This window comes from Monodelphis domestica, chromosome 4 (assembly GCF_027887165.1).
Source record: "Monodelphis domestica isolate mMonDom1 chromosome 4, mMonDom1.pri, whole genome shotgun sequence".
Taxonomy (NCBI): Eukaryota; Metazoa; Chordata; class Mammalia; order Didelphimorphia; family Didelphidae; genus Monodelphis; species Monodelphis domestica.
The window spans coordinates 183,485,460-183,629,638 of NC_077230.1; the positions used below are offsets into that span (position 1 = coordinate 183,485,460).

Genomic DNA, 144,179 nt, shown 5'->3' on the forward strand with positions numbered 1-144,179 from the left:
TTTGACTTGAAGGATAAAGTTTACAGTATAAGTTTACAGTATCTATTAGTCCTAATAACTATGCATAACCAAAAGCTTTAGACTATGGAAACCTGCCATATATTGATAAATGTTATGGGACTTTGCCTGATGATTGTGTCTGATTCCAGGAGAAGGGAACTAAAAGAGCCACTATACAGTGCCAAGAAGCACAAGGTCAAAAACAACCAAACCAATCCAGGGAGGATTTTTAAACTTCTACTCCAATGCAAAAGGACTTGAATCTAGTGTGAGATTCGAGGTTGAGGTGCTTGACATATGTTAAGATGCAGGACTCTTTGTACCACATTCTTTGTGCAATATTCTCAGTCAAGTAATTCAGTTGGCTATTATCCTGGCTCCCCCTATCTCTGACAGTGAAGGTACAATCAGACCAGGGAATGATTTTTCCCATTTGCTGCTGAAAACTAGCCACTTCTCTCTTATAGTTTGGCAATTTTCTGTAGTCCTGGCTGCAAATGGGTAAGGTGCTACATCACTGCAATTGTTCTACAGGCTTGTGGGAAAGAAATCACTTTAGTTGGACCTTGCTAGTAATTCAAAGATCTGTTACAGGTTTATTTTTATTTATTTTATTCAGAATTTTATGCATGTAAGATTTATATTTTTTATCATTTTGTACTTCTTATTATTTTTATACAGAATTTAATTTTTGCTCTTTTATTTGGGATTTTTGGGGCAGGGTGTTTTTCTTTTGACAATTGTTTCATACACCTCATAACTCGGCCATGTATCCTGGGGTGATTCTGGTGTTGGTCAGCACCCTTCTCAGGGGGGAATTGTGTAAATATCCTAAAATCTAAGATTTAAAACTTTTGGAAGAAATTTCAGGAAAAGAAACTTGCCAACATCCCAAATCAAGAAAGCAGATCCTTTTGGAGGAGGTGCTAGAAAGATGTCTGAAGAAGCCACACACTGCATCAAAAGATCCAGGATGAACTTTGGAATATAATGAACTGAACTGAAGGGGGTTGAACATACATATTCTGAATGTAAACTCTTATGCCATAGGGGACTGACCCCCAATTGGTATTTTCAGTCATTTTTTGTTTTCTTCTTCTCATATTCATCTCTTATCTATATTATAACTTCCTCTTAGAAAGTGCAATATTGCATGTATTTTTAGTTAGAAGATCTTTAGAATGTGAAAATAGTTATGTTTAAATGATATGTAAATTGGGGAAATTGGTCTCCAAAAGGATCACAGTGGGGTTATGTCAAGGGAATTTCATCTTCTCCCCCTCCTAGAGAGCTGAATAGTTGATCAACATTCCTCAAATATCACAGCTGTGCCAGAGTTATGTCCTGAATGTCAATAAAAGAAAGTAGGTAGGGTCCACTTGGGTCTTTTTTAGACGTTTTGGCATAGATAGTTGGCTAGAAGGGAGAGGTGAGGGAGAAAGAGATTCATGGAGAATAGACAACACCTCGTCTGAGAATTTAGAGTAAGGCAGAGACTTTAACTCCATGCTTATCTATCTTTTCTATTAATAAACTTTATGAAAAATAATAACTGGTAGATATATTATTTTTAATTATAACACTATAATAGGTGACAAATACAATGTGTGAATATACAATATACAACACATATCAATATTAATATAATTACTATAATAACATTAACAAATATAATTTAATAAAGAATTAAGGGGATCAGAAAACATTTTTGTAGAAAGTGGGATTTTATCTTGTTCTTGAAGCAAATGAGGGATATCAAGAGGCAAAAATGAAGAAGGAGAGAGAATTCCAGTTATGGAGGAGAGCCAATGAAAATAACCAGAGACAGGATATAGAATGTCTTATTTTGGGAAACCACAAGGATGCTACTGGATTACAGTGACTAGGGAGGTAAGTAAGGTGCAAGAAGACAACTAGAAAGGTTGGAAGTGGGGGAGGCTATGAAGGGGTTTTGAGTGCCAAAAAGATTTTATACATGATCCTAGAGGTGATATGGAGTCACTCGGGTTCATGAGCTGGGGACGGGTGTGATGTGGTCAGACCTGCACTTTAAGAAGATTATTTTAACAAATGAATGGAAGATGTTCAGGCACACTTGGGAATTTTGGGCTCCAGGCCACTGCAATAAATCAAATATCACAATCAAGTGAGGCACATAGATTTTTTAATTTCCCAGTGCATTAAAAGCTATGTTTACACTATACTGTAGTTTATTGGGCATGCACTAGTGTTATATCTTAAAAATTTTACATACCTTAATTAAAATATTTTATTGCTAAAAATGCTAACCATCAACTGAGTCTTCAGAGTAGTGTAATCTTTTGCTAGAATAGAGTCTTGCTTTGATGTTGATGGCTGCTGATAGATCAAAGTAGTGATTGTTGAAAGTTGGAGTGTCTGTGGCAATTTCTTAAAATAAGACAACAATGAAATTTGCCAGATTGATTGACTCTCCCTTCCACTTGAACATTTAGAGCCAATTGTAGGATTATTAATTGGCCCAATTTTAATATTGTTGTGTCTTAAGGAATAGGGAGGCCAGAGGAGAGGGAGAAAGGGAATAGCTGGTTTGTGGAAGTCAGAATACACACAATATTTATCAATTAAATTCACTGTCTTACATAGGCATGGTTCATAGTGCCCCAAAATAATTAAAATAGTAACATAAAAGATCACTGATCACAGATCATCATAACAGATATGATAATAATGAAAAAGTTGGAAATATTGCAAGAATTACCAAAATGTGACACAGAGACACTATATGAGTACATGCTATTATAAAAAAATGGTGCTGATAAGCTTACTCAACAAAAAGTTGTTAAAAGCCTTCAATTTTGTTTTAAAAAATTGCAAAATCTATGAAGCACAATAAAACAAGGTATTCCTATATTATAGTGGGGAGAGACGTGGCAGGGGGATCAACTAGGAGGCTATTGCAACAGTCAAGGCATGAAGTGATAAGAACCTGTTCTAGAGTGGTAAGTATCAGAAAAGGAAGCATATATGAGATATATTACAAATGTAGAAATGACAAGATTTTAAGAATTAGATATTGGAGGATGAGAGTGAAGTGTCAAGGATGACTCATAGGTGGCAAGCCTCGATGATTAGAATGATGGTGACATCTTCAACAGCAATGGGGAAAATGAGAAGTGAGGAGAGTTTGGGGGGATAGAGCCCTGTTGGACACTCATGGTTAGGGGGCATGACTTGCATGAAGATTCAGCAAGAGTCTGAGAAGGAGTGGCCAAATTGGTAGAAGAACCAGAGAAGAGTAGTATCACGAAAACTTAGAGAGAAGGAACTATCAAGAAGGTGGTGATCAAAAGGGATAAAGTATTCTGAGATGTTAAGAAGAATGAACATTGACAAAAGATCATTAGTTATGAAATTAAGGAAATGTAAATACCAAACAGAAGAGTTTTTGTTTGATCCTCGGGGCAATATAGGGGACTCTAATACAATGGGCGAAGCTACTAAGACAAATAAGGGTAGTCAACCTTTGATAGCCTACCAGTCCTACCCAAACTGGGCTCACCAAACACTCAAACACTTCAAGGTCTATAGTTCAGTCCAAAACAGGTGTGCCTGGTACTTGAGTTCCCAAGGGGCAGGGGCAAACTCAAAACTTGTAGAAAACCCAGTTGACAGTGGACTTGTCAAGGGCACTTTTATCATTTTGGTTTTTGTATGCCCAGTATCTATCAGAGAGCTTACTTAGCAAATGTTTATTGAATCAAGTTGAATTAAGGCTACTATAAGACTCATCTCTTGGTTCTTAATTAGTGGGATTCAAAAGAGCTTTTAAACACAGTAGCAGATCAAAAGCATTCACATTTTATTAACTATTCCAGACTATCCCAATAGTCAAAAATAGCTCTCTTTTTTGTGGTGAGACATTCCATTCTTCTCCCTTCCTCTGCTTGTGATTAAAAGATTACTGAGTTTTGTGCCCTACTTTTGTTCTATGATCAAGCATCAGTAACTCTTCAAATTCATTTTTTTCTATCAAGAGCATTTGTAGGGAAACAACAACAAAAAAACCCCACCTTAATTTCTAAACTATTAACCTAAACAAAAGCCAGTACACTAAAAGACCCAGGAACTAGGGAGGAGGAAAGGGATGATTATGAAATCCTTTGTGAGGTTTCATGACACTGTTTTCTCCTGGTTCTCTTCCTACTTGATGGAATATTCTTTCTCCTTTGCCTTTGCTGGCTTATTATTTATTATGCCCCCTAACTCTGAATGTACCACAAGGTTCTGTCCTCAACCATCTTCTCTTCTCCCTCTACCCTCTACCTTAGTTCTCATCAATTTTTCTAGGTTTAACTAATCTCGATGCATATAATCTCTCTCTCTTTCTCTCTCCATAGTATCTGCTTAGAATTTTAGTTTTGCATCAACAATTGCCCATTACACCTTTTGGAATAGTAATCTTAAACTAAATATGTCCAAAATTGAATTCATTATTTGCTAAACTTACTCTATTTTCAAACTTCCCTGATCCTATTGAAGTTACCACCTTCCTTTCAATCTCCCAGGTTTATAACTTTCATAATATCTGCAATTCATTCTTCCTCAATCAGTTGCCAAATCTTGTATTTCTACCTTCACAACATCTCTTGCCTCAGACCACTTGTCTCCATTCAGATACAACTCGTACCTTGGTTCAAGCCCTTATCACTTGTCACCTAGATTACGGCAACAGCTGCTCAATTTGTCTCCTTGATTCATGTCCCTTGCCTCTCTAATCTAGCCTACATACTACTGCCAAAGTAATTTTCCTTAATCACAAATTTGACCATATCAATTCCCTGCTCAATCAACTATAGGTTTCCTATTGCTTCTAGAATAAAATATAAACTTCTTTGTTTACCTTTTAAAGCTCTCCATAACCTGGCTGAAAGCTATTTATCAAACCTCATTAGACATTACTCCTCCTCCTGCACTCTGCATATTGGCCAAACTGTCTTTCTTTCTGTTCCTTACATAGGAGACAACCTCATCCTTCTAAAATGAAACTAAGGCATCATCTTCTGTAGGAAGCCTTTCCTGATCTTCCTAGCTGTTAGTGTAAACTACTTTGTACATATTTGTATTTATTCATAACACACATGTATGCATATATATCCTTATTTCCTCCTTTTGAATATAAGCTCCCTGTGGGAAGGGCTTGTTTAATTCTTTTTATTTATATTTCTAGTGCATGATATAATGTTTGGCACACAATAGGTAATTATTAAACTTTTGTTGATTCATTGTTAACCAGTGAATTTATTACTTCTGTTTATTATAAAGTTCAGTGAGCTTGTTTTAATTATTATTGCTTGTGCCTCACAATGTTTAGTAGTTAGTACAATCTTTGTGCCTAGAAGTTACTGAAAGTTTAGTATCTTTTGGCAGTTGTTTCTTTACTGCATGCCCCTGGCCATGGTGGGATCTCTGAAGCTACCTATGATTGATTGCCTCTTTACCTCCCAGGCTGCTTCATGTTTTTTCCCCTATAGACACCTTGTTTTGTCCAACTGGTCTACTATTTTTTTTCTTCCCTTCTGACAGCTATGTGACATTACTTAAAGTTGTGTTTTAGTGTGTACCTTCAACATTTCTTCTGTCCTCCAATTTTTGGGGGGCCATATTTTGGTTTAATGTTTTGCAGGTGCTTATATTCCTTGGTGACCAGAAGATGATTAGGATGCTCCTGTCAAATGAGTTTTCTGCAAATTTCAAGTTTGCCCCTGCCCCTTGAGAACTCAAGTACCAGGAACACCTGTTTTGGACTGAAGATCTTGAAGTGTTTGGTAACCCCAGTTTGGGTGGGACTAGTAAATATAGTCAAATGATGAGTACTCTTTTTTTGTCTTAGTAGCTTCTCCCATTGTATTTAAAGTCCTTTATCAAAAGCCCAGCTCTTGTTTTGACCCTTTCCTTTTGTATTCATTGTAGTTGACTGCTTCCAGATACCCCAACTGCTGACTGCAGCCTGTTTGCAGCATGTCTATGCATGCTTGCTGGACCAAGTTTTCCAGAGAGTATAAAAGACCCCCAAGTTCTGTCACTCTAGGTAGAATCATCTCTGATGGTGCATTCTCCCAGAGATATTGTTCCCAGAATTCCAGAGCCCTTGGCTTTGTGTGGTTTTTAAGGGCTTGACTCTGTGTGGAGGCCAAATATTGAACACTATCTTTCCTGATTAAAGACTTGGTTTTTGCTGTCTACTTTAGTAGTTCTGGGTTATTTCCAAGTTTACACTCCCTACTAGGACACTGATTTTTATCTAGTGTCAGTCTTGATATAGCACTTCTTGCTGCCCTTGGACAGTCTATAATATGAGCAACTATTCATATACCTTCACCACATTCTAGATTAGGGGCTGGGTTTTTTTAATAAGGGCTCTCAAGGGTTGCTTAAAGCTTCTCTAATCTTCACCTAAGACCAGAACCAGAGACTGAAGGTCATATCATGATTGGGGGGGGGAAGACCCTGAGTTAGAAGAAAACCAAAGTCCCCCATTAAAATGTTGATTTTCTCCAATTTGAGTATCTAGGGATGTCATAGAGTGGGGCAACAGATAATATAATCCTATAGCCAGTTCTAAGGGTACAAAAGTTAATTACAACTTTATTGGGGAAGCTGGTTGAATAGTCACCTAGAGTCAGAAAGAGAGGGGTGAGAAGCAGAGAGGAGTCAAAGGTATTTCAGTATGTGGTGGTAGAATTTTCTGTTTTTTTTTATGTTTGTTTTACTTAGATTAAGTAGAATAAGGAGACAGAAGAACTGAGTTCTTATCCCATTAGGGGATGGCTCCTTCCTCCATCTTCTAGTCTCTGCCTCAGTTCCTCTTTTTGGTAGCCCAAGTATAATGCCATACAGAGCTTCTTTTAGGATAGGGTGGAGGATGAGAAGTGTATTAAGATAATCTAATTAGTCTCCCTCTCCCACCTATCCTCCACATATCAGCTGAGGGAGCAGGAAACTGCCGGGCCTTGGAAGTTAATATGTCAAAGATCCCAGCAGTAGGTACCAGATAAGAACTTAGGGGCCTGAGCAGGAAATTTCCAGACCTTGGAAGTTAATATGTCAAAAGTCCCAGCAGCAGTAGGTCCCAGATAAGAACTTAGGGACCATAAATGCTGGCAAACATTCCGACAATGGTATGTACCAGATAGGGATTGAGGGGCCATGCATGATGGAGGGGATATATATCCCAGCATCCCTAGACTACGATTGGAACTCTATGGAGGTGCTCCCCTGGTGTGTGCTGCTGGTGCACACCAGTTCAATGAACGACCCTTTTGCTTGATTGCATTGTCTTTTGGTCTTCTGTGGTGGAGGATGAAATCCCGGACCCTAACATTTGGGGGGTCATCTGGCTCATCCCCACCTCGGAACCCCTTGACAGAAGGGCCAAAGGCACTGCCTTGGACTGGACCTGAAGGTGAGCCAAGTGGGGTGTGAGTGTGTGTGTGTGTGTGTGTGTGTATGTGTGTGTGTGTGTGGTGACCGAAAGTGTATGGGGGAGAGGAGGACTCTCACTAAACATATGGCCCAGTGAATGATTCTCTGTGCCTGCAGTTTATTCAGGCCATCCTTAAGCTAAGTTTCAAGGCCCATCCTGTTCTGTGGTGAGGGGTTCACCCCGCTGCATCTGTCCAATCCTCCCACCTGTTTCTGAGTGTGGACTCTATTGTATTGTATCTCTTCATCCTCCTCGAGGAGGCCAGTCGGGAACCAGAGGAAGTGTTTGTGATCTGTCTGTGGGGTGGGGAAGGAATATGATCCAGGGTACGTACCGAACTTGGAATTTCCGGGGGTTCAATTCTCCCAAGTACAGAGTTCGAGTCTCTGTCAAGTCAGGTTGGGAGGGCCCTGAGCATGGAGTTCGAGTCTTTGTCAGGTTGGAATTGCTCTCAACTAGCTTTGGGAAAGGGGTTTGAGTCCCCTTTTGGGAAGATATTGCACCCCTAAGAGAGACTGGGGGATGCCCCACGATCTCTAGGTGTTTTTTAACACTGAGGGGTTTTTTTTGGTACCGAGGTTTTTTTGCCACAAGGAGGAACCAGGCATCCAGCCACTGACAAGCAGTCACTGGTATCAGGATTCTTCACTGGTTAAAGATGGAAGGGATAAGGTTGATAAGTAACCTAGCCAATGCCTTGAGATACCTTCAACTTCTGGATTTCACCAATAGATAATCAGCCTGCTTGTCAAATAGCTTGCTTTAAGGTTTACGGTCCTTACAAGTTTCATAAGATAAGCCCCTAGGGTTGGGGGGGTTGTACTGCCCTGAAACCCAGTGAATGTCCGTGTCTCCGTTGTTTGTCTTCTGGCTTTTACTGTTTGTCTCATGTGCCTTTCTATATTTGGACAAAGGTGTATGAATGTGTAAGAGAGGGTGTCCTATAGGCTTGTTTGAGTCTTTGTGGTGGCTAGATTAAACAACGAAGATAAAGGAGTTTAGGATGCAGTGTCACAAAGGGGAATTAACTTTGCAGTGGCTGTTCCCCTGCTCCCTCTGCCTGCATTCCAATCATAGGCAGGCTATGAAAGAGTAAAGTCCGCATGGGAGGGGATTTAGAAGTTCCCTCCCTGAGACACTTAAAGGAGCAGTACACTGGAATTGTTTTAATGAATTTTCTCGCTGCAAATATTTCTTCTTAAGAATGGATCCTAAAACATTGATTTTTTCCTTTCAAAGCATGCTGGCTACAAAGTTGTGTGTTTCTGTCACAGTCTTGTCTCTATGTAAAAATGGGGGAGATGCAAGATTAATCCTCAACAGAGGACAAAAGCAATTACCTGTTCAATGATTTTTTTTCCTCTTTCTTCCTTTGGATGGGCCCCCAAAGAAGTGAAAGAGAGAAAATTATGAGCAGAAAAGAGATATTTTTACTCCACAGTTAGCAATTTTCATTTAAAATTAATTCTCAACTTGGGAGGATTGCTAATCATTTTGATATGGTACAAATGTAATGTATTGTGGTTACTGTTTGTCAGTTAAATGTGAAATGTTGCCAGATTTTTATTGAGCACAAAAATTCCTGGTTAGAAGCTTGTTTTGTTATGCATAATGGTTTCTAGAATTTAAACTTGGGAATCTTTCAAATAAGATTTATTTTAATGTATGTGCTGTCAGAACTAGCAGCAAGAAATCATATGACACACAAGAAGTTTTTAAAGTGGTTAATCTGTGCATGGGATTTAATGATATGTGTTAAGAATTTTGGTATTTTTCAAAAGAGAATTTCTAAATGGTGTTGTCTTTGATCAAGGTTATATGAATTGCTTTTTTTTTAATGTGCAAAATGCATAGAAAGGAATTTGTAATCTAGAGATGAACATGTATTCAGATACCAAATGCTGGAAATTAGTAATGCTGAGTGAATGCAAAATATGTATGCATTTGTATTATGAAGAGAATTAAGTTTTCCACTTAAATAGGTTAAGGGTATATGATATGCAAACTGTATATCCTTAACAAGACAAATTTAACCAGCCCTGAAATCAAGAGGGCTTGTCATGAGGATTAAATACAGTCTAGCTTCAGATATATCAAAGAGGTCAGGCTGGGATCCCAGGTAACATGTAGCTAACTAGGGAAGCGTTCTTAAGTACCTGTGAAAGGAAATAACTTTATATCTTATAACCTGTCTATATAAATTAATAATTGAATTTTGGGGTGTCTGGATTCATTTTATGAAGTGCTCCACTTCAATAAGAGTAATGAATAGAGGTACTAACTGATACTATAAATTCTAGTATGAAATAGATATAACAAATTATATATTGGGATAATGTTGATGGACTTAAATTAGGAATGTGGCAATGTTTTGAGCTAAAAGAAAACTAAACTGGAGGCTCTATTCTACTTTAGACAGGTTTGAGAGGAATACAGGTAAATGCTTTGTACTTCAGTTTGGTTACACTGAAACAATGCTAAAGGACTTAATCAGAGTTATTTGGAAGTGTGGAGTTCAAACTGAAATCCACTAAGAAGGATGGACCAAGGTTGCTAAGTAATAAAATCTAAATCAAGTCAGGTAGCCTTAGGATAAATTGCTCAGAAGCTATTAACCCCTTCCTTGCACACAGGAAGAAGGAAGAAGTGCTTATAATAGTTCCACACTGACACTTAGGGACTGAAATAGGGATCTAAAAAAGTTGATAATCACTGTGTGATGGAACTTAAAGATGAGTATGTTGTTTTTGTTTTTTTTAATTTTTAAACATTATTTTATTTGGTCGTTTCCATACATTATTCACTGGAAACAAAGATCATTTTCTTTTCCTCCCCCCCCCCCCCCACCTTTCCCTCTCCCACAGCCGACGCAGGATTCCACTGGTTATCACATGTGTTCTTGACTCGAACCCATTTCCCTGTTGTTGGAATTTGCATTATAGTGTTCATTTAGTCTCTCTTCAGTCTTATCCCCTCCAACCCTGTAGTCAAGCAGTTGCTTTTCATCGGTGTTTTTACTCTCACAGTTTATCTTCTGCTTGTGGGTAGTATTTTTTAGATCCCTGCAGATTGTTCAGGGACATTGCATTGATACTAATGGAGAAGTCCATCACCTTCGATTGTACCACAATGTATCAGTCTCTGTGTACAATGTTTTTTTGGTTCTGCTCCTTTCGCTCTGCATCACTTCCTGGAGGTTGTTCCAGTCTCCATGGAATTCCTCTACTTTATTATTCCTTTTAACACAATAGTATTCCATCACCAACATATACCACAATTTGTTCAGCTATTCCCCAATTGATGGGCATCCCCTCGTTTTCCAATTTTTGGCCACCACAAAGAGTGCAGCTATGAAGATGAGTATGTTTTAATTGTATATTTTGGAGGTTTTTAAGGGGCTCCAGCAAGCAAATATTGCCAGCCCTGTCTGACCAAGAAGCTTGTTTGAAGCTGTGGAATCTTAATGCAAACATTCCAGGTCCAGACTGATAAACTGAGTTGAGCAATATGTAATTGATAAAGTTACCACATAGGAGTTTTGGGAATTTGTTGGTTGAGATTTTGATTACATTTTGATCTGTATAAGGATATATGCGGCAAACAGTAGCCAAAGAATGGGTAGGATGTTAAAAATGGCATATATGTGAAAAATGCTTGCTCAGAATTTTATGATTGTTATGTGAGTTGCTGCTGAAACATGTATTTTATTTTATTTTTTTATGTAACTTTTTTTTATTTTTTTAAATTTATTTTTAATTTTTATTTGGTCATTTCCAAACATTATTCACTGGAAACAAAGATCATTTTCTTTTCTTCCCTCCCCCCCTCCCACCACCTCTCCCATAGCCCACGCGTGATTTCACTGGGTATCACATGTGTTCTTGTTTCAAACCCATTTCCATGTTGTTGGTATTTGCATTAGAGTGTTCATTTAGAGTCTCTCAGTCATATCCCCTCCACCCCTGTAGTCAAGCAGTTGCTTTTCATTGGTGTTTTTACTCCCACAGTTTATCTTCTGCTTGTGGATAGTGTTTTTTAGATCCCTGCAGATTGTTTAGGAACATTGCATTGCCATTAATGGAGAAGTCCATTACCTTCGATTGTACCACAATGTATCAGTCTCTGTGTACAATGTTTTTTTGGTTCTGCTCCTTTCGCTCTGCATCACTTCCTGGAGGTTGTTCCAGTATCCATGGAATTCCTCCACTTTATTATTCCATTTAACACAATAGTATTCCATCACCAACATATACCACAATTTGTTCAGACATTCCCCAATTGAAGGGCATCCCCTCATTTTCCAATTTTTGGCTACCACAAAGAATGCAGCTATGAATATTCTTGTACAAATCTTTTTTCTTATTATCTCTTTGGGGTACAAACCCAGCAGTGCTATGGCTGGATCAAAGGGCAGACAGTCCTTTGGGCATAGTTCCAAATTGCCCTCCAGAATGGTTGGATCAATTCACAACTCCACCAGCAATGAATTAGTGTCCCTACTTTGCCACATCCCCTTCAGCATTCATTACTTTCCATAGCTGTCATGTTATCCAATCTGCTAGGTGTGAGGTGATACCTCAGAGTTGTTTTGATTTGCATTTCTCTGATTATAAGAGATGTAGAACACTTTTTCATGTGCTTATTAATAGTTTTGATTTCTTTGGCTGAGAACTGCCTGTTCATATCCCTTGCCCATTTATCAATTGGAGAATGGCTTGATTTTTTGTACAATTGATTTAGCTCTTTGTAAATTTGAGTAATTAAACCTTTGTCAGAGGTTTTTATGAAGATTGTTTCCCAATTTGTTACTTCCCTTCTGATTTTAGTTACATTGGTTTTGTTTGTAAAAAGCTTTTTAGTTTGATGTAGTCAAAATTATTTATTTTACATTTTGTGACTCTTTCTAAGTCTTGCTTGGTTTTAAAATCTTTCCCTTCCCAAAGGTCTGACATGTATACTATTCTGTGTTCACCTAATTTACTTATAGTTTCCTTCTTTATGTTCAAGTCATTCACCCATTCTGAGTTTATCTTGGTGTAGAGTGTGAGGTGTTGATCCAAACTTAATCTCTCCCACACTGTCTTCCAGTTTTCCCAGCAGCTTTTATCAAATAATGGATTTTTGTCCCAAAAGCTGGGGTCTTTGGGTTTGTCATAAACTGTCTTACTGAGATCATTTACACCAAGTCTATTCCACTGATCCTCCTTTCTGTCTCTTAGCCAGTACCAAATTGTTTTGATAACCACTGTTTTATAGTATAGTTTGAGATCTGGGACTGCAAGTCCTCCTTCCTTTGCATTTTTTTTCATGATTTCCCTGGATATCCTTGATCTTTTGTTCTTCCAAATGAACTTAGTTATGTTTTTTTCTAATTCAGTAAAGAAGTTTTTTGGTTGTTCAATGGGTATGGCACTAAATAAGTAAATTAATTTGGGTAGGATTGTCATTTTTATTATGTTAGCTCATCCCACGCATGAGCAATCAATGTTTTTCCAATTGTTTAGATCTAGTTTTAATTGTGTGGAGAGTGTTTTGTAGTTGTGTTCATATAGTTCCTGTGTTTGTCTTGGCAGATAGACTCCTAAGTATTTTATATTGTCTAGGGTGATTTTAAATGGAATTTCTCTTTCTAATTCTTGCTGCTGAAATGGGTTAGAGATATATAGAAATGCTGATGACTTATGCGGGTTTATTTTGTATCCTGCAACTTTGCTAAAGTTGTTGATTTTTTCGAGTAACTTTTTGGTTGATTCTCTAGGATTCCTTAAGTAAACTATCAAATCGTCTGCAAAGAGTGATAGCTTCATCTCCTCATTGCCAATTTTAATACCTTCAATTTCTTTTTCTTCTCTAATTGCTACTGCTAGTGTTTCTAGTACAATGTTAAATAATAGAGGTGATAATGGACATCCTTCTTTTACTCCTGATCTTATTGGAAAGGCTTCTAGTTTATCCCCATTGCAGATGATGTTTTCTGATGGTTTTAGATATATACTATTTATTATTTTTAGGAAAGGCCCTTCTATTCCTATACTTTCTAGTGTTTTCAATAGGAATGGGTGTTGTATTTTATCAAAGCCTTTTTCTGCATCTGAAACATGTATTTTAAATATTGTTTGGGTGTAAACAAAAGCTTATCGTAAACCTGACTCTACCATAGATTTTGTTCAATACTCAGTGGTTACCTCAGTTTACCAATTTATACTATGAACTGAAATTTATAATGGTTGAGCCCTATGCTAAAGATGGTTCAATACTTTTGGTTACTGATTAGAGATTGAAGTGATACCAATGGAATGTATGGTTGACTTATGATGGTAAAAGCAAGTAAGAGAAAGTAGAGAAGGTATGTTGGGTTTGAATTCAGAAGAAAGAGGGACTTTGATCTAAAGTCCATAAAGCTTTAGTATGTGGGTTTGTAAAGGAAGAATGCAAGTTGTGTTCTGCTTTTTAAGCAGAGGGGTTTTGAAGGGGGGGGAGAGAGAGAGAGAGAGAAAGAGAGAGAGAGAGAGAGACAGAGAGAGAGAGAGAGAGAAGATAAAGAGAGAGAGATAAAAAGAGAGAAGATAAAGAGAGAGAGATAAAGAGAGAGAAGAGAAAGAGAGAGAGAGAGAAAGAGAGAGAGAGAGAGAGAGAGAGAGAGAGAGAGAGAGAGAGAGAGAGAGAGAGAGAGAGAGAGAGAGAGAGAACAGATAGATGTTTTGTTCTCATGATTGGATCTTTTGACTTAGGGATAATTTCTAGAATTGGTGTATATAGTTTTGAAAAATCACAAATAATTCTGGAATTTCTCTGAAATCCTTAGAGATTCCTGACTGATCTTGTCTTAGTTCCTTCAGATGGCCTAAGTTGATCTAGCCCTGATATGTATTTACTGTAGAGCTAATGAATTCAACATTCCTGTTCAGGTTTTATGACTAAATTGTGATTAATTATTGCCAAGATATGTAAGAATAACGGCTATAATGTATACTCATAGGCCTTAAGGAATCCTTAGAGAGGGCAAATGGTCAGAAAAGCTTTTTTGAGGGTATGGAAATTTGTTTCTGGTCTGCTGAATTTCTCTGAGCTGTAATGGGTGAGACTTGTCCTTTAAGGAAAAAGAAGGCTTCTGGGATCCAGTGGCTAGTGCTCTAATGAGAGGGAAAGTCCTATGATGGTTATAGAGAAGGCAGCCCAAGGTTCACTTTGGACTGAATTTTCCTGACCATCTAGGCTGCTAATCCTTGAGTGAAACAATAATGGCAGTGACAGCTTTGCTTGGTACATGAAGCCACTCATTGTGTCCTTTTGTGACATGTGGAGATATTTTCCCTTTCTGGGCCTTCTTCCTTCATGACATATCCATAATCAGCACATAATACAAATTGGAAAATTAAAGTTTCCATTTCCCCAAACAACCTATTAGGTTAATAATTGGGAATTCTCAAATTGTTAGGAACATACTTTGAGGAGTAGGTGAAGTTTATTAATTGATGGCTTGTATTTGCAGCTTAATTGAAGTTTGGATCTTGAGCTTGGAATAGCTCAAAGCTTTCTTGAATTTTCCCCAGAATCTGGGGTAAAAGAATACATCTGTAAGATACTATTACTCAAGTGTTTATAGATATTTATAGTTAATGTGTACTTTGCAAAGGGATATTCTTTAACAGAGACATCACATACCAGGTCTGCAAACAACTCAGGAATCCGATTTTCTAAAGGGATCTATTCCTGACAGAAGATGATTTCTGAGGATGAAGTCTGTTGGCTAAGATATCCAAATGCAAATGTGTGATGTTCATTGCTATTGTACCAATGTTATGTTCCTATCTGCTATTCTAGTATTTGCCCCAGTACAGTTCTATCTTAGGGGATGACTTTCCCATTGTGACCGATCTGCCAATTGGGGGAAGCAGTGGCTGGACACCCTTCAGATCTCCAAGCAGTTCTCCATCAATCTGGGACCCTGGAATTCACTGAGGACATGCCCCTAAATACCCTGTGTCTGTAGCTTTTCCCTCCCCCTCTCTCCTGAACATAGGCAGGGACAGCTCTGCACCCATTCTCAGCACTGAAGAAGCTACAGAAGACTTGGACTTCGCCCTTTTCCCTTTAGATACTTGGAGAGGGGAGGGGATAGGATGGCAGGGGGCACTGAACCAGGTGGGGCCTGAGATTCTGGCCTGACTGAAGGCTGTGTGGTTCCCCTGTGGCAGTGGGGAGACAGCTAGCAAAAAGAATACATGACTCCACACATAGGAGAGAGAAACTGCTGGCCCCTGGTGTGCCCACCTTTTTAGCTCTTCTCCCTGGCTCACTACCCTAGTCATGTCCCTTATAGGGCCCCTTGTAATCTTAATCCTTCTCTTGAAATTTTGCCCCTGCATTTTTAACTGCCTTGTTTGGTTTGTGATAGACCAGCTGGATGCCATCCAGGTGTTGGCCCCTCGACAACGGTACCAACCCCTAGCCACTCCTAGCCACCATCGAGCCCTGGGCTGAGGGCTATGAGCCCTCTCAGCAGGCAGACCTTCCCTCTGTTCCCTGAGAGAAAAAGAAGTAGGAAATGAGGGAGTAGGAAACTGCTGGGCCTTGGAAGTTAATATGTCAAAGATCCCAGCAGTAGGTACCAGATAAGTACTTAGGGGCCTGAGCAGGAAATTTCCAGACCTTGGGAGTTAATATGTCAAAGGTCCCAGCAGCAGTAGGTCCCAGATAAGAATTTAGGGACCATAAATGCTGGCAACATTCCAACAATGGTATGTACCAGATAGGGCCTGGGGGGCCATGCATGATGGAGGGGATACATATCCCAGTATCCCCAGATTAAGATTGGAACTCTATGATGTTGCTCCCCTGGTGTGTGCTGCTGGTGCACACCAGTTCAATGAATAACCCTTTTGCTTGATTGCATTGTCTTTTGGTCTTCCGTGGTGGTGGGCGAAATCCCAGACCCTAACACAGCCTAACTGATAAGATAACAAATAAGAACCTAACTAGAGTTCCTTATGGCTCTCTTTTTCTTTTTAAACCTCAGGTGAATGGAAGACAGTCAATGGCCTGAGTCTTAGTCCTTTGGGCCTGGTAGATCCCTTATAATACCAAGCACTGAAGATAGTCTTGTGGAAAGGCATGGAGGAGGGAGATGGGCTATTGTTTATGAAGAACAGCAAGGAAGTCAATTTGGCTGGGAAGAAACATATTGATATCATGGGAACTTGCCCTCCAGATGATACCCTAATGGGCCCCTTGTCCCAAGAACTAAGGTTGATATGTCCTTAGTTATGTGGTTTCACAAGGAGATGTTATCCCAGGTTTTCACAAGGATATGTTATCCCAGTTTCACAAAGATATATTATCTCAGGATTCAATGACCTAACCTAGGTCACCATGACCATATGCTAAACATTTGGGTACCAAAGACTAAGATTGATGTGTCTTCCCTTTTGGTGCCTGGGTTTCAGGACCCCAGCCCCAGGAGTTTCTGTTCATTCCTCCTACCCCAGGAATTCCTCTGTACTCTCTACCCTAAAAGTGTATAAAAAGCCTGCAAATCCCAGACTCAGGACCAGCCTTCTTTTAGGGCTGAGCCCCAAGCTATAGTTTGGTTAATAAAGTACCTCTTGTGTGTTGTATTACCGTGTGTGTGTCCTCCATGGAATCTGAAGCAGAACCACACATTACAGCTGGAGTACAAATAGGAAAACCTGGAAAGGTAGATTAGGGCCTTATTGTAAAAGATTTGCTTGACACAGGAGTTTGCTTTGCTCCTTCTGGCAATTAGAAGTCATAAAAGTTGCTTGTTCGGGGATACAATCATAGGCAACTCAGTGGCAGGGGAGCTACATTTAGCTGAATCAAAAAGGATTATCTTTATCATGTATCTCTTTCCTACTATGGCTTAGGAAATCCCCTTTGGTTAACTGTTAAGTGTTTCAAGATGACTGTCTCATTTTATTACTTTATTGCATTGAAATGACTAGGGATCTCTCCTCAGGCAGGCTTTTCCATCATCTGGAATGCAGTTATTAAAAAAAATCTATTGCTTAGAATCCCTGGTTCCCTTCAAGGTTCAATGGAACTGTTATCTGCTACATAAAACCTTTCTATATCCCCATATTTTCAAATAGCCTCTCTCCAGAAATTACTTTGTATTTATTTTTATGTTGTTTCTGTGCAATAAGTAACATACTTAAGGGCAGTAACTGGACTTTTTTACCTCATTTGCATCCAAGGATTTGGTACATTGCTTGGCAGTCTACTAGTCAACAACCATTTAAAAATACATTTTTATATGCTAGGCAGTATGCTAAATTCTGGGGATGCAAAGCCCTACCCTCCAGAAGTTCCTATTCTGATGTTGGAGACAAATTTCAAACAGCAACGTATACATAAAATATATACAGTGTAAAATGGGAAGTAATCCCACACAGAAGGCATATAAATGCTTGTCGAAAGAATTAACTTCCACTTTAGTTGTCTCTGGAGAGGTTATAAATATAACTCTAATCCCTGCAGACCACAGAGTGTCAGCCTTTTCAGAGAACTGAATACAGAGATTATAGTCCAAATCCTCTCTCCCACCCCCATCTATCCCATGTTTAAATAACATTCGTAACAGGTCAAGGCATCTGTAGTGTGGATTCATCCTCCCGTACATTACTGAAGGCAGGGGAAAGAATCCTAGAGGAAGCAAGGTGGAATTAATGCCAAAGGGGTCTTATAGTTGACTGGAGGTGGAGAGTGGCTAGGGGGCGGGAGGGGGGTGTGTGTGGTGAGCCATGCTCGCGACGGGAAAACACCAGCATCCAGGAATTTCCAGGCCCATTCAGGAATGGGATTTTCGATGTCAACGCCCATCCCTCCCCGCCCCCTTACTCTAACCTATCATACATAGGGCAGGCATATCGCGAGAGGAGTAGACAGTGTCTAAGCACAATTATGGAAAAGATGGATGGTGGACCCCTGTCCCAGTACAGGACTGTGTCTCCTGTTTCCAGGGAAAGGGGCACCCGAGCACTTCCTACCCAAAGCAAGAGGGGGTGGGATGACGCCAGACTCCCCTTGGGGGCGGGGCGCTCAGCTACCTTGCTCTGGGGCTTCACACCCCGCCTCTTTCGGACTCCTCCCTTGACGCTCTCACGCAAGCACCACGCACGCCGGGAACCGCGCGCGCGATGGCGCCTCCCGGGTCCACGGCTGCTGTTTCTTTGCTTCTTCTGGAGCGCGGTCCGTAATGAGGTTAGTGAGGTACCTGCGACGGGCCGTGTCGGCCAGCCCAGGCCCGGGCCCAGGTCCTAGCCCAAACCCGGGTCCTGGTGCCGGCCCCGAACGCAGCGTCCCCGGCCCGGTGGATTTCTACTCGCGCTTCTCCCCGTCCCCGCTCTCCATGAAGCAGTTTCTGGACTTCGGTGAGTGAGTTCGCGCTTCTCTTGGGGAGGCGACGCTCCCTCCGTTCCTATCTAGTGGTCTCGGGATGGGCAGGGGGAGGAGAGGAAGCTACCCAGAGGTCTTTCTCTGTGTCCTTCTGTCTGCCCTCCGCTGTCACTTGTGTCGGTCTCTGTCCCTGAGCCTCTGGCCCTCTATTCTCCCCCGTTCCTCCATCTCTGCCCAAATCTCTCTCTCTCTCTCTCTCTCTCTCTCTCTCTCTCTCTCTCTCTCTCTCTCTCTCTCTCTCTCTCTCTCTCTCTCTCTCTCCCCCTCCCTCTCTCTCTCTCTCTCTCTCTCTCTCTCTCTCTCTCTCTCTCTCTCTCTCTCTCTCTCTCTCTCTCTCTCTCTCTCTCTCTCTCTCTCTCTCTCTCTCTCTCTCTCTCTCTCTCTCTCTCTCTCTCTCTCTCTCCCTCTCTCTCTCTCCTCTCCTCTCCTCGATTTTACTGGCGTATTCTAATCTAGTGTTTATTATGCGTTTTATTTGGTGCATTTCTTTCTTTTCTTTTATTATTTAACACGAGGAATTAGAAAAGTCCTGTAGTGCTAGAGGGAGAGGAAAACAAGGAAGCATTTCTGGGCCTCGTTCCGTTGCCAAGTGATTCCCCGCCCCCCACCCCCTTTTATTTTTACGTTTTTTGGAATAATTAGAGCTCACAGGTGTGGACAAAATCCCCGACACAAGCTACAGTTCTACTTGTAATATGCAACAAGAGGCAGGATAATAAGAAGTTCTCATTTTGGCACAAAGCCTTTGCTCTTAGGCAGATGATTATGCTTGGTTGAAAAAACTTATGACGGCTATGTTGGTGTTTTGTGTTGGTGTAGAATTTTTCTTCCTTGTAGATTACCGTTCATTTTCTTTTTTTCAGACAGTAACAAGACATCTAGACATGTTAAAGAAAACATTTTGTTCCTTTTCTTGAAAGAGAATCATACACTTTTCTACGGGTTGCAATAAATTAGACTGAGCTCCTCAGGGCAGGGATGGGGAGGATGGAGGGAGAGGAAGACTGAGACAGCCCGAGAGACTGAGAATTTTTCTTTGTCTTGGGCGGGGATTGTAGAATGTTTCTTGCTTACATGGTCAAGTGAGATAATTGGAAAAGCGGTGAGCCTGGTACATAGTAGGTGCTTTGTGAATGTTTATGGACTGATAAATGTTGCTAATTTATGGAAACTATTTTCTCTTTAAATAAATATTGAGCATAGATAAACTGCATGAATATGAAATACTGTGGGCCTCATAAATTTTTTCTGTTAACACAAGCCACTGATTGCTTTTAAGTAAGTTATACTCTTCTTTCTGTTCAAATTGATGTTTTTTAAAAAAAGTTTTCCCCAGATGAAGGAAGACATTCAGCTGGTGATAGAAAAAGAAAGGTGCTTGCATTTTAAAAGCCTTTGGGATTAGTTTATTTATAATCTTCTGGAAACACTAATTAATGTTAATAATAGTAGTTAATATTTACATAGCGCTTACTATGTGCTAGGCACTGTGCTTTACAATTATTACTTCATTTGGTCTTTACAACCACCCTGGAGGTGGGTGCTAATATTATCTCCATATTACAGATGAGAAAATTAAGGAAAACAGTGTCTCAGGTCCTATTTGAATTCAGGACTCCTTCACTCCAGGTTCTGCCATTAAGAAAAGGGGGCAGCTATGTGGCTTAATGAACTGATTGCCAGGCCTAGAAACTGTGACCCTGGGCAAGTCACTTGACCCTCATTCCCTCTTTGCATGGCCTTTATTATTCTTCTACTTTGCAAACAATACACAATATTATTTCTACGACTAAAGGATGTTAAAAAAAAGGGAGGAAGAGAGGGGGGAGGGAGAAGAAAAGAAAGAAACTTGTAATAAATAATCTTTGGAAAAAAGCATTGTAGATAGTGGGTCTTTGGGACAATAATTTACTACTTTTGCTCAGGATTCATTGTCCTAAGAGAATTCGCACAATATAATATTGATGATTTCTTTATTTTAAAGTAAAGATTCCTAGTTTATGAGGACTGCTTGTTTTGACTGGAAGACCTTTTATTTGAAATTTGTAATAACTGCTCTGCTCTGATAGTTAAGGTTGGATCATTGCCTTTCTTTAAGTGTGCCTTCAAAATTGACCTTTAGGAGAAAGTTTTCCTTTAAAACTTGAGAGAACATGATATGAGGAATTACACTGTGGTGGAAAAATTACTTAGTTGGGAGTAAAGAGCCATGGGTTCTGCCCTAGCTTTCCCCCATTGCATGATCTAAGGCAAATCACTTCTTTTTTTTTTTTCCAAAAACAAGTTTGCTGTACTAAAAGACATTAAATAGCTTGCTATAAAAAACATAGTGTGGCTATAATTTTTTTAAGTTATTATCCTATTTAACTTTAATAAAAATTGTGTAGCTTTAATTTTATATTTATATAAAATATGTAGCTCTAAGTTTAAACGAAATGGACATTTATTGCTAAATATTGATATATTGTAGAAGAGATAATAGAGTAAAAGGAATAGAGAATAAAATCAAAATCTATCTCCTAATCATAGGAAATTTCAAAGCATCTGTAGCATTCAAGGGGAAGAGAAACAGTTTTCATCACAAGTTTGAGAGTTGCTGCATAGTAGGGTATGGTAATGAAGCATTCTTAACTCCCCTTCCCCCAAATTCTTGCTTTTGGTGTTTTAGTTACAGTTATCAGCATGTGTAGGACATACTGATCCTATTATATTGTAATGTGAGTGAACACCAAAGCACAATGATGGCTCCCGGCAGAAGATTTGGATCACTATATTCTAATTTCTTTATACCAGAAGAATGCACACTTTGCAGGACTTGAACCTTTTTTATTCAAATATTGAACCAAGAAGCCATTCTTTTTTGAATGGCATGTTTGATAGAAGTTTAAGAATATGATGATGGTAATTTATCTTATGTCATTGAGTTTACTTGTCAATGAGTTATACTTTTTTTTTTGATGAGGGACAAAGATCTAGTCATTTGGAACTATGTTTTTTTATTCATAAAACAACATTTCTTTCTAGGTAGAGTTGAATTGTTCTTAATGTGATTTTCTTTCTCTTACCTATTTCCTTGTTTCCTATAAGGTTCAATTTTCAAACAATATGATACTTTTATAAGTAGATAATTTCAGAATTTCACTGTAAATAGAATATGAAAGCAACTTTTGGTGGTGGAATAGCTTTGTTTCCTTCATGATTCCATTTTGACTTCCAAATTCCTTTGGTTTCAGGATCTGTGAATGCATGTGAAAAGACCTCATTTATGTTTTTGCGGCAAGAGTTGCCAGTGCGATTGGCAAACATAATGAAAGAAATAAGTCTTCTTCCAGATAATCTTCTAAGAACACCTTCAGTTCAACTGGTACAGAGCTGGTAAGAATCCGATTATGTTTTTTTGAATGTCAGTGGAGAATACTTTACCTAACATTAAACATGGCCTTTTTGTTAATCTTCATTGAACCACCAGGATCATACAGCAGTCCTTATTTTTCTTGTATGTGTTTGTCTCCTAAGTCCTAGACTTGGCTATTCTTTGCTTTGAGAGAAGCAGTGCTGCACAGAAATACAGGTACCATATTTAAGTATGTTTTGTGATTTGTTTTTTTATTAAATTTCACAAGAATGATTTTTGAACACTTTAAAATTCAAACAGATGCAATCAGTATGGTTAATTGTACTTTAAAAGCACACATATTTAATAAATGAATTGATGCCATTATAAAAACATCTTCAGTATTATAAGTCATATTTTTAATGAATTGATTATAATCTCTTTATTAATTGCTGTGCTATTTTCAAGTAATTGCCATTTGTTTTTGCTATTGCTGTTTTCTTAAGCAATATAAACATTAAGTCAAAGGGTTGCCAAATATGAATTTTGAATGAAAAGTAACTTAGTTACAAAAACTTTAATTTTTGATTATGGTTATTTTAAGAAATTATAGAGTTTTTTCATTTTGTGGAAATTATACTTCTATGAGAGAATTTGCCCTTGCATATCCATTTTTTAGGTTCACAAAAGAAAGAAGTAGGTCACAATTAGCATAATCATACTAATTTTTTTTAATGACAGTGCAGTTTTAAAAAGCATTAAACTGTTACAGATTCGATTAAACACAAAATGATTTAGAATTAAAGTAGAAAAGAAAGCTGAAATATTTCTGAGGAATTTCATACTTGAAATATATGTTTAAGTCAAAATAGCGCATCTCATGTTTAAAAAGTTATTCCACTGTTATGTGTACTTTCAAAAATAAAATATGGGATGATTAATATAGAATGTTTTATATGTATTATATATGCACACTGAAGTAATTGAACAGTAATATCTAATTGAACAGTAATAACTCTAATTTCTGTCTTGGGAGCAATTAGATGAACCATTGAATAGAATAGTGGCCTTGGAGCCAGGAGGATCTGAGTTCAAATCCAGTTTCAAACATTTATCAGCTGGATGACCCTGCTGGGCAAGTCACTTAACTCTTTTTGCCTCAATTTCCTCATCTATAAAATGAACTGGAGAAGGAAATGGGCAAAACAGTGGGGTCACAAAGAATTGGACATGACTTAATCAGCTAAACAATAGCAACAAAATATATGCTTTTGTAATTCAGTCAGACATGTAGTGAGAAACACATTAAAAGCAAATATATAGATATTACCTAAGACATCTTTGTTGCTTGATCTCTCATATAACAGTTTGAATCCTAATGGAGTACTTGAGAGGAAGAAATTTTCATGACATCATATAGCTGTTCTCTTTAACCAAGAATAGATTATAGTGTAATGATTTGAGTTCTAGTCTTTTTACTGTTAGAAAAATTATAATTTTATGACTTCAAAAAGTTAAATAGCCTTCTTGCCTCTCATTTTCGAGCTGGTGATACCTCCCTTTTTAGAAGTGTAATACTGAATGTTTCAAATATTCCAGCTTTCTTATAATGCTATAAACAAATGAAAATGTGGTTTTATTATTATTTTATGTTGTTTGTCTTCTATTAGTGAATCATATACATTATAAAATTAAAAAGTTTTAGAGTTTAGACATTTGAGTTAGATTTTCAGAGTTTTAGCTTTAGGAAGGCTTTTAAGAGACTGCTTAGTCCAATTTTAATATGCAGATTAGTGAACTAATGCTAGTGACAGAGCTAAGACCTAAATCTCTTAACTCACCAGTTGAATGTACATATGAACTATATGAATTCAAATACATATCAAAGCTCTTATAATGGAAATATTTTAGGAGAAAAAAAATTATTGGATAAATTCTCAAGATTCTTGAATAACATATTGTTCACTTGGTGCCAGTATTGTTTAATTCCTGCTGCCAAGGTATTGGCAGGAAGTAAATATAAACTAGCTTATGAATAAATATAAAAGTATCTCCTCAATGATAGATATATTGCTAATGTGACACCATAATATTGTTCCTGATGAAAATCCATATTAAATATAAATTTGAAATATTTTTACAATTTAAATGAACATATGTGTTCAGATTTAACCTAGAGGATTTACATTTTAGGTATATTCAGAGTCTACAAGAACTCCTTTATTTTAAAAATAAAAGTGCTGAAGATGCAAAAGCTGTTTATGAGTAAGTATATTCTCAGTCTCATTCTTGTAATGCCTTTTCTGTTTGATTTAAATCCTCTAAGTACTATTAAAAACCCCCAAATAATTGGACTTAATTTTGCTAATATGGAAAGGAGTTGTTTGGTTTAGAGGGTTCAGTAACTCTTTGAGGTCATAGAGAGTTAACCAAGTTTTCTTCCCACCCTTACGATTCACTGCATCTATTTGGCTTAACTCCTAAATTATTTGACTTATTTGCTAAAAAGTAGATTAGAATCTATACATCTAAAAGAGTTTTGACTCTTTCAAGGACATTCCCTTAGGAGGCTACACTTTGTCTAATGCTATTGTTGCTCAAAATCTTTGGAGCTCTACATAGAATTGCCTTTAGAACTTGAGACATGTCCTCTTGAATATTGTTAATGGTGAACAAAGAATAAAGATTTAATAACGATTTTTGTAAATAAAAGTCATTTAAAGTGTAGTTGATAAGGATGATCAAGTTGAGTATGTAGTTTTTAATTTTTGAGGGGAAAAAAAAGAATAAGTATTAGGTATAAGGTTTCCAGTAGTTTGAAAGTACAACACTCATTTAGAGGTTATAAATTCTGTTATTATTTTTAGATCACAAGTTCCATTTTTTAAGGAAGTACCAGGTAGTTTGGAAATACTATTTTAACATAACAGGCTTATGTAAAACACTGAATTGGATTTTAAATGATATTGTATATGTTTATAATATATTTTAAATTAACCACCTTCCTTTGATTCTTCTGTGAATCTTTTCTTAAGTTAGCTTAGTTCTAAGCACCATTATCTTTAATATGATTATTGTGCCCACTACAAATTTGCTCATCTATGTATAAGACTATGTCAATCTATAGACTATTGGCACAAGGAGGTAATAGTTCCATTATAAGTTTTAACTGTCAGTCTTCCCATCCCCCTTTCACTAATCTGCTCATCCCCCTGCTTTCATTCTCATAGTGTTAACATAATAGAATGAGTGAAATAATGTTGTCTGGTATACATAGGTTTTTTATTCTAGGTAAATAACAGTTTCTAGAGCTAAAGTAGTGATATTTGCCTATTAATCTTGATTCCCAATTACTAAGAGTAGAGTCTTTGTCTTGTCATACTCTGGAGGTATCTCTGTAGTACCATCCTTATGGTGAGAGTTCAGTAAAGACAACAAACCCAGCCAACATTTATCTGTCTATCTTCCACCATGTGTGAAGGCTGTGCTAGACACTGAGGATTTAAAGACAAAATTAAAAAGTATTTCTTCCCTGAGGCATCTTAAGTTGTTCAGCTTGCACTGGGATGAAATAAATGAGCATTTGAAGAAGTAAAAAAGAACATTAATACCTAAGGGATTGGAGAAGGAAATGGGCCTTGACTGAGACAGTATTGTTTCATTAATTCTACCATTTTAACTATGAAGATGAAGGCCATTGAGGTTGTGGGGAGGAATGAATATGGGGGATGTGAAAAGGTCAGGGAATAGCCAAAACTGAGAATCAACTATTATGTCTTTGTATCAATAGTCTAATTATTGACATAAGCTTATATGTATATGAACAAATCTGTGGTGGGCACAATAGCCATATTTAACATCATCTTTAAGATGATAGTATTCTCAGTCCTTGAAGGGATTCTAACAATAGTTGTGGAATTATATTACATGGGAAACTTTGTACCACAACCCTTATATGAGAGATGTAATGCTATGTTTGGAAACAGTAAATAGGTAAGTTTGCCTGAAACATTAGGCATGTGAAGAGGAGTAATAAAATAGGCCTCCAAGGATAGATTAGAGCTAAAATGAATGGATTTAACTGCTATTTTATGAGGGTTTTGTATTTTATGCTAGGGGTGATGGGGGTGCCAGTGAAGGTCTTTGAGATAGTGGTGTGACTGGTTAGTTATTTTGGCAACTGTGTAGAGGATGTTAATAATGGATGAAAGAAATCCCTCATATTGCATAATAAAGTGTCATAGAGTATAGTTTGGGTAATGATGGGCAAGAAAACTAAATTTGAACTAATTGAAAAGTGGTTACTTTTACTGATCTTGCCCTTTATGCTAAGATATATTGGTAAACTACTACCCCAAAAATGCACTGATGCTGCTTTTATTATCTGTTTTGCTTAGGAATTGAGGAATAATATTTTCCCTTCTTGTTAGTTTATTTTTTTTAAATTAACTCTAAATTCACAAGTGTGTTTTGTTTAGCTTTACAGATACTGTGATAAGAATCCGAAATCGACATAATGATGTCATTCCTACCATGGCTCAGGGTGTGATTGAATACAAGGAAAGCTTTGGTGTGGATCCAGTGACCAGCCAGAATGTACAGTATTTTTTGGATCGTTTTTACATGAGTCGCATTTCAATCAGAATGCTACTTAATCAGCACTGTAAGTACCTAAGAGCACAGAGAGGAGGAAAACTAAAATGAAATATGTTGATACATTAGTGAATAATTCATTTCCTTTTGTGCCCATCAATGAAACATTTATAGCATTTCAGTTTTTAGTGAATAGCAGTTGTTATGCTAATGCTCATAGGAAATATTTATATTTTCTTATTTAAAGAATACTATGAGACTGAAACATAGTATTTAGTTATTTTAACTTTTAACTTTTTTTTAATTTTGGGTAGCCTTACTATTTGGTGGAAAAGGAAAAGGAAGTTCAACTCACCGAAAACACATTGGAAGCATTAATCCAAATTGTAATGTTGTCGAAGTTATTAAAGGTAATTTCTTCCAAACTTTTATTTTTTAAAAAAATAGAAACTATGCTGTAATATTACATAGAAACATTTATCAATTATCAAATATTGGATTTCAAAATCAGTTTGCCTTGTAATTGGCTGATGTATTATATAGTCATTGAGGAGACATTTTGTTAAATATTTATACTGTACAAGCTAATGTATTAGACTCTAAAATAAATAAATCATGACTCCTACCCTCAAACAGTTTACAGTCTACTAGTGATGAAAAGAAATGTAACAAGTATAGTACAAAATAGAATGCAATAAATGCGTTAGAGATATTAACATGGTGATGCTTTAAGAGTTCATGAAAGAGAATACTCCTGACTGGGGTGGAAGACTTAGTAGACTTCATAAAAAAAGGTGGTATTTGAGCTAGAACTTTGAAGGATGGTTAGGATTTCAGAAGGTATTTGGTGGTAGGGGAGGACATGGTAGACATAGCAGACACCAGACCAGATTTGCTCAGGAAATGGCAGATAACCTGGTTTGGAAGAAGTGTAGAATGCATGAAGGGCAGTGGTTTGAACAGTCTGTAGTATTTTGTCAGTATATGTGGCATCACAGTAAAGTACATAAAATACAACTTTCTAATGCCTTCTACCCTTAATTAAAATAAGCATTTGTCTTATATAGTCTCCAGATGAAATTTCATCACTAGTGCCTTCCTTCCAGAAATTCAGCTCACTAGATTATCAGCAAAAAAATTATCTTCATAAACTTCAACAGTCTGAAAATGAATTCCTGTAGCAAAAACATTTTTACATGCTTAGAAATTGTATCATAAGTATACTTCACCTGTGTATCATTTACTTAGGAGAGGAACTTTTTAAGGAAAGATCAAAAATGACTAAAACTAATGCTTTTTAGTTTTACTATATATGTTTAACAGTTGTATTTTATATAATGTATCAGTAATTAACTTTGCTAGAATATATTTCAAGTATTCCTCATGTCTGGGATGGGACACTTTTAGTAATAGCATTCTTTTCACTTGGAATTTATCAAAATAAAGCCAAAGGTAGTTGATTATAACAATTCTAAAACTTTATTCATCACTTTGGCCTGTTTTAGTGTAGCAATCCTAGTGTTTTCAGTGTATGAAAATGAAGCAAAATATTTTAACTCTTTTCTTTTCCTTTTTATTTATTTTTAAACTTATTTAGGACACTTTTCCATGGTTCCATGATTCATGGTCTTTCCCTCCCTTTTTCCCTCCCCTCTCCCAGAGCTGATGATTAATTCCACTGAGTTATACATATGCCATTGTTCAAAACCTATTTCCATATTCACATTTGTAATAGTGTTCTTCTAAAGCCAAAATCCCAATTCTTTCTCTGGATATAGAAAGCATTCTTTTTCATAAGTTTCTCAGGATTGTCCTAGATCATTGCATTGCTGCAAGTAAGGAAGTCATTATGTTCGATTGTGCCACAGTGTTTCAGTTTCTGTGTACAATGTTCTCCTGGTTCTGCTCTTTTAGCTCTGCGTCAATTTCTGGAGGTCTTTCTAGTTCACAGAGAAATCCTCCTTTTCATGATTGCTTTCAGCACAATAGTATTCCATCACCATCAGATTCAGATTTGTTCAGCCATTCCCCAACCCCCTCATTTTCCAATTTTTTTCCACTATAAAAAGTGTGACTATAAATGCTTTTGTACAAGTATTTTTCCTTATTATTTCTTTGAGGTACAAACCCAGTAGTGGCATTACTGGGTCAAAGGGTATGCATTCTTTTAAGGCCCTTTGGATATAATTCCAAATTGCCTTTCAAAATGGTTGGATCAATTCACAACTCCACCAGCAATGCACTAACATCCCAATTTTCTTTTCCTTTTTAATTTACTGTAGATGGCTATGAAAATGCAAAGCGTCTTTGTGATTTGTATTATGTTAATTCTCCAGAACTAGAACTTGAAGAATTAAATGGTAAGACTGTGTATCACCTTTCTTTCACACTGATTAGTGTAAAAATTGAGAGATAGAATATTATTGATTTTTTTTTTTGTGTGTGTGTGAATATGAAAATAAAAGATCACCATTTAACAGATTTTTGGATTATGTAAAGCACATGTAAAAGCTTACATTATTAAAATAAGCTTCCAAAATATTTTCTTTGGAAAAAATTCTTTTTTAAGTTAGCTAGTATAAATATTATCCTATATCTTCATAAAACTTAGAGCTAGAAGGGACAGATGAGGAACCAGCTTCAGAGAAGTAAATTGGATCATTGGATCATAAATTTAGAGCTGGAAGGGACCTTAATGATCGTTGAGTTCCTTTTAAGTCAGGTTCTGTGATGCGAGGATAGGAAACTATGTGTACTCATGCAAATGTAGGAGGTAAAGATAGGTAACTGATAATAGAGAAATGACAAGTATTTTTACAAGTGTTATTGATTTTTTAAAAGCTATCTAAGTTAGCAAAACTTGACTACATTAAATATAATCATAGTGATATGAAGAAATTTAGATAGCCACAAAAAGTATTTACTATTTATCCCTTAGGAAATAAGATCATAGAGAACTGGGAGAGACCTTGGAAACTATCTAGTTCAATTCCATTTTATAGATGAAGTTAAGTGACTTTGGAATGAATTACTTAGGCTATTTCAGTTCTGTGAATCTTGAGTGATATTCTTGAAAGACAGTAGAAAAAAACTGGCTCAGGAGTTAAAGAATCCAGGTTCAATTCCTGCTTCTGAAATGACTATGTGACCTGAAAAAGTCATTTAACTTTACCTGTATTTGACTTTTCTAGGTGACATAGCTCGTGTCAGAAGAAGGATTTGAACTTGGATTCTTTGACTCCGGTGCTTTTTCCACTTATGTCTTATAAGAATGTGTGACTCATTGATTTGCAGAACTGGGATAATAAACCATAATGATTCATAATCCTTTGTTTTCTTCCTAACCTTTTGTTAATTTTCAGACATAATTATTGTTATGATCCTAGTGAACATTTGAATATTGAAATAATACACTTAAAGTAGTGTAGTCTTTTTGATTTATATTTAGAAGTACCTGAAAAAAGTGTGGAGGGAAAAAAAACAAAACTTTCTAGTTTATTATGAACTGTCAAAAAAAAAAAACCAGCTCAAAAACAAAAGAAGTCTAAACTGGAAGTTAATATTTACTTGATCTCTTTAAAATTTCTCTTTGGGAAAGCAAAATACTATAATTTTGAAGATCCAGTACTTTAAAAAAAAGATTAATAGAATCAGAGGAATGGGAATAGCCACTAAGTTATTTTGGAGTATTCCTTGAGATTACTACAATGCCAATGCTGTAATTGTTAATTGTGAATTCCACTAGTGAGGTGATTCAAACATTATTGCCATCAAGAGGGACTTATGTAGCAACTCTTAAAAAACAATACTGTCCTTCATAATAAATATTTTCTTCCTTGATTATATTGTTTATCCTTTAAGATGCTTGGGTAGATCCAATTCCATAGTTACATTTTTCTCTTTCCACTGTAGCAAAATCACCAGGACAACCAATGCAAGTGGTTTATGTACCATCACATCTCTATCACATGGTGTTTGAACTTTTCAAGGTTTGTAAAGTGGAATTACATAAGCTTTGTATGCTTAGACTTTTCCTTAGTTTTAGGAATCTTGTTCAACTTCTAAAATCATTTTAAAATTAAAATGGAATTTCATTAAAATGATTTAATGATTAAAATATATATATTCAGGGGAAGCTGGGTAGCTTGGTGGATTGAGAGCCAGGCCTAGAGATGGGAGGTCCTGGGATTAAATCTGGACTCAGACACTTCCTAGCTGTATGACCCTGGGCAAGTCACTTGACCCCCATTGCCTAGCCCTTACCACTCTTCTGCCTTAGAATCAAGATGGAAGGTAAGGGTTAAAAAAATATCTATCTATCTATCTATCTATCTATCTATCTATCTATCTATCTATCTATCTATCTATCACATGTGCTAGAAGGGCCTGCTCCCCTTCCCCCTCCACACATACCTGAGGACATTTCTCACATGACTTCCCCTCTGCCTAGCAGCCCAGTGGGATCGCTTCCTTTCTCCCCTATCTGAGGTAAGGGAGGCTCACATGTAGCGGGAGGGTTGAAGTTTGGGCCCTTGGTCTCTAAAAGGTTCACCATCACTGGCCTAGACTTCTAGAAATAGCATAGAGGAAAATACAACCTTTCACCCAGTTGGTTTTTACTATAAGATAATTCTTAGTAAGCTTAATTATCTGGTTTCTGAACCACAACAAATTAAATGCTTATATATAGAGGAAAGAAGACAGGGTGTTTGGGAAAAAGGAGCGATCATTTACAATAGATGCGATAGGCATTAGTTAGCAGTGACAGAAAATAGCCTAACAGTAAAGGGGACAGGAAAACTAAGAGGGTACACTGTTGTAATGGAGAATGTTCATTATTCAATGACATTTATATAGAGCTAGAAGGTTTACAGAGTGTTTTTTTTTTCATGGCAGCCCTTTGAAGTATATAGATAGTGTAAGTGTTAGTGTCCTTATCTTACAGATGAGGAAACTGAGGCATAGAAAGGTCAAATGATTCATTCAGGGTTATAGAGCCAGAAAGTGTTGAAGCCAGGGTTCAAACTCAGATCATCTATTAGTTTTCCCATTGCATGAATAGGTTCATGGGATTTAGAACTGGAAAAACCCATTGAGATTATTTAGTCCAGCTTCCTTGTTTTATAGATGAGAATATTGAGGTTCAGAGGGATTGTGTTGTGAGAGGATACAAACCTATAACTTCTTACTTAAAACAGCCAAGTTCTTTCCATTAAATCATGCTACTGTAATGACTAATCATCAAGAACAGCTTTTATTTTTTGTGTCCTCTCTTTAACAAAGTAAGGACATGTGCTTCACAAAGATTTCAATTAACATATTTAAAATAAAGTTTTAGTATTTTGTTTAGTACATATCACTTGACAGTGATGTCAGATAATGATGTCAGTGAGACATTTCTGAACTTAAAATTTTTCTGACATACCATGTTAATGCTTGATTTTGCATTTTTTGGTTGTTAAAAGTATTTTAGAATTTTACTATTATAGTTTGACTCCATAGGATAAAAGGAACAGGCCATACTCTTTATTATTTTGTTTACAATTATGTCCATATTATGTGAAGTGTAGAACTAGACAGTGCTCCTTACCACATGATAAGAAATGACTAACGCAGGATGAAAATAGAGGAAACTTGGAGATATGGATGTGCTGTTGCTATAACCTAATTATTGGTTAGGAATGTGCATTATTATCAAATTGCTTATTCCCATCTTTCATTGAGATAATTTAGGATTAGATACTGGAAATCATCATTTATGAAAAAATTTGTTCCTTTTGGACATTTTGAGACATTCCACACTGCTTACAAAAATACAGTGTGTTGACACATCTGTTAAGGAGGGGGAATGCTCTTTTACCTAGTATAATTACACAATAGTATTCTGGTAGAGTGTTCTGCTTTGGTGTAACTTTTTAAGAGTTTTAGAAGTAGCTTGTTTATACAGAGCAATTTAAGACTCAAAAAATATCAAAATTACCCTTCCCTGTCAAAATTCTAATGAATTTTTAAAAATTCCTTTAAAATACTTAGAATTCTTTGGGTCCTTTATGCCATTTGTAATTTTTCTTCACTGGGATTAGAAACTTTAAAGAAGCTTTTGTTTTGGAAAATTATATCTTAACTAATATTTTTCAGAATGCAATGAGAGCAACTATGGAACACCATGCTGACAAAGGTGTTTACCCTCCTATTCAGGTTCATGTAACACTGGGTAATGAGGACTTGACTGTGAAGGTAAATGCTGTTTAAAAATTTGGTGCTTAGATATGCCAAAATGAAAAATATTTTGTTAATTTCAAGATTTAAACCAATTAAATCTGAAAGAAAATTATTTTACTTGTGGCTAATAGTTATTTATTGATATTATCAGACTATGAAATTATCCACTAATTTAGGCAAAATAGATATTTTAATATAGACATATGGTTTCATTGATAATCTAGGTAGTTTATGATATATCAGTCTCAAATTGTACTAATATTGGGGCAGTTAGATGGTGCAGTGTTTAGAGAGCCCATCCTGGAGACAAGTCCTGGGTTCAAATTTGGATTCGGTTTCTTTCTAGCTATGTGACTCTGGGCAAGTCACTTAATCTCAATTGCCTAACCCCTACCATTCTCCTTTGGAACTGATTCTAAGTACTTAATGATTCTAAGACAGAAGGCAAGGTTAAAAAAATATACAAATGTATGAGTATTTATGTAGATTATATATATAGTCTAGAGACTAGATAGCTCAGTTATTCAGACACTTATACATCTTAAAAACATTTTATATATATGTGAGTTAATGGTTTAATGGATTAGCTTTGTATAAAGAAACTTCTTCCTCTCCCTTTTCCCCTAAATCTGACTAGTGTGAATTTCAATATCACACTAGTCACCTCAAAAGAAAAATGAGGATGACAACACAATTTACTACTATTATTGGAAGAAACTTAAAAATGTGTATTGAGTTTGTAGTTATTTTTTTGCATATTTCATGGTTTATAGCCTTTGCTGTGCTGCTTCATTAGATGATACCCTTGAGAGTGTTCTCATCCATATGATTAAAAAAAAAAACCTATGGGTCGTTTAATTCTTTTTATACAGATATAGTTGATGTTTATTATCTAATTAACTACTCTAGCAGCTGTGTTTTTGATTCTAACTTTATGATACATGGATTACAGGATGCTTCTAGTCCAAATAAAACATTGCAGCTGAAGTTAGCCAGCACTGGTTTAAATTGTGTTCTGGCAGGTCATGATAGTTATTTATAGACCTCCAGATGGACAGAACTGTGATGCATTTAACATAGTTTTATTGCTGCTCTGTCCTAGGACTTCATTATTGGCAATTTTATTTTTCAATTTGATACAAAGTATTATTTTTATGGGATAGTAACAACAACACCACCACATCCTTTTTGGAAGTTGGAGGAGATGTTGGGGGGGGGGGGCAGAGAGAAGCTGTACTAGATACAGTCTTTCACCTGCTTGTCACCTTGTCTTTTGTGTTTTTTTTCATAACCAAGTTTTGGTTTTTTTTAAGTATGCCACCTACATCAAACTTCCAGGTATTAAATCACTGCCTAAACTCTTATTAGAAGAACTACTTTACCAAGGTTTCAGGGACCAAGTCCTAAGGCTTAAATTTCACATTCCAGACATTCTCTTAGAATTTTACATAGTTGTCTGACTCAGAAGTTAATTGATTTGGCAGTGGTGGCATAGCCACTTCTCAGTATGTAAAGATTAAACAGCAAATGACTGCCTGGAATCACATAGCTGGTTCTTAGTTCATGGAGGTTAAATGGCTTACCTGTGGTCACACAGAAAATTCTTAGTTTACAGGCTCCTGAAATTACTTGAATTTAGCAATACTTTTCTAATTCTTAAAAGTTTTTGCAATGTAGAATTATATAGTATGTTGCACCTCTGGTTCCAACTGAGACTTTTCTATAGTAATATCTAGTGTAAATAATCTGAAGTGGAATTTCTAAGAATTAAATTTAACCTTAATTAGGTTACTAACTCCTCAGAGTTCTATTTCTGTGCCTTGTCATGAAAGGGAGTTGACCTTGGGATTTTTAAGGTTATGGCTGTGTAAGCTCTGTCAGGGTCTGTCATACTAGAAAGGCTGTCTCTTTTTTGAGGTTCAGCTTTCATAATTTCAGAGAATGTCAGTAAACTTTTATTTAGTGCCTCCTATGTGCTAGACACTGCTAAGCTCTGGTGATACAATGAAAGGTAAAGACAGTCCTGTGGGCTATTTCTTAATTAAATAAGCAACCATTAAATAGCAACAACATAATACAAAATGGCCTTCATTCAGTCTTGTATATCCTCCTTTTACTTATTCAAAGACAGATTTTCTTTTTGTTGTGAACTTAATAGTTTTCAGTAAATATAAACATTTTCATATGCAAACATAATGTGCTTATCTAAAAAGAGAAACCTCTTATACCTAGTTTAATAATGAGTCTATATTAAATTTAATAAGGTAGTAACAAAACTTCTTTGTGTCTCTTTTTGCACTTAAAAAAATCTTCTTTTGATTAAAAAGAATCTTGATTTTTTTTTTCTCATCTGTTACTACTCACTAAATCTCCCACCCCTAAGTAGAAACCCTCCTTTGGAACAAATGGCAGCTTGGTAGAAAAGGAGACAAGATTACTAAGATTTCAGTTTTTAAAATGTCTAAAACTTTTAAACTTTGCTCTTGACCACTCTAAATGTGAGATCCTTGTTCAATAACAAGTGATTAGACATAGTCCTATTAGAACTTAACATCTTACAAGGTCATATCAACCTTGGTACTTACCTTTTATTGGTACCTTCTGCCCTGGGACCTCTCTGTTTGGAGGGCTGAGAGAACTCTTCCCAAAACTTCCATCTCTTCACTTCCTATCCAACTATACTCCTTTGGACTTCTCTGTCATGCCTTTGGTTTAGGCACCTCCCATTAGTCCTCCTTTTAAACATCCTTTTATGTATTGTTTTCCCCTCTAAGACTAAGCTCCTTGAAGGTAGGGATTGTCCTTCATTTTTGTATCCCTAGAACTTAAACCAATGCTTGGTACATAATAGGCATTTAATAAATATTTATTGACCGACTGATCACAATCTCAAGAGTCTTGAGAAAAAGCATGGTAAATTAAGTTAGACTAGACTAATTGTACACAGGGGAGATCTGTGTTAGAGGTGACATAATTTTGAAGTAATCAAGTGATTATCAAGGTATTCAAAGGAGGTGAAGGTAATAAAGGTGTGGAATTGATTTTGAATGTTATTATTACCCTAAAAAAAACAAAACCCACCCACAACCATTTACATGAAATGTTTCTTTGGAAACATCTTATTAGTGCATTCAAGGACATTGTTGATAATAATATTAGGAAGTAATTGATCAGTTTTCCCACACGATATTCTATAATAGATAATTTATTTCCTGGAAATAAAAATCTAGTTTGTAGCCTATATATTTAATGGTGTTGGCTCCCAGTACTGTTGAATGCTTTTCTTTTTTTTTCCTTTTTGCATTTAAACTGTATCATTAATATATTCAAATTTTATAAGTACTTTCATATAAGTTTTCATTTGCATATAATGTTTGGTTCAGGTTTCAAAGGGTAAATTAACTTTTACTTCTAGTTCTACCCTCTTGGTTAATTTCTTGGCCTTAGTTAAATTTCTTTTGTTGCTTTTCAGCTTTGTGTCTTTTCTCATGCTTTCCCAACTCATTACCTAAAGCAACCTCTTGCCAAGTTGCTTTTCACTTTATATTCAGAGCTAAACTGAAATCCTTTCAAGATTTCTTGATTATATACTTGGATTATAGTACCTATATAAAAAGAGTAAATGAAGCCCAAAATGGGAATTAGATATCATTATCTGCCTTATTGCTTCAGTTCCCACTCCAAAAGGACAGGGATCATTTCTTCTGTGTGCTTGTTTAAGATTAATACTTTACTTTTGCTCACTTTGGGGAAAAAAAGAGGCAGCTTTTATGTATATTTTATTTAGTAGCTAGTTAACATGTTGATTACTTGTGTGGCCAGTTAAAATTAATTAAAAATACTCAGTGTTTACATTAAAAACTGGCTATTCTAGTTTAAGGAACAATATGAAAAATTCTTTACATATCTAAGTTTCTGGAGCCTACTTCACTAATTTTTTAAACCCTTACATTCTGCCTCAATCTCAATTCTAAGAGAAAAGAGCAGTAAGAGCTAGGCAATCATAGTTAAGTAACTTGCTCAGGGTCACATAGCTAGGAAGTATCTGAGGACAGATTAATACCCAGGTCCTCCCGACTCCAGGCTGGCCCTCTAGCCACTGTGCTACCTAGCTGCCACTGCTTCATTAATTTTAAAGACAAATTGCTACTACATTACTTATAGGTATTTGAAGCTCAAGGGTCATTTCAAACTTGTTCTTAGCTCTCCCACACCAATTGTAATATTTTGGGTCTTTCACTCTAAAAATTAAGTAATGAGTTAGGTCATGGCATGATACTTTAAAAAAATCTTTTTTTTTTTTACTAGTATTCAGGCAATTATACCATGCAGTAATATACAGTACTTTTTAATTTCATATCTAGTGAAAAGTGACAAAGTCCTCTGACTGACAAACTTAAATCTCACAATAGTTGTGAGATGAAAAATCATTTTGACTTTCAGTCCTATTTAAATGCCTACAGTCTTATTTATTAAAATTTTAAAACCATGCAAAAACTTAGGGATATTATATATAATCATCTCACAGTGAAATTGCCAGTGTTGTTTTGCTATAGCCAGAACAGCGTTTTATGATTATTTCAAAAAAAAACTTTTAAATATTCAAGCTAGGGCTCAAATTCATCACTTTATCAGGTTTTGTTGTAGCAGCATTCTAATTTTTGTGTAAAATTTTTGTGCTATTTAACCCTTTTACTCTATGGGAATAGGTTTAATTGAATAGCAATTAACCAAGTAGAAGCACATAAGGGCTTTTCTTTACCTCAGCTGTTAGTACTGTCAACAAAGACAGTGTTTACATGCTCTCATATCTTGGATCTTACTTACTGGATGCCAAATTTAAAAGGTCTTTGTTTCAAAAGGGATATGAATCTGTAGATGTATAATATGTACTAGGTTAACTGTTTTTAATCATAAGATGTTAGAAAATATATTTTCTTCTTTTAGATGAGTGATCGTGGAGGTGGTGTTCCTTTGAGGAAAATTGATAGACTTTTCAACTACATGTATTCAACTGCACCCCGACCTCGTGTTGAGACATCTCGAGCTGTGCCCCTGGTGTGTAATCAATCTCATAATACTGAAATATACTCTAGTCATGTTTCTTAACTCAAGGTAAAGAGGATGGTCTGCCAAAGGCAGCATTTAAAAACTACTCAGTTTGGCCACAAGGTGGAGTTCTCTACAAATAACCAGGGAAGATTATTCTGTAAAGAAAAGTGTGCCTAGCTTTTGAAAATCCTTTGGCATAAGTGCAGGTATTGATGTAGACAAAATTAATAGAAGTGAGTATTCATTAGATTTTCAAAGCCAAAAAGTGGTAAATCACATTTTGGTATATTTTTACTAATGTTATATGAGAACAAATTAAATTTTTACTGAATTGAATTAAGGAAAGTTCCACTCTTATGCTTCATCATATATAGCATGGAGATGAAGGCTATACAAGTAGAATAAAAACATCAGAAGGTTATACCAACCTGGAAAATCTTAAATATGTGAATCAGAATTTGAGAGTTGGAAAGGACTTTAATAGTCATTTAGTCCAACCTATACCCTAAAGGAATGCCTGCTATAACATATCTGACAAGTGGTCATCAGCCCTTTGCTTGAAGTCTTCTAAGGAAGGAAAACCTACTATTTCTTTAGATGGCTCATTTCACTTTTGGATAGCTCTAATTGTTAGGATACTTTTTCCTGGCATGAAATCTAAATTTGTTCCTTTGCACAATTTGCCCATTGCCCTCTCAGGCTAAACAGAACAAATTTGCCCCATTTCACATGGCAGAACTTTAGATACTTGAACATATCAGCATCCTGTCCTGCCTGAAATTTTCTCTTAAGTTAAAACATTCTCATTTCCTTCAACAAATCATTCGACCTGAACTTAGAAATCCTCTACTGTCTGTATTGCTCTTGTCTGCACATTCCAACTTATCATTGTACTTAAACTATAATGACTAGAACTGAAAATTGTACTTCAGATGAGATCTGGGGAGAACAGTAAATAGGGACCCTTATTTCTAAAAGCTTTGCCTATTGTAATACAGCTCAAGATGACATTAGCTTTTTATGGTGGCTCAAAAAGAGTTAAGTGAAAGACTGTATATCTTATATGATTGGTAACTGAGCTATAGATTTTTAAATCACAATAAATCATAAAGAAATTCTGTGAAGGCATTGGTGGAAGGAATACACCCAGTGATAATGTTGTATAACTTAAATTTTTAGAGTATGTTCTTGGTACTATGCTCAAATAGATAAACATGAATTGATAAAGTCCTTGGGCTAACGGACTTCTATTATAAGCTATTAATAGGAGTAATGACTGCAAAATAATGAAAGAGTCATCCATGGTAAAACCTGCTAAAAAGTTAAAATTTAGGAAAGGTGGGGTTCTATTCAGTTTTACTACTTGTTTAATAATTTGGATCAAATTCTCTAAACTTCTATTTTATTGACCTATGCCAGTATTATTTTCACATTTGCAAAAGTCTAGGTCAGATTTTTCTATGATTAAGTGTGTTTCTCAAATAAATGATTTGCAGTCTTGCAGTGGCTTCATTTGTTTTCAGTTATAAGGTACCATTAAAATTTTTTTGTAATATAACCAAAAAAATTAATTTAAAAATTTTGAATCCTTCCCAAGGATTTACCAAAATGGCTTCCTCACAAATATACCTATAATGTGGTTCTATGTTATAGCATAGTTTACTATTATTTTGAATTAATTCAGTGATTTCCTTTATGCTAAGATAATCCCATAAAATTATTATGGAAATTATATGTGTATATTTATGTCCATGTCTATATCTACATATTTAGAGAGAGATTATGAAGAAAATATTAACACTGAAAATGTTAGTACTCAATTGAAGGCTAAATTAAATGTAGGATAGTTAAGATTTTATTGAATATTAAACGTTTTCTAATGTAGGATCAAGCTGGTGGAGTATAGACAGCAGCCCTCCTGAATGCTTCCCAGTCTTCCCCTTTAAACAATTTAAAAATAACTCTTCTAATTAAATTTTGGAGCAGCAGAGCCAATGAAAGGTTGGAGTGAAGTATTTTTCCAAACTAAGACAATGAAGGTCAATAGGAGAAGTGTGTGACAGTGGATACTCATCAGGTACTAGGGCTGTCCTGGAGTGTAGTAAGAGCCTCAGCAGTGGGCTTTGGAGGTAGCTATAAGAAGCAGCTGTAGGAACTTTGAGATTAGATATAAAAAAGGAGGTCAGACAGTTGGTCAGAAAGAGATTACAGGGGACCCTGTGCTGGCATTCTAGTGCCCATAAATAGTTCTGGGTTGCAATTTCATATGGGTGGTCACAAGGAAGCAGAGACCCTGGTTATTAGTTTCAGAGTAGAAAATTGTACCAGCACTTGCGACTTTGTGACAACAGGGGACCTGGTCACAGTTCTAAGGCTATGAGGAATGTTAATAATTGAGGCTGCAGGAGAACAGGGACCATTTCTGAGTTAAGACCATAGTGCAGACCAGGAGGACCCTAACCATACCTTTCCCTGGATCACACCACCTTGGAAGCACCAAAAGTAATGAAATATTATTAAATGTTTTTATAGCAAGCTTCACTGTAAAGACCTAATTTCTCAAATATATAAATAGGGAACTGAGTCAAATTTATAAAAATAAGAGCCATTCTCCTATTGATAGTTAAAGGATATGAACAAATAGCTTAGAGAAGTAATCAAAGCTTTTTATGGATATATGAAAAAATGTTCTAAACCACTATGGATTAGAGAAATGTAAATTAAAGCAACTTTGAGGTACCACCTCACAACTATCAGGACAATAAATACTGGAGGGGATGAGGAGAAATCTAGATCTACTAGTAGACTATTGGTGAGAATGTGAACTGCTCTAGTTGTTCAGGAAAAACTGTTTGGAACTATGCCCAAAGGGCTGTAAAACTGCATATTGCTTGACCCAGAAACAATACTACCAGATCTGTATCCCAAAGAGATCAAAGAAAAAGGGAAAGGGACCTACATGTAGAAAAATATTTATAGCATCTATTTTTATGGCGGCAAAGAATAGGACATTGAGAGGATGCTGATCAGTTGAGGAATGGCTGACCAAGTTGTGGTATGATTATGATGGAATACCATTGTGCTTTAAGAAATTAAGAAGGAGGTAGTTTCATAAAAAAAAAATGACGAGACCTATATGAAGTGAAGCAAGGTGAAGTGAGAAGAATTGGGACGCCATTATATATGATAAGAGCAATGTTGTAATGATGATCAATCAGCTATTAAAGACTTGACCAATCTGAATAATTCAGTGATTCAAGAAAATTCCACAGGAGTCATAAAAAAATGCCATTCACCTTCATAGGGAGACCTGATGAACTTTGAATACAAATGAAATACCATTTTCTCACTTTTATTTAAAATTTTTTTTGTTTTTGTGATATAGCTAACATCAAAATGTATGATTTCATATGTATAATTAATCATTTTGTTTAACTTCTCCAAAGAAAATTGGGAGCTCAAAAAATTTTTTAAATGCTAAAAATAAATTAAAATCAAGGCTTCTCATTATATAGATTTAAAAAATAATATTTTAGATTCTATTAGTGCATAGTCCAAAATTAGACTTGTAGACCATATATAGAAAAATTACCATAGAGACTTAAAAAAATAGTTTTTAAAAAAATTCTAAAAAGTTGCTTAATGTTATATTATTAATGTTTTACTCTAAGAAAACCTAATGTAAAAATCCAGAACTTGTAAATGAGCTGATAATTCAGATGAGGTAAGGGTGCTTCACTTACTTAAAAAAAAAATACAACATTCTTTAAAATGATTATTAATTCTGCCACTTGCTCAAGGCTTACACTGCTGATAAGTAGTGAATCTAGTACTTGAGCCTTGGCTATAGACTTCAAGTCCTTTGTTCTTCTGTTCCTTGGTACCTCTGGAAATGGTCAGAGAGATGAATGTTCTTTTGAGAGACGAAGCCAAAAACAAATTATACCAAAGAAAAAGGAAGTTTTTGCTGTACTATATAATGGTCCTCTTAGCAAAAACATATCAAGACTGCACTCAAACTATTTTATATGGAATAAAGGAAAAGGGAATTTTAAGTAGACAGAACTGAGGATTTAAAAAAAAAGTACTCATATTTAGGGTTCATTATTTATAATAAACTATTGAACATCAAAATGAAAATCATTCAAGTGTCCTTTCACATTTAAGTTAATGTGGGTTATAAGTAACATGTAAAAGTGAACAAAATAGTCTTAAGTAAATTGATATGATTATGAATTTACACCAGTTTTTTTCCTCTTATTAAAAGGCTGGTTTTGGTTATGGATTGCCAATATCTCGGCTCTATGCACAGTACTTTCAAGGAGACCTGAAATTGTATTCCTTAGAAGGTTATGGGACAGATGCTGTTATTTACATTAAGGTAATGACTACAGCCCTTTATATTTGCCAGATCAGTTTGTCTTTGATTTGTCAAAAAACTTCTCTAATTTTAAGCTAGTGCATACATATGCATATGTATGTGTGTGCACATATATTTGTGCATGCATGCTAATGGTAGAAAGTACATCTTAATGATCTTTAAGAAATGCTACAGTGAGGTAAGTGATAAACCTGGCTGATTATCAAGTTAGTTTTCTTCAGTGGCCACTAGGCTACACTCTTTACCTAATAGGGAGACCATTTACAAATGGCTCAGAAGTTTCTATTTTAAAGTATCATTGACTATATTATAAGATGAACTTAAGTTGAGTTTCTTTTTCTTTTAGGCCCTATCAACAGAGTCAGTGGAGAGGCTCCCAGTGTACAATAAAGCTGCTTGGAAACATTATAATACCAATCATGAGGCAGATGACTGGTGTGTGCCAAGCAGTGAACCAAAGGACATGACCACATTTCGCAGTGTATAACTGCATCTATGTCACCTAAAAACAAAAAACAGAAAAGGTTTCTAGTATTATATTTGAAAGCCACTTTAAAAAACTGTTACGCCAAATATTTCACATCTGATTTTCATACTTGTTGACTGGGTGGAATAAATGGAGACTGAAATTCATAGCTATCTTTCTGACCTCTGAAAGCATTGAAATGTACCATTTAGCTGTAAGAAGAAAGAAAATTCTAGTTACTGTGTACATTTACTTTTAACTACTGCAAATGTGGCTAATGTGGTTTACTTTTCATTGGACTTCAGGGACAAGATTTCAGGTATAGAACTCTTTAGGTTCCTCATGGAACCTGTGCAATTTATCTTATATCTTTCACTTATGTCTAGTAAAAGCATTTCCCTAATTGTACTAATTAATTATTAGTTAACTAGCTTTTTATTGTCTGGAGAAATTTTGTCATGCTTTAATTCTACTCAGGAATGAGAGTAATCAAAATTGTTTTCACATTTATAATCAATAGCTACCTATTCGTTGCACATATGAAGGCAGAAAATTATTACCCTATGGGTTTAATGCCACCTGCTTTTCATATTTTCCATGTATGGTTGACTAGAACCACTTATTTTTAGAAGCAAATTTTCTTTTTCTGAACAGTTGATATCTAATTCTCTGTTCAGTCAAGATCCTGTGAAATCTACACTGAATATTATTTTGATTAACTTCAAAAGGAAAATTTTTATTACTAAATAACTAACAAATCTTAAAATCCTCAAAAGTTGTGAGAGGATGACTATTTACTACTATATGATTATAATTTGTGTAGTGATCCTAATTATGACATTGAGAAGCAGTCTGACATAATGGATAGAAGGCCGGCACTGGAGTCAGGAAGACCTAGGTTCAAATTTTGCCTCTTGACATATACCAGCTGTTACCAAAGGTCAGCCATTTCTCCTTGCCTTAAATCTCCAAGATTGTGAATTGCTAATTTATTTTGGTGGAAGGAATTTTCATAATAGAGTTCATTATATCAGTGAAGTCACAGATCTGACTTCCCTCTCCAAAAGAGGATTCTAATGATTGTAAAGTAATCCATACCACTTGGGCATAATGATATAGGGCTAGATTAGGTTTCCATAGACACAGCCACCTTCAACCACTGGGAATCTGATTGCATTGGAGAGGTACTCATATAGCTTACTGTATATAAGAGAAGTTGGCAGAATAGCAAAAAATAAGAATAGAAGGAATAACAATTAACAACAGTGATTAGACTTGGTTTAAAAAAGCTGTATATAATTAAGACCAGTAATAATATCTGCACAAATATTAATTGATTTTTGTGATGATAAATGACCTAAAAGAAGCTGGTTCTTACTCAGTATTGGTGATGTAACTGTATAGTAATCACTGTTCTGGGATCCTGTATCATTTTGTTTAAGCCATTGAGGGAATGCATTTTTTTTTAAAATGCTTTTTATTGGAAAATAGAAAAATAGTTTCACTTACAAAGGATAGCATGTTTTCTGATGGTGCAGATTTAATGAGGTATTATTGCCTGTGCTATATGACATTGCAGTTTGACCTAATTTTGGAGGAATGATCAACTAAAAAACCCCAATGAATTATTAGTTTATTATATATTAGTATATGAAAGGTGATGAACTCATTACCATTGCTGTTTTATAACTTTGTCTTCAAAATTTCTAGCAATAATGATGTATAAAACTTTTGGAACTCCTCAAATCAGAACAGGTTTTAAATAAATTATAAAAATGATTATTGTCTTTGTTAAGATGAAATTTTTTACAATTGAGGCATATAAAATGTACATTTCTATTTTTTACCCCATCATAAAGAGTACCTCTACCTTTAGACAACTTAATTTTGACATATTCATGCTTTTAGATAGGATGATTGATTGTAGACTTGACTGATAATTGTGATAATCCACAGAATCTTACAAATAAGAAACTTCTAGTTTCCTCCCAGTTTCTTGTAGTTTAGCATATTACTTGACTGATCAACAATTCTTGATGGCTCTAAGCCATTTTAAAACTTATATCCACCAGGATCTAATTCATGTAAATATGGTGGAGATAATTTAGTTTTAACTATAATATGTAGATGTCATTCATTTTCTAAATTAGTACACCGGAGAAAATTATGAACTGGTTTTTGTAGGTCATAGTAAAATAGATATTCTATTTTATGTTTTATCTATATTCATACCTAGCTTTTTTCTTTCCTTGAATTAGAAAATTTAAGTGAGATATTCAAATGGAAGCGTAAAGTATAATTTTATGAAACACTTTGTGTATGAAACTAAATACCATGAATTAAAAATCCTTTCAGAATGAATTAAAGTTTTACTATAGCGTTACTATGTCTTATACAATAAAATCAGCTATTCCTTTTTACTGCTTATAGTTCAAGTGAATTTTCACCAGAAAGGGATGAGGTAAATATAAGAAAGTGCAGCTTTGACTTATATGAATCTTTTTGTTCCCCTTTAGTGACCAGACATATATAGTATTCTAGAAATTGGGGATGTTAATGTTCCCATTACCTACCTAATGATTTATGAAGAAACTTCTTTGTAAACCTTGATATACTATAGAAATGTGTTACTGTTAATGATTGGGGAAAGTAATAGGTCATTTAGTGGGCACCTATCACTTGCTGGATGCTAATGAGATACAAAAATGTAGAAACATAGCTTTTGCATCTATTGACTGTGCATTAAAATTCTGGAAAGTAGACATCAGTATGGTGTCGTTGTTGACTGGGCTCTAGTCTAACCGTCCTGAGCAGCAGGATCAATATTCTTTTCCTGAGTCCTTCTTTGACTGTTACCTCAGACTGGGTGGTCAGGGACCAGGTTACCTGGTTTGAACTTTCCTGTCTGGGATGATTATGGTCTCAGTCACTTTTTTGGGGGGGGCACTATTTGGGGGTAGAGGTGCCCTCCTCTCTCCCAGGTAGAATAAGCTCCCTCTGTCGTTGAGGTTCTGTAGCTAGAATGTAAAGAGAATTTTGAGCTGTTAGAAGGACAGATACTTGTTTAATTTTTTTTTTTGTTGTCTCCCTAAAACCCAACACAGTAACTCGCACATGAGTAGCTGGTGATACAATGGATGAAGTGTTGGACCTATGATAGGTCAGGAAAACCTTAGTTTGGATTTGCCATAAGACACTTAAATAGTTCTGTGACCTTTGGAAGGACACTTCTGCTCTTTTCTGCAGTTTCCTCAACTGTAGATGGAGATAATATTAGCATCTACCTCATAGGGTTGTCATGAAAATAAAATAATATAATACTTATAAAGTACTTTGCAAACCATGAAATGCTATACTAGTTATAATAATGATTATTATTACTTATAGTAGGTGCTAAAATGCTAGTTGAATTATATAAAAGCCAAGGTTCAGGATGAGGAAAGATGGACATGATTGGAGAGTGAATGAAGAGAAAGCTGCAAACCTTGAGCATGTCTGGAAGTGAGGATCCAGATGGGAAGACTGGAAACCATGCTAAATGAGGCTTTGACTGAGGAAACTCCTTTACATCTTACCATGTGAACCTTGCTCAAATATCTTTAGTGATTTCCTATCTCCTATAGGATAAAATACAAATTTTCCTGTTTGGCATTTAAAGTTTTTCATTATCTGACTTCTTTTCTTTCTGGGTTGATTTTACATTTCTCTCTGTCATGTTTTCTTTATTTCAAATTGGCCTGCTCATTTTACTAACCATGACATTTCACTTGTTTCAGTGCTTTTGCACAGATTTTTCCCTATGCCTGCAGTATTCTCTCTTTCCTTTCCTCTAGGAAATCCTGTTTCTCTTCAAGGTCCAAGTTACCTAAAATCTAATCAGAAGTTTCTGATTTCCAAAGTCTTGAAATCACTTTGACTTGCTTATATATGTTTCCTTATCCATATTCATGTTGTTAACCTAAAGTAGAATGAAAGCTTTTTGAAGGCAGGAGTCTATTCCATTTTTCCAGCTAATCAAGTGCTTGGCATACAGGCACTTAAAAATTCATGAAGTGAATATTTAGCCTGGAAGGTAAAAGACTTAGGGGAGAACATGATCTCTGTGTGGAAGAAGGATCAAACTTGTTCTGCTTGATGCCTTAGCATAACAAAAAGTAGAAGGGGAAGATTGAGTAGACAAATTTCAAATGGATTCAAGGAAGAATTTCCTACAATGAGAAGTATCCAAAAGAGGCAACTTTGGGAGATGGTATGTCTGAGAATGCTGTGTCTGAAGAGAAACTTGCCATTCGGATGTAAATTCTTTGCAACTGCAAATTTCTGTGGTACTTTTTGCAATTGTGTATACCTTAATGGAAAAACCAAGGAGGTTATTACTCTTTTCATTGTCTGTTGATTAAAAGCAAACTATATGCTAGGTGGCTCAGTGTATTGAGAGCCAGGCCCAGAGATGGGAGGTCTTGAGTTCAAATTTGGCCTCAGACACTTCCTAGCTGTCTGCCACTTAACCTCCATGGCCTAGCCTTTACTGCTCTTCTGCCTTGGAACCAATACCCAGTATTGATTAGAAAATGGAAGGAAAGGGCTTTAAAAAAAGCAATTTATCTATCTATCTATCTATCTATCTATCTATCTATCTATCTATCTATCTATCTATCTATCTATCTTTAGTTCCACTGGTTATTTTAACTTAGGCTTGTGAGCCATTAGTGAAGAATGTCTATTTTGTGCTTTTTGGTGAAAGGATATAATTTGATATTTCCCCAAAGTAGCCATATTCATTATAAAATCTCAATAAATAGTTGTGGAAACATAAATGGCCCTGATCTACATCAGAAGTATCACATCAAAACCAACATAAGCACAGAGAAGTATCTTATGTTTGAACATTTCCTGACATAAAGCTAACATAGTGTGAAATCTACTCAGGATCCTTGTTATTTAGTTACAGATTGTCTAGGAATAAGTTCCTTTCTCTTGCAACCACTGCCACTCTTTGCATTCTCATCTCAATTTATGTCGTTCATCCCTCTAATGTTCTACTCTGCTTTGTCCTTCCATTGGGCCTTCTGGAATGCCCATTCTGTCATTAATAGACTGCTTTTTTCTTCCTCTCATATCCTTCAATCTTGCAATCATGGAAGCTTGACTTCCCCCAAAGATACTGCCTTCTTAATCACTCTTTTAGGACTAAATATACCATCTCTCATGTGGCCCCAACCCACTAAGCCAGTTGACTACTGTCCCCTTTCAGATCTTCCTCCTACAATTATTTTCCTGGTGAACTTTTTGTAAATATCTTCTCTACTGCAATTTGTGAATTATATATTTCATGGAATTATGTTTCTGGATGCCTTTGAGTATATAATAAAACAATTGTATCAACCTTTGTGTCTCAAAGAGTTCTTATGAATTATCCTTCAGTTTTAGGAGCAATTTCCTTTTCTGTTTTGTTTATAGCAAGAATGTCAGGATTGACGTAATTCAATTACTTCAGTAGAACCTCAGTGGTTATTTGTCAAGGACCTTGACAGCCAAAATGAATTGAGATGGTCTAAAGATTATGGCTCTTAGAACCATCTACCTTCTTTTTTAGCCACTCTGCACATTTCAAGAAGTAGAAAAAGGCCCTGCAGAAAAGAGGGTTATTTTGTATTTTTCTTTGTTTCAGGGTTTACCATAGTCAAAATTCATTATTCAGTGGCCAGTCTACTGGTCCCAAGCCTCACACTGCTGATTCTTGGAAAGCAGACTTGATCTGTTTATGGAGTTACATTAGAAATCTTTCCAGAGTAGTAGAACTTTCTAGAGTTTGCATTCCTCTGGCATAGCCTTGAGAAACCCAAAGATCATTTTCATGCCATAATAGGTCATCATGAATAAGACCTTGTGGAACCTAGAAATATATCCCTGAGGAAGCAGTATTTGGAATTGGCAAATATATAAATTAATTCCCCACAGTCTTGCACTGAGAAGAAAAGGCATAGACCTTACAAACAAAATTCAGTGTGCAAAGGCCTTTTTAGGTACCATTCTGAAATAAAATAGTTCAGAGGCAGAACAATGTAAGAGAAAATGGTGGAAGATGTGGAGTATGTTGTGAAGCTTCCCCACTCATCTAATATCCCCCATAAGCAATCAAAAATAACACCACAGAATCAATGTAAAAAACAATAGAAACAGACAGGAGTGTGACTAGTGAAGCTGATAGTGAAGCTGAACAGTTGGGGCAAGGAGGAAGGAGGAAGGTTTCTAACTCCTCTGGCCTCAGTCCTGCTGCTGTAGGCTCTGGGGGCAGGGCCATACCAAACAACATGGAATCAACAAGGCAGCCCCTGGGGTCAGAATGGGCAACCTCACCTTGTTTACTGAGCCATGGAATTTGTACCTTCAGAGCCAATGTAATCTAAAAGCCCTGGGAGTAGCTGTATCTGCTCTAGACATCCCCTCCAGTCCACACCTGGGGATTGAAGGAGTAGACACCACAGAATCTATGGGCACCAGACCCTGAAGACAGGATCTCAAGCCTTACTGCGAAAAAAAAAAAAAAGAACTTTGGAACCCTGAAGAACATGGACTAGACACTTGCTCTATTGTAGACTGAAGTAGTAGGAGAGGAGTGAGGAGAGAGTGAGCACCGGTGAGTGTGGGTTCTGAGCAATGGAGGCCCTATAAGCTATGATTATTTCCAGGGGAGTAGAATCCCTGGTTGTTGCCACTGGGTTTTATGGACTGTTTGCAGTTGTACTGGTAGAACTGCCCACAGTCTCTAGTTGGAGCACCTCAGGTCAATCAGACTAGGACTTGAGTAGGGGCCTGGAATAACTAAGTAGGGTTGAGGGGTCAAATATGCCTGTAATTAAGTCAATTGGCTTTTTAAAAAATATTTTAAGATTTTAAAATTTTTTTTTAAAAAGTGAGCAAGCAAAGGGGAAAGAACCCAAGTATTGATAGCTACTATAGGGACAGAGAAGACCTTGGTTCAAACTCAGAGGATGGAAGTAAAAATATCTTCCTTTAAAAATATTTTAAAATAGTCACAAGTTCAAAAGAGCTTTTTGGAAGAGCTTAAGAATGAGAGAGGTTGAGGAAAAATTAGAAAAAAAAAGGCAATGCAAGATCAAGAAAATTATGAAAGATCACCCAAATAGAAAAAGCAATCTAGAAATTCAAGAAGAAATAATTTATTAAGAATTAGAATTGTAGGACTTCCGGTCAAGATGGCGGCTTAGAGAAAGCTAAAGTTCAGATCTCCGGAAAACCCTTCCCGACCGATCTCAAACTATAAGCTCCTAAGGCGCCGAAATTCAAAACAATCAACAGCATAGACCCTGGGAATCCTCCTCCTGGACCTGGACCTGGATCAAAAGGTACGGCCCCCCTCAAAAGCCAGAACCCGAGATCACTCGGACCTAAGGGGTAGGAGCGCAGAGTCCAAGGCTCCGGGAAGCCGCAGCCCTGCCCGGCTCAGAGAGCAGGGTCGTCTGAAACAACAGCAACCCTCAGGGCGGGCAAGACAGCCTCAGAGGCCAGATCCTTCTATCGGAGTCCCAGTGAAAGTCACTGCCCTTGGAGCTCCCGGAAGCCGTGGCCCATCCCCCCGCAGAGAGCAGGGTCCTCTAAAACAACAGCAACCCTCAGGGCCGACGAAACAGCCTCACAGCCAGCTATTCTGAAGGCAACTTCCGGAAAGCAACCTGACCCAGAGAGCCGGGGGGAGAGTGTGGCCTCCTGGTCCGACCCTTCCATTCCAGTTCCAGTGAAAGTCATTGCCAGAAGGCATACTCAATTTAACCCAGGGAAAGCTCATAGAACCGACAATCTGCCCAGGACTAAAGCCTCTGAACACCAGACAGAGATAAGAAAAGCTAATCCTCCACATTCAGAGATGGCAAACTCCACAGAAGCACAGAAGCCCCAAAATACCAAGAAAAATAAGAAGAAAGGGGCGACTTTGGACACATTCTATGGAGCCAAAATACAAAATACAGAGGAGATAGAAGATGATATACAAGAAAATGCTCCAAAACCTTCCAAAGGAAATGGAAACTCTCCACAAACACATGAAGAATTTGAATCAGAAATGACCAAAAAGATGGAAGCCTTCTGGGAGGAAAAGTGGGAAATAATGCAAAAGAAATTCACGCATCTACAAAACCGGTGTGATGAAACTGAAAAGGAAAACCAGGCTTTAAAGGCCAGAATCAGGCAGCTGGAAAACAACGATCGTGTAAAAGAGCAAGAATTAATAAAGCAAAGCCAAAATATCAAGACATTAGAAGAGAACATAAAATATCTCACCGACAAGGTGACAGATCTGGAAAATAGAGGGAGAAGAGATAATTTAAGAATAATTGGACTTCCAGAAAAGCCAGAAATAAACACCAAACTCGACATGGTGATACAAGATATAATCAAAGAAAATTGCCCAGAGATTCTAGAACAAGGGGGCAATACAGTCACTGACAGAGCTCACAGAACACCTTCTACACTAAACCCCCAAAAGACAACTCCCAGGAATGTAATTGCCAAATTCCAAAGCTCTCAAACAAAAGAAAAAACCCTACAGAAAGCCAGAAAAAGACAATTTAGATATAAAGGAATGCCAATCAGGGTCACACGAGACCTTGCAAGTTCTACTCTGAATGATCGTAAGGCATGGAACATGATCTTCAGAAAGGCAAGAGAGCTGGGTCTTCAACCAAGAATCAGCTACCCAGCAAAACTGACTATATACTTCCAAGGGAAAGTATGGGCATTCAACAAAATAGAAGATTTCCAACTTTTTGCAAAGAAAAGACCAGAGCTCTGTGGAAAGTTTGATACCGAAAATCAAAGAGCAAGGAATACCTGAAAAGGTAAATATTAAGGAAAGGGGGAAAATGTTATCTTCTTCTTTTACTCAAACTCTCTTCTATAAGGACTACATTTATATCAATCTATGTATACTAACATGTGGGGGAAATGTAATGTATAAATAGGGGGTAAAGAAAGACCAAATAGAATAATCTTTCTCACACAAAGATTCACATGGGAAGGGGAGGGGAAGAAAACTCCTATAAGAAGGAGAGGAAGAGAGGGGTTTTTTTTACTTAAACCTTAATCTCAGGGGAATCAACTCTGAGAGGGAAAAACATCCAGATCCATTGGGATCTTGAATTCTATCTTACCCAACAATGGTAGGGAGAAGGGAAAACCAAGGGGGGAGGGGGAGAGGGAGAACAAAAAGGGAGGGAAAGAGAGGGGGGAGGGGGAGGGAACAAAAAGGGAGGGACTAAAAAGGGAAACATCAAGGGAGGGGACAAGGGGGACTGATTCAAAGTAAATCACTGGACTAAAAGGTAGAGCCGAAGAAGAAAAGGTTAGAATTAGGGAAGGATATCAAAATGCCAGGGAGTCCACAAATGACAATCATAACTTTGAACGTGAATGGGATGAACTCACCCATAAAACGTAGACAAATAGCAGAATGGATTAGAATCCAAAACCCTACCATATGTTGTCTTCAAGAAACACACATGAGGCGGGTTGACACCCACAAGGTCAGAATTAAAGGATGGAGTAAGACCTTCTGGGCCTCAACTGATAGAAAGAAGGCAGGAGTGGTAATTATGATATATGATAAACCCAAAGCAAAAATAGACCTGATCAAAAGGGATAGGGAAGGTAATTATATTTTGTTAAAAGGGACTCTAGACAATGAGGAAATATCATTAATCAACATGTATGCACCAAATAATATAGCACCCAAATTTCTAATGGAGAAACTAGGAGAATTGAAGGAAGAAATAGACAGTAAAACCATATTAGTGGGAGACTTAAACCAACCATTATCAAATTTAGATAAATCAAAAAATAAATAAGAAAGAGGTAAAAGAAGTGAATGAAATCTTAGAAAAATTAGAATTAATAGACATATGGAGAAAAATAAATAAGGATAAAAAGGAATACACCTTCTTCTCAGCACCACATGGCACATTCACAAAAATTGACCATACATTAGGTCACAGAAACATAGCACACAAATGCAGAAAAGCAGAAATAATGAATGCAGCCTTCTCAGATCACAAGGCAATAAAAATAATGATTAGTAATGGTACATGGAAAACCAAATCTAAAACCAATTGGAAATTAAACAATATGATACTACAAAACCATTTAGTTAAAGAAGAAATCATAGAAACAATTTCATCGAGGAAAATGACAATGGTGAGACATCCTTTCAAACTTTTTGGGATGCAGCCAAAGCGGTAATCAGAGGTAAATTCATATCCCTGAATGCTTATATTAACAAACAAGGGAGAGCAGAGATCAATCAATTGGAAATGCAAATGAAAAAACTCGAAAGCGATCAAATTAAAACCCCCCAGCAGAAAACTAAACTAGAAATCCTAAAAATTAAGGGAGAAATTAATAAAATCGAAAGTGATAGAACTCTTGATTTAATAAATAAGACAAGAAGCTGGTACTTTGAAAAAACAAAGAAAATAGACAAAGTACTGGTCAATCTAATTAAAAAAAGGAAGGAAGAAAAGCAAATTAACAGCATTAAAGATGAAAAGGGGGACAGCACCTCCGATGAAGATGAAATTAAGGCAATCATTAGAAATTACTTTGCCCAATTATATGGCAATAAACACACCAATTTAGGAGAAATGGATGAATATATACAAAAATACAAACTGCCTAGACTAACAGAAGAGGAAATAGAATTCTTAAATAATCCCATATCAGAAAATGAAATCCAACAAGCCATCAAAGAACTTCCTAAGAAAAAAATCCCAAGGCCTGATGGATTCACCAGTGAATTCTATCAAATATTCAGAGAACAGTTAATCCCAATACTATACAAACTGTTTGACATAATAAGCAAAGAGGGAGTTCTACCAAACTCCTTTTACGACACAAACATGGTACTGATTCCAAAACCAGGCAGGTCAAAAACAGAGAAAGAAAACTATAGGCCAATCTCCCTAATGAATATAGATGCAAAAATCTTAAATAGGATACTAGCAAAAAGACTCCAGCAAGTGATCAGAAGGATCATTCACCATGATCAAGTAAGATTTATACCAGGGATGCAGGGCTGGTTCAACATTAGGAAAACTATCCACATAATTGACCACATCAACAAGCAAACTAGCAAGAACCACATGATTATCTCAATAGATGCAGAAAAAGCCTTTGATAAAATACAACACCCATTCCTATTAAAAACACTAGAAAGCATAGGAATAGAAGGGTCATTCCTAAAAATAATAAACAGTATATATCTAAAACCAACAGCTAATATCATCTGCAATGGGGATAAACTAGATGCATTCCCAATAAGATCAGGAGTGAAACGAGGATGCCCATTATCACCTCTACTATTTGACATTGTACTAGAAACACTAGCAGTAGCAATTAGAGAAGATAAAGGAATTGAAGGCATCAAAATAGGCAAGGAGGTGACCAAGTTATCACTCTTTGCGGATGACATGATGGTCTACTTAAAGAATCCTAGAGATTCAACCAAAAAGCTAATTGAAATAATCAACAACTTTAGCAAAGTTGCAGGATACAAAATAAACCCACATAAATCATCAGCTTTTCTATATATCTCCAACCCAGCTTAGCAGCAAGAACTAGAAAGAGAAATCCCATTCAAAATCACCTTAGACAAAATAAAATACCTAGGAATCTACCTCCCAAGACAAACACAGGAACTATATGAACACAACTACAAAACACTCGCCACACAACTAAAACTAGACTTGAGCAAATGGAAAAACATTAACTGCTCATGGATAGGACGAGCCAATATAATAAAAATGACCATCCTACCCAAACTTATTTATCTATTTAGTGCCATACCCATTGAACTACCAAAATACTTCTTCACTGATTTAGAAAAAAACATAACAAAGTTCATTTGGAAGAACAAAAGATCAAGGATATCCAGGGAAATAATGAAAAAAAAACCACATATGATGGGGGCCTTGCAGTCCCTGACCTAAAACTATATTACAAAGCAGCAGTCATCAAAACAATTTGGTACTGGCTAAGAAACAGAAAGGAAGATCAGTGGAATAGACTGGGGGAAAGCGACCTCAGCAAGACAGTATACGATAAACCCAAAGATCCCAGCTTTTGGGACAAAAATCCACTATTTGATAAAAACTGCTGGGAAAATTGGAAGACAGTGTGGGAGAGACTAGGAATAGATCAACACCTCACACCCTACACCAAGATAAATTCAAAATGGGTGAGTGACTTAAACATAAAGAAGGAAACCATAAGTAAATTGGGTAAACACAGAATAGTATACATGTCAGACCTTTGGGAGGGGAAAGACTTTAAAACCAAGCAAGACATAGAAAGAATCACAAAATGTAAAATAAATAATTTTGACTACATCAAACTAAAAAGCTTTTGTACAAACAAAACTAATGTAACTAAAATCAGAAGGGAAACAACAAATTGGGAAACAATCTTCATAGAAACCTCTGACAAAGGTTTAATTACTCATATTTATAAAGAGCTAAATCAATTGTACAAAAAATCAAGCCATTCTACAATTGATAAATGGGCAAGGGAAATGGATAGGCAGTTCTCAGATAAAGAAACCAAAACTATTAACGAGCACATGAAGAAGTGTTCTACATCTCTTATAATCAGAGAGATGCAAATCAAAACAACTCTGAGGTATCACCTCACACCTAGCAGATTGGCTAACATGACAGCTATGGAAAGTAATGAATGCTGGAGGGGATGTGGCAAAGTAGGGACATTAATTCATTGCTGGTGGAGTTGTGAACTGATTCAACCATTCTGGAGGGCAATTTGGAACTATGCCCAAAGGGCGACAAAAGAATATCTACCCTTTGATCCAGCCATAGCACTGCTGGGTCTGTACCCCAAAGAGATAATGGACAAAAAGACTTGTACAAAAATATTCATAGCTGCGCTCTTTGTGGTGGCCAAAAACTGGAAAACGAGGGGATGCCCATCAATTGGGGAATGGCTGAGCAAATTGTGGTATATGTTGGTGATGGAATACTATTGTGCTAAAATGAATAATAAAGTGGAGGAGTTCCCTGGAGACTGGAACAACCTCCAGGAAGTGATGCAGAGCGAGAGGAGCAGAACCAGGAGAACATTGTACACAGAGACTAATACACTGTGGTATAATCGAACGTAATGGACTTCTCCATAAATGGTGGTGTAATGTCCCTGAACAATTTGCAGGGATCTAGGAGAAAAAAACACTATTTATAAGCAAAGGATAAACTATGGGAGTGGAAACACCGAGGAAAAGCAACTGCCTGAATACAGCGGTTGAGGGGACATGACAGAGGAGAGACTCTAAATGAACACTCTAATGCAAATATTATCAACAAAGCAATGGGTTCAAATCAAGAAAACATCTAATGCCCAGTGGATTTATGCATTGGCTATGGGGGGAGGGGAGGAGGAAAAGAAAACGATCTATGTCTTTAATGAATAATGCTTGGAAATGATCAAATAAAATATATTTTAAAAAAAGAATTAGAATTGTACAAGAAGCTAATGATTTCCTAAGACAACACATAATTAAAAAAAAATCAAAATGAAATAATAGAAGTCAATATGAAGCATCACAAAAACAATGGACCAAGAAAATTGGTCAGAGAGACAACATAATAGTTGGATTGCCAGAAAATTATGATGAAAAAAAAGAGGTTAGACACCATCACTCCAAGTACTCATCAAGAAAAACCGTCCAGAAATTGTAGAATTAGAGGGTAAAAAAGAAATGGAAAGAATCCACTGTAAACCGCTTCAAAGAGAATCAAAGATGAAAATGCACAAGAACATCATTGCAAATACCTGTATCTTCCCAGGTTAAGGAGAAAATGCAAGCAATAAAAAAACATACTGTGCACCTATTTCCAGAATAACAAGATTCAGTAGTCAAAACACTAAAAGAACATATGATGTGGAACACAACATTTTGTAGAGATAATGAACTAGGCTTACTTACAACCAAGAATAACATTCAGCAAAGATGAGCATAATAAAAATAAAATAAATTTAAAAATGAATATTTAACAAAATAAAGGAGCTTCATCTATTCCTGGGGAAAAAGTCAAAACTCAGTAGAAAATCTTATCTATAAAAAACATACAAAGGTAATGATGAAAGACTAATCATGTGATGCAAAAAGCCAAATTGTTTGATTCCTGTATGGGGAAATGTCATCTACGGCTACTGGGAATGGCATCATTGCCTAGGTATTAGAAATAGGAGGCCTGAGGTCTGAGGTCAAAGTGAATGCAATGGAATGAGCAGAAATGATTGTGGAGCAGACCAGGAGAAGGTAGGCTGGAATAACTTATATGGAACTGCCATGAAGTAGAGGAGGAGGGCTGATAGTACCTGTACCCTACTCTTATCAGATCTTGGATAAGGAGAACAACATACACAATTAGAAAGGCAAAAATACTCTTAATGTGCAGAGAAATGAGAGAAGGGGGATGGGATTAAAGATGGATTGAGATAGGACACGTGAGGATACCAAGAGGTCCCCCAGAAGACTTTAGGACTAAACAGGGAGTGTAGATTAAGAGAAAGGAAGGCAAAGAGATAAGAAAAGGGAAGGATACATAGAAGGGAGTACATATCAAGAAATTGAGGGGATGTACAGTGAGGGGATAAGGGAGGGACTTGGGATAAGAAAAAGGAATTTTTATCATTGAATTCATCAAGAAAGAAAATGTGTGGGATAAAGAACTTTTGGAAAGGTGGATAGAAAAAGAACTAAAAGAAGGGAGAAGGGAGAAAAGAAGGACTTTTAGAAAGGTGGACCAATTTGGAAGGAGGGCAAAGGGAAAGGATAAAGGGAGATTTCTAAGAAGGGGTGTGAAATGGAGAGGTACTAGGCATTTGAGGGAGGCTATGACAAAAAGGAAGAGAGGGACAAACAGGAAAAACAATTGAAGGAAATTCATAATTTGTAATTATGGCATTGAATGTGAATGGGATGAATTAATTCATGAAAAGAAACCATAGCAGAATGGTTCAAAAATCAAAATCTGACAATATGTTTTTAAGAGACATATTTTAAAATGAGAAATACAAATACAGTAAAAATAAAGAGCTGGTGTACAATATACTATGCTTCCACTGACACAAAGAAAGAAGGGGTAGCAATCATGATCTCTGACAAAGTTAAAGCTAAAATAGATATAACCAGAAAAAAAACCAGGAAAACCATTATATTAAAATGTACCATAGATAATGAAGCATTATCTACTAAACCAATATGCATCCAGGTTTTTAAAGGAAAAGTTAAATGAGTTACAAAAGAAAATAGATAACAAAATAATAATAGAGGTAGAATTTAATCTCTAGCAAAATCTAACCAAAAAAAGTAAAGCAAAAAGCAGAAATTAGAGGAAAATTTATATCTTTGTTAATAAAATAAATTATATAAATATAAATAAATAATAAAATAAATATAAAAATAAATATAAAATAAAATAAAGATTAATGTATTGGGAATGCAATTTTAAGAACTTGAAAGAAAACAAATTAAAAATACCCAACTAAACACCAAATTAGGATTCCTAAAAATTAAAAGGTTTACAAAATTGAATGTAAGAAAATAATTAAATTAGTAAATAATTCTAGGAATTTGTTTTATGAAAAAATCTACTAATTTAACAAACCACTGATTAATCTGAGAAAAATGAAATCACTAGCATTAAAGATGGAAAGGGTGACTATATCACCAATGAAGTTGAAATTAAAGCAATTAATTAAGTTGAAATTAAAGGAGTTATTTTGTTCTACTATATGGAAAAAAATTTAACAATGAAAGAGAAATCAAATTCTAACAAAATAATAAACTGCCTAGACTATCAGAGCAAGAAATAGAATACATGAATAAACTTATTTTAGAAAAAGAAATAGAACAAGCCCTAAATGAACTACCTAAGAAAAAAGCATCAGGCCCTGATGGATTTATAAGAGAATTCTACCAAACACTAAAGATCATCTAATTCCAATATTGTTCAATCATTCTGAACCTGTGGAATTTCCCAGTAGGCTAACAGTGACCAAGTTCAACAACAACCTACTGAAACTCAATAGTACAGAGGCCAACAGACCCAAATTGCAGAACTTGGACCAAAATAGGCAGAACAGACCTCCCCAAATCATACCACTTTGGAAATATTTAAAATGTGCAGGTCCCTAGAATGAATTGTGAATGTAACAGGACATAAGCTCAGGCCAGACCTCTCTCCCCACTCTGCTCTCCGAAGAAGTGAATAGAACCCAACAATATCATAAAGTCAAAGTCTAGAAGTAGGCTGGAAGAATAAGCAAAAGAAAAAAGAAGGAAAAAAGACAACACAAAACCCCTGCCATAAAGAGCTACTATGGTGATAGAGAAGCTCAAGACTCAAACACAGAAGAAAACAACTTGAAAACTTCAATAAGCAAAGCCTTGAAAACATACAGACTGGACACAAGCCCAAGAAGAATTCCTGGAATAGTTACAAATTTAAGGAGTTAAAAAATGATAAAAACAACAACAAGAGCAACAACAACAAATGTGGGGGTGCAGCTAGGTGGCTCTTTGAATAGAGTGCTAGGCCTGGGAATGGGAAATCCTGGCTTCAACTCTGTCCTCAGATACTTCTTAGCTGTGTAACCCTAGGAAAATCTCTTAACCTCAGATAAGGAGTGTGTGTGTGTGGTTTTAAAGAGCAGTATTGATTCTAGGACAGAAGGATGGCAATCCTCTTAGACAAAGAAAAACAAAGATAGACATAATTAAAAGAGATAAATGGAAACTACATTTTGCTAAAAATTACCATAGACACTGAATTAACATGTACCAAATAATTCTTAAGGGAAAAGTTAAATAGCTTATAAGAGGAAATGATAAAACTCATAGTGAAGGACCTCAATTTATTCCTCTTTGACTTAGATAAATTTACAAAGTTACAAGAAAAAGGCTAAGCAACCAATAGAATTTTAGAAATATCAGATATGATAGATACTTGTGGAATATTAATGAGAATAGAAATGAATATCAGAAAAACAGAAATGTCAAATGCTATATTTTCTGACCATCATAATAAAAATTACATTCAATAAAGGGACTTTGAAGCATAAATTAAAATCTATTTGGAAATTTAGTGACAATCATAAAGAATAGGTGGTTCAAAGAACAATAGAAAAATAATTTCATTAAAGATAACAAGGTAATATATAAATATGCATAGGATGTACCAAAATAGTACTTAGAGAAAAATGTATACATTTCAACACATATCAAAATAGAAAAAGAAAACTATACACCAATTTCCCTAGTGAATATTGCTACCCCCATTTTTTCCCTTAAATTTTATTTAGTCAATTTAGAACATTATTCCTTGGTTACAAGAATCATATTATTTTCCTCCCTCCCCTCCCCCACCCCTTCCCATAGCCAACACGCAATTCCACTGGGTTTTACATGTGTCCTTGATCAGAACCTATTTTCATGTTGTTGATGTTTGCCCTAGGATGATCATGTGAAGTCTACATCCCCAATCATATCCCCCTCAACCCATGTAATCAAGCAGTTGTTTTTCTTCTGTGTTTCTGATCCCACAGTTTTTCCTCCGAATGTGGATAGTGTTTTTTTCTCATAAATCACTTCAAGTTGTTCAGGATCACTGCAATGCTGCCAAAATTTAAATGAATTACTAGTGAGATTATGGAAACATATCAAAAGATGACCAGGCTGGCTTTATATGAGGAATTCATCTGGTTCAGCATTAAAAACTCATATTCAAAAGAGGGGAAAAAAGGCTTTTGCCAAAATGCAACAACCATTCCTGTTAAAAAATATTAGAAAATATAAAAATAAACAGAGCTTTCCTTAAAATGACAATAACTAAAACCAAGAGTGAACATTATCTATAATAAGAATTGACTAGAAGCCTTTCCATGAATATCAGGAGAGAAGCAAGAATGTCCATTATCAATATTACTAGTGTGATGGGAAAAGGATAGAGATAGGATAAGACTTAAGAGAAGTGGAAGGCTGTCTTTAAGGCACAGACTAGGAACTCAAGGGGAAAAGGATTTTAGCAGGCAGAAGGCAGAAGAGGAACAGTTTGGAAGTGATGACTGCTAGAGAATAGTGACTTCCTGTTGGAGGTTAGAGGCTTCCTGTCTGGGAATGGTGGAGGAAAAGTGGGCTTATCATACTTCATCTACCTCAACCTGACAGTGGAGAAGGAGTAGGCCCCTAATTCATCTTTGGACATACTCTATTTAACTGGGAAAGATCTAGAAAAGTATCTGACCATACCTACTGTGATTTTCAGATTTTATCTAAAAAACCCTGTCAGGGTTAGACCCCCTGGGATGAACTCAGCCACTTGAGCTTAATCATAATGGTTTTTGGAGAAAGCTTTTGGGGAATAAATCTAACCAACTACTGAGGGTCATAGATTTTTTTGGGACACCTAGATAGAGACAGGGTGCTGTTAAGTTAGCCAGAAGACCAGAAGGCTCCCTCTTGTGAGGGATGTAGAACATTGTGGGAAGGTAGCTAAATGCCTTAGAGTTAGGGACCCTTTGTTCTCATCCTCAGTTTGTATTCCCTCTTAAAATAAAAGAGGTACTGTTTTTTTATATCAATTGTCTCCAAGGCATTTGCACAACTGGCCCAGTGAGAGAAAAAAAATTTTTTTTAATAAATAAAACCCTTACCTTCTGTCTTGGAGCCAAGGCAGAAGAGTGGTAAAGCCTAAGCAGTGGGGGTCAAGTGACTTGCCCAGGGTCACACAGCTGGGAAGTGTCTGAGGCCAGATTTGAATCTAGGACCTCCCATCTCTAGGCCTGGCTCTCAATCCTCTGAGCCACCCAGATGCCAACCCCCCCTTTTTTTTAGAGCTGTATATTTTTGATGAGGCAACAAGACCATTGCTAAAGTAAAAGAGGGTAATAATACCATTTGTCTGTTCTTGCTAGAGTCCCCAAACCTCACTGCTAAGAAATAAATGCCTGTCATCTTTAAGTATGTCAATAAGTCTTTTCTCTTTTGGTCTTCAGATGCCATCCTTCTTGCTTAGGTAAATTCTAGTTCTGAGAACATATATATAATATATCTCCCTCAGCAGATTCATGTTCTCTTCATGTCCAAGACAGTAAAGAAAAACACACAGACACAGTGTTTTTTTTTCAAAAGACTTACAATAACACTTTTTTGGATAGTTTTATAATCTTCATTTCCTGTCCTGTCTTGGAAATGAAAAAATTCTGATATAATGGAAGAAATATGGTAGTATTTCATCACCCTTGATTATGAAGAGGTCTATTATATCTTCTTTGGTTATGAGGCAATACTATCCTCTCTTCTTGGGGAATTAAAAGCCAGCTAGGCTATGACTTGATATAATGTTTTTCAAAGAAAATGTAATCACTGGACTGCCCCCTTAATTTTGGAACATTCAAAAACTGTAAGAAAAGTTACACAATCCAAAAGTTGCAAAAGGTCTCTGTTTTTCATCAAGAGAGGACGCTGAGAATCTTTACAGAGCAGAGAGGGGAATTTAAGTTTGGCCAAATTGTTTTCCCTGTAGTAACCCCTTTAGTCTCCGAACAAACTTTATTCGTATATTAATGTACTTATGGGCAATTTTTCAGGTAAGTCAACACATCATACAGGTTCATATCTATATACATATGTATAAATACATATCTTTCTTGCATAGGATCCAGGTTACCAAAAGACTATTTTGGGATGAGTGGAAAAAATCATACATACTTAAAATCTATGTAACAAATTCACCAAGATAAAAATTTATCTTCACTTTAGTTCTGATCTTTTTGTCTCTTGTCCAATGCATTTCGGAAAATTCTGTCATTCATGGTGATGAAATGGGACACATTTTAATACACAGCCAAGGATCCATGTTAGAAATGTAATCATACAATGTAACGACATTGAACTAAAGAGCCTTATTTGCCACAAGGGTAAGTGATAGGTGTATAATTGAAAATCTGTTACCACTAATCCTTTGTGACCTGAACCCAGGAGACAAGGTGTATATAAAGAACTTCCAGCATACTGGAGCAACTTAGCCTTCCTGGAAAGGGCCGTTCCAAATATTGCTAACCACTCCAACATCTATAAAAATTGGAGAGAAGGACTCTTGGATTCATTGCTCACATGTAAAGAGAGCATCTTCTATTGAAACTGATTGACTGTATCTTGCCACATGCATTGGAGATAATAGTCTATAGACAAGTGGATACTGTTTTTGGGAACACATTGAATTACTGAATTTTTATTTTATTATTGATTTTCTTTTATTTCAATTAGAATAGTTTAATTTTTTCCCTTTTCTCATTTCTTATACTGAAGGTACATGCAATCAATATTAATTTTTTTAATTCTATAATAATGTAAGTTAAAATATATATACTTGCTATAATATTAGTGCATATCCAAAAAGCTTTAGACTATGGAAACCTGTCATTTACTGATAAATGTTATGGGACGGTGATTAATGATTGTATCTGATTCTAGGAGAAGGGAACAAAAGAGCCATTATACAGTGCCAATTGAACACAAGGTCAAAGAGACCAACCAATCCCAATGGGATTGATGAAAATTTGAGTCGAGGACTTGAACTTGTTTGAGGTTCGAGGTTGCAGCTGTTTTGACATATATCAAAGGCAGGTCTTCCTTGTCCCACATTCTACCAAGTATCTCAAATTTGGCTCCGCCCTGACTCCTATAATCTAGTCCCCTATTCTGTCTTTCTTAGTGTGACAACTTCTTGTAGTCTTGGCTGCAAATGGGTAAGTGAAATATTACTGCATTTTTTCCTACTTGTGGAATAGAAATCACTTTAATTGGGCCCTGATTCAAGGACCTATTATAGGCTTATTTTCTTTTACTTAAAATTTTTACACATAAGACTTTGATAGTCTATATTTCATCTACAAATCATTTTCTCTTTTATTTGAATTTTTTAAATGTTTTTTGATCTTTCTTGCCAATTGTTTCATACACCTAATAACTCAGCCATGCATTCCTAAGTGATCCCTGTGTTTTTCAACACCCTCTTCAGGAGGGAATATATAATTATTCTAAATTGTAAAATTTAAATTCTTTTTGAGAATAATTTTAGGTAAGAAACATGCTATTGCTCCAACTCCAGAAAGTAAACTGGAGAAGGCACCATGAAGATGCCACCACAGACCACACACTGTACCAGAAGATCCAGAGTGAACTTTGGGATTTGAACTGTGTGGGGTTGATTGCATTTGTTTTGTATGTATACTTTTATGCTGAAGGGGACTGCCCCCTAATTGGCTTTTTGTCAATTCTAGCAATCATTGGTTTTATTCTCTTTTTCTCTTATCCTCAAATTATTGTAATTTCAAAGCTGGCATGTTTACAAAACCCATTGGTGAGACTAGTCTTCCTGGGCTCTCAGGGGAAAGGGTATAATTGAAAATCTGTTACCCTAAAGGGGAACTACATTTCCCGAGAGTCCACTGACTTCCTGTCATTACACACTTCCTATAGGCAGAGGATATAATGCAAGGAAGGGGAGCATCCTGACTCTTTTTTTTCGGCTTGCAGTAAGCAGTGATGGTAGTAAGGTTTGAAATGGCTAATCAGCCAAGTAGCTTTTAATTTGTATTCTCTTTATTCCTTGATTTCTAATGATCATTTAATAAGCCTCCTAAAATACAATATTTTTATTATTTGAGATTTAATTTTAATTTTTACATAGGGAAGCCTATAAATTTAAAATGTGTGTGTGATTAAGGAATTACTTTTGAATGTTAACATAAGGTTTGCCTTTATCCCATAATGAATTCTTTGATATTTATTCTGTATTTTAAAATGTTCCAATATAGTTATATAAACCCATTTCAAACATGGATGATTATTCAATATTGCACACAACCTAGGGGTTTTTCTGTTTGCTCTTACTCTGTGATTTGTCAAAAGACCCTAGGACCATAGTTTCAAGATGTGGACATTGTTCTAGCCTTACACTATACTTTCATTCGTTTGGTGGAGAGATTGAAGCCTAGAGTAGATAAATGCTTCTTGTCTATGGGCCAATAGATAGAAGTTTGAGAAAGCCAGAATCAGAAGGCAGGTCCTTTGTTTGCACATCTAGCATTCTTTCTAGTACTATATAACCCATCTGAGGACTATGAAAGCACTTGGGAGTCACTGGACACAAATGAAAGAAATGATTAAGACAAAGATGAAGAAAAGCAAGAAAAACAAAATGGCAGATAAACAGTTGAAGCTGAGCAGGAAGAAACTTTTATTTGTTCTAATTTTGTTGTCAGTATGCAAAACAGAGATATTACCGGAACCATCTTGCAAACTTCCTTGCAGCCTTTACCAGTGATGAACTTTGTGTAGTAGATGTTCTCTTATTTTTAACATCTAGGAATAAGAATAATTCAACAAGTAAAACACAGAGAACTACTTACATTCATGAGTAAAGGGACAAGAGTACCCTATAGTTGGGCTATGAACCTCATAAACATGTTGGCAGTATTCATTGTGGAGTATGCAGAGCACTGTATTATGAGCCAGGAGCCCTGGAGTTTCCCCTTTGTGTGACTAACTAGTTAATTGTGTGATCTTCCTGGATTTCATTATCTTTATTTACAAAATGACAACAGTATTGAACAAGGATGATCCCCAGAATTCCTTTCAGCACAAACCTACTGTGATTTATTTCAAGCAAATATTTGCCATCTTCTTTTTCAAATTAAAGCAGATTTAGGAAAACAAAACACTGATTAAGTTTACAAAAGAAATTAAATCAGCCTAACTCCAATTTAACAAGGTCATGTTCATAATACTTAGCATGAAGTGAATAAAATAAAGCCAAACAAAAGAGGCAATAATCAACTTAATTCAGATAGTTCTTATCCACAAACTTGTTCTCTTGTAAGTCCATGTGACCTGAGTCTCAAAACCTATTGCTATGGGACTCTATCCTCATTGGTGAAGATCAATGTTCATCTGTGTAAAGAGCAGGGCAGAGCTGGTGATAGTGGCAGAGAGGAGAGTTTGGTCTCTTTAAGTCTCTCTTCAGTGTTTTCTTTCTGACTCTGCAGTTGCTTCAATTAGAAGTTAGCTTGAATTTGAAAATTACGTCTCCTAGACCCATGTTGGCAAACCTATTGGATGTGCGCCAGAGTATACTGGAGGGGGCTGCTTGCTCCTTTCCCCCTCTCCACACTTGAGGTAGAGGACATTTCACTCATCACCCATCCCTCTGCCCAGTAGCCCAGTGGGAGTACTTTCTTCCTCCCCTGTCTGGGGTACAGTGTGGGGCTCACATGTGGCTTCAGGGTTGCAGTTTGGCCACTTGATCTTTAAAAGTTTAAGGGAGCATATAGATATAATTCTAGCCCGTACACCCTCTCTCTGAGGAGAGCAGAGAGCAGAACAGCCTAAATTCTGACCCTCACCCCTTACTTTCCCTCTTGGTAGGATTTAAAGCCCCTCTTGGAGAATGGCTGGGGGACGGGGGTACACAGAGCAGGGGAGAAGAGATTAGGGAGGCTTATCTCCTTCCAAGCTTCCTTACCACATGTAGGGTTTTGCAACACTTATACTTATTTGCCAAGTTCTAGACTTCATAATACAATGCAAAAGTATAGAGAAGCTGTGCTACATAGGATAGATGCTCCATTTTACAGTGAACCTTAAGAGAATACTACCTGTCAAATAGCTAGGATAGCTATTCTACATAGCTTTCTCCATTTCATATGGTAATAATTACATATCTCAAATGAAGCTATTTTAATGTCACCCTCTTCTGTCTTCCCAACAGATTTTAGTTTGCTCCCAACTCAGCTCACAGAAATGACAAACATATTAACATTTCATATGTTACATTTTTTGAAAAATATACACACATTTGCACATATATTATGAAGACTAACTTTTCAGCAGTTCTCCCTTTTTTACCTTATTACTCTTTCCCTTCAAAAGCTATTAATTGGTAAATTGGTATTGAGGCAAAAGCAGACTCTAAACTTGCTAATTTTTCTCAATTATGATGAAACTAAACTTGTAGAAGCACAAAAAGTTGCCTGGAAAGATGGGGAAAAAAAGAAAACTATGAGTGCCTAAGCCAAGGGAAGTGGGAGTTTTTCCTGGATTTCTGTTCTTGAATTTTTTAAAAATCCAAGAATATACCTTTAACATGAAAACTTATTAAATTTCATTTTCTTAGGTTTGCAATATTATTCTACCCTCAAGGCCTTTTTGCTCCATGAAAAAAGAGCATATGACAGTTTACAAATAGAAGTCAGCAGTCTGAGGAATGTATTGTTTTACTTTGGATTCTAAGATTGTATTATAATTATTAAAATACATTTTAATAAAAGAACTTTAAAAATGTGAGTCATTCTATGTTTATGACCCTCACCAGTTTGCTCCTTTTATGATAACTGGTTTGAAACCCATTGAACTTTGTCCTTGGACCAGAATTCTTTCACATTGCTCCCACTTCCTAACTCCTCTCAGGCACTGTTCTGTTTTCTGATGGTTTTATATGGGTGTGGACATAGTTCCATAAGCTAAACCCATAAAATCCTTGTTTGTCATCTTAGTATTTAACTCTAATATGGAACCCAATTCAATTTCTCCTTCCTTTCCCCAAAGAGGAAAAAAGATAGCTAGATGAAGAGAGGAAAGAAAAGGAGAGAAAAAGGAAAGAAGAATGGGACTAAGGAAAGACAACAGGGAAAGAGGAAGAAGGGAAGAAAAGGAATTGGTAAGGAGTTAATTCAATGTGCTTATCAGAGTTTTAAAAAATTATTTATTAGTCTGATCATGCTTGGATCTGAAATGGGGAAAGTGAACTAAAAAAATCCTTCAATATATTTCATACATCAGCTATTCTATTTTCAATATGTTGTTAAACTTGGCAGTAAATGTAGATTTCCCCCATTATTAGATACAAAGTGCCTAAACATCCATACTAAATCTGTGCTGTCACCAATACTAATGATTTCTGACATCTGTCTCATCTCTCAACACTTCAGCTGCCCTTGAGAAACCCCAAGTATTTCTGACTTTTCACATTGGATTCAGGCTTACCCGAATTGGAAGACGCATTGGCCTGTGTCACTCCTGAGACATTCGGTAGATGTTCTTTCTCTTCCAACTTTGACTGTAGGTCCATCTTAATTTCATTTTTCTTTTCATATACTGATAATTTAGCTTCAGCTTCTGCTATCTGAAAATTTTCAAAAGGTTTTTCTTCATTTTCAAATTATTCCAATATTTCAAATATATTAAAATGCCATTAAAAAATTCTACTTTCAAAACTCATATTCCTGAGTAGCTGATGTTATCTATGCCCCCAGTACATCTCTGCACTCACTACCTGCTCTTCAATGAACCCATTATATAAACTCATCATATTTATTTACCTGCAAGCTGCTTATCTAGCTTCTATGGAGCAGAGGAAATGGAAAAGATGTGATCTCTGTCTTTAAGAAATGTATAATATGATAATGAAGTGGAAAATATGTGGATGCACGATACAAGTAAAAGAAAAAATGGAATTCCTCAATGAATTGTGCAACTTTTTACAATAAAAGTGAAAATGAGGAGGATTCCTTCAAGCCAAGAGGATACATGAGATATCAAGGTATATTCAACCCTCTATCAAGGGGTTGAAGCTGGTTTTGAAGGAAGGGCAAGATTTGATGAGGCAGATATGAGAAATCTGGCTTTCCTGACAGAGGGAACAGTATGAGCATAGGCATGACATGTTGTAGAATGGTGCAAAGGGCATTTGGAAAATGCAACAAGACAAGATATTTCAGGAGCAGATTTGTCAGGTTGCATTGTGAGGAGTAAACCTGAAAATACCTATTTGGGGTCAGGAGATGGAATACTCTGAGTCTGGTCCTTGTTTCACTAGACAATAGGGATACATTTCCAGTTTGTGAGTAGAGGACTGGGCATAATTTCAGTGGGCATAAAGACCTTGCTGCTGTTGTGGCAGCACCACTGTCTTTGAGAACTCCTGGAGAATTACTAGAAAATCTGGATGTGAGCAAATGTCTCCCATTTTTCAAGTAGATAGAAAAGGGAAAACCATAATCACCAAGTACCTACATGGGTTTTCTTAAGATGTCACATCCCAAAACCCCAAATTATCTTGGTTTAAAATAATTAGGGGGGCTGCTGGGTAGCTCAGTGGATTGAGAGTCAGGCCTAGAGACAGGAGGTCCTAGGTTCAAAAGTGGCCTCAGACACTTCCCAGCTGTGTGACCCTGAGCAAGTCACCTAACCCCCATTGCCTAGCCCTTACCACTCTTCTGCCTTGGAGCCAATACACAGTATTGACTCCAAGACGGAAGGTAAGGGTTTAAAAAAAATTAAAATAATTAGCTTAAAATAATTACCTTTTCCCTCAGTATTGTCATTTATGTCACCAGTTTCCTGGTTTCTTTCATACATGGTTTTTGATTTTCATTCTCAGTGCCCCTTATACCTTATCCCATTACCTAATTATTTCTAACCTTAAGCAATTCTCCCAAGCCATTCAACTAAGTTCACAGTTTATTGTAGGTAGACTTCATTCCACTTTTGTGCTTTTTGTCCACTCCATTTCTCCCATCTGGAATGTGTTTCATTAAAACACCTACTTCTTAGGTTGTTGCGAGAATCAAATGAGATAATAATGTGCCTGGGCACATAGTAAGTGATATATAAATGTTAGTTATCATCAATATAATCATCACAATTCTCATCTTTCTACTAATCCTAGTCCACTGACTCTTTCAAACTCCTACTTTAAAACCTTATTTAGGAGGTAGCTAGGTGGCTCAATGAATTGAGAGTCAGGTCTAGAGATGGGAGGTCCTGGGTTCAAATTTGACCTCGGACACTTCCTAGGTGTGAGACACCAGACAAGTCACTTGACCCCCATTGCCTAGCCCTTACCACTCTTCTGCCTTGGAACCAATACACAGCATTGATTCTAAGACAGAAGATAAAGGATTAAAGAAAAAGCAACCTTCCCTTATTTATCCAAAAAATACTTTCCAGATCAATCATCCTGGATGATTAACCCTGAATATTGCTCTATAATCAATGTATTAAGGGGAAAAGACATCAGAAGAGCCCATATATCACTTTACTTCTTTCTGGACTTAAAAATTCAAACCAAAAACGAAATAAACTAGCTATATGGTTTCTGGCATATTATAAACTGAGCCACACTGTGTATTCATGTCTATAAAAATAATTGAGATGGCACTGGGAAGTTGGAATAGATGATTTCAAGGTGGCCTTCACCTCTGAAGGTTTCATTTTTTTTCATAATTTAGAAAAGCTGTCATCATACACAAAGTATTAGCTGTAAATATTGAGAGAGATTGTTTGGCTTTAAGGAAAAGAGAATGATTTGAAAGTATTGAGGCATCATCTATCTCCCATGCAATTAATTTACATGATCATGAAAAGACATATATGTTTTTTTTCAATAGTTGGAAGCAAGTCACCTACGATCCTGACTTGAAAACACACTTTTTAATCAATAGTGAATATAGATTACTAATGGCACTTGAAAAGAATAATGCCGTGCTTGGTTTTTTCAATCTTCAGAATTCTTAGGAATAAAGGAAGTGGCATTTTCTTTCTTTAGAAACACCCCTTCTATGATTTCCCACCCAAATTGCTATCTACTCCCAAGTTGGGGCCATTGCTTTCATTCCTTTCCTATATCTTCCTCTTTCTTCACCTTTTCCTTCTCTTCCTCTTTTCCTTTTCTTCTTCCTTTCCATTTCCCTCCTTTTCCTCCTCTTTCTTTTTCTCTTTCTTCTTCTCTTCCTCTTTTCCTTTCCCTCCACCTTTATATCTTCCTCCTCCTCTTTTTTCTCATTCTCTTCCTCCTTTTCTTCTTTCTATTTTTCTGCTTTATCCTCCTTTTTATTTTCTTCTCATTCTCTTCCTCCTCTTCCTTTTATTCTCTTTTTTTCTTGCTTCCTTTTCTCCTCCTCCTCTTCTTCCTCACCATCTGCATTCCACAACTTCCGGGAGAGTACATACAAACAGGGATTCTATAAAATGTTTGAGGAAAAGAAATGGGAAAAGTACCCACAAATTGAACCACCTCACCGTGGCATATGCTGTCTTGAGGAATTCAGTGTCTCTCTGGACTTTCTTTTTCAGAACACTTTTTATTGCTATCTCCTTTTTTTTGAATTCAATTTCTCTGGAAAAGAAAAACCAATAGCATGTTTTGTAAGTGGGGAGAGAGCTGATATGGAAGTCAGGAGTCTTGGGTTCTAATTTAAATTTTTCCACTAATTAGCTGAATGAATTAATAGGCATATTGATTACACTAATTGCCACCTGTATAATAACCACAATAATATCAGTCATTTGTTTCTGTGTCCCTGTTAATATTTTTTCCATTCATCTCTACAGTGAAATCCTTTTCCTTTTATTCCAAATAGTATATGTTTCTATGAAATCTTTTATTCTGCTTTTACTATCCCTGCTTACATCAATTCACAAAAAAATATTCCTAGACTTCTTTCCATTTCTTATACTGACTGATTTTAGTTGTTGGTATTATTCCTTTATATTTATAATCTGGAATGTATTCAGATATTCCTCACTTGTCAGGCATTTCATGTTTCTCAAGGTTTTTGGAATAACAAAATACCATTACTATAAATATATTTGAACACATAACTTCTTTCCCTACTTTTACATAATATTCTCTACTTAGTATATTCCCAATAAAGGCATGTATGGGACTGTACTCTGTAATTTTTATAACTTTATGAAAATGTTGCTACATTGCTCTCTAAAGACACTGTTTTGCAATTCCATTTGTAATAGATGATTTAGTGTACCTAGTTCTCCAGAGTGATGCCAGAGTTGAAATTTCATAGCTCATGCTTTCCTTTTCAGGGGTTTTGGTAGCTTCTATTTGTTCTGTTAGCTTCTGGCTGTTTCTGGTAGCTCTTTCCTTTAGAAAAGAATCATTTTTACAAAGAAAATAATTAAAATACAATTCTAAAGGCCAAACTTTCAAAAGTAATACTAATCTGAAACATTCCCCATTTATGTTTTGATGACTAAGGATCCTTTCACTAGGCAGAAAAGATCTCTGAAACCATTTCCTCAATAATTCTTCTAAGGCAGAGCCTGTGAAAGTGCAATATATTCTTAGACCTTCCTTCCAAATACTTTGGTACTATAGTTCAATAAAAACCCCATCAATTTTAAGTAGTTCATGCTACAAATATTGTAGAGGGGTTAAATAGTTTACTGTACAAAGAAATCAAAACTATATTAGTCCACATTTTCAAGCATAGAAAGGAAATCCTACTGACATCAGTAGGAGCTTTTAAGCTTTGTAACTCAATAGAATTTTGTAAAATTTAAAGAGCAAATATGCTCCAAAATGGATATGTGAGAAGATATTGCCTCTTCAACTCTTTTTGCAGAGGGACAGGTGGTATACAGATATGGATCACTGCATTTTCAGTTTTTTTTCAGTGTACTATTTGGTTTTACTGATTTCTTCCCTTTTTTCCTTTCCTTTTTTATTATTTAAAAATAATTTTTAAAAAAGCTATATCTCTTGGAGAAGGGCATACCAGGAGAAATTCTGATGATTTTAAAAAACAAGACTGGTCAATAAAAATTGAGACAAAAACTTTAAAAAATTGAGGCTATTTCTGTAGTCCAAGAAAGAGATTATATATAGTGGTGCACTGGGGTAGTAACGTTCATGTGAGTAGAAAGAAAGGAATAGATGCCAGAGGCAGGAGTGGCAAAATTAAGTAACTGATATAGCATAGGAAATGAGAGTGGAGAGTTGGAGAGAATTCTTAGTGAATAGAGATAGGAGACTGGAAAGAAGGCACTGTTCTTAATAGAAATAGGAAGTTTAGGGGAGTGATAGGTTTTGGGGAAGATAATTTCTTCCAGTTTGAACATGTTGATACATGAAATATTTAATGAATGCATGTTGACTGTTTAGATCTGAGATTCATGAGATAGATTCTTTCTGGACCTAAAGATTTTGAAGTCTTCCTCAAAATTGCCAGAGAGAAATTATCATTCAGCCACATAGAGCTGATGAGATCACCAAGAAAGAGGGCGTAGGGAGAGAGAAGACTTATGTAAGCCAGAATGTTAGAGGCTACCCACAATCAGTGTGTGGGAGACAGACAGTGATCCAGCATAGAAGAACAAGATTTTGTCAGTCAATAGGAGGAGCACCAGGAGAGAGTAGCATCATGAAAAGCAGGAAAGGAAAGAATTTGTATTTGGAAGGAGAGTTCTATAGTGTAAAAATGCAGTAAAGGGGCAAAGAACTCTGAAGATTGAGAAAAGACCATCAGATGTAGCAATTAAGGGATTGTTGGTCAAGAATATCATTGAAAGAAATGAAAAAAGAATTAGGAAATAAAGGGGTCCATCACTACTATATCTGAAACTTATATCATAAGGCAGCCAGCTTCAAAAATTATTTGGTAGTAATTAAAAAAAGAAAACAGAAAGGCAGGTCAATGGAACAGGCTGTAAAATCAAGACCTTAGAATCAAATGAACCCAGAAATACAGTATAGTATTCAATGAACCAAAGAACATAAATGAATGGGAGGATTCCTTATTCTAGAAAAACTGCAGGGAAAACGGAAAAGTAGTTAGGCAATAACAATTAGGTTTCGAATAACATCACATGTTATTTAATAACAAGCTCTAATGGGATAAGCAGCTTCAAAATAAAAAGACATTTAAACATCATGGAAAACAGAAGGAAGTTTCTTTCAATGATATGAGTGGGAGAGACTAACAAAATAAGGCCTAGAGGCCATAATAAAAGAAAAAGTAGACAATTAATAAACTTTCATTTGAGCAAAATCAAAACAATTCATAACAAGAGAGGAAACCATAAGTGGTAAAGTTTTTTTGCCTTAAAATCGCTGTTAAAAAGACTTTTCAAGATATATGAGTTCATTCAAATAATTAAGAATTTGATCTTTTAAATTTAATCCCACCCAGTAAATAAATTTTCCAATAACAATATAAACAAATAGTTTTCTAAAGCAAAATTAGAAGCTATCAACAGTCTCATGAACAGAGTACTCCCCGTCATGAATAGAAAAGGAAAACAGATCAAACCAATTGCTTTTTTACTTCATCCACATCAAATTGGCAAAATGATAATATATGGGAATAGCCATGTTGGAAGAGCTATTGAAAGAAAGGAACACTGTTAATGTGCTGTTGTAGGAATGGAAATGAATCTTATAATCCTGGGAAAAAAAACTGGAATTACATAAAAAATACCATAAAAAATGTCCATGTGGGGACAGCTAGGGGGATTGAGAACCAGTCCTAGAGACAAAAGAACTTGGGTTCAAATATTGTTTCAGACATTTCCTAGCTGTGTGATCCTGAGCAAATCACTTAACCTCCATTGCCTAGTCCTTATCACTTTTCTACTGTGGAGCCAATATATAGTATTCACTCAAGATGGAAGCTAAGGGTTTAAAAAAGAAGTCCATGCCCTTTGAATAATTGATTTCACTATGTGGAACATATACTCAAAGGAGGTTAAAGACAAAAAAGAAAAGTAATGATTCTATATATACAGCCACATTTTCCTGTCTAGAAACAGATATCTGTCCACTGAATGGAATTTGGCTGAACAAATCGTGGTTTATAAATATAATGTGATATTATGTTTAGTCAGAAAGGAAATATTTATTAATCATTTGTTATGTGACAGACTATACAATGAGTTGTAGCAATAAAAGGCAAAAACATGGTTCCCTGCCCCCAATGAACTCATGTTCAATTGGAAAACAACTAAAAAATTATACATAACAATTGTATATAGTATAATTTGAAAATGACTAATAAGAAAGTCATTAACGAGGAGTAGGTGTGGAAGGGGCATTTCTGAAGCATTTCTTCAGAAGGTGAAATTTAAGCTGAATCTTGTAGGAAGTCAGGAAAACCAGGGAGAGAGGAAAGGGGGGAGAAGGATTAAGAGAGGGGAAGAGAGAGAGAGAGAGAGTTCTCAGTCAATGAAAAGGTGTATAGGGAAGAACAAAAAAACCCATGGTCTCATTGGTTTTAGAGTACATAGAGGGGAATAATGCATGAGAAGAGTGGAAGGACTTTAAAAGCTAAACACAGGATTTTATATTTGATCCAAAAGCCTCTGGGTTTTACTAAATAGAGCATAAAAAAGATGGTCAGACCTTTGACAGTTGAGTAGTTGGATGGATTGGAAAAAAAGAGAGAAGCAAGGCTATTAGAATAGTTAGGGATGAGGCGAGGTGGACCTGCACCTGTGATGACTGAGTAGGTGGAGAAAAGGGAACATATAAGAAAGATGTAGTGAAGATAGAAATGACAAGACCTGGCAATACATTGCACACATGGGCTGATGATATTGAACCCATGAGAGCTAATGCAGAATTATTACAGAGGGAAAAGTGAGAAGAAGACAGAGCTTTGAGGGACACCCACAGTTACTAGGCTTATCTGCAAGTAGATTCCACAAAGGAGATGGAGATAGACTGGTCAGACGGGCAGAAGATACAGATGATAGCAATGCCACGAAACTTAGAGAGGAAAAATTACCCAAGAGAAGGGAATGATTGATGGTGTCAAAGTTACAGAGAGATCTAGTGGAATAAGACATGAGGTTAGGCCATTAGGTATAGGACAAAAGAAATCATTGGTAACTTTGAAGAGTACAATTTCAATGCTGTAGAAAATGACAAATTTGAAGAATTTAGAGAAACTTGGGTAAACCTTTGTGAACTGATACAGAATGAAGTAAGAACAAGGAGAACATTATAAAATAACATTAATATAATGAAAACAATACTGAAAGATTGCCATCGTCTTATTTAACTGTATTGAAAAATTCCTAGCCACTAGGATGACAGAAAATGAATTACAGTTTTCTCCACTTGGTAGAGTGGCTGCAGGCTGCAGATACAGAATGCTGCATATTCTGCCAGATATAGTTCAGTTGGCAGATTTTGTTAAACTTCTTATTTCTTTAATTATTATGTATGTATCTTTTTATTCCAAGGAATTTCTCAAAGGTAAATGTATGAGGGTAAATCTGGAAAAGACTAGAACTTAAAAACAAAATAAATCAATTGAATTTTATAGAACAAACCCAATTGATGGGTTCCACAATATTTTACTAGTGTTTCAGACTTCTTAGTCTAGTAAGAGATTTTTTTTATAAATAATAGTAAAATTTTAGTAATGGGAAATAATGGAACAAAATGAGCTTTTATGTCCTTAATAGGTTCATTTAATACCTGTTTTTTGGCTGAATTATGGAAACTTCTCTTCCATTCCTCCTCCTTCTGGAGATATTTGACAAGTCTCCTTATATTCTCAGGTGAATCTCGTCCAATTTGAATCCTAGTCACATAGTAGCCCCATTAAGTTTCATGGCCATAGGATAATAACAAATTGAATAGGGAAATACATAAGCTTTCACCAAAAATGTCTTTAGCCTAGAGTAATACTTAATTACCTAGAGAAAACCAACTCATCAACTGAAAATAAGTTAATAAAATTGACAAAATAAAAGCTTAAAATATAAAGTTGGCTGTAAAAGTCTCCATTTATGCTATGGAGATGTGACTGAGCACTCTGATCAGGTATACACATGGATCCTTAAAATCTCATTGTTTGTTAGACAAAATAAGATAATTTACATTTAACAACAACAACAAAAAACACAAAAAAAACCTGGGGAGAAAATCTTTTCTCCCACTCTTGCAGTTTTTATATAACCTGAATGAAAATGTCAGAACAGGAGATAGCAAAGGAAAATGCATTTACCAGACACTATGGTCCATTTTTTTAAAAGTAGAATCAATTTCTTCTCTATTTAATCCTACTAAATCGGTGCCATTGACATTAACAATCTGGTCAAATAGTTGGAACCTGAAAAATAGAAAGATCACTGTCCACATATTAGTAAAGTGTTTTAGAAGGGTAATACTTCCTTGACCCAGAATTTCAGGGGTGGAACACAACCCCTTGACAAACACAAAACACAATCTCTGAAAAAAACGCTAGTAGATTCTTAAGTTTGTGGTGGCCAAACAAATTCATCATCCTGTAACCAACTTGGAGATCATCTTTCCTGAATTTATTTAGATTATTCCAAGTTTAACAGCTATCACTGGCTCCATGCTCATATCCTTTCCATGTCAGTAGAAAATTTTAGTGCTTACCCTCTTCTGGCCACTGCCTTTCAGAACCCAGGGTTATTTCCATTTCACTAAGAGACATCAGAAATGGAGTTTAGTTGAAGAGTGTTCAGTTGAGAAATTAGAGATACTGAGAAGTCAACACACATAAATACCCCCCCCATCCATGGATATTTTTTTCATTTTAAAATCTTTGTTGCATGTAGTCTGAATCAAAATGTAATTCATCTATTCAGAAGCTGGGATCAGTCATTCTGCTGATCTTTTAAGTCTTGTATAAAAAATTGGGGTCTAAGATTAGAGGACAGGTGATTTAGAAAAAAAATCTTCCAATTGACACACAAGTAGAAGGCACTTCTCTGGTGACACAGAGTAATCAATGTCATAAGACCAAGAGTAAAAGAGAACTCTGCTGGACCTGGGGTGAGGGTATCTTGGTCACGTACTAGGCATGTTCAGATTAAGTACAACAGGGGTAGGCAGGAAGGGAAATGCCAAGAGGACTGAAACAAGGGTAAGGCAGGAGTGGTTCTTTCTATTGAGTTAACTGTGACCAAGAAGTCTTTAGACTTAGACTTAGAGAGAATGCAAATATTTTCTTTCAATTTAATATACTGAAGGTCAGAAGTTTCATTTGGAAAAATCTCTGTAAGAAAAAAGAGTCAACTCAAGAGTTTAACTTTAGAGTTCAGAATTGTATCACGACATGGGCACAAACTATATAATTTCATAGCATGTAGCAAATCCATATAGGCCTGATATCTATGAACACCTGGCAACATGTTGGAATTTCTTAATATAATCTTTTCTCAAGTAATTGCTCGTGAATTGTTTCTGGCACCACTTTGTAGGTATAGATTGGCACATTCAGGAATGCTGGCCTTGAATCAAGAATTGACCCTAATTATCTTCTCACACTTATTTTCCAAGGAGATAGGGCTACTCTGCCTTTCTAACTAACACAAAAGACTGGGAAACTGTATTTGTATGTATTAGGTAGGTTCTGTGAAGCCTTGAAGGAAAGACCTTCCAAATAATTAATATTCAAGTAGATGGCTTTGAAGTTGGGATGGGTTGATATAGAACATCTTTATGGCAGAGTTTGTTCATTTTCAAGGTTTATTTGGCCAGGGAAATATTGTTAGAGGTAACTTGGGAGGAAGATTTTATAGAGACATTTCCATGATATTGCTTTAAAAAATATACATATATACACATATTATATATTTTCTAGTACCTGTACACACTTACTAAAATGGACCAGTTCAAAATATTCTTGTCTCCCCTACAAAGCTAAGTTATATAAATTAATATGGTTAATTCCAAGCTCACTTTCCAGATTTATGTGCTGCACCTCCTTCAACAATTTCCATGATGAAGACACTTGGTTTTTTCTCTTCCCTATCTGCTGGATCATAGAAGAGACGAATAAGGATTCCAAGTCCCTTTTCATCTAGAAGCAGAAAAACTACAGGTGATGTCTCAAAGCATTTCAAGCAAAGCTAACACGTCAAGATACACACATCAGATCAGCCAAAAGGAAGTTTTCCAGCCTACAAAGGCTTGTGTTGAGTCCCACAACTTCATTAGGAAGTAGCTTTCTCCATAGCATTAAAATCAATTCCACAAACCTTTATTAGGTATCTACTCTATGCTTGGTTCAAAAGGATGCAAGGATGAATTCAGACACCATGTTTGGATTGTGTTTTCAATCTACTAGAAGCAGTGTTATCTATAATAGCTTCTGGACGGATCTACCAAAATCTATTTAACTAGAATTTTAGCTGATTCATAGTATACAGAATAATCTTGGGCGATAAGTTTGAGGGAAAGTTGAGAATGGGAACTTTGATTTTGGTCCAGTCTCCACAGTTCCTGTGTTACCTTTAGGAAAAAATTCTACAAGGTAGTGGAGTGGGATGGCTAGTGGATGTTTCTATGTAAGTATTTTTCAAGTTGCATATTCCAAGTTGTGAACTAATTTTAATTACACCTTATTTATCAAGTCTGAGGTTTAATGACTTGATTAGGGTCACATATATATTAATGTCAAGTGGTAGAACTTGAACCCAGGTCTAGAGACTTGTACCACTGTATCAGAACTAACTCTCATGTAAAATAGGCATTTATAAAAACAAATTTCATAACTCACCTTTTTCAATTTCAAAAGAAAATAAATCCATTTTACTGACTCTTTGTATCCTTTTTTCCTCCTGATTAAGGCTTGTTGCAAAGGGCAGACCTAGGCTGTGCTTGAATGGGAAATCAAAACATTTTTAAAAAGAGAATCAACTAAATTTATGGTCATAGATAAAACTTTTATCATAGATAAAACATAGATAAAAAATTCCTTAATCATATTTAACAAAAATTCTCATGATCAAGAATTTGTTGAAAAAAATCCTTTTGTCATAGTAGATTTAGCCCTTCTCCCTCCAAGAATAATTCTTTCTTTTTCTCAATGCACCTCATATGTCCAAAAAGATTCTCTAACTCTTTATTTGTGATATAAAAGTTGTCAGTGGATTTGCTGAAGGAAAATTAAAGTCCAAAGGAATTTATAGTGTAGGGATATCCTAAGTGACATTTTTCAGCAAGTAAATGATAAAGGCACATTGAATTTGTTTATCTCCTACATACAAACACACACACACACACACACACACACATACACACAGATGTCTAGTCTTTCTCTGAAAGTCTGTCTCAACTCTAGTAAAGCACACTTTTGCTTATCACTATTCTTCTGCTTGGAAAGAAACTTCCAGTTGCCACTGAGCATTGATCAGCTCAAATTTGCCTGTGAAATTGGAGGTGAGAAATCAATCAAGACAGATCTAGGCAAGGTCTCAGTATTGCCAATGAAATACTTATTCCCTCTTCAGCTTTCCCCAACTACCCTGATTTGTGGAAGAATAGTGGATGCTAAGAGCTCAATTTAATAATGCTACAAGTTCAGGGATGGGAGGGACAGCCTTCATTTAATATACTCCTAATGTTTACTTTGCCTCCATTCTTTTGTCAAAAGGAATAGAATAATATTCCAACATTGGTGCACACCCACACACATGGAAAGACTACTTTTCTGAAAGAGGATATGTTTCTGGAACTTTGGAAAATTAAATGATACTCTGCAATGGGTTTTGTGAGCTAGCATATGGAAAGAAACTACAAAGCTCTTTCTAAAACAACTAATTTATTGGAGCAACTCAGGACTGCCAGCTTTATTCATCAGAGGTTTTTTCTTCTCCGTTTGAACACCGAAGACTTCTGGACTTAAAGGGAATCTCCCTTCTTCCTGAGAACCTCCAAAGTGGAGAGAAGCTGCTTCTCTTCAGGAGCCAGTCTTCCCTTTGAGCAGAGAAAGCAAGCTACCATTTGAACAAGGCTCTGGTAGAATCTCATCAACCTGAAAGGGAGAATAGCTGAGCTAAATTCCTGATCCTTTCCATTCCCTCTTCCAAAGGAGAGTCCCTACATTTCTCTTTCTGCCTAGCAACTCCTCTGAATAATGAAAGCATTTTCAGTTCTGAAATATCTTGCCTTTTTCTATCTTGTTAGCCACAGATTAAAACCTTTATGGCCACATTTCCCCCCATTCTCTACCTAAATTCTGCCCTCCAGTTCACAGGCAGGCTTGCTCACCTCATCCTTAGCTTCCTCTTCATTATTATATTTCTTGGTTCTTCTCTTTCTCCCAATCATTCTGATTGTTCTTTTTCTTCAAGGCTTCATATTTCTCCTGCTGTTACTTAAGCCCTTCCTTTCATCTCCTTTTTTCCTTATTCTTCTGCTTTGTTTCTCTCTGCTCTCCCTGGTCCTGAGGCCCTAAATCATGAGTCATTGTCTTTCTTTCCCTCCATTTTGTTTCCATTAACATGGGATATATAGCTCAATCTGCCTCCTTTCCTCTTGGACTTTTACTTTTCCTCAAGGCTATTCACTTCAAAGAGCTCCTGCCAAATGTTCTCTGTCCTGCTTCACAATTCCAAAATCATCCAGTCACCATTTCTTTTCCTTCTTCTGCATAAATCCCACAGCTCCTTCTTTTCTGTTCTGGTGGAATAGCAGAATATATTCACCTCTCTCCCCACTCTCCTCAGCCCCTCTACCCATTACCAATTCTAGGTCATAGGACATGCAGTTAAACTCACAACAAGGAGAAATGAATGCACAAAGGGTTTGAAACAAACTATAGGTATCCCTTCCACATTGTTACTTTCCCCATCATGATGTCAATATATCATGGGTCAGCATAAGAAATTAAGTGGGAATTTTTGGATACTTTTGTGGAAGCTGCAGGTGGCATGCAAAGACCAGCAGATGATAAAAAAGTTTAGATGCTCAGAAATTCATAATATATGGTACTGTATAATATCAACATATTATATATTTTAATTCCATAAATATACACAATTTATTTTTTAAAGCTAAAATAAAAAAGTTAAAAGTTTGTGAAAAGAATGTGAAAGCCAGTGGACACTATAGAAAGGTTAGAATCATAGAGCTACTGACCTACATATAACCTACGACCAAATACTTAACCCAAAGTTTATATGAAAGTACTGTAAACATCCCCCAAAAAGAAAAAATTCAGGGAGGGCCAAAAAATTTTACATGATTTTCCAGGTCACAGGATACCATGCCCCTAATCCCGACAATGTGGAAGAGAGAAATATATTTAACAACCAGATAATAAATGGCCACCAAGTAAAACAGAACATATCTCAGTCTTAAAATATCTCCAAGTTCTGATGAAATAAAGATTATTCAGACACCAAAATTCAAATTCTCCAAACCACCACTCATCAAAAATACTAAAAATTTCATTGCCTCATCTGCCAATCCTTCAACATAATACATACCATAAGGAATTCTATTCTTCAGAGTGATGCCACCTAGCAACAACCTTCTCTGCTATCATGGAAATAAATAGCAACACAATACTTTATGATGTAATCAACCCAGCAGCAAGAGCATCAATGGCAACAAATTTTATTGGCCTTTGAGTATACATGTAACTCAGTGAGGGGAAAGAGGCCAGTCTTAGACCTTGAGTCTAAGTCTTTTGAATCTCCCATGGCTTTGTATATCACAAACTGAGGCAATGCATGCTAAGTCATTCTGTCCTCAATCAAGGTTTGATCTTACTTCATTTACTTAATTATTTTCCCTTTAGTAGTTGTCCAATATATTATAGCCATAAGTGTCTGCACATTGTATATATTCTACATCTGTTAATGACTGCATTTATACACAAAGCTCCTTCCCTTCTTCATTTGGTCCCCTTTGCCTTAGTTTGCACTTATCCCACTTCATGTCCTCACTAGGACAACTTTTGGCCAAGCTTCCACCTAAGCTGACTTGAATTAGTCAATTTTCACATATACTTTCTGTTCACCAAAATAAATATATGCCAGGGAAAATATCCCCTTTAACTTTTGGGATCACATATCTCTAATTCTTTGTGAGGATTCTTCTTTCATTGATCCTTCTATAGAACAAGTCAGATTTGCTCCTTATATCTTATGGTGCTTTCCTTTCTTAAGTTTAATCCTCACATCTCCTTGCCATTGGGTCACAATAAAGGTTTTCTTAAAGGAAACCTTCCCTCCTTTTGACAATGTCAGAAAAGTGGATAAATATTCCTGGACCCATCTTGGCCATCTCTTCTAGGAACACAGACCAATCAGTCTTCATTTGGAGCAGAGATAACAAGTAGTCTCTTGGACAAGGAAGAAATAAACTCATGATCCAGAGAGATTCAGTGTTGATTTGTTTAAGTCATGATTTACATGAAAAAGTTGATTGACCTGATCTCAATGAGGTGGGTTCTTCCAATTTATCTTCAAAGAAATAGAAGGGACAACTGAAATCATGGGATGTTACTGAGGGAATGATGAAAATGAGTAAGGGAGTTTGAAAGGTAAATGTCAAAGGACAGAATTATTTCCATGCAAATACCCTTGAGTGAAATACTCAAGTTAAAATGACATAATGATGTAGTTTGTGTTTTCCAGATGAATATCCATAAAGGGGAAAACTTTTAGGAACTGAAGAAAGAAACCCAAAGTAAATAACCCGTGAGGAAATTTTGCATATTTTTGGTCAACTATATGATCTTTGCATTAATTGGTACCCCTATGTAACTAGGTTTCTATAGGGAATAACAAAGAAGCAAGTGTGATATCTTGGCATCATTTAACACACTCAGAATATGTACATTTTCTCCAATCTGTTTGCAAAAAGGTAAGAATAATATTAAAATACAGGTATAGATACTTATGTACACAAAGAATATATTCCTAAATATGGATACCTCCTCTAAATTTTGAAAAATCAAACATTGGACTTAGTGAAGTTGCAATTGAAAGGAATTTTCTTGCACAGACTTTTGTCAGGTTTTATGAAGTTTATCCTTTTATGGGTTTAATGAACATAATGCATTTTTCCAGTTCTATACTTTGGGCTTTGGACAAACGAATCCATGAGTTATATTTTGCCAAGGGGAACTCAAGATGGTATTTGATATTGTGGGGAATATGGCAGAGAAGTTAAATAACAGTAGCAATGAAACCACATGTATTCTTGCTCCTCAGTGGACCTACTCATTGTCCTACCACTACAACACTCCCTTCCCTACCCCTTGATATAGAGCATATAGATATACCTTGGTTGCTCAGTTACCTCCAGAGTTTAGTAGTGAGGGGAAAAGGCAGAGAAAGAAGTCAGCCGGTGAAAAATGCCTTATTAGTACCTTCCCACCTGCATTCTGACTGCAAATGCCTCCCTATATACAATCTTCCAAAAGTTGTCTGCAGGGTCCATGGAAAGGCAACAACATTAGCATTTACTGTAAAGGATTACCAAGGGTTGCTGTTCCTATGGGAATAAGGACTGTCAGGGTAATGTAATCATTATTGGAAGATACTAATTTTTGACAAAAGCAGATTCAACCTGGCAAAGATATCACTATATTCAGTTAATTTCAGTGGAAACCTACTCTATAAAAGTCTAGAAAAAGGTATGTGTGGCAAATTAGAAAGCTTATTGATTGACTCTGATTCTAGCATCTCAAGTTAATATCTTCTTTGGTCTTAGATATATATATATATATAGATATAGATATAGATATATAGATATAGATATACTTAGAAAAATGGAATAGTAATCTGTGTTTTGTTGAATGCATGGTAAAGTACCACATTGTCAGTGGACTTGAGAAAGTCTTGTGTAATGGACATAATTTTAAAAGGGAGGAAATTATATCTTAGAGTATCTTAGAGAAGGGGGGAGGTGCCTTCCATGACTTCTTCCCAGTGTATGTGTGCCATTTACTTGATGGGGAATGAGGTTAATACCACTCTAACTTTGGAGCTTTCTCTTCTGGTACAAAGAGTTCTGGCTTTAGCAGTAGAAGAATCAGGTTGGGATCCCACATTTATTACTTTTATCACTTGAGAAAGATCATCCCACCTCTCCTAGAATCAGTTTCTTCATTCATAAGGTAAGAAAGAAGGTAGAATAGTGGCACATTCCTTATGCCTCTTGTTCTCAGCTTCTCTGCTCATTCAAGCCTTAATAAATAGGATATATGTAACCCGCAACAAAGAGAAATATATTCTAAAAAAGGCTTGACACCTAACTAATAACCAATCAGAAAATAAATGGCTAAGTAAGAAAACCAGCATATACCTAATGTCCCAAAATGGCTTCAAGTTAAAATAGAATAAAGACTGATCATGCACTAAAAAAAATCAAATTTTTTAAACCATCACTCATGAAAAGCACCACAAATCAAACCACCCCATTAGCAATCCATCCAGGAAGGAAATACACCATGAAGGAAATTCTGCTCCCCAGAGTGATGCCTTCTAGCAACCATTGACTTCTCTGCTATCATGGAAATAATGAGCAAAATATATGCTTTATGGTTAATAAGTTCCAAAGAGCACAAAGCAACAGATTTTATTGGCTTTTGGCATTGTGGATCAGTGAGGGGAAAGGATAACTCTCTTGTTATACTTTTATGTTATATTAGTCAACAATCCAAACTGAGACAATGCATGTTAAGTCATGCTGCTTCAGTTACCTTATCTTTCCCCTTCTACAACTGTTTATTATTGCCTCACATGTCCTCACCTTGCCTATATCCTGTCCCTCTCCTATTCACTATTTTTTTGTATTGAGAGCTTTTTCTTTCTTCTGTGGCTCTCCTTTGTCTTAGTTTAAACTTATCCCAAGTCATATCCTCATTAGAAGGACTTCAGGTGGAATCTCCCCTTAAGCTGGACAGAATTACTCCATTTCTACACACTCTTCTTAGTCAGTTTTCTAAGTACTTGTCAGGAAATATGTCTCCTTTAACTCTGGGAATCACATATGTTCCCAGTCCTTTATGGAGAGGGCTATAATTTTTTTTAAGTAATGGAAGATTCTCCTTTCATTAGTTTTTTTCCTGGAGCAACAATGTCAAATCTGCAGCCTGTATCTTCTGTAATACTTTTCCTTCTTGTTTTTTGTTTCCTTCTTCTTTCCCTCAATGAAGGTTTTTGAACCATTTTTAATAAAGGAAATCTTCTCTTATCCTGATAACCCCACCAAAGAGAAGCATTTCTGGACCAACTTTTACTCTCTCTTTGAGGACAAAGACCAATCAGTCTTCATTTGAAACAGAGTTTGTAAGCATTCCTTTAGATGAGAATAAAATAAAAATCTCATGGACCTGATGGGGTGATCTGCATTATTGAATATCCCAAAATATCCATCCATTTCTCCTCCCAGGGAGACCCTCAGCCTTTAATTTTTATCTCTGTTTATTCTAGCTACTCCTTTAAAGAATTAAATTGGAAGAAAGTTGTTAGGGCATCTTTACCTCTGATCTGCTACCACCAGCTGATCCTTTCTCACCTTTTTTTTTCACATCTTTTAACTTCTGCTTTACAGCTTCACAGTTTACTTTTTCTAAACAGCAACCTCATCTCTTCTGCAGCTGTCTACTAACCCATTATGACTACTATGAGTCCACACCTTGCATATGTCCCACCTCTCTCATGAACTGTATTTGTACACAAACCTTTCCTCCTTCATCTAGTCCTCTGATCTCTGTTTGTACTTATCCCACTTCACATCCTTTCTAGTAGAAATTTAGGCCAATTTCCCCCTAAGCTGTTCAGAATCAGCCACTTTGCATATGTGGTTTCTGTTCAGCTTCCCAAATACTTGCCAGGTGAAATATCTGCTATAACTTTGGGGATTATCTATATTACTTCCCTTTTATGAACAGGGTGCTTTTTTTTTAAAATAGAAGATTCTTCTCCTTTCACTTGCTTTCCATTCTGAGCAAGTCAGTTTTGTACCCTCTGACTTTTTTATGTTTTTCAACAAGGATATCTGTTGCCTTCTTGATAACTTCGGAAATATTCTTGGGACCCACTTCACCATCTCTTCTTGGACACACATCAGTCTTCACTTTGAGATGACATGGCCAATATCGATATCACTGGGATAAAACTCAATTAGAACCTTTAATGGACCTGAAGTAGAGCCAGGCATTCCATTTTTCCTACAAGGTAAATGCTCTAACATTTAATATTCTGGCTAGCAACTCCCTTGAAAATCTAGAATGGAAAAGTGTTAGTGGGTATAATCTATAACATGTTACCTTCTTCTCAACTTATTAGCCAAAGCTAAATATTTTCACAACTAAATTTCTTCCCTTCTCTCACTATTCTCTTTTCTTTACTACTTGCCACATTTAGTATCTTTTTAGCAGGTTTTCTCAGCCTTGACCTTAGTCTTTTTGCTCCTCCTCTTCCTGTTCCTCTTTCAGTCCTTCAGCCCTTGGACTCCACTGAACCAATTTTATTATATTAATCCTGTCCTCTCTCCTTTTGCTTTTTACTTTTCCTCTTTTCTACTCACCAGACTTTGCTCTTTGAGTCTCTTTCTTCTGGCAATTATTTTCCCATACATTGGCACTGATTCTTTTTGTTCTCACTCTTTTGATTTGCCATGCCCTCCCAGTCAAATGAATCCCTTGGCCTTCAGAAAGTGTCTTCTGCTTCTTCCATGGAACTACTATGGCTTCTTCTCAGAAAAATTTCTATGATGCTCTTGTTAGTCAAGTGGTACTGTGCCTTTAATCTCTTCTTCCTATAATAAGACTTCTCTTGGGTTTTCATCATGAAGGCATAAAAATAGGACTTAACTTCTTTAATTAGTATCATTTTTAGGGATGCTACCATGTGTCAACAAAAAGCCTCATGATAATAAAAAGAAGAAATGTATATTACTACCTGAAACAATTCTCTGCAGAATTTCATGTCAATTAGTTTGAACTAAAAATCATGAAAACAATCTTAAAAATTTTTACTCATGTTAACACATATTATACAAATAAACCTTCACTAAGCATTGAAAATATGCACATAAATGTGGGATTCAATAGGTTTTATCAATAGGAATATCATATCACAATATTATGCTCCCATCAGATAGATTATCATACCAAGCTATTCTGTTTAATCTCCAAATACTTCTGGAATATAAATCAATATGAAAAAGAATAATCAAAAGATGCAAGTTTTGTGTCCTGTTTAAAAGGAACTGAGTGGATAAAGGAGCTACCAAGGAGAGCCCCTCAAATGTACACAGTAAGCCTAAGCAGGTAGAGATTGTCAGTACCCATTTTTAAAATGAGTAAGGGATTAGAAGGATAGTAGAAGAAAAAGAATGCTCTGAAGAAGGAAGTTCAGAGCCAGAACTTTTTGAACTCTCATGTGTACATACATACAGATACCTAGACACATACACACATATACATGTAGTGTGTCAAAGGGAAGGTTGCTCTTTCACTTGAAGTTCTACACATCCCAGTTGGAAGATTGGGCTACAGCAGGAGGTGGAAGATCCCTTGTGCTGGTGTAGATGGAAGTAATTTCTTTGGGGCATATGGATGATGCCCAGCATGGCTCTATGCAGCCTTTCCTTAGTGGACACCCTAGAAGATGGAAGGCTTAGGGCACTAGGACACCCACAGTCTGAGGTCTTTTCAGCTGAGGAGGCTGATTGTGAGGTGGCAACAAAGTGATAGACTCCCTGCATGGATATTAGCATATAAAAAGAAGCTTTGCACCAGTACATAGTTCATAAATTATTCATAATAAATGACAGCTTCCTATACAACACTCATTATATGCACAACAGTTGACACAGTGTGGCCTCCTGGGGAACTGGTTCCTTGCCATGAATTGACCAGTTCTTGGGGGAAAATAGACAGGATACTTTGTCCTTGGTATACTGAACTTGTGCAGGACCCAGACTAATTATCTTCCACAGATCTACTGTCCTGAAGTTTCTAAACTGAATCTATGGGTGACAGAACCTCTAGGCATCAACTCTGTTCCCTTATCTGAAATATTAGGAAATAAAGAGATAATTCCCACTGGGATCAATTCCACCCTCTCTTTACCCCCCAATCTAAATTCAGATCTGGTGGGACTGCAATTTATTTGTTTGAATATCTAGACCTTCCCTGGGTACAAATTTAAATTCTTCATCATATGAATATTTTCCCCCCTTTAATCTCAGACATCTAGGTTACTCAGTAGAAAAAGTGCTGGAATTGGAGTAAGGAAAGCCCGAGTTCAAATCCTGCCCCTGACATGTTATTATGGTCTCTAAGCAAGTCATTAAACCTCACTTCACAATAACACCTGCTTCATAGTGAAGGTGAGGATCAAATGAGAGAATATACATAAAGTGCTTTGAAAACCTTAAGATACTATGTAAATGCTAATTATCATCATCCTCAATATTATCTTTAAAAAAGAGGAGCCCCACTTATCCTAAGATACGTCTTCCTGTCTATTATTCCTGTCCTTTTGCTAACCAGGGAGTACAACACCTTGCAGGGAGCATTTTCTGGTCTCAGTTATTACTAGTTTGCAAGCCCTCTTAGTGTTGGGTAAAATTTTCATCACAGTGGTAGTCTCTCGGTGATCGAGAATGACTATTGTCTTTGTGCAGTTTCATCTACGGTATACCCTCATGTGGCTTTGGAGTCCAAAGGCTGAGGTGCAGAGTTTGTGGCACGTGGGGCCTGGAATGCCAGCTGTTACGGGAGGTGCGGTTGTGGCCTGGTGTCGGCGCTCACGTGCAGCGGCAAGACGTCGACGTCACTCATCTTCAAAGGTGGTGGCGGCAAGTGTGCACAAAGATACTTGTGCATGAAAGAGATTTAAGTGGAAAAGCCGATGCACAGAGACAGTCCCACTCTCTTGGCATTGGAAGCCTGGGTCCAGTGGTATGAAAAATTGTTACGTCTGGAGACTTCCTCAGCTGCATTGGATGGCCCTGTTGCCTTTTGTGCTCCAACACGCCCTGAGCACTCCACAGTGCTTTGCTGCGTCGCCCTCTCAGCCGTTGAACCTTCTTATAGGTTTCTTCCGTCTGTTCCGCCGAAGCAGTCTTCACATGCTGGGTGAGCAAAGCCCTGGTTCACCAGGGGTCCATGACCCGATGGCTACCCTCACAAGGTTTAGCCGGCCTGTCAAAGCCATTGCCCGGGGTGTGGCCGCTGCTGCATGCTAGCAGCTACTGGGAGCCACAAGTGAGAGCTGGGTGTCAGGTGGGGGTCAGTGGCTGGAGAGCTGCCCTAGGAGGGCACGACAAGCCCTCCATAGCAGAGATATTACCCCTCCCTGAGCACCCCATACACCCCATCACAACTGCCACGTAAAAGGAGCCCTTATTACATCAGGTTCCTCATTACAGTGACCACCAGAGGAAAAAAAAACTCATTTGTCCAGTTCTAACTTTGGTAAACTGACCTCCATTTGCCAGCCTTATTTCCCTCAGGGATGCTCCTTAGATGTGCTACCTGCTGAGTTCCCTTGCAATAAGAGCTGTGCATCTCTCAGGTCTACCAGGTTTTGTCTTATCCTTAAGTCAGTCTCTCTCTATAGCTGAATTTCCATCTGAAGAAGAGATGTTGAATGCCATTAGACTCCTTTCTTATGCCAAAGCACCTGTTGCTGATCCTGTTCCAGGAGAGATTTATAAGGCAGGAAGTCCATTGGTTTTACAAAAGCTACTGAAATCTTCTGAATTGTATGGCAAGAGGAGGTTAACCTCCAGGAGATTAAGGATGCTTCTGTTATCCACTTTTACAAAGGACAAAAGAAAGAGCTTGTTCTGTGACAATCACAGCATGCGTGGAGTTACCTCTCAGTGATAGCTGACAAGATTCTCTTGAGAGAGTTCTCATTAATAGGATGATCTTCACTTGGAAGATGGTCACAGACTAGACTGAAGAATGGTTGATATGGTGTTTGCACTTATAATTCCAGGGAAAATGCTAGGAGCAGAACAGGGGTCTATATAGAATATTCATTCATCTATATACAATATTCACCAATCTGGGTGCAGCTAGGTGGCTCAGTGAATTGAGAACCAGGTCTACAGTTGGAAGGTCTTGGGTTCAAATATGACTTCAGACACTTCTTCTCTGTGTGACCCTGGGGAAGTCACTTAACCCCCATTGCTTAGCCCTTGCCACTCTTTTGCCTTGGAACCCAATACAGAGTATTAATTCTCAGAGGGAAGATAAGGGTTAAAAACCCCAATATTCATTCATCTTATCAAAGCTTTTGATACTGTCAGTTATGAAGGTTTGGGGAAGATTATGGCAAAATTTGGATGCCTGGAAAAGTTAGTTTACTCCCAGGGGCACCCTCCCTTCTCACAATTTTATCAATAAGCATGGACCTTATGTTTGATACCTGCCAGATATTCTGCTCTGCATTGGAATCTCCTCCCCCTCTCCACATGTGCCTCTCATCACCTGCCCCTCTGCCCAGCAGCCCAATGGGAGCACTTCCTCCCTCCCTCTGCTACAAAATAAACCTTCAAAAATCCACTGCATTTCATTATAAAATAACAACAAAACCCCAGAGGCAATAAAATAATGGGAAATTTCATTCCAAATAACTACAAAATACTTAAAATATTTGGGGATTGATCTACCAGTCAGTCAATAAAGATTTATTTATTAAATACTTACAAGGTGTCAGACTCTGTGCTAAGTACTAGGGATTCAAAAAGAGGCAAAGGACAGTTTCTGCTTTCAAGGAGCTCCACAACATGAAAGTAAATGTATACCAACAAGCTATATACAGGAGATAATTAACAGAGAAATGACACTAGAATTAAGAGGGTTTAAAAAAAGCTTTCTTTAAAAGACAGGCTTTTAATTGGAACTTGAAGGAAGCCAGAGAATCCAGGAGGCAGAGAAGAGGGAAAAGAGCATTCTAGGTAAGGGAAAAGTCAAAGAAATTACCCAGAACTTGGAAATGGAGCCTTGTTCACAAAACAGCAAGAAGGCTGGTATTACTGGATTGGAGTTGAGGCAGGAAGTAAAGTTAAAGAAGATTGGAAAGGCAAGGTGGGAAAGGAGGAATAAGGTTATGAAGAGCTTTGAATGCCAAACAGAGGATTTTGTATTTGACACTGGAGGTGATAGTAAGCCACAGGAATTTATTGATTAGGAGTGTTCATATAGTCAGACTTCTATTTTAGGAATATCACATTTATGGCTGAATGGAAGGAAAAGACTTCTGGGAAAACTTTAATATAATCTGAAAGAAATTAGATTAATACATTACACTATATTCCACAATACAGTCTAAATGAGCAAAAGACAGAGACAATGACAAAAGATAAAACAAACAACGTGAAGTATGTGATACTGAAAAGCTTCTGTACAGACAAAATTAATGCACCTGGGTTAAAAAAGGAAAATCTATTGAATGGGAAGAAAAGTCTTGGTATCAGATTTCTTTGGTAAGGGTTTGGTATCTAAATATATACAAACAACCTTAATTATATGTACATGTTATATATCTTTATATACATACATGCATACATACATACATATACACTGTGTCGAGGAAGTTCATTTCCTCCCCCTCCTGAGTAGCTTGACCTGTCTATCAACATTCCTCACATAACACAGTTATACCAGGTTTGCATCTGTGTACATGATGTTCATCAATAAAAGTCAAGGCTTTGGGCTTAAGAGGGGAGAAGCCAGAAGATAAGGAAGAAGGGATGCAGGAGGAGAGGAGGCAAGTGAGGGGAAAGAGGAAGTCTTCAAGTTGAAACCAGTAACCAGAAACTACAGAGTAAATCTCTGTCAACTTTCTTCCTCAGAGTCTCAAGGAAGAAGAGGAGTAAAATCAGTTTGTGTGCCAACTTATTTAAACTTCCTTCTCCCTGGCCACATTCTTCTCTGGAATTTTTCTGATTGACAGATCTTCAAATTTCCATGGCTTGCACTTGCTTGCAAGTCTTTCTGTAGCAGTAACCAGTTTTTTCACAGTTACTTAGAGGAATGATGAGATTAAAACTGTGATTGTCTACCCTTTCTAATAAACTTTATAAAATATATATCTGGGGAGAAATATTAATTCAAATCTTACAACACATATGAGATATCAAAAGCTATTCTTGAATAGTTAAATAATCAAAGGATATGAACAAAAAGTTCTCAGAAGAAGCATTACAAATTATTAATAAACACATGAAAGAATACTCCAAATCATTCATCATAAGAAAAATACAATTCAAAACAACTCCAAGGTTTTACTTCACATCTTGCAAATTGTCAGAAAAGACAAAAGAAGGAAATCATCAATTTTGGAGAGGTTGTATAAGATAGACATATTGGTCAGTACAACCATTATGGAAAGTAATTTGCAATTCTGTAAATAAAGTAATATATCAATACTATTTGATTCAGAAATTTCATTACCAGAGATATCCAAAAGAGGCTATTGATAAAATGTTTTCATAAACACTAAACTATTTAAGTAATACTTTTTATCATAGCATAGAAATGGAAAAAATCAATGCCCATTATGTAGAATGGCTAAAAAATTGTGGTATATGAATATGATGGAATATTACTTAAAATCACTAAGAGATGATGAATGTGATATAAACCTCTGGTTGATTTTCCTTAAAAAGAAGAAAATCAAATTACCAATATAAAAAAATGAAAATGAATACATCACAATTGAAGATTAATTTAAAGTAATTATTATGAGCTATTATACCCAATTATATGCCAGCAAATCTCACTATTTACATGAAATGTGTTAATACTTAAAAAATATAAAAATCTTATATTCATAGAAGAGGAAATAGAAAATTTAAATAGCCCCATTTTAGAAAAAGAAATTGAACAAACCATAAATGACTTCCTGAAAAAAAATTTATAGGACTAGATGGATTCACAAGTGAATTCTATGAAACACTTAAAGAACAATTAATTTCAATTCTATATAAATTATTTGAAAAAATAGGCAAAGAAGGAATCCTACCAAATTCCTTTTCCAAATATGGTGATGATACATAAAGCAGGAGGAGTTAAAACAGAAAGAAAACTATAGAACAATTTCTGTAATGAGTAGTGATGCAAAAATTTTAAATAAAACTTTATCAAAGAGATTTCAGGAATATATCACACAAATCATACACCATGACCAAGTGGGATTGATACTAGGAATGCAGGGATGGTTTAATATTAGGAAAACCATATCAATAACAAAAACAGTGAAAATCATTTGAATAGTTCAATAAATAGATGGAGAAAAAGCTTTTGATTCTCAAATTGTCTCTTCTAGACTGATTTTCCTGGTCAGTCATTTTCTCAGTGAGATATTTCATGTATTCTTCTATTTTGTCATTCTTTTGACTTTGCTTTATTAATTTTTGCTGCCTTGTGAGATCATTACCGTCTACTTGCTCAATTCTGGTCTTTAAAGACTGGTTTTCAGCTATGATCTTTTGATTTTCCTTTTCAGTTTGGTGTATCCTGCTTTTCGTGGCTTTCAACTATTTAATTCTGGTCTCCAATTTGCTTTCTGGGCTTCTCTTTCCAAGTGGGAGTTTCTGTTTTTCAAACTATTACTTTCTTTTTTAACTATTTCCCTCTTTTCTTACCAAGAATCTTGTATCTTCCTCATTTGATTTATTATCTCAAATTTAAGTTCCTCAAGAGCTTGTGACCAATTTCCATTTTTTGGAAGGTTTGGATTTTATCTGTTTCTCATCTCCTGCTGTCTCCTCTATAGCCTGAATTTTTTATCCATAAAAATTATCCAGGGTCAATGACTTTCTCTTGTTCTTTTTGGTAGTTGAAGACTGTATTTATTGGGCATTGCCGGCCATTGCTATGTTGGTTTTTCCTTCCCTTCCCAGCCAGAAGTCTGAGTCGGGAGGACAGGCTCTCTATGTATTGAGCTATGGAGTGGTTTTTGCCTGAGGCTATTTTTCTAGTCTCTGTGACTTCTGCTGTGTGCGGCTCCTCTGCTCTATCTCTGTGCCTCAGGTCCACATTCCTTAGCCTCCTGGGGTCCCAAGTCTAGCTGCTCTCAGGGATAAGTCTGTGGTTTTCTTAGCCAACTCCTGAGAACCTAGAGATTGCCCCATGCTTGCTCTGATTTTGGTGCTGGCTCTGATCATGGTTGATCAGCTCATGTTTTGGTGGGAGCTATTTCAACCCCTTATAGTATGGAAATGCCCAAATCCTACCTACTTTCAGTGTTGTGCTCTACTGTGGAGCCCCTTAGCTCATCTGATTTTTGTTTTTTGTCCTTTTGATATACTATTAAAAACACTAGAAAGCCAAAGAACAAATAGAGCTTTCCTTAAAATGCTAAGTAGCATATATCTAAAACCATGAGCAAACATTATATGCAATGGAGATAAGTTAGAAACTTTTCAAGTAAGATCAAGGGTAAAGCCAGGATATCTATTATCACCACTATTATTTAATATTGTTCTAGAAATGTAAGCTATAGCAAAAAGTCAAGAAAAAGAAATTGAAGGAATTAAATAGTGAGGAAATAAAATTATCATTCTTTGCAGATGATATGATAGTATACTTAGAGAATCAATGAAACAACTAGTTGAAATAATCAGTAACTTTAGCAATGTTGCAGTATACAAAATAAACTCACACGAAATATCAGCATTTCTATATATTACCAACTAGTCTTGCAGGAAGAGAGAGAAAGAGAAAATTCATTAAAAATAACTACAGACTATATAAAATGCTTGGGAGTCTTCTTGCCAAGACAAACCTGGGAATTATATGAACACAATTATAAAACATTTTTTTCACACACAAATACATTTGATCTGAACAATTAGAGAAATATAATTGCTCCTGAGTAGGACAAGCCAATATAATAAAAATTACAATTCTACCTAAACTGATTTACTTATTTGATAATATATCAATAAAATTACAAAAGATATTATAGAACTAGAAAAATTATTTAAAATAATTTTCTTTATTTTATTCCAGTAAGAAATCTACACATAAGTTTTCCAAGGTTATATGATTCATGTTGTCTCTCTCCTTTCTTCCCTTCCATTTCCTGTAGTTGACAAGTAATTCCACTGGAGAACTAGAAAAAATATTTTTAAAAATTCATCTGGAAAAACAAAAGACTAAGAATATTAAGAGAATCAATTAAAAAATATGTCAAAGGAGGTAGCTTATTTGTACCAGACCTCAGACTGTATTACAACATGGCCATCATCAAAACAGTCTGGTGTTGGCTAAGAAATAGTGATGGATCAGTAAACTAGATTAGGAATACAATACACAGTAGTAAATGGCTATGGAAATCTAATGCTTGACAAATCAAAAGATCCAAGATTTTGGTTTTAAAAATCACCACATGACAAAAATTATTAGGAAAAATGGAAAGTAGTTTGGCAGAAACTAAGGATATACCAATATCTCACACTATATATTGGAGATAAGGTAAAAATGGGTACATGATTTAATGGTGATGTCCTAGGCAAATTAGGGTAGAATAGAATATTTTAACTGTCAGATTTATGGATAAGGGAAGAATTTATGATCAAACAAGAATTAAATGGACAAATTTGGTTATAATAAATGATTTTTTTTTACAAACAAAAGCAATGAAGTAAATTTTGAGAGGGAAACGGGAAATGGGAATAATTTTTTTTACAGCAAGTTTTTCTGCTAAAAACTTCACTTCTCAAACACATAAAGAATGTAGTAAAAAGTAAAGAATGAGTCATTCTCCAGTTGATAAGTAGATATGAACAGGCTATTTTCAGAAGAAGAAATCAAGTAATTTGAAATTGATATTGATTAGAGAAATGCAAATTAAAACAGCCCCGAGGAGCCACTTCATACATATCAGATTGGCTAATATGATAGAAAAGGAAAAACAAATTTTGGAGGGGATGTGGAAAAATTGGCACATTAATGCGTGGAGTTGCAAATGGTTGCAACAATTCTGGACAGCAATGTGAAATTATGCCCAAAGAGCTATGAAATGGTGCATACTCTTTGACCCAGTTATTAGACTACTAGGTTTGAACCCTAAGGAGGTCAAAGAAATAGAAGAAGGCCCTATTTGTAAAAAAAAAAATATATATATATATATATATATATATATATATATATATAATGCAGCTCCCTTTGTGTTGGCAAAGTACTCAAAATTGAGGGGATATCCATCAATTGGGGAATGACTGAAGAAGTTGTAGTATATGATTGTGATGGAAAACAATTGTGCTATAAGAAATGATAATTGAGATTATTTCAGAAAAACCTTGAAAGCGTTACATGAACGGATCCAAAGTGAAATGAGCAGAAAAAGGAGAATGTTGTACATAATAACAGTTATATTGTGTAATAATCAATAATGTTTTTTTTAATAATTCAACAAATATTTATTAGGCATCAATTAAACACAAAGTACCATTCTAGGTGCTGTGGATACAAAATTTTGAAAAAGAGAGAAAGAAGAAAAACAGTCCCTGTAATAAAGGAAATTATCCCTGATGATTATTGTATCATTTCTTTCCATCTTCTTCTTTTATACTTCCCTTAAGCATACTTTTAAAAAATAGAATTTATTTCCAGGTATTTGGATAACAACCAATTGTGAAAGATTTAGCTATTCTCAGCAATGCAATGAGAAAAAAACAATTTCAAAGTACTTATGATGAAAAATGTTATCCATCTCTGAGAAAGAACTGATGTCTCAATACAGATTGAAAATTTTAAAACTTTATTATTCTTGGGGTTTTTTTTTGGTCTTTATTTTCTCTTGAAACATGGTAATATGGAAATGTTTTGTAGTTGTATTTGTATCAAACTGTTTGCCTTCTTAAGGAGGGAGCAAAGGAGGGAAAGAGGGAAGGAATTTGGAACTCAATTTTTTAAAAAAACAAATGTTAAAAATATTGTTTACATGTAATTGAGAAAAAAATAAAAATTCAATTAAAAAGGTAAAAACTGAACAAGCTTAAAATCATAGAAAGAAAAACATGATCAAGATAAATGATCAACATTGGGTCAGCAGGGAATGGGACTTAAACCAAACCCAAGACTGTTAAGCTCTAGGGGTAACTGCCATCTAGTCACATACACATCTGGTGTTACTACTTATTGAGCTCAGCATTGTTGGTGCATGGAATTTTTTAAAAAAAGAAACATTAATTGATTTTGAGTATAAAAGAGCATTTAATGTTATATGTTACCAATGTGACTCTGTGAATGTCCTATTGAAATAAAAGAGCTAATGAACTTTCAAATCATGCACACATGAAAAAAGATAAGTGATCAAACAAAAAATAAAGCAACTTGGCATAGTGGAAAGTTCACAGAATGTGGAGTCGAGAGCATTGGGTTCAAATCCAGGTCTACCATTTATTGTCATGTGTAACTTGGCTCAGTCTCTTTCTTTTCCTGGGCCTTAGTTAATCTGTAAAATAAGATGGGTAGACTTGACATTTTGTAAGACTCCTAGAAATGAAATCTATTATCTTATGACTCCTAAGATCCCTTTCAGCTCTACACATATGACCTTTAATTTTCATATGGCCCTAAGTCTTCATAAATTTTATTGAAAATGTTCACATATTTGTGCATGTATACATAACATCACATGTATATTATAGGTAATATGAACTTAATACATACACACAATACATGTAGTGTAAAACATACACATGTGTATTCATGGATGCACACCGATAAACACATACATATTGAAATAGAGAAAGTGAACTGAGGAAACTGTTTCTTGTTGCTGTAAATGGCTATGCTCTGACTGGCTGTGACTAGAGAACTGCTAGAGCGGACCCTGAAGCTGCTTGGTTGTAATGGAGGTAGGAATGAGAAATGCTGAGGGAGGCTGGTACACAGGGGAACTGCTCTGGGGAATGTTCTGGAGTTTGCCTACTGATCCCTACTGATGGCTGATGGATCAGTATATCTTTCTAACCTCCTCCTCCCCTTCTCCAACCTTCTCCTTCCTACCTCCCTCACCCCCAGTTCTTCTTGAAGCCTTTGGCTTCTTCCCTCCCCCCTTGAGTAAACTATAAAGATACTCTTTTCTTTTCCTTTTTCAAGTCAAGGGGTTTATTGGGATAACAGGATAGGAAACTGAGGTAAGAGGGATGAGGATGTCCCTAATCTAAAATGAGGGAGAATTGAGGGTTTGAGAAAGTAGTCCAGTCACAACTGTGACTCTAAGACAGTTAGAGAGATGGAGGACAACAGCTGTTTAAACTCTCCTTTCTTCTTCACAAAGCCAGCAAGGATCTCTCAGCCTATTTTCAGAAGCCCCCCAAAGGGTCCTTCAGTCTGAGACAGAAAAACTAACAAGAACAGTTCAGCTTCTTGCCCCTATGGTTAGGCTTGCCTCCTTTCTCAGCTTCAACCCCAGAGAGAAAACAAAGTCCAAAGTCTCTCAGTTTCTCCTGGCCAGCTGAACTCTCAGAGAGACAACCAACTCAAAAGCCAAGTTTCTGCTTCTTCTCCTCTCTGTGGCCAGAAACCCCCAACTTCCACTCTTGGGAACAATCCGTTTGGAACCTTCTCCTTGATTGACAGGCAGGTCCCCAGCCTTGACTCTTACATCCTGCCTTGTCCTTTAAAACCTCTCTCTCTTCATGTCTCTATCACAATATATAAATCCCAGGATTTTATTCCCTTTTATACAGATGTAGTCTCACTATATACTCAGTTATTCTTACTCTGATTTCTTTGCTTCACATTATTTTTCATAACATATTCACATTTAAAAAATATTCTTGTTATTCATCTTAATAACAATATACTAATGAAGTGATTAATTAGTAACTAAATTCAATGGTAAAACAATCAGCTGGTCTCAATGGACATACCAATGTCTAGTTTTTTTTGTGTGTGATAACAAATAATGCTGCTTTGAACATAGCTTTTCTTTTAGTTAATACTATCTCTAAGTTTATTTCACATAATGGGACCAATAGATCAAAAGGTATATCAAAATTTTTGGAACCTTTGTTGTGTGCCACCACATTCCTTTCCAAAAAAAGATTCCAATCTTTTTGAAATGGCAGTAATTGTGCATGACTGACTATATCTGTTTTTCTACGTCCACAAAAGAGCTTAAAGTCTAATAATTTATCCTGCTGATTTCTCTTTCAGTGTTTTTAGCTTCTTCAACTTGTTCCTTTAAAAAGGTAGAAAATAGAAAGAAATAAGCTAAACTTTATTTCCAAGAGGATAAAGGGAAAATGTTTTTAAAAAATCAATAAGCAGAGATCAATTCACTTTTTATAAATTACAGTTACTTTGTCACACAAAGAAGATGGCTTAAGGTGAAAGTAGTCATTTCCTTGATCTATCTTCTGAGAATAGAAACTGAAGATACAAGATGCACTTTGACTCAGCTTTTAAGGAAGTAGATGCTGCAATCCAAGCAGTGAAGAATGCTAAGACAAAAGGTATTCCGGCTACAACATTTATTAAATGCAAACTCTGCATAGTGCACCCAGGAGACAGTCACCAGGGATGGAAATTTTACAGTATAGAAAAGAAGGCCTATTTTTACATTTTCAGAAACTTTTCTTTAATCTTATGCAATTAATTTCTACTGAATTCAAAAAGTATTCACTACTAGTATATGATGTGTGAGGCACTATACTGGGGATACAAAGAATAAAAAATAAAGAACACCTCAACGTTCCCTGACCCTAAGTGCCTACACACTTTGGATGGAGAGAGACAGGAAAAAAGAACATTTACACGGATAAAGATGAGATGATTTGAGGAGAGAGAACACTAATAAGAAGGGAAAAGTCAGGAAAGTTTTTTCGAAAATATTAGCTGAAATGAGTCTTAGGGGAAGTAAGGATTCTAGCCTTGGAGACAGCCTGCACAAAGACACAGAATCTATAGATGGAACATGGAGTTTGAGAAACAGCAAGTATGACCATTTGGCTGATCTGTATAATACAAAGATGGGTATTATAGGAACTAAATAAAAGGTAGGTTGAAGGCAGATTGTGGAGGCCTTTCAAGTCCAAATTGAGAGATTTGTATTGTAATATACTCAAGAATATCTAGAATCACTAAATCTTGGACAGAAGAGTGACCATGCCAGACCTGTGATGTAGATTCCTTTTTCAGGTATGTGGGTTTGGAGAAGGGAGACAATATAAGCAAAAAGACCAATTAAGAGGATATTGCAAGAATCCTTACAAGAGTCAACGAAGGCCTGAATTTAGTGGGGTGATGATGGGACCCTATTTTAATCAGGAGGTGTATGATGAACTAGTATAGAAAACTGAGGAATGGTTAGACAGCAGGAGAACTAGGAAAGGACAGTGTCATAAAAACTGAGGGACATGACAGTCTTCAGAAGAAGGCGGAAGTCAACTGTGGCCAAAGCTGGGAGAGATGTCAAGGATTAAGGTGAGAAGGGAAGGAGTGAGAAACAGCCATCAGACTTAGAAATTACAGAGAATGCTAGTGAGAGAATGTTGAGTAATAAATGGTCAGGTTATCTCATGGGAAACAATGAAAAAAATCAGAAAAAGAGGGGGTCTAGTATTTTGTTATCAGATATGAAAGTATACCAGAAGGCAGTAATTGTTCAAACTATTTGGTACTGGTCAAATATGGGAAAATTAATCAGTGGAAACTAGTTTAAAAAGCAAGACCCAGAAGTAGCGAAACATAGTCTTTTAGTGACCAATAAAGAACCCACGAACACATAAAACTAATGGGGGAAGGATGCCCTGTTTAGAAAAGATTGCAGAGAAGATTGAAAGGAAGGCTGAACTTAGATCCTTTACCCCCCTCACCAATATGCTATTTACTACAATAAGTTCTAATTGAATATTTAACCTAAATATGAAAGGACATTTAAAAGTCATTAAAAATTAAAGTAGGGGCAGTTAGGTGGCTCAGTGGATTAGGAGCCAGACCTGGAGATGGAAGGTCCTGGATGTAAAACTGGTCTCATTGAGCTGTTTGACCCTGGGCAAGTCATTTGTCCAAACTGCCTGGTCCATTCTTCTGCTTTGGAACCAATACTTAGTATTGATTCTAAGAGAGAAGGTAAGGACTAAAAAAATTAAAGTAGAAAGAGTTACTTCTCACATCTTTGGCTAGTGAGATAATACATAGGCAAGCCAAGTTTCTATATCCAGATTAACCAAGCTCTCCTCTTCCACTGCCTTCTTGAGACACTGACCTAAGTCACTCAAGTACTATTATTTGTTCTGCTCCTCCCCCCCCACAGAACAATAAGAATTTCAATTCCAATATCCACATTCCAATTATGAACCAAAAATATAATACATCAATGCTGACAAATCTATGAGCTTTCAGGCTTTCAAAAGAAGACTGAAACAACTGATCACTCCTTAAGCCATCTTTGACTGACAAAGTAATTTATTTATCAGAAGTGACTTTTACCTCTGCTTATTGATTTTTAAAAAATTCCCTTTATCTCTATAGTTGAGCTTATTTTTTCTAAGTTATTTCCTCTTTAAAGGAACAAATTGAAGAAGCCATAAACATTGAAATAGAAACCAGCAGGATAAATGACCAGACTTTAAACCCTTTTATGGATATGGAAAAATAGTTATGCACTATTATTAGGATTTCAAACAGATTGGAATTTTATTGGAAAGCAATCTAGTGGCACACAACAAAGGTTCTGATATAATCTAAAGGTTTTATCTTAAGGCTTGAGAAGTATTTATTTATAAAATAATACATATTCAATTCATAACAGTAAATATGACTCAAAATGTAAAGTCAGTTCTAAAGATTTCTGTGTAATGTTCCTAAGATATTACTGGATATAAAGCCTAAAATGAACAAATGAATCTTAAGATCTTGCAATTATGTTACATATCTAACAGAAGAGTGGAACAGAAGGATGCTTCCCAATTGGATTTTTCTAATATCCACTACCCTTATTTTAGCACATTGAATGAAAATTTCAATATGTAGAATGAGACCAATTTATTCCTGCTACCTTGAAAACATGGTTATTAAGAACTTGGTCAAATACTAGAATTCTGAAAAATAGAAAAAGAATTAGTTGTCACTGTAACATAAGACTTTATGGAATTGAAGACTATTGCACCTACCTTCTTCCAAGACAAAAGGGCACTTCTTTCACCGAAGAGACTATTCTCTCTACACAGGCATTAATCATGACTTCTCTACAAATTTAATAGATGCTCTTTGAGCCTAACTGTGGCAGAACAAAGATATTACTGAGATCATGTCATGGGGAGAAACCTCTTCCAACATATTTAGGTTGGCCTGAAGAGAACAATTGTGTTTGTCATCAGCCTGAAGCCTTTCCAGCTTGGGAGGACTCTCCATATCTTGCACTTGACCTTCATATCCTTCAAGGACTCATCTTCATACCAAAATGAGGCATATGACTTTGACACAGGATCTGAAAGGAGATAAGAATAGAGATGGAAGAAGAGGAAGAGAATGAGGAGGAGGGTGATAAGTAGGAAAAGAAGACAAAGAGAAGGGGAAGCAATGAGGAAGATATAGGGAGGAGAAGGAGGAGAACAGACAAAGGCTCACCTTTGAAGAAAGAAGCTGAGGGTAGAAATGGATTACTCTGTTCTGAGAAGAAAAAATCAAAGCTACCAATAGTCATATGAAAAATAATGCTCTAAATAGTTAATAATTAGAGAAATTAAAATTAAAATAACTCTGAGGTACCACTTGACACAATGACCAAAAAAGGAAAATGACAAATGCTGGAGGAGGGGCTTGTTTTTTGTATAATTTATTTAGCACTTTATAAATTTGAGTAATTAGATCTTTGTCAGAGGTTTTTGTTATGAAGATTTTTTCCCAACTTGTTGCTTCCCTCCTAATTTTGGTTGCATTGGTTTTGTTTGTACAAAACCTTTTTAATTTGATGCAATCAAAATTATTTATTTTACATTTTGTGATTTTTTTTCTAACTCTTGCTTGGTTTTAAAATCTTTCCTTTCCCAAAGATCTGGCATTGTATACTATTCTGTATTCAACTAATTTACTTATAGTTTCCTTCTTTATATTCAAGTCATTCACCATTCTGAATTTATCTTGGTGTAGGGTGTGAGATGTTGATCCAAACCTAATTTCTCCCATACTGTCTTCTGATTTTCCCAGCTTTTTTTTTTTAATCAAATAGTGGATTTTGGTTCCAGAAGCTGGGATCTTTAGGCTTATCATAGACTGTCTCGCTGAGGTCATTTATCCCAAGTCTATTCCACTAATCCTCCTTTCTGTCTCTTAGCTAGTACCATATAGTTTTGATGACCACTGCTTTATAGTATAGTTTGAGATCTGGGACTGCAAGGCCACTTTCCTTCGCATTTTTTTCCCATTATTTCCCTGGATCTCCTTGATCTTTTGTTCTTCCAAATGAACTTTGCTATTTTTTTTTCCTAATTCAGTAAAAAAGTTTTTTGGTAGTTTGATGGGTATGGCACTAAATAAGTAAATTAATTTGAGTAATTAATTTGAGTAGGATTGTCATTTTTATTATGTTAGCTCATCCTACCCATGAGCAATTGGTTTTTCCAATTGTTTAGATCTAGTTTTAATTGTGTGGAGAATGTTTTGTAGTTGTGTTCATAAAGTTCCTGTGTTTGTCTTGGCAGATATATTTCTAGGTATTTTATATTGTCTAGGGTGATTTTAAATGCAATTTCTCTTTCTAATTCTTGCTGCTGAGATGTGTTGGAAATATATAGAATGCTGATGACTTATGTGGGTTTAATTTGTATCCTGCAACTGCTAAAGTTGTTGGTTATTTTGACTACTTTTTTAGTTGATTCTCTAGGATTCTTTAAGTAGACCATTATATCATCCACAAAGATGATATAATGCCTATTTTATATCATTGCCTATTTTAATAACTTAAATTTCTTTTTTCTTCTCTAATTGCTACTGCTAGTCTTTCTAGTACAATGTTAAATAATAGAGGTGATAATGCGCATCCTTGTTTCACTCCTGATCTTATTGGGAAGGCCTCTAGTTTATCCCCATTGCAGATGATGTTTGCTGATGGTTTTAGATATATACTATTTATTATTTTTAGGAAAGGCCCTTCTATTCCTAAGCTTTCTAGTGTTTTCAATAGGAATGGGTGTTGTATTTTGTCAAAGGCTTTTTCTGCATCTACTGAGATAATCACGTGATTTTTGTCAGTTTGCTTGTTAATATGGTCAATTATGTGGATGGTTTTCCTAATATTGAACCATCCTTGCATTCCTGGTATAAATCCCACCTGATCATAATGAATAACCCTTGTGGTCACTTTTTGCATCTATGTTCATTAAACGAGATTGGTCTATAGTTTTCTTTTTCTGTTTTTGACCTGCCTGACTTTGGAATCAGTACCGTATGAAAGACAACAGGAATTAGACATCTTCAAAGTCTCGATCAAAGATTCTGAATGCTCTCTTCAGCTCCTTTTGGGATTTAAAAGGATTGTCCACAAGTTTTGGGAAATGGCATTTTATGGACTCAAGTTCCTGAGTGGAGAATTGTCTATGGGCTTTTGAGTGAATCACACCAGCATTAGTTTTTAGCTTAGTGACTTCTTTCAAAGGACAGATTTTCTCAGGGTCATTAGCAAGTTTGTTCTCATTTTTATTGCCACCTTCAGTTTCCTGAGGTGCATTCTCTGTTTGCTCATAACTAGATATAATCCTTTTCCCTTGATCAGTTATTCAAACACAGCCTTAATCATCTTGTCTAAGTTGTTGTCAATGGCCTTAATCTTTTCTGCCTTGAAAGGTACTACAAATCTGAATACTTTCTTCATCTGGGTTAGAGTCTGCAACACTGCCATAAAGAGTATGTATACTTGTGCCAGGACTTGCCAGAGTACCAGTTCATGTTGAAATGGCAATTGTAAAACAGTCAGTGTGATGTTACTAATATAATCCACAGTTTCCACTACCACTTGGGTTAGTTTACTATATAGAATATGATATACCGAAAAGCTGACAATGGCTGCCACAATCACAATTCCAAAAACAATTTGTCTGAACATAGTTACTTTCTTTCTTTCCTGCCTTAAAAGGATGGGGTTCAAGTCAAATTAGAGGTTCCAATTGAAATAGAAAAGCTAATCTGTGTGACACTATTTCTGGTTACTGCAGTGACTGATGTACTCTGGCTTGAGACTAGAGAGAGTGGCTACTAAGTATGGGGACACACTTGCCTATTTTCAATAGAGATAGAAGTACTTTGAGAGACACTGTGAGATACTGATACAAGGGAATACTCTGGGGTTTGCCTACTGATCCCTACTGATGACTAGTGGATCAATATTTCTTCTAATCTCCTACCCTCTCTCCCTCCCTCCTTCACCCTATCCTCCCTGTCTCCCTCATCTCCCAGTTCTTCTTGAAGCCTTTGGATTCTTCCCTCCCCCCTGAGTGAACTATAAAGATACTCTTTTCTTTTCCTTTTCAAGTCAGGGGGTTTATTGGGAAACAGGATGGGAAACTAAGGTAAGAGGGATGAGGGTGTCCCTAATCTAAAATGAAGATTATGAGGGCTTGGAAAGTCACAATTGTGACAGAGGGACAGTCAGAGATAGAGGACAACAATTAAAATCTTCTTTCTTCTTCACAAAGCCACCAATTTCAGAAGCCCCCCTCAAGGGTCCTTAAGCCTGGGACAGAAACTAAATAGTATCTGTTCAGCTTCTTCCCCCGGGCCAGCTTCAACTCCCAGAGCCAGAGACTGAATCAGAAGTTCCAGTTTCTCCCCTGGTCAGCTTCAACTCCCAGAGCCAGAGACAAAGTCAAAGTCCAAGTTCCTGCTTCTTCTCCTCTGTGGCCAGACACCCAACTGCAACTCCTGGGAGCATTCCGTTTGGAACCTTCTTCTTGATTGACAGGCAAGTCAGGTCCCCAACTAGTTTCTTGCATCTTGGCTTGTCTTGCAAAACCTCTCTTTCTTCAAGTCTCTACCACACCTATTTGTGTCATAAAAGGAATTTGGTAGAACTCCTTCTTTGTTTATTCTGTCAAATAGTTTGTATAATATTGGGATTAGTTGTTCTTTGAATATCTGATAAAATTCATTTGTGAATGCATCTGGTCCTGGGGATTTTTTTCTTAGGGAGTTCTTTGATGGATTGTTCAATTTCTTTTTCTGATATGGAGTTGTTTAGGTGTTCTATTTCTTCCTCTGTTAGTCTAGGCAACTTATATTTTTGTAAATATTCATCCATGTCACCTAGATTGCCATATTTACTGCCATATGATTAGGCATAATAATTTTTAATGATTGCCTTTATTTCCTTTCAAGGTGAAGTCTCCCTTTTTATCTTGGACACTGTCAATTTGGTTTTCTTCTTTCCTTTTTAAAATTAGATTGACCAATACTTTGTCTATTTTATTTGTTTTTTCAAAGTACCAGTTTCTAGTCTTATTTATTAAATCAATAGTTCTTTGACTTTCAATTTTATTAATTTCTCCTTTGAGTTTTAGGATCTCTAATTTAGTCTTCATCTTAGGATTTTTAATTTGTTCACTTTCTAGTTTTTTAATTTGCATGCCCTATTCATTGACATCTACCCTCCCTCATTTGTTAATATATGAACTCAAGGATATAAATTTCCCCCTGAGCACTGTTTTGGCTGCATTCCATAGATTTTGAAAGGATGTCTCATCATTGTCATTTTCTTCAATGAAATTATTAATTGTTTCTATGATTTGTTCTTTAACTAACTTTGGAGAATTGTATTGTTTAATTTCCAATTAATTTTTTATTTGCTTTCATTGCATTATGGTCTGAGAAGGTTGCATTTATTATTTCTACTCTTTTGCACTTGTTTGCAATATTTTTATGCCCTAGTACATGGTAAATCTTTGTTAATGTACCATGTGCTGCTGAAAAGAAGGTGTATTCCTTTTTGTCCCTATTTATTTTTTCCACATATCTACTAATTCTAGTTTTTCTAAGATTTCATTCACTTCTCTTACCTCTTTCTTATTTATTTTTTGGTTTGATTTATCTAGTTCTGATAGAAGAAGGTTCAGGTCTCCCACTAGTATAGTTTTTGTATCTATTTCATCCTTGAGGTCCACTAGTTTCTCCTTTAGAAATCTGGATGCTATGCTATTTGGTGCATACATGTTGAGTACTGATATTTCCTCATTTTCTATACTGCCTTTTATCAGGATGTAATTACCTTCCCAATCTCTTTTGACTAGACCTATTTTTACTTTGGCTTTGTTGGATATCATGATTGAGACTCCTGCCTTCTTTTTATCAGTTGATGCCCAATAGATTTGGCTCCATTCTCTTACTTTTATCCTATGTGTGTCTACCTTCCTCATGTGTATTTCTTGTAGACAGCACATGGTAGGGTTTTGTTTCTAATCCACTCTGCTCTCAAAAGCTTTTAAACTATTCTCTGACCTAGCAATACTAATATTAGGAGTATATCCTAAAGAGAGAGAAGAAAGAGGGAAATAATCTATATGTACAAAAAATCTATAGTACCATTTTTTTGCAATGGAAAGGATTTGGAAATTGAGATGATTCCCATCTATTGGATAATGGCTATGATATTTGAATATGATGGAATATTATTGTGCTATAAGAAATGATAAAAGGAATGTTTTAAGAAAAAGCAGGGAAGACCTGTATGAACTGATGCAAAGTTAAATGAGCAGAACCAGAACATTGTACACAGTGATAGCAATATTATATAATCAATTTAGAAATACTTAGTAACACAACAACATGATGACCCATCGCAATTCCAAATTACTCATGTTAGAACATGCTATCCACTGCCAGATAGAGAACCAAGTGTTTTTATCATGGAAAATTTGAAGGAGGCATAGCACAATAAATTTGGGAAGTGCATTAGGGTTGACCACAATTTTATATGAAGTAAACTTTGTATGGAAGATTGGGAATATTTTGAACTGGGCTATTTTTCTATATGTACACGGGTGATAGGCAAAGAAAGAATGAAAGTAAGAAAGAAAAGAAGAAAAAGAAAAGCAAGGAAAGGAAATTTTTTTTTTATAAAATCTTATTCCCAAGTAACAGGCACTGCAGCAAATGTCCTCTATATTAGTAGTTTTATTATTTTTTTCAGCCATTTCCATTATTTGTTCAGCCATTTCCCAATTGAAAGGCATCCCCTCATTTTCCATTTTTTTTTTGCCTCAACAAAGAGTGTGGCTATAAATATTTTTGTACAAGTTTTTTTTTTCCTTATTATCTCTTTGAGGTATAAACTCAGCAGTGCTATGGCTGGATCAAAGGGCAGGCAGTCTTTTAACACCTTTTGGGCATAGTTCCAAATTGCCTTCAAGAATGGTGGCATCAATTCACAACTCCACCAGCAGTGTATTAATGTCCTAACTTTGCCACACCCCCCTCAATATTTGTTACTTTCCTTTCCTGTTATATTAGCCAATCTGCCAGGCATGAGGTGGTACCTTAGAGTTGTTTAAATTTGCATTTCTCTGATTATAAGAGATTTAGAACACTTTTTCATATGCTTATTGATAGTTTTGATGTTTTTATCTGAAAACTGCATATTCATGTCCCTTGCCCATATATAAATTGGGGAATGGCTTGATATTTTATACAATTGATTTAGCTCCTTAATAAATTTGAGTAATTAGACATTTGTCAGAGGTTTTTGTTATGAAGATTTTTTTCTCAATTAGTTGCTTCCCTTCTAATTTTGGTTGCATTGGTTTTATTTGTACAAATCCTTTTTAATTTAACATGATCAAAATGATTTATTTTACATTTTGTAATATTCTGTATCTTTTGGCTAGTCTTAAAATCATTCCTTTCCCATAGATCTGACACACAAACTATTCTATGTTCACCTAATTTACTTATAGTTTCCTTCTTTACATTTAAGTCACTCACTGATTCTGAATTTATCTTGGTGTAGGGCCTGAGATGTTGATTTAAACCTAATCTTTCCCATACTGTTTTCCAATTTTCCCAGCAGTTTTTGTCAAATAGTGAGTTCTTGTACCAAAAGCTGGGATCTTTGGGTTTATTGAATGCTGTCTTGCTGAGGTCATTTAACCCATGTCTATTCCACTGATCCTCCCTTCTAACTCTTAGCCAGTACCATATTGTTTTTATGACCACCACTTTATAGTACAGTTTAAGATCTGGTACTGCTGTTTCATTATTTCCCTTGAGATTCTTTATCTTTTGTTCTTCCAAATGAACTTTTTATGATTTTATTTCTAGCTCAGTAAAGAAGTTTCTTGGTAGTTTGATAGGTATTACACTGAATAAATTAAATTCTGAGGGGCTTATGAGAAAGAATGCTCTCCACATCTAGAGAATGAACTGTGAGAGTAGAAATACAGAAGAAAAAAAAACTGCTTAATCACATGGTTTGATGGGGAAATGATTGGGGCTGTAAACTCTAAATGATCACCCTAGTGTAAATGCTAATAACATGGAAATAGTCCTTGATCAATGACACATGTAAAACCCAGTGGAATTGCTTGTTGGCTATGGGAGGGAAAGAATATAATTTCTGTAACTATGGAAGAATATTCTAACTTAATTAATTAAATAAACTTAAAAAAACCCCATAAGAACAATAAAACTTTAGAACTATGCAGACAAAAAAGAGATTAGAAAAGAACATAGAAAAAAGAAATTAATCATTATTTTGACAAAACCTGATTTTTTTCTTTCATCAAAATAAACTCAGATTTCCTGATTAAAAAAAAAAAAGACTGGGAAGGATTTTGAGTTATATAAAGTCAGTAGGTCTGCAGTTACACCCAGTTTGGTCTGAGACCTTGAGCAAAAGCATCAACCTATTTTTACAGGCAAAAAGAGAAACATAGTGTGAAGAGTGAATCAAGTTTTCTTTTTCTATCAATCAGCAATTTTTAAATTAATCAATCAAAACTTTAGCACCCCTACTTAATACTAGGCAAGGGAAGTCACAACTCACTTACTGGAGTAAGCTCACACCTCCAAAGTCCACCCATTTTGGGCGGTGCTAGGCAAATTGAAAGTCTGAAATTGGTTCCTATAAAGTTGAGGAAGGGATAGGAAGAGACATGGAAAAAGGACTATAAAAAGTCCTGGACTTCCTGTCCAGGGGGGCTTCTCCTTTGGACTGCTTCTTTGGAGGACTTCACCTTCTGGACTTCTCCTTGGATCTTCTTTTCCTTGTGAGTTCCTCTTTGGAGAGCCTACAATGGTGAACTAGGTGAGTAGCTGGCCTACCTTTCCTGTCTTTTCAAGAGATTGGTTCTGGAGAGGTTTTCCTTTCCTGGAGGAGGCTGAGTTGGTGGAACCCTTGCTGAAGACACCACTGCGTCCTCTGGCTGAAAATTACTGAGCCCTGCCAGGGTTGAGCCAGACACCAGAGTGACACTTAGGGTGGTAGGCTAGACATTTCTCTACCCTCTTCTTACATTTTTCCACTTTCACTCTTCCCACCTCTTTGTAAATAAAGCTATTAAAAGTAATTTTGATTTAATTTATAATATTTTTAAATTGGCCACCAACATATTACTTTAGAACTTTCATATTAGCATAAAAGCCTAAATTTTATATTCTTAAAATAGCTAGTGATTACATCAAAACAATAGAACAGGAATGGGACAAAAGAAACTGAGGAATTAAGGAACTATGCAGCCCCAGTTCCTTATCTAATTTTGCAAATGATTTCACTAAAGAAATGGATTTCAAAAGGACAGAAAGTGGTGTTGCTACCAAGCTGGAGTTTTGACAAATAACTACATATTAATAATTATATTTCTCAATCAATAATAATATGCAATCAATAATTAAATTTGTCAGTACTTTATGTGTTAAGAGGAGGCATTTATTTGAGTCTCATATCAACCCTGTGTCATTGGTATTATAATGATAATTATCTCCTCTTTGAAAAGAAAAAGGCTTTCAGATATTAAGTGACTTTCCAATAGTTAGTTACATAGCTCATAAAGGCCAGAGGCAGGTATTTCTGACTGTAGGTATATCCATTACAATATGATAAAGATGATGAAAAATATAATTAGGATGGAGAGGAAGAGGAAGGTTTTTATTTATCAAAAACAGTGAATAATCTCATTAGCTCTTAGTGTTTACCATAGTTCCTGCCTCTGAATAGATATCCAGAGATAATTCCTTGAATAACTTAACCCATTTAGCTTTGGAATTTCTGTGTTTAGGCCAAACTGTTTTGATTTGTGGGTGGTACACTATTATATATTCCACAAAATCTAGCCAGTCCTTGACCATATTAATCAAATCTTGCTTTATATCCTATCCTGCCATCCACCTTAAACACCTACTTGACATCATACTCCTATTCCTTAGTCACCCATTTCTTCATTTTACATCTCTTCCTCTCATAAGTAAAAGCAGATTAATACCAACATTGTTTCTTGAGGTATGGCAATTTCATCCCTTAAGGGATCACTGACCATTTATGTTGTAATATAACTCTAATATAAGGGCAGGGAGAGAATGGAGTCTTCCCTCCCTGCTGGGTCAGGACCAGAGTGAGGTAAAGATGGAGTTGAGTCAAATAGAGAGAGAGAGAAGATGGATTGTCTTCCCTCTCAGCTCTCCCTGACAACCCCCACTCTGATGGCCTTTCCAGACCTTAACTTCTCTTCCCTCCGAGACCTTGGCTAAACAGGCTTGATGCAGTTAGCTTCTTTCTCTCTGGAGAGAGGAATGTCACTTCCCTCCCCCCAACTTCAAATCTCTCTCTAGAGGTGATGGAGTCAGTCATTTGTTCTTATTAAAATTGTTTATTCTAAGGGAACAAGGCAAGGGATAGGGCAGATGAGTTAGGAATGTGACAGAAGGGAAGAGGGAGCAGGGGGGCCCTAGGATCACTGAAACCCCTTCTCCCAAAAGTCTGGCCAATCAGGTTTTGTTAGTCTGACCCCTCTGGGGTCAGTTAGTGAAAAAGCCCTGGCTTTCTAACTGCCTTGGCAACTGTAACCAGTCCAGGACTTTGGGGGATGTGGAGGAAATCTTTCCTCTGAAGTCCTATTTACTAGGTCGTCTTCTTCCGGTATTGGGTCAAGCTTTCACAGGAGGAGATGAGTGCTGGTTCAGAGATCCACCCAGTCCACCTTCCTGGTAGCTTTTCAGAGAGGAGAAGAATCTTTCCAATTGTCCAGATCGGCTCACTTCCTCTCCTTTTCTCAGAATTCTCTCTTCTTCCTACCCTTTTCCCGTTCCTGCAGAATTCTCCAGCTTGCCAGATCTGCTTCTCTCATTTCCCTCTCTTACAATGTCCCTTCATAGAGAACAAAATAACCTTCCTTAGTCAGAAAAATTTAAAAATTAATTTATGTTAGAATGGACCTCTGACCTTGATGGTCCAATCTATAAATGTATACCTTAATATATCTGACAAATGGTTAGACAAACACCTGTTGTCTATCCTTAAAGATCTCCAATTTCGAGTGACTACCATATACTGAAATAGGCTACTCCATTTTTGAACATTTTTAGGAAGTTTCCTCTACCTCATTTCATCCAGGCAATATGTCTTTCCTTCCAATTTCCATCCACTGATACTGGTCCTGTCCCCTGTAGTCAATCAGAATAGTATTATCACTCTTTAGCAAATATGCCTTCTAGAACTTGAAGAGTTCCAAAGATAAATTCTGATGAATTTTGTTTTTTTTAAATGTCCTAAGCAAATACAAACTATATTTTCTGATAACTGTTACTAAGAAGTATCTAATGAAATCTGATTGAGTGTTCTTATTTATTTAAGGATAAGAAGAAAAAGCTTATAAGTAGAATAAAATAGAAAATAAAAATGATGGATGCCTGAAGGGTAGAAAGCTTTGGATCTTCTGGTATTAAATCAAGTCTTCTCAAGAAAAAATGCTCCTGCACAGTTCAAATGATTCTCATATAACTCAATGTTTTTCTTTTTTTTTTTTATTCCATCAAAAACTTATGTTTTTTTTGTTTACACCTGTTTTATTCTTTGATTTATCCCATGGTCTCTGGTACCACCACCTGGTACCTGGTACCAGGACTGATTTCCTAGATCAGAAAAAAAAAGCAAACTGACAATGTAGAATTGATACCCTCAGAGGTGGAAGTTACTTCAGAAATGATCTATTCCAACCCCCCAGTATCATTTCTGCTGTTTTTACACATGCAGAAACTTAGTAAGATTCAACCTTATAACATGAAAAGGCCACATGATATATAGTTTGTTTAGTATCCAATTTGAATTCATAAGTCCAGAAAGAAAACTGATTGGATAGTTTATAATGTCCGCTCCTTGTGAAATGGGATTCTTACAGTCTATAATTTTATCCCTGGTGCCTAGCACAGTGCCGGGCATGTAACTGGTACTAAAGAAATACTTTTTTATTGACTGATTATAATGTTATATGACATTCTAAGCTTTTAAGTATTGTGCTTCTTTTTTGAATTGGCAGTTTCTAGAGGATTACTGCCTTTGAGGTTATATATCCTAGTTAGGGGTACCTGTCTGAATGCACGAAGTGAGTTTCATAAGCAATACCACACAGCAAAAGTTTACTGTCAAATGGAGACCTTGGAGCAAATGGCCCCTAAGAACTCTTCAAACTCTGATGTTTATGGTTCTTAGATTGTATGACAGTCCAGGCTTTAAATATAGTCTCCCATTGTTGACTTGGCAGTTTCTGGATGATTGTTGGGCACTCTTCAGAGAGATGATGACATTTCATCAGACAAAAAAACCAAATGAATATGTCAGGCAAAACTAGAGAACAAAAGTGTATTATTGAGTGTCGGACTTGGAGCAAATGACCTTAAAGGTAAGTTCCCTTCCAGCTAAAACATTCTATGATTCAGAGACTGTTGGCATTCCAGGTTTTAAAGTATATTCTCCCTTTCTTTTTCTGGCAATTTTGAGGTAAAGTAATAAACCCATGAATCTCCTACCATAGAAAAGAAAAAAAAATGAGTTTGACAAGGAGAACTGCAAAACAAAAATGTGTATTCTCTGAGATGTTGGTTGGAAAATGAATGAATGAATGAATGAATGTAAAAGCACTTATGAATTACTGTGTGTTTCTAAGGAGTCATCTAGCTTTAACATTCTAGGCTTCTAAGATCATATGACATTCTAAACATAGTTGCCTAAGTGTGTAAGCATAATTCCTCTTTTTTCTTTGGCAGTTTCCTGATACTTTACTGGAGAAGAAAACTCAATTTTGTAGAATGTCATGTAAAGAAGCAAGTCTGTGATACTCAAGCATGGGCATGGCTCATTATTCTAAAAACTTGCCCAAGCTTTATTCTCTGCTCTTGATGCAAAATATGAGAACATTCAAGGTGTCTTTCCATGTAGTATTGGATAGAAAATGAAAAATATTAAACATAACAGCATATATCTCATTCTACAACATTCCTGAGCATATATCCTCTTCTCCATTGGGAATTTTAAGGAAATACTCCATTAAAACTGATTCTTACAAGTTAATTATGGATATAGACCATCTTATGAAATTAAAACACTATGGTGGTAGTAGGGATCTGACTTTCAAAAGGGGAGGAGAATAATGGAAAGTCTCAAGGTCAAAACATTTGTTTGAAAGTACAAAACCTTGAAGTCCCAGGATCAGAATGCTTGTGACTATTTGAAAGGAAGTGTAGTGACTCAGAGAATAAAAAAAATGACTTTGAGGCAATTTCTTTACATGAAATAGCAAGAGGGAAAAACGCCTTCTGTAACTTTGGTGCATATAAAATAACTGCTCCAAGGGTTGGTATTTAAAGAAGCAGAGAAGGGACAACAAATGTGTAATGTCATTTTATTCTAGATGGTTTGTGGGTTTTCAGGTACAGGGCATTTATTGAGGAATTAAGCCAGTACCACAGAGAGCAGTGGGGATGATATATGTAGAAGATAGCAGTTTTTCAGTTTCCGAGTCATGAGTAACCACTACATGCTTGTGTTTTGTATGGACATCTCTTCACAGAAATACTAGTCACATGAATATTCCCTGTGTTCATGGTGGAGAACCTATGGCATACATGCCAAAAGGGGCACTCAGAGCCCCCTCTGTGGGCACATATGCTGTTGCCCTAGTACAGAGTTTGCCAGAGTTTGTTACTAGAAAGTCAGAGGGATAAGGGGCCGGGCTACTCCCCTCCCCCTTGCTTGAGAACATTTCTTACATCACCTCTCCATCTAAGATTCCTAATCACTGCCTTATGCCTAGATGACTCACACAATATTCTTCAAAATGTTCCTTCCTGAGTGGGCATGTGTTCTTTGAAGTGTAACTTCAAGTTTATGGGATATGAGGGGAAATTATGATGTTAATTCCTTTATTATTTAATTTAAGCACCATCATCATGTACTAAGTATTTTGTATGATATTGGTAAAAATGAAATACATTGATAGAGGCTTCTGATCTAATAGATTTGGAGAATATTTGGACCCATTTCCCTCTTCTACACTCACTAAATCCTGGCACCAGTACCAAACCTAGGAAAGGGGATGCAAGGGTCCTTAAGGGTAGTCAGAACCTAATGTGGTGGTGGAGATGAAGAACTAGAGAGAGTATAATCTATCCATAGCAATGTCAAGTAGTCAGCGAAGAGAAGAGATTGGACTAGGCTTCTTGACCAGGAATACAAACTGATCCCTTCCAGAAGACTGCTTCCACTGGAAATGGCCCCCTTCACAAATGAAATATTTCTAAGAGTGAGATCCAGTGGAAAAAAAGATTGCTATAATAACATAAAAATAAGATAGAGGAAGGAGCTCATTTTGATATTAATTCTCATAAAATATTCAGAAGTATTAGAAAATCATTTTGGTAGGTGTAGGGAGGATAAAATTGGACAGGGAAATCTATAGACCAGAAGACCAATTGAGAGGCTATTGCAATAGTTCAGGGAAGAAGTGATGAAGACTTTGACTTGATTTAAAGTTGTGTGAGTAGAAAGAAAATAGATTTGAAAGTCAGATAGGGATAACAAATGATTGAGAAAGTTGGAGTGACAAGTCTTGGGAATTGTTTAGTAATGGAGACTGAGGGAAGATAGCAGAATTAAGGATGTCTGTGTAAAAATAGGCAAGTGGAAAGGATATAAATTGAAATATGTGCATGTATGCACACACTTAATAACAATAGTACTATTAATATAATAAATAACTAGCATTTAAATAAGGTTTTAAGGTTTAAAAAGCACTTGATTTATTTGATCCATACAACAATCCTGTGAAATACATACAATTATCCCCTATTTTAGAGATGAAAAAATAGTGTCTGTCATAGGTTGAGTGACTTGACCAGGCACAGCTACTAAGTGTCTGAGGCTGAATTTGAACTCAGACCTTCCTGACTCTAGGGCTATTAAGTTATTCTCTTTATCACCTCTCTTCTCCCCACTTCTGGGAGTTGACAAACAATTTCCCTGAGTTATAGTTATATTATCACAAATCCAATTTTTAAAATTTAACTTTATTTGATTGTTAAATTTTTTTCAAAAAAAATTTTAAACACAATATCAAAATCAGTAAAATTATAAGAAATTTTCATTTACTTTAAAAGATCTTATTTAGTCAAATCATTTAAAAATAAATATCACCAATTTGTTTTTCACAAAATTGAAAGAAACAGAAGAAAAACAACTACTTGATTACATGGGTCAATGGGGATATGATTGGGGATGTAGACTTTAAACGATCACCCTAGTGCAAATATTAATAATATAGAAATAGGTCTTGATCAATGACACTTGTAAAAGCCAGTGGAATTGTTCTTTGCCTATGGGAGGGGTGTAGGAGGAGGAGAAGGGAAGAACATGAATCATGTAACCATGGAAAATTATTCTAAATGAATTAATTAAATAAATAAATTTTTAAGAAGTGTGAGGTAGAGAAAGAGAAGTTGAGAAGAAAGAAATTAAGAATTTGGATAAAGAAAACATTCAGAAGAGGGTAAGAAAATATTAAAGGTGGTTACTTGGAAGGAGGTTCTTTGGGATAGATTAGTATTAAAGTATACTAAAAGCAAAATGGATCACAGTACTTCAGTGAGGAAAATGATTAAAATCAACACCAGTGAAATAAATGGAGAAGAGTGCCAGCTTGATAATCATAATGTAAAAAAGTAAATCGATTAAGTGTCAAATAAATAAAAAGTTTCAGATTAGATATGAAAACCAAACAATGTAGTGTATAGAGAAACATCTGAAAAATTAAGACATATTTAAATTGAAAATCAGAGACTTGCACAGAAAATCTTGTGCATCAGTCAGGATCCATCCCACTCCCAACAAAAGTCCTATCATGCTTTTAGACAAGCAAAAATTTATAACTTAATATTGAGGAATAAATAAGGATACTGCATTTTGCTCAAAAGCATCAATGAAAATGATCACTGCTAAACATGTATGATCCAAAGTACACAGAATTTATATTTTTGAGGGGAAATTTGACTGTTGCAAAAAAAAATAATATAACTGTGATAGAATATAAAGTTCCTCTTTCGGAGCTAGACACATCAAAAGGACAATTAAAGAATCCCAGTGATTGCTGGTGATGTTAGATTTGAAAGACTTCTGAATGAGAATATCAAAGGGTATATATAATTTTAAACACTTCATGGAAGCTTTAGAAAAAATAAGAGAACATAGAATTAGAAATAATTATAAAAGACAGGAATATAAAACACATCATTCTTATATAATAACTCAGTAAAAACCGTTATTCTGGGGACACAAGTAAAATCTAAATGTAGACTTGGTATGACATGACATACTAAGTGTAAGGTAGGATGAGAGATAATTCAATTTGAACAGAGAGCAGTCTCTGACAGAGATCATCTGCAGGGAGAGTGGGGGAGGTGCAAGAAGAAAAAACTGAAAGTTCCAGGAGGGAACCTGAAGCTTAGAGAACTCCAACTGGTCACTCCACTTTTCTTCCAGCGGGAGCCAGAAAGAAAAGCCAGATTTTCTAGACTGGGAAGAAGCTTGTGCCTCTCTAGAGATCAACTGTTTTCCTTTGAACCCCTGGATACCTTTCACTCAGAGAAACAAAAGCAGAAGTATTTGAATCTATTCTACCCAATTTCCATCCTCAAACAATGAGAATTTACCAGAAATGGGATTATTAACAGCAAGATGAAGTATCCAAAGTAATTCAATATTACAGAGTGATTTTAGACCATCCAGTCTCAGAAAATTAAAAATGCCATGAAGGAATTATCAGAAAAGAAAAAAATCCTGGTTCAGATACAATTACACATCAATCCTCTCAAATTCTTAGAGAGCAAGTAATATGTATGTTAAATAATTTTTTCTCCATAATAGAGAAAGAAAACAATCAGCTCAACTCCTTTGATGAGAAAAATAGCATTCTAGCATCTAATCCAAGGAAGATGAACCTGAAAGAAGATAACAGATTAATATCACTAATGACTACTGGCACAAATAGTATGTCCTATGACAACAATGTATCAGAAAGAGTGTTCTCAATAACCAAATTGAATTGCCAGGTTTCAAGGATAAATCAGCATTAAGAAAACTATCTGAGAACATTTAAAAGCAAGTCATATCAATAGATGCATAAATAGTATTTTTAAAATGCAATGGATATTTTTAAAAAGACCAATATAGTATAAGTATAGAAGTACTCATTTTTGGTTTTTCTAGGCTTCCGGTTAAGATGGCGGCTTAGAGAAAGCTAAAGCTCAGATCTCCGGAAAACCCTTCCCGACCGATCTCAAACGATAAGCTCCTAAGGCGCCGAAATTCAAAACGATCAACAGCACAGACCCTGGGAACCCTCCTCCTGGACCTGGACCCGGTTCAAAAGGTACGGCTCCCCTCAAAAGCCAGAACCCGAGATCACTCGGACCTCAGGGGTAGGAGCGCAGAGTCTAAGGCTCCCGGAAGCCGCAGCCCGGCCAGCTCAGAGAGCAGAACCCTCAGGGCCTTCTACAGTCCCGGTGAAAGTTACTGCCTGGGGCTTCCGCGGCAGAGAGCTGGTCGAAACAACAGCAACCCTCAGGGCGGGCAAGACAGCCTCACGGGCTGGATCCTGCTATCCAAGTCGCAGTGAAAGTCCTTGCCCTAGAGCTTGGGAAAGCTGCAGCCCATCCCCCCGCAGGCCTACGAAACAGCCTCACGGCCAGCGATTCTGAAGGCAACTTCCTGAAAGCGAGCTAGGGGGAGAGTGTGGCCTCGTGGTCTGACCCTTCCATTCCAGTTCCAGTGAGGCATATTCAGTTTAACCCAGGGAAAGCTCATAGAACCAACATCTGCCCAGGACTAAAGCCTCGGATCACCAGAGATAAGAAAAGCTAATCCTCCACATTCAGAAATGGCAAACTCCACAGAACCACAGAAGCCCCAAAATACCAAGAAAAATAAGAAGAAAGGGGCGACTTTGGACACATTCTATGGAGCCAAAATTCAAAATACAGAGCAGACAGAAGATAATATAAAAGAAAATGCTCCAAAACCTTCCAAAGGAAATGGAAACTCTCCACAAACCTATGAAGAATTTGAATCAGAAATGACCAAAAAGATGGAAGCCTTCTGGGAGGAAAAGTTGGAAATAATGCAAAAGAAATTCACGCATCTACAAAACCAGTTTGACCAAACTGTAAAAGAAAACCAGGCTTTAAAGGCCAGAATCAGGCAGCTGGAAGACAACGATCGTGTAAAAGAGCAAGAATCAATAAAGCAAAGCCAAAATACCAAGAAATTAGAAGAGAACATAAAATATCTCACCGACAAGGTGATAGATCTGGAAAATAGGGGGAGAAGGGATAATTTAAGAATAATTGGACTCCCAGAAAAGCCAGAAATAAACACCAAACTGGACATGGTGATACAAGATATAATCAAAGAAAATTGCCCAGAGATTCTAGAACAAGGGGGCAATACAGCCACTGACAGAACTCACAGAACACCTTCTACACTAAACCCCCAAAAGACAACTCCCAGGAATGTAATTGCCAAATTCCAAAGCTATCAAACAAAAGAAAAAATCCTACAGGAAGCCAGAAAAAGACAATTTAGATATAAAGGAATGCCAATCAGGGTCACCCAAGACCTTGCAAGTTCTACTCTGAATGATCGTAAGGCATGGAACATGATCTTCAGAAAGGCAAGAGAGCTGGGTCTCCAACCAAGAATCAGCTACCCAGCAAAACTGACTATATACTTCCAAGGGAAAGTATGGGCATTCAACAAAATAGAAGACTTCCAACTTTTTGCAAAGAAAAGACCAGAGCTCTGTGGAAAGTTTGATACCGAAAATCAAAGAGCAAGGAATACCTGAAAAGGTAAATATTAAGGAAAGGGGAAAATGTTATCTTCGTCTTTTACTCAAACTCTCTTCTATAAGGACTACATTTATATCAACCTATGTATACTAACATGTGGGGGAAAAAATGTAATGTATAAATAGGGGGTAAAGAAAGACCAAATAGAATAATCATTCTCACACAAAGATTCACATGGGAAGGGGAGGGGAAGAAAACTCCTATAAGAAGGAGAGGAAGAGGGGGGGGGGTTACTTAAACCTCAATCTCAGGGAAATCAGCTCTGAGAGGGAAAAACCTCCAGATCCATTGGGATCTTGAATTCTATCTTACCCAACAAGGGTAAGGAGAAGGGAAAACCAAGGGGGGGAGGGGGAGAGGGAGAACAAAAAGGGAGGGAAAGAGAGGGGGGAGGGGGAGGGAACAAAAAGGGAGGGACTAAAAAGGGAAACATCAAGGGAGGGGACAAGGGGGACTGTTTCAAAGTAAATCACTGGACTAAAAGGTAGAGCCGAAGAAGAAAAGGTTAGAATTAGGGAAGGCAATCAAAATGCCAGGGAGTCCACAAATGACAATCATAACTTTGAACGTGAATGGGATGAACTCACCCATAAAACGTAGACGAATAGCAGAATGGATTAGAATCCAAAACCCTACCATATGTTGTCTTCAAGAAACACACATGAGGCGGGTTGACACCCACAAGGTCAGAATTAAAGGATGGAGTAAGACCTTCTGGGCTTCAACTGATAGAAAGAAGGCAGGAGTGGTAATCATGATATCTGATAAAGCCAATGCAAAAATAGACCTGATCAAAAGGGATAGGGAAGGTAATTATATTTTGTTAAAAGGGACTATAGACAATGAGGAAATATCATTAATCAATATGTATGCACCAAATAATATAGCACCCAAATTTCTAATGGAGAAACTAGGAGAATTGAAGGAAGAAATAGACAATAAAACCATACTAGTGGGAGACTTAAACCAACCATTATCAAATTTAGATAAATCAAATAAAAAAATAAATAAGAAAGAGGTAAAAGAAGTGAATGAAATCTTAGAAAAATTAGAATTAATAGACATATGGAGAAAAATAAATAGGGATAAAAAGGAATACACCTTCTTCTCAGCACCACATGGCACATTCACAAAAATTGACCATACATTAGGTCACAGAAACATAGCACACAAATGCAGAAAAGCAGAAATAATGAATGCAGCCTTCTCAGATCACAAGGCAATAAAAATAATGATTAGTAATGGTACATGGAAAACCAAATCTAAAACCAATTGGAAATTAAACAATATGATCCTCCAAAACCGTTTAGTTAAAGAAGAAATCATAGAAACAATTAATAATTTCATCGAGGAAAATGACAATGGCGAAACATCCTTTCAAACCTTTTGGGATGCAGCCAAAGCGGTAATCAGAGGTAAATTCATATCCCTGAATGCTTATATTAACAAACAAGGGAGAGCAGAGATCAATCAATTGGAAATGCAAATGAAAAAACTGGAAAGCGATCAAATTAAAAACCCCCAGCAGAAAACCAAATTAGAAATCCTAAAAATTAAGGGAGAAATTAATAAAATCGAAAGTGATAGAACTATTGATTTAATAAATGAGACAAGAAGCTGGTACTTTGAAAAAACAAACAAAATAGACAAGGTACTGGTCAATCTAGTTAAAAAAAGGAAGGAAGAAAAGCAAATTCACAGCATTAAAGATGAAAAGGGGGACAGCACCTCCAATGAGGAGGAACTTAAGGCAATCATTAGAAATTACTTTGCCCAATTATATGGCAATAAATACACCAATTTAGGAGAAATGGATGAATATATACAAAAATACAAACTGCCTAGACTAACAGAAGAGGAAATAGAATTCCTAAATAATCCCATATCAGAAATTGAAATCCAACAAGCCATCAAAGAACTTCCTAAGAAAAAGTCCCCAGGGCCTGATGGATTCACCTGTGAATTCTATCAAACATTCAGAGAACAGTTAATCCCAATACTATACAAACTATTTGACATAATAAGCAAAGAGGGAGTTCTACCAAACTCCTTTTACGACACAAACATGGTACTGATTCCAAAACCAGGCAGGTCAAAAACAGAGAAAGAAAACTATAGGCCAATCTCCCTAATGAATATAGATGCAAAAATCTTAAATAGGATACTAGCAAAAAGACTCCAGCAAGTGATCAGAAGGATCATTCACCATGATCAAGTAGGATTCATACCAGGGATGCAGGGCTGGTTCAACATTAGGAAAACCATCCACATAATTGACCACATCAACAAGCAAACTAGCAAGAATCACATGATTATCTCAATAGATGCAGAAAAAGCCTTTGATAAAATACAACACCCATTCCTATTAAAAACACTAGAAAGCATAGGAATAGAAGGGTCATTCCTAAAAATAATAAACAGTATTTATCTAAAACCAACAGCTAATATCATCTGCAATGGGGATAAACTAGATGCATTCCCAATAAGATCAGGAGTGAAACAAGGATGCCCATTATCACCTCTACTATTTGACATTGTACTAGAAACACTAGCAGTAGCAATTAGAGAAGATAAAGGAATTGAAGGCATCAAAATAGGCAAGGAGGAGACCAAGTTATCACTCTTTGCGGATGACATGATGGTCTACTTAAAGAATCCTAGAGATTCAACCAAAAAGCTAATTGAAATAATCAACAACTTTAGCAAAGTTGCAGGATACAAAATAAACCCACATAAATCATCAGCTTTTCTATATATCTCCAACACAGCTCAGCAGCAAGAACTAGAAAGAGAAATCCCATTCAAAATCACCTTAGACAAAATAAAATACCTAGGAATCTACCTCCCAAGACAAACACAGGAACTATATGAACACAACTACAAAACACTCGCCACACAACTAAAACTAGACTTGAACAAATGGAAAAACATTAACTGCTCATGGATAGGACGAGCCAATATAATAAAAATGACCATCCTACCCAAACTTATTTATCTATTTAGTGCCATACCCATTGAACTACCAAAATACTTCTTCACTGATTTAGAAAAAAACCATAACAAAGTTCATTTGGAAGAACAAAAGATCAAGGATATCCAGGGAAATAATGAAAAAAAACACATATGATGGGGGCCTTGCAGTCCCTGACCTAAAACTATATTACAAAGCAGCAGTCATCAAAACAATTTGGTACTGGCTAAGAAACAGAAAGGAAGATCAGTGGAATAGACTGGGGGAAAGCGACCTCAGCAAGACAGTATACGATAAACCCAAAGATCCCAGCTTTTGGGACAAAAATCCACTATTCGATAAAAACTGCTGGGAAAATTGGAAGACAGTGTGGGAGAGACTAGGAATAGATCAACACCTCACACCCTACACCAAGATAAATTCAAAATGGGTGAGTGACTTAAACATAAAGAAGGAAACCATAAGTAAATTGGGTAAACACAGAATAGTATACATGTCAGACCTTTGGGAGGGGAAAGGCTTTAAAACCAAGCAAGATATAGAAAGAATCACAAAATGTAAAATAAATAATTTTGACTACATCAAACTAAAAAGCTTTTGTACAAACAAAACCAATATAACTAAAATCAGAAGGGAAACAACAAATTGGGAAAAAATCTTCATAGAAACCTCTGACAAAGGTTTAATTACTCATATTTATAAAGAGCTAAATCAATTGTACAAAAAATCAAGCCATTCTCCAATTGATAAATGGGCAAGGGAAATGGATAGGCAGTTCTCAGATAAAGAAATCAAAACTATTAACAAGCACATGAAGAAGTGTTCTACATCTCTTATAATCAGAGAGATGCAAATCAAAACAACTCTGAGGTATCACCTCACACCTAGCAGATTGGCTAACATAACAGCAAAGGAAAGTAATGAATGCTGGAGGGGATGTGGCAAAATAGGGACATTAATTCATTGCTGGTGGAGCTGTGAACTGATCCAGCCATTCTGGAGGGCAATTTGGAACTATGCCCAAAGGGCGACAAAAGAATATCTACCCTTTGATCCAGCCATAGCACTGCTGGGTCTGTACCCCAAAGAGATAATGGACAAAAAGACTTGTACAAAAATATTCATAGCTGCGCTCTTTGTGGTGGCCCAAAACTGGAAAATGAGGGGATGCCCATCAATTGGGGAATGGCTGAACAAACTGTGGTATATGTTGGTGATGGAATACTATTGTGCTAAAAGGAATAATAAAGTGGAGAAGTTCCATGGAGACTGGAACAACCTCCAGGAAGTGATGCAGAGCGAGAGGAGCAGAACCAGGAGAACATTGTACACAGAGACAAACACACTGTGGTATCATCGAACGTAATGGACTTCTCCATTGGTGGTGGTGTAATGTCCCTGAACAACTTGCAGGGACCCAGGAGAAAAAAACACCATTCATAAGCAAAGGATAAACTATGGGAGTGGAAACACCGAGAAAAAGCAACTGCCTGAATACAGAGGTTGAGGGGACATGACAGAGGATAGACTCTAAATGAACACTCTAATGCAAATACTATCAACGAAGCAATGGGTTCAAATCAAGAAAACATCTAATGCCCAGTGGACTTACGCGTCGGCTATGGGGGGTGGGGGGGGGAGGAAAAGAAAATGATCTTTAACGAATAATGCTTGGAAATGATCAAATAAAATATATTTAAAAAAAAAAGAAGTACTCATTTTTAATTTAAAGAAAAGGATATGAACTTTTTAGTATAAAGGTGGCATACTATTGACTCACACATATAGGGCAGGTCTATAAAATGGGACCTGAATTAATAGTAATTCTGCATATATATAGGAAGTTATGAAATGGCTCATTCTTACACTCCCAGTTAGAGAGCAACACTTCCTTTCATTGGGCAGGAGGTTAAGCTCCCAGCCCTGCATGCACTAGGAAAGTTTCATTTCTCCTGAGTGGCTCCCATTTCATATCATGCCACAAATAAAAGTTCACTAGACAATAGTTGACAGGGTCAATCAAAGATATTTATATTATGTTAAAAGATAACATAGATAATGAAGTGTAAGAATTAAAATAATATTATTTCTACCCAGATATGTATATTTTATAAAGTTTATTAGAAGGGTAGACAAATTCCTATAAGTAACCTGACCATGTGGTGCCTAGCCTGCCAGTTTCTTCCTCATTCCTTCCCTCACCTGCTTGCTCTGTCTCTTCTCATTTCTCCCTTTCAATTCTCCTGTGGTTCTCCTGTGGTTCTCCTGATTCTGCCTCAAACCTTAATTTTTATTGACCTACAAAGGTACACTGATGCCACCCCAGCTCAACTGCAGTATGTCAGAAATGTTTGATAGACAGGTAAAGTTCCTCAGGAGAGGGAGGGGATAAACTTCCTTGACATAATTCTCCCTGTGATCCTTTGGGAGACCAGTCTCCCCAATGAAATCGTTTAAATATAATTATCTTATAACTCTAAATACCTTCTAGCTAAAAGTACATGCAATATTGCATTTTTCTAAGAGGGAGTTACAATAGTTAGAGATGGGAGTAAAATATAAAAACTGGTTGATAGACTCATTGACAAAATGTCAATTAGGGGGCAGACCCTTTGGCATAAGAGTTTATATTCAGAATAAGTATGTTCAACCCCTTCAATTCAGTTCTTTATATCCCAAAGTTAATTCTGGATCTTTTGATGCAGTGTGTAGCTTCTTCAGGCATTTTTACAGCACCTTCTCCAAAAAGATCCACTTTCTTGATTTTGGGGTGTAGGCAAGTTTCTTTTCCTGAAATTTCTCCAAAAAATTTTAAACTTTGAATTTTAGGATAATTACACAATCCCCCCTTGAGGAGGGTGTTTACCAACACTAGAATCACACTGGGATACATGACTGAATTATGAGGTATATGAAACAATTCTCAAAAGAAAAACAAAGCAAAAACAAACCACCCAAAAAATCCCAAAGAAAAGAGTAAAAATTAAATTATGTATAAAAATAAAATAAAAATCTTATGTGTATAAAATTCTGAGTAAAAAAAAAAAACTAAATCTGTAACAGGTCCTTGAATCACAGCAAGGCACAATTAAAGTGACTTATGTCTCACAAGCCTGTAAAACAATAGCAGAAATATAGCACTTTACCCATTTGCAGCCAGGACTACAGAAAATTGCCAAACTATAAGAGAGAAAGGACTAAATTTCAGCAGCAAATGGGAAAAATCATTCCCTGGTCTGATTTTACCTTTACTGTCAGAGATAGGGGGAGCCAAGACAATAGCCAGCCTGAGGTACTTGTCTCAAAGTATGGTTCAAGGGGGTCCTGCATCGTAGTATATATCAAGTGCCGCAAACTTGATTCTCACACTAGGTTTAAGTCCTTTTGTATTGGCATAGAAGTTCAACAATCCTCCTAGGATTTGGTTTTGGTCTGTTTAGACCTCACGTTACTTGGCACTGTATATTGGCTCTTTTGTTCCCTTCTCCTGGAATCAGACCTAACCAATAAACAAAGTCCCATAACATTTATCAGTAAATGGCTGGTTTCCATAGTCAAAAGCTTTGGGGTATGCATAGTACTAGGGCTAATAGGTATTGTAAACTTATACTGTAAACATTATCCTTCAAGTAAAAAAAATACACCATTAATACTGATTTCATGTACTTCAAGTATCACCAAGATTAGGGAAAAAGAAAGAAAAAAGAAAAAAAATCAAATATCCTATTCTAAACATAAAGAGAGAAATTTTTTTAAATCATAATTTCACAGTTCACATTCCATGTGACAATGTGTTAGTTGAGCAGAGGCACAAAACAAAAGGTACTCATTCAAAAATGAAATGTATATCACTCTTGGCCAGGATCCACAGTGTGAGTATGTACATAAGTTTTTCACTAGGTAAAAATCTTTTTTAAATAGTAGTACAACAACTAGTACAGATTCTAAAAAGTACCAAAATCCCCAAAATTATAAGAGCCCATTTAAGGATAACTTCAAACAGGCCGGTTCCTTGCAGCCATGATAGGTTCCACCAGCTATCATTAGGATTCACATGAGTCTCTATAGTTACTTGCTGTGTGTTGTTAAAAAGCTGAAGCTCATGAGCTCATTCTGAAGCTCATGGATATTTGTCACAAGTTCTCCAGACCTATTTACATAAGAACAATAAGACTGAATAATAAATGCACAAGCACCTCCCAATGTGGCAGTGAGCATGTCGAGTGCTAGTCAATTTTGTAAGACTATTTTTGCTAAGGAGTCAATCTCCTCCTGCAGATAAGAGATGGCTTTAGTGGTTTGAGAGATGGCTTGAGCTGTGTCTTGAGCCAATCTTTCAACCTTAGCTGAGATATTCCTAATGGAGTCTATCACTGTTATCATTCCAAAATTTGGCAAGAGAGCCCAGAAAAACCTCTGTCTTGCTGATGAAGAGGCTACTGAATTTGGTCTTGACCTCTTGGGTCTAGAGTGCCACCCTGAACATAGAACTTCAGCTGTTGATTTGTCTATCCAGCCAATATTGTGATCATTCATAGATACAGGTGGAATAACAGGCCAAACCACAAGTACCATACCATCCTGGTGGCAGAGTAGAGTAAGCTGAGGAGTTACAAATATAGAACTATCCAGGGGTGACCAAACCCCATGGGAAATCCTCCCTCCTCTGGGATGAGATTGTAATAGCCGTAAAAGGCATATACTTAAACGTCTCTTCCATTTCATGTTTAAGCTGTACTCTAGCACAGATAAAAGTGGAGGTAGGGAATGCAATAGAGTGCTTGTACTGTGCCTTGTCTCCCATGTACTTATTACTACTCAATGGACCCTTACCTCGTCTTACACATAAGTCAAAGGTGGGCATATGATCAGTCATAGGTAGTGGTGCACCTAGATATCTGAAAATTACTTCTGAAGACCCACTAAAATCAACTGAGATTTTCAGCTCATCAAATTTTCAAAAGTAACTGACACAGGTCATAACCATTTCAATGGGGTCCACTCAGCATCATTAATGTGACAATTAACAAAAGCAAAAGGAGCAAAAGGCTGTTTAGACAACATGTTATCTCCTTGTGTTGTAAACTGTGGTAATGTCTCGTTACTGTGGACTGGAATTGTTGTCTAAGACAAAACAGAGTTCCAGTGGATCTGGTGACACACCCAGCACCCATGAGGACCAATGGCTTTTCCCTGGAAAAGAGTTTTCCAACTTGTCGATAGACTTTTATAATGGTATCATCACCAGTCCAGTCATAGGGGGAGGGTACAAATAAAAGCAGTGCAACAGTATTGCTAATAGCAAAAATTCAGTAATTGAGCATGACATGGTAACATGGAATATGATAGAATACAGAACCAAAATAAAATCTTAAAAAAATTAGGAAATACAACAAATGTGATGAGGTATAATCAGTTAATATCAATAAAAGGTACCCTTTTTACATGGGAGCAATGTAACCAGGAGTCCTTTTCTCCAATTTTAATAACTGTAGGAGTGGATAACAGTACTTGGAATGGACCTTCCCACGCAGGCTGAGTCGCTCCAGCATGCTGGAAGTTCTTTACATACACTTTGTCTCCTGGGTGTAGGTCATGGAGCGAGAAGTCTAGGAGTTCTGCTTGTACTGCAGCTCCAGATTTGTGGAGTTCTCACAATCTGACCTGCAAATCCTGTATATAAGAAGCAATAGAAGTGTCCCCACCTAGTAATGATGTGTATGCAGGAGAAAATGGCTTATACTGCATTGGAGGTTGTCCAAAAAGTATCTCAAATGGTGAGATATGTAAATCTTCCCTAGGTTGGCTACAAAGATAAAACAAAGGTAATGGGAGGGCTTCAGGTCACTTTAAATGAGTCTCAGGGCACAATTTTCCAATCATGATCTTAAGTTCTCTATTCATTCTCTCAAATTGGCCTGAGCTCTGGGGGTGATATGGCACATGGAATTGTGGAGTGATCCCCAGACAAGAATAAATCTGGGACAAAACAGAATCAGTAAAATGGGTTCCCCTGTCTGAATTAATTCGTGCTGGCAGACCAAAGTGAGGGATAATTTCTCTTAAAAACACTTTAGCAACAAAAGCTGCTGTGGCTCGGGCACTAGGAAAAGCCTCTGGCCATCTGATTAACTGGTCCACTATGACCAGGAAAACTTTGTAATGTCCAGCTTTATGCATGGTGATAAAGTTAATTTGTAGATGTGTAAACCAAAGGACATCCACCAAAAGCCTTTCCTTGAAACGCATGTTGGTTATATGCCTGACAGGTGGAACAGGCTGCACATACTTTAGAGGCTATAGTAGTTATACCATGGGCTTATACCTTATACCATCCATGCCTTCTTAACAGAATCCACAATACCCTGAGTGCCAAAGTGACCATTTTTATGTACTGATTGGCATTATTTGGTGATAAAAACTTCTAGGGAGCAGGGGTTTTCTGTCAGAGGACATCCATACTCCATTTATCTGTCTTGCTTTAAATTGTTGCTTCCATTTTTCCATTTCTTTTTCAGTGTAAGAAAGTAATAAATCTGCTTCATTTGTTGTTGTTAATGTCAAAATTAATTCAGGTCCTTCTACAGCTGCTAACTTTGCAGCAGCATCTGCATGGTCATTTCCATTGGAGACAGGATCACTTATACCTGTATGAGCAGAGCAATGAACGACATCTAGGACCTCAGGTAACTGGAGAGCAGAAAGAAGTTCAGTAATAATTTCTGCATTTGCTATGGTTTTTCCAGCTAAGGTTAAAAATCTTCTCTGAAGCCATAACATACCAACTGCACGACAAATTCCAAAGGCATATCTCAAATCAATATAAATTGTTGTCTTCCTACCCCTTGCAATCATATAGGCGTGTTTCAGGGCTATCAGTTCTTCACCTTGAGCACTTAAACTTGAGGGCAGAAAAGCTGACCACACAGTGGCAAATTCTGTGACTACAGCATTTCCAGTGTAAAGTATACCATCCTTCATAAAAGAGGAACCATCAGTAAATAAGACTAGATCTGGATTGTCTAAAGGAGTGTCCAGGAGATCCTCCCAAGGCTTTTCAGCCATGGACACTAGAGTTTCACAGCTATGTAAAGGTTCTCCTGAGACTGGCAAACCAGAAAGCAAAGTGGCAGGGTTAAGAGTTGTACAATGTTTTAAAATTATATTTTCATTGTTCAAGAAGGTTATTCCATATTTTGTTAGTCTCTGATCAGAAAATGCCTGTGTCCTATGTCTGAGCAACAATGCCTCTACTTCATGTGGGCACATAATCATTAATGGGCATCCCAATACCAAGTCAGCCACATTGGTTGCTAATAAAGCTGTGGCAGATATGCCTCTAAGGCATGGTGGTGCTCCTGAAGCTACTGGGCCCAGCTGGGCAGAATAGTAAGCGACCGGACATTGAGGCAGTCCTAGACTTTGGGTTAAAATACCTTAAGCTTCCCCTTTTTGTTCATGCATATATAAAGTGAATGGTTTATCATAGTGTGGGATACCTACAGCAGGGGCAGATAAGATAGCTTGTTTTAAATCTGACAGAGCTGACAAGTGTTCTGGTTCCAATATAAGTGGTTCAGTGACTGAATCTTTTGTTAGCACTATAAGGGGTTTTGTGATTTCCCCATAACAAGGGATCCATTGTCTACAAAACCCTGTTGCCCCTAAGATTGCCCTCTACTGTTTCTTTTTTTTTTTTTTAAATATATTTTATTTGGTCATTTCCAAGCATTATTCGTTAAGAACATAGATCATTTTCTTTTCCTCCCCCCCCCAACCCCCCATAGCCGACGCGTAAGTCCACTGGGCATTAGATGTTTTCTTGATTTGAACCCATTGCTTTGTTGATAGTATTTGCATTAGAGTGTTCATTTAGAGTCTATCCTCTGTCATGTCCCCTCAATCTTTGTATTCAGGCAGTTGCTTTTTCTCGGTGTTTCCACTCCCATAGTTTATCCTTTGCTTATGAATGGTGTTTTTTTCTCCTGGGTCCCTGCAAGTTGTTCAGGGACATTACACCACCACTAATGGAGAAGTCCATTACGTTCGATGATACCACAGTGTGTTTGTCTCTGTGTACAATGTTCTCCTGGTTCTGCTCCTCTCGCTCTGCATCACTTCCTGGAGGTTGTTCCAGTCTCCATGGAACTTCTCCACTTTATTATTCCTTTTAGCGCAATAGTACTCCATCACCAACATATACCACAGTTTGTTCAGCCATTCCCCAATTGATGGGCATCCCCTCATTTTCCAGTTTTGGGCCACCACAAAGAGCGCAGCTATGAATATTTTTGTACAAGTCTTTGTGTCCATTATCTCTTTGGGGTACAGACCCAGCAGTGCTATGGCTGGGTCAAAGGGTAGATATTCTTTTGTCGCCCTTTGGGCATAGTTCCAAATTGCCCTCCAGAATGGTTGGATCAGTTCACAGCTCCACCAGCAATGAATTAATGTCCCTACTTTGCCACATCCCCTCCAGCATTCATTACTTTCCTTTGCTGTTATGTTAGCCAATCTGCTAGGTGTGAGGTGATACCTCAGAGTTGTTTTGATTTGCATCTCTCTGATTATAAGAGATGTAGAACACTTCTTCATGTGCTTGTTAATAGTTTTGATTTCTTTATCTGAGAACTGCCTATCCATTTCCCTTGCCCATTTATCAATTGGAGAATGGCTTGATTTTGTGTACAATTGATTTAGCTCTTTATAAATATGAGTAATTAAACCTTTGTCAGAGGTTTCTATGAAGATTTTTTCCCAATTTGTTGTTTCCCTTCTGATTTTAGTTATATTGGTTTTGTTTGTACAAAAGCTTTTTAGTTTGATGTAGTCAAAATTATTTATTTTACATTTTGTGATTCTTTCTATATCTTGCTTGGTTTTAAAGCCTTTCCCCTCCCAAAGGTCTGACATGTATACTATTCTGTGTTTACCCAATTTACTTATGGTTTCCTTCTTTATGTTTAAGTCACTCACCCATTTTGAATTTATCTTGGTGTAGGGTGTGAGGTGTTGATCTATTCCTAGTCTCTCCCACACTGTCTTCCAATTTTCCCAGCAGTTTTTATGAAATAGTGGATTTTTGTCCCAAAAGCTGGGATCTTTGGGTTTATCGTATACTGTCTTGCTGAGGTCGCTTTCCCCCAGTCTATTCCACTGATCTTCCTTTCTATTTCTTAGCCAGTACCAAATTGTTTTGATGACTGCTGCTTTGTAATATAGTTTTAGGTCAGGGACTGCAAGGCCCCCATCATATGTGTTTTTTTTCATTATTTCCCTGGATATCCTTGATCTTTTGTTCTTCCAAATGAACTTTGTTATGTTTTTTTCTAAATCAGTGAAGAAGTATTTTGGTAGTTCAATGGGTATGGCACTAAATAGATAAATAAGTTTGGGTAGGATGGTCATTTTTATTATATTGGCTCGTCCTATCCATGAGCAGTTAATGTTTTTCCATTTGTTCAAGTCTAGTTTTAGTTGTGTGGCGAGTGTTTTGTAGTTGTGTTCATATAGTTCCTGTGTTTGTCTTGGGAGGTAGATTCCTAGGTATTTTATTTTGTCTAAGGTGATTTTGAATGGGATTTCTCTTTCTAGTTCTTGCTGCTGAGCTGTGTTGGAGATATATAGAAAAGCTGATGATTTATGTGGGTTTATTTTGTATCCTGCAACTTTGCTAAAGTTGTTGATTATTTCAATTAGCTTTTTGGTTGAATCTCTAGGATTCTTTAAGTAGACCATCATGTCATCCGCAAAGAGTGATAACTTGGTCTCCTCCTTGCCTATTTTGATGCCTTCAATTCCTTTATCTTCTCTAATTGCTACTGCTAGTGTTTCTAGTACAATGTCAAATAGTAGAGGTGATAATGGGCATCCTTGTTTCACTCCTGATCTTATTGGGAATGCATCTAGTTTATCCCCATTGCAGATGATATTAGCTGTTGGTTTTAGATATATACTGTTTATTATTTTTAGGAATGACCCTTCTATTCCTATGCTTTCTAGTGTTTTTAATAGGAATGGGTGTTGTATTTTATCAAAGGCTTTTTCTGCATCTATTGAAATAATCATGTGATTCTTGCTAGTTTGCTTGTTGATGTGGTCAATTATGTGGATGGTTTTCCTAATGTTGAACCAGCCCTGCATCCCTGGTATGAATCCTACTTGATCATGGTGAATGATCCTTCTGATCACTTGCTGGAGTCTTTTTGCTAGTATCCTATTTAAGATTTTTGCATCTATATTCATTAGGGAGATTGGCCTATAGTTTTCTTTCTCTGTTTTTGACCTGCCTGGTTTTGGAATCAGTACCATGTTTGTGTCGTAAAAGGAGTTTGGTAGAACTCCCTCTTTGCTTATTATGTCAAATAGTTTGTATAGTATTGGGATTAACTGTTCTCTGAATGTTTGATAGAATTCACAGGTGAATCCATCAGGCCCTGGGGACTTTTTCTTTGGAAGTTCTTTGATGGCTTGTTGGATTTCAATTTCTGATATGGGATTATTTAGGAATTCTATTTCCTCTTCTGTTAGTCTAGGCAGTTTGTATTTTTGTATATATTCATCCATTTCTCCTAAATTGGTGTATTTATTGCCATATAATTGGGCAAAGTAATTTCTAATGATTGCCTTAATTTCCTCCTCATTGGAGGTGCTGTCCCCCTTTTCATCTTTAATGCTGTGAATTTGCTTTTCTTCCTTCCTTTTTTTAACTAGATTGACCAGTACCTTGTCTATTTTGTTTGTTTTTTCAAAGTACCAGCTTCTTGTCTCATTTATTAAATCAATAGTTCTATCACTTTCGATTTTATTAATTTCTCCCTTAATTTTTAGGATTTCTAATTTGGTTTCCTGCTGGGGGTTTTTAATTTGATCGCTTTCCAGTTTTTTCATTTGCATTTCCAATTGATTGATCTCTGCTCTCCCTTGTTTGTTAATATAAGCATTCAGGGATATGAATTTACCTCTGATTACCGCTTTGGCTGCATCCCAAAAGGTTTGGAAGGATGTTTCGCCATTGTCATTTTCCTCGATGAAATTATTAATTGTTTCTATGATTTCTTCTTTAACTAAACGGTTTTGGAGTATCATATTGTTTAATTTCCAATTGGTTTTAGATTTGGTTTTCCATGTACCATTACTAATCATTATTTTTATTGCCTTGTGATCTGAGAAGGCTGCATTCATTATTTCTGCTTTTCTGCATTTGTGTGCTATGTTTCTGTGACCTAATGTATGGTCAATTTTTGTGAATGTGCCATGTGGTGCTGAGAAGAAGGTGTATTCCTTTTTATCCCTATTTATTTTTCTCCATATGTCTATTAATTCTAATTTTTCTAAGATTTCATTCACTTCTTTTACCTCTTTCTTATTTATTTTTTGATTTGATTTATCTAAATTTGATAATGGTTGGTTTAAGTCTCCCACTAGTATGGTTTTATTGTCTATTTCTTCCTTCAATTCTCCTAGTTTCTCCATTAGAAATTTGGGTGCTATATTATTTGGTGCATACATATTGATTAATGATATTTCCTCATTGTCTATAGTCCCTTTTAACAAAATATAATTACCTTCCCTATCCCTTTTGATCAGGTCTATTTTTGCATTGGCTTTATCAGATATCATGATTACCACTCCTGCCTTCTTTCTATCAGTTGAAGCCCAGAAGGTCTTACTCCATCCTTTAATTCTGACCTTGTGGGTGTCAACCCGCCTCATGTGTGTTTCTTGAAGACAACATATGGTAGGGTTTTGGATTCTAATCCATTCTGCTATTCGTCTACGTTTTATGGGTGAGTTCATCCCATTCACGTTCAAAGTTATGATTGTCATTTGTGGACTCCCTGGCATTTTGATTGCCTTCCCTAATTCTAACCTTTTCTTCTTCGGCTCTACCTTTTAGTCCAGTGATTTACTTTGAAACAGTCCCCCTTGTCCCCTCCCTTGATGTTTCCCTTTTTAGTCCCTCCCTTTTTGTTCCCTCCCCCTCCCCCCTCTCTTACCCTCCCTTTTTGTTCTCCCTCTCCCCCTCCCCCCCTTGGTTTTCCCTTCTCCTTACCCTTGTTGGGTAAGATAGAATTCAAGATCCCAATGGATCTGGAGGTTTTTCCCTCTCAGAGCTGATTTCCCTGAGATTGAGGTTTAAGTAACCCCCCCCCCCTCTCTTCCTCTCCTTCTTATAGGAGTTTTCTTCCCCTCCCCTTCCCATGTGAATCTTTGTGTGAGAATGATTATTCTATTTGGTCTTTCTTTACCCCCTATTTATACATTACATTTTCCCCACATGTTAGTATACATAGGTTGATATAAATGTAGTCCTTATAGAAGAGAGTTTGAGTAAAAGAAGAAGATAACATTTTCCCCTTTCCTTAATATTTACCTTTTCAGGTATTCCTTGCTCTTTGATTTTCGGTATCAAACTTTCCACAGAGCTCTGGTCTTTTCTTTGCAAAAAGTTGGAAGTCTTCTATTTTGTTGAATGCCCATACTTTCCCTTGGAAGTATATAGTCAGTTTTGCTGGGTAGCTGATTCTTGGTTGGAGACCCAGCTCTCTTGCCTTTCTGAAGATCATGTTCCATGCCTTACGATCATTCAGAGTAGAACTTGCAAGGTCTTGGGTGACCCTGATTGGCATTCCTTTATATCTAAATTGTCTTTTTCTGGCTTCCTGTAGGATTTTTTCTTTTGTTTGATAGCTTTGGAATTTGGCAATTACATTCCTGGGAGTTGTCTTTTGGGGGTTTAGTGTAGAAGGTGTTCTGTGAGCTCTGTCAGTGGCTGTATTGCCCCCTTGTTCTAGAATCTCTGGGCAATTTTCTTTGATTATATCTTGTATCACCATGTCCAGTTTGGTGTTTATTTCTGGCTTATCTGGGAGTCCAATTATTCTTAAATTATCCCTTCTCCCCCTATTTTCCAGATCTATCACCTTGTCGGTGAGATATTTTATGTTCTCTTCTAATTTCTTGGTATTTTGGCTTTGCTTTATTGATTCTTGCTCTTTTACACGATCGTTGTCTTCCAGCTGCCTGATTCTGGCCTTTAAAGCCTGGTTTTCTTTTACAGTTTGGTCAAACTGGTTTTGTAGATGCGTGAATTTCTTTTGCATTATTTCCAACTTTTCCTCCCAGAAGGCTTCCATCTTTTTGGTCATTTCTGATTCAAATTCTTCATAGGTTTGTGGAGAGTTTCCATTTCCTTTGGAAGGTTTTGGAGCATTTTCTTTTATATTATCTTCTGTCTGCTCTGTATTTTGTATTTTGGCTCCATAGAATGTGTCCAAAGTCGCCCCTTTCTTCTTATTTTTCTTGGTATTTTGGGGCTTCTGTGGTTCTGTGGAGTTTGTCATCTCTGAATGTGGAGGATTAGTTTTTCTTGTCTCTTTCTGGTGTTCAGAGGCAGTCCTGGGCAGATAGTTCTATGGGCTTTCCCTGGGTTAAACTGAATATGCCTCACTGGAACTGGAATGGAAGGGTCGGACCACGAGGCCACACTCTCCCCCCCGGCTCGCTTTCCGGAAGTTGCCTTCAGAATCGCTGGCCGTGAGGCTGTTTCGTCGGCCTGCGGGGGGATGGGCTGCCGCTTCCCCAAGCTCCGAGAGCACAGACTTTCACTGAGACTTGGATAGCAGGATCCAGCCCGTGAGGCTGTCGTGCCCGCCCTGAGGGTTGCTGTTGTTTTGACCAGCTCTCTGCAGCGGAAGCCCCAGGCAGTAACTTTCACCGGGACTGTAGAAGGCCCTGAGGGTTATTGTTTCCGAGGACCCTGCTCTCTGAGCCGGCCGGGCTGCGGCTTCCGGGAGCCTTGGACTCTGCGCTCCTACCCCTGAGGTCCGAGTGATCTCGGGTTCTGGCTTTTGAGGGGAGCCGTACCTTTTGAACTGGGTCCAGGTCCAGGAGGAGGGTTCCCAGGGTCTGTGCTGTTGATCGTTTTGAATTTCGGCGCCTTAGGAGCTTATCGTTTGAGATTGGTCGGGAAGGGTTTTCCGGAGATCTGAGCTTTAGCTTTCTCTAAGCTGCCATCTTAACCGGAAGTCCTCTACTGTTTCTTAGTAGTGCAAGCGCTTAATTTCTGAATATCTTCAATGTGCTTAGGAGAAAAAGGATGGGAGCCAGCAGTTAAAATACACCCTAAATATTCCACTTTGGGGAGACACAATTGAACCTTTGCCTTTGAGACTTTGTGGCCTCTCTTATATAGCTCTAACAGAAGATGTTTACTATCCTTTTGGCATGCTGCTGCATTTGGTGAAGCCAAGAGGAAATCATCTACATAATTAATCAAGCGACTATGTTTAAATCGAATATTATCTGTACCCTGTGCCAAAATTTGGGCAAAGAGGGTTGGACTTTCCTTGTACCCCTCGGGCAGATGACACCATGTCCACTGGGAGCCTTTCCAGGTAAAAGCAAAGATATACCTGGAATCCTCATATCAAGAAAAATGCGGAGCACAAATCCACTACAGTAAAATATGTGGCTATGCCAGGAATAGAAGAAATTATTGTGTTTGGGTTTGCAACCACAGGATGTCATTTTATGACATGATTATTCACAGCCCTCAAATATTGTACAAATCTGTATACACATTTCCCATCAGGGCCTAGTTTGGGCTTTTTTTACAGGGATAGTAGGTGCATTATATTTGGATTTGCATGGGATTATTATTCCTTGTTTTATTAATTATTCTATCACTGGGGAAACACCTTCAATTGCCTCTTTTGAGAGGGGATACTGAGGAATGGAAGGAAGTGGGGAATTTTTCATTTTAATCTGAACGTGATCAGCTGATTTCAGTAGGTTAACATTGGAAGAAGATGTAGCCCATAGAGACTCAGGTATATCAGCTGGGATTTCAAATGTGGGGGATTCTCCCACATCCTGATTGTCTGAAAAAAGTATAGGAAACAAGTTTAAGCATTCCTCAGGCAATCCTAGCTTCATAGAGACATCTGGAGAGCTTGTTATTGTGGCTCTAAGTTTGCATAAAAAATCTCTCCCTAGCAAATTTGCAGGTGAATTTGGCATTAAAAGGAAAGAATGTTCCACTGAGAGGGGTCCCACAGACACCATGTGAGAAGAAAGCTTTTCAACTTGTATAGGTCCTCCAGACACACTTATTACATTCAAAGTGACAATAGGATTACCTACAGAATTAGGTTTACTCATCAAGACTGACCTAGACACTCCAGAGTCTAACAGGCAATCATAATACATGTTCCCAACCTTTAGGGTCATGTGAGGTTCTTTACTTTGGGGAGGGGAAGGAACTGGAATAAAAGGCATTAACCCATCATGGTCTGAGAAGTTGAAGGTTTCAACCTCTAACTCTAGAGTATTTCCCCTCCCCTCATACCATCAGAAAGATTCCTGGCTATTTCTCTTGGTTCCTCTACACGGAGTACAAGGGTTATGGTTTATGAGTTATGAGTTGCTTCAGTTAAATTGCTATTTCTCCTATATTTGATCTTATTCCCGAAGCTTCTATTTCTATTTCTAGTCACCCGATTTTCACCTAATTTCTTTTCCTACAGTCTATTAATACATGACCCATCTTTCCACAAAAATAACATGTTAGTGGTTGTTTTGTGGATTCTTTTTGGGGAGCTATGATCTCTCCTTGCTTTGCCTTTACAACTGTTTCAGTTGATTCCTTCATTTCCTTCCTCAATGTCTCTACTAAAGTAGTATTCTCCTTATCCTTCTACCCTTTTTAGAAGTTAATTCTTTTATTTCTTTCCTTAATGCTTCCACTAAATCAGTGTTCTCCTACTCCTTTTCTTTATGTCCCTCAAAAGAATAAACTGCCACTCTTTTCAATTCTTCAGGGTCTATAGTAGGCCAATTTGGACAGCTAGTCATAAAATAATTCCTAACGACCTTACAACTATTTTTTCACAAATTGTATTCTGATTTGTCTAAGGTCCCATTCTCTGTCAAGATCAAACTCAATATATCTTCCTCCCAACTCGATAAGTCCATCCACCAATTGGATTTTTGCTATCTTCTTGCTTAAGATTTTCAAATTTAGTCCATGTACCAGGCCTTTCAGAACAGGCTCTCATAACTTTTATCAATGCATTTCTAGTCTGGCACAGTTGTAAGTAATCTTGCTCTGAATTTGGGTCCCATTTGGGATCTTCAGTTGGCCAATGATCTGTTTCCTCTCCTTGGGCCTGATTAACAAGAGAAAGAATCTTATTTCTTTCACTTTCCATTAGCAAGGCCTGGAGCAAATTTTCTACATTAAGTCATGTGGGATTATATATGCGAAAAATGCTTTCAAAGTTATTTATCACCACCACAGGCTCAGCTTCATATGAAGGTGTTTTTTTTCCTTTGAATCTCTCAATGTCCTGTGGAGAAAAAGGTGTATGATTTTTAATGTTTACTAAATCTCCACATTGGTTATATGTAGGGACAACTCTTAGAGGGAAAAGAGCTTCATTTGAATCATCTGTGGCAACTGCTGCTTGGCCTGTGTTCTGGAGTTCAGTGTAGTGGGTTTTAGGGAGGCTGGTAGGGGAAGAGGGGTGGGGAGGTGGAATGGAGCTGGTCAGCAGGTGGGGAGGCAGAGCAAAAGGATTGGGGCTGGGTTGGGGGCGGGGTGGAGAGGAATGGGGGAGGGTCTGGGGAAGGGTTGAGAGGAGTAGGATTGATAAGGTCTAGAGGGGTCATAATAAGGTGGGTAGGAAGGGCGTATGAAAAAGGATTGAAGAAGGGATGGTACAGGTGGAGATATGGGAGATGGGTAGGCAAAGGAGGGTAGAGAGGTAGATTGGGAGGAAAGGGGATAGGAGGAGTGGGGGATGAGTGAGGTCTGACAGGGAGAGGAGCTATGGGGTTCAAGTCCTGGTTTGGATCAATATGAGGAGAAACTTCCTTACAGGCCAGGTGGGATGATAGAGTGTGTTTCTAGCTAGATTTCACTGAAGGAGTTATGTTAGAATGGTTTGGTTCCAAAGAAAGAATGGTTTCCTCGCTGGAGAGGATGGTAGATTTATCAACATGATATGCTCATAAGTACCAGTATTTATAATCTTTGGACTCTTTGTTTTTAATGGCCAACTTTAAATATTTTAAGATCTTGAAGTCAAAAGAGACATATTTTGGCCAGGTAAAAGATACGTCCATCCATGCCCTACAAAGCTTTCTAGCTTCTTTTTTTGTCACCCAATTCTCATTAGGCAAATTTGGATCACTCAGGAATTAATTCAGGAGGAATATATCCTGATTTCCATTGATGTGTTGCAGTATTTCCCATATTGTATAGTTTGTATTTCCTATTTAAGCTAGTTTGAGTATTACTAAATGATCAGCTGAAACAATTAAAAGTTCCTAAAACATAAAAAAACAGAGACACAAAGTTCTTCAATGTTATTGTGGAAGGCAATAAGAGAAGGTTTAAAACAAAAGATTAATGTAAGGAAATAGTTATTGTTGCACAGCAATAGTATCAATAATCTATATATATTCAGTGTAATAATTGTTGTCATTAATAATTAATAACAATATGCATTTATTATAATTATTAATGATCCAATTAATAATTAGTAATATGCATTTATTATAATTATCAATAATGTTATCAATAATTAATAATATGCATTAATTATAGTTGTTATTAATAAGTAACAACCACAAACCACAAATAAGTATCAATAATCAATAATAACCATCAGTAATTAATAATAATGACTAATAATAGTTATTAGAAATTAATAACTTGTTATTGATAGTATTATTAATACTATTGTGTTCTTTATTATTCCTTAATATTGCATGTAATTAATTTGATTTAATGTTGGCTTTGTTCAATTTTAGAAATTTGGTTTTAATTTATATTCAATATTATTTATATTTCCTATTAATAATCCTTTTATTTAAATGTATTCAATTTAATAGCATTATTTTAGATCACTAGTAGCAGTAGCAAAGGAATTCTTTTTATTTTCCTGCAGTTTTAATTCTTGACAGTGGGTGGTGCTATAAATGCATGTAGAGTGGAAGGCACCTGTGGGTAGACCTATCTAAGCAAGCAGTCAGATAAAGAGAAAGTGAAAAAAAAAAAAGTCTTTTAATATGCTAAAGAAGCAAGGCAGTCTACAAAGAAAGTTTGAAGGTGGAGGAGGAAGAGAGAAAAATGCAGTTTCAAGAAACAAATTCCAAAAGAACAGTTCCTCTTAGCCCAAGTTTCAGGACTGTTTGAGGGGGGTAAAGGGTTAGGGAAAGAAAAATTGAGTTAAATCCCTTCCCCTGGAATAGCCAAGTGTTTTCAAAGTTGGGGGTGGCATGGAGTTCCTAACCTTAGTGCACATCCTGGAAGGATCCCCTGGATTAATTTAATGTCCCTGCAGCATTGTGGGGAAAGTCAGGCAGATACTGGGCTGGTAAAGATCCACTGGGTCCTAGTGCCCCTTGGTTTAAAATGGGTTGGGTTGGGTGGGGAGGTGGCCATGTGGGGAGAGTGAAGTTGCTGGGAACAAACAGGAGTCTGCCTTTTGTGACCATGGGATCCAGCCCTTTAATATAAAGCAGCCACTCCCCTGCCTGGGTCCACATTTCTGCTTTGGGCAAAAAGCCTCCTTCCCCTTCTCTACTGCTTCAGGGAGCCCCTAAACTATACCCCAGGATTAATTTAAGGGGGTGTCTCTGCACTCAGCACAGAGCCTGGCTGAGCAAAGCAGCAGTATGATCCACCGGTTTCTAAAGCGGCTGGGTTTCTAAAGTAAGAGAACAGGGTGGGGAAACTCAGGGGAGGGAGTTTTCTCACCAATCCAATGTGTTCCGATCCGGGAAAAACAGCAGTCTGTTCCCTCTCTCCACCAAGGTTTGTTTCGCAAACAGATTCTATCTTACCTAAGCTTAACTATGACTCAAAACTTCTCTCAGAAGAAAATTAAGGTTCTAAAAAATTCCTGACTATGGTTGCCATCTTATAATAATTAAAATATTATTATTTCTACATATATATATATATATCTATATATATATATTTATAAAGTTTATTGGAAGGGTAGACAACGTTCCTAAAAGTAAGCTGACCACGTGGCTCCTAGCCTGCCAGTCTCTTTCTCATTCCTTCCCTCACCTGCCTGCTCTGTCTCTTCTTGGTTCTCCTTTTAAATTCTCCCATGGTTCTTCCGTGGTTCTCCTGATTCTGCCCCAAACCTTAACTTTTATTGACGCACAGAACTTACATTGACGCAACCCTGGTGCAACTGTGCTATGGTGCAACTGTGCTATGTCAGAAATGTTTGATAGACAGGTAAAATTCCTCAGGAGGGGGAGGGGATAAACTTCCTTGACACAGAAATAATGTCCATACTAAACAACAAATGCTATAGCATTCAAAATTTTAAGGGAAAAGTAACAAAATTACAGATGAAAGTAAATATCAAAACATTATTGATTAGATAAATGTAAATAAAAGCATCTTTGAGATACTATGTTGCACTTATCAGATTGCCTAAATGGATTGAAGGAAAAAATGTTAAATATTGGATACAGTGGGGGAGAATTGGGACATTAATACACTGTTAGTGGAACTGTGCATTGACCCAACCATTTTGGAGACCAATCTGGAATTGTACTGGAAGAGATATAAAACTGCATACCTTTTGACCCAGCAATACCACTATTAGGTCTGTTTCCAAGTTGATAAGGGAAAAAGGAGAAGAACATATATGTTCTAAAATATTAATAGCAGCTCTTTGAAGTCACAAAGAACTGAATATTTAAAGGATGCCCATCAATAGGAGATAAGTAAATATGTTGTGATATTTAATTATGATGGAATACTATTGAGCTGTTGGAAATGTTGAGCAGGTAGATTTTAGCAAAACATGGAAAGACTTGCATGAAATAATGAAGAATGAAATGTGCAGAATCAAGATGATGTCATATACAATAACTACAATATTGTTCAAAGGTAAATGTGAATGAGTTATTGAGTTTTATGAATATTTATTGAGTTATATGAATATTTAAATCAACCACAAAGGATGTACCTATGAAGGAAAATGCCATTGTGACAGAGCCTGGCACATAAGAAAAGTGCCAAGCTGAAGAGTGTGTGGATCTGATCTCCTCATTGGGGGAGGGGCCCCAGGAGATTGGAATCTGGAGGAACAGAAGATTCTGGTTAGAAGAAGTTGGTCTCTCAGTTGGGAGAAGCTGGAGAGGTTGAATAAGACTTTCTCCAGAGGGTTACTCACTTTTTCTTCCTTGTGACTGGAAATCTTTCCCCCCAACACTTCCCAATTGAAATGACTCAGAGAAGAAAACCTTGAGAAAAGACATTTTAAATCT

At 36.5% G+C, this 144,179-nt stretch overlaps 2 protein-coding genes and 1 long non-coding RNA gene across 13 annotated transcripts; 2 read left to right on the forward strand and 1 right to left on the reverse strand.

Annotated features, from left to right (window-relative positions):
• The first annotated feature begins 18,343 nt into the window (after positions 1–18,343).
• On the forward strand, positions 18,344–48,317 carry PDK1 (pyruvate dehydrogenase kinase 1). Of its 5 annotated transcripts, none has more exons than XM_007494374.3 (11): positions 18,344–18,858; positions 22,117–22,258; positions 24,411–24,482; positions 26,696–26,880; positions 27,125–27,220; positions 29,093–29,170; positions 30,723–30,799; positions 32,949–33,047; positions 37,980–38,090; positions 42,352–42,465; positions 42,812–48,317. In XM_007494374.3, exons 1-11 carry the CDS (start codon positions 18,684–18,686, stop codon positions 42,950–42,952), a joined length of 1,290 nt encoding a protein of 429 aa, XP_007494436.2. In that variant the 5' UTR covers positions 18,344–18,683; the 3' UTR covers positions 42,953–48,317. The 5 variants fall into 5 exon arrangements, with proteins under 5 accessions (XP_007494436.2, XP_056649977.1, XP_056649975.1 ...); XM_056793997.1 differs by having other exon boundaries at positions 18,443–18,858; positions 33,009–33,047; XM_056794000.1 differs by lacking the exon at positions 18,344–18,858 and adding an exon at positions 21,636–21,784.
• A 16,918-nt stretch (positions 48,318–65,235) lies between these two features.
• LOC103099939 (neurabin-2-like) lies at positions 65,236–88,045 on the reverse strand. Of its 7 annotated transcripts, none has more exons than XM_056794001.1 (10): positions 82,071–82,139; positions 80,851–81,261; positions 79,358–79,457; positions 78,538–78,658; positions 76,832–76,936; positions 76,300–76,405; positions 71,846–71,961; positions 71,100–71,196; positions 68,064–68,202; positions 65,236–65,384 (listed from the first exon to the last, which is right to left on the reverse strand). In XM_056794001.1, the coding sequence occupies exons 2-10, from the start codon at positions 80,908–80,910 to the stop codon at positions 65,302–65,304; spliced, it is 927 nt and encodes a 308-aa protein (XP_056649979.1). In that variant the 5' UTR covers positions 80,911–81,261; positions 82,071–82,139; the 3' UTR covers positions 65,236–65,301. The 7 variants fall into 7 exon arrangements, with proteins under 7 accessions (XP_056649979.1, XP_016289191.2, XP_056649980.1 ...); XM_016433705.2 differs by having other exon boundaries at positions 80,851–81,033; positions 82,071–82,121; XM_056794002.1 differs by lacking the exons at positions 80,851–81,261; positions 82,071–82,139 and adding an exon at positions 88,019–88,045.
• On the forward strand, positions 81,818–117,062 carry LOC103099837 (uncharacterized). The gene is made up of 3 exons (XR_008911234.1): positions 81,818–82,344; positions 114,268–114,405; positions 114,770–117,062. It is a non-coding gene; the product is annotated as an uncharacterized LOC103099837 (long non-coding RNA).
• Positions 117,063–144,179: the final 27,117 nt, after the last annotated feature.

Coding starts and splice junctions, on each gene's coding strand:
- LOC103099939 (XM_056794001.1), bottom strand. CDS start 80,910: ATGATTGGGAGAAAGAGAAGAACCAAGAAATATAATAATGAAGAGGAA. Junction 78,659..79,357: donor TTCTTTTGAAATTGAAAAAG/GTGAGTTATGAA, acceptor TTCTGCTTCTAG/ATGAAAAGGGACTTGGAATC. Junction 65,385..68,063: donor CAATGCGTCTTCCAATTCGG/GTAAGCCTGAAT, acceptor TCTTATTCCTAG/ATGTTAAAAATAAGAGAACA.
- PDK1 (XM_007494374.3), top strand. CDS start 18,684: ATGAGGTTAGTGAGGTACCTGCGACGGGCCGTGTCGGCCAGCCCAGGC. Junction 18,859..22,116: donor GAAGCAGTTTCTGGACTTCG/GTGAGTGAGTTC, acceptor CTTTGGTTTCAG/GATCTGTGAATGCATGTGAA. Junction 27,221..29,092: donor TGTTGTCGAAGTTATTAAAG/GTAATTTCTTCC, acceptor AATTTACTGTAG/ATGGCTATGAAAATGCAAAG.